This window comes from Taudactylus pleione, unplaced genomic scaffold (assembly GCF_031769625.1).
Source record: "Taudactylus pleione unplaced genomic scaffold, aTauple2 ptg000746l, whole genome shotgun sequence".
Classification (NCBI taxonomy): domain Eukaryota; kingdom Metazoa; phylum Chordata; class Amphibia; order Anura; family Myobatrachidae; genus Taudactylus; species Taudactylus pleione.
Window position 1 is genome coordinate 909,621 of NW_028285148.1, and position 144,179 is coordinate 1,053,799.

The window sequence follows — 144,179 nt, forward strand, 5'->3', positions numbered from 1 at the left end:
TGTGTGGAGTTTGTATAGTCTCCCTGTGCTCGTGTGGGTTTCCTACCACCAGGGCCGGCTCGTGGCATGTTCGACCAGTGCGCTCGAACAGGTGCGCCACCCCAGTCATTCAGTGGGACAGTCCCGTTTTTTGGGCACTACCCCGCTGTTCCACCTGTGGGATGAAGTGTCCCGCGCGTGGCATCCATTCAGTGCAGGGAGAGAGCTGGGGGCAGCCCAGCTACTGACGTAGTGCTGGGCTTGCCCCCAGCCTGACGTTAAATGGGAGGCGTCGTAATAGCGTCCTTTAGGGGGCGTGACGTATGGCAATTAGGTCCCCCCCCTTTTTGGCTGTTAGGTGTGGGGCATCCGTGTTTCTTACTGCACAGGGCGCAGCTCCTGCTGGAGTCGGCCTTGTCTCCCGCATTCCAAAAATATACTACTGTATGCACCCAACAAAGAAATTAACCCTAGTGTGTAAGTGTATGTGTGTACATATGGTATGGAATATAGATCGTAATCTCCACTGGGGCAGGGACTGATGTGATTGGCCAAATATTCTTTGTTAAACGCTGCGGAATATGTGTGCACTATATAAATAACTGGTAATAAATAAATAAAATAAATCAATAATTTCCCAAAAAAGCCATAAAAGTTATGTAAATCAACAACAATAAAAAAATATTAGCCAATATGACCAAGCCTGAGCCAATATGGCCTAGCCTGAGCCAATATGAGCTAGCCTGAGTCAATATGACCTAGCCAGAGTCAATATGAGCTAGCCTGAGCCAATATGGCCTAGCCTGAGTCAATATTATCAATATGGCCTAGACTGAGTCAATATTATCAATACTATCAATATGAGCTAGCCTGAGCCAATATGACCTAGCCTGAGTCAATATGAGCTAGCCTGAGCCAATATGGCCTAGCCTGAGTCAATATGAGCTAGCCTGAGCCAATATGGCCTAGTCTGAGCCAATATGGCCTAGCCTGAGTCAATATGAGCTAGCCTGAGCCAATATGGCCTAGCCTGAGCCAATATGACCTAGCCTGAGTCAATATGAGCTAGCCTGATCCAATATGGCCTAGTCTGAGCAATATGGCCTAGCCTGAGCCAATGTGACCTAGCCTGAGCCAATGTGGCCTAGCCTGAGCCAATATGAGCTAGCCTGAGCCAATGTGACCTAGCCTGAGCCAATATGGCCTAGCCTGAGCCAATATGAGCTAGCCTGAGCCAATATGTCCTAGCCTGAGCCAATATGAGCTAGCCTGAGCCAATGTGAGCTAGCCTGAGCCAATATGGCCTAGCCTGTGCCAATATGGCCTAGCCTGAGCAAATGTGACCTAGCCTGAGCCAATATGAGCTAGCCTGAGGTAATGTGGCCTAGCCTGAGCCAATATGAGCTAGCCTGAGCCAATGTGAGCTAGCCTGAGCCAATATGGCCTAGCCTGAGCCAATATCAGCTAGCCTTAGCCAATATGGCCTAGCCTGAGCCAATATGAGCTAGCCTGAGCCAATATGAGCTAGCCTGAGCCAATATGGCTTAGCCTGGGGATGGGGCTAACAAACGCAGCTGTGTCCACATGAAGCGGCACCAGCGCAACGTCAGCTACAACAGTTGATGTGCTCTTGCAGATCATGGTGCAAATTTGGTAGGCGATTGCCCAATAGGTCAATGCATTGCTCTCCATCTGCCATTGTAAGAGGTCATGCTTCTATTATGTCTAAAATGTGGCACAATAAAGTATTTTTCAAATATAAAATGGTTGTTTCGTTTGCAAATGTTAAAAAATACTTCCCCCATGCATCTAAATGTGAATGTAGCCGTCACTATTATTATAGGATTAGCTGTTATTTATAAGGCGCCTCAGCGCCCTACAGAGTAATAATAGAAAAATCACTATCAGAAATCAGACAGCTCTCTGCGTACGCTCAACTTTGCCCACGATACGCCCTCGCAACACTCAGCCTGCTTGCAAATGCGCAATTGTCATCCAGTGGCATCCACGAGGCCACAATGCCTGCTGCACTAGTTACTCATCGTGTTCTCCATGCCTTCTGCTGCACAACATCAACACCAACATGGAGGACATCAACTGCACCTTCCAGGAGATGAATGACCACCTGTATAAGGACCCAGGACCTGGCCACACATCTGTCCATGGGGAGCCTGAGTCTAATGGAGCAAAGTCCTCATCAACTTCAGCCTTAAGTACTCGGGCCATTCACAGACAGGGGAGGATCTATAAATACGGATTATTTCTCTTTTTTTAATATCAAATTGCCATTTTGGAGGAGAGGGCAAATTAAAAATATTTAAATATGTACTATATGTACATTATAATATTTTTTAATAAAACATTCATTAAAAGGTTTTGAAAATAAAAGCAATTTTGCTTAAAACCATTAATCTGGTGTTGGAGCATTAATAGTGCTTACTGCATGGATGAAAGGGGTAAATGCAGTTTTCATCACAAAGGAATATGACAGTGTCTACTGTCTGTAAATAGTAATAGAAACAAAACGATTTAGAAATGAACATATGTGCAAGGTGCAGGGAAGACCCTAGACATGATCGTCCTCGTAAGTCTCCAAAGTGTCAGCGTTGTTGTTTTTCAATGGGAAAAAAAATTATAACTCGTAAAGCACTTTGAAATTATGAGCTAAGAAAGAATGATCAATAGTATCAATCAGGCATAATCAATAATAACAATCAATCAAGTGTAGCCAGATAAAATGACAATTAAATTGCCTAAGCACTAATGTTTGTGGACGATCGCTCAGCTGACGAGACAAATATGTGCGTAAATGTATATTAAAAAACAAGAAGATTAAACATTTGCATATAAGTCAAATCGCTTCTCCCACTCAAGGAAGTGACACAAAAAAGTGATTTCTCTGGGCACTAATATTTGGGTGTGTGATAAGGGTCAATCGCGATGTCATATTGGTTGTATGAGTTTGTGCTGAGCAATTGAGGTTTTCCACACTAAAGTTTAAAATATATTTGATACAATTTTCTAGTATTTTTTTTTTTTTTTACATTTAATCTGAACAGAATTTACATATAGTATTATGCCATACGGTACGCAATCGGGAAGCCGACTGCCTAAATACCGGCAGCCGGCTTCCCGACTGTCATTTCCCGGCAAGGGTGAAATGCCGGGCGTCTAGATGTAGACGCCCGCATTTCCCAGACGCCGGAAGACTGGCGCCCGGCATCCCGATCATAGTGATGCCGGGCGCCGCGAGCAGACAGCCGCGGGGGGGAGGGTTAGGTTTAGGGCTCCCGGGGGGACTTAGGGTTAGGCACCCCCCGTGAGGGTTAGGGTTAGGCTAGGGGGAGGGAGGGTTAGGGTTAGGCACCTCCGGGGGGGACTTAGGGTTAGGCACCCTCCCGGGGGACTTAGGTTTAGGCAGTGGGGAAGGGGGGTGGTTAGGGTTAGGCACTTAGAGGGGGGATTAGGGTTAGGGTTAGGCACTTGGGGGGGAAGTTAGGGTTAGGCACCCCTAAGGAGGGTTAGGGGGGTTAGGTTAGTAGATACTCACCTATCCTCGATCGGGATTTCCAGCGCTGTCAGGCTTCCACTGCTTCGAACTCTGCTCATGTCGGCCAGCGGTATTTCATACCCATTCCTTCCATACAGTGCCTTCAGGTCCCATTATGCCACACAGTGCCTTCAGGTCTCATTATGCTACACTGAGCCCCCAGATCACATAATGCCACACAGAGCCCCCAAATTACATAATGCCACACAGAGCCTCCAAATCACATAATGCCACACAGAGCCCCCAAATCACATTATGCCACACAGATCCCCCAAATTACATTATGCCACACAGATCCCCCATATCACATAATGCCACACAGAGCCATCAAATCACATAATGCCACACAGATCCCCAAAATCACATAATGCCACACAGATCCCCAAAATCACATAATGCCACACCGTGTGCCCAGTTTAATAACACAAAAAAATGACTATATCACTGCTATGTACTTTGCGGCACTCCGCTGATCTAGTGTCCAGTCAGCAATGTGTTTGGTAGGCTTCTCAGTCTCCTCTTTATGGCGACGCCAGGTCAGACATCACAAGGCCGATCTGATCTGCCAGACATGCAAGAGCATGCCAATAAAAATCCCAACAACTGTAGCCTTTGGCACCACCTACTACCTGTAAGGACCACGCCGCCTGCAGGTAGCCATCTGTAAACTGTAGGTACCGGGTCCTATATTTAATCATCTTCCACCTGTAGGGAGGTAACCATATACCACCTTATATACTTACCCATAACATTATGTCTTCCCTGCAGCAAAAAAAACCAAAAAACGTAAGAGCCTTACTGGATGGGGCGAGCGACCGCTGGGTCACAGCTATATGTCTCAGACAAGAGAGAGCAAAGAGTATTCGCAACGTGAGTCTCATTCCAACAACATTTACAACCAAATCAAGAGGCGCAGACTATCCTGCCCACAGCCATCAACCTCTAGACAGCCAAACAAAATGGAGGCATTGATGGCAAACTTTGAAATCCCTGATTTGAACATGGCCTTGACACCATCTCGAACATCAGTGAGAAACTCAACCAATTGGGACATCGCCACTCTGAGCCCTTTGCTGATTTCGTTTTGCCTGATACCTCAGATGAAGAAGAAGTGATTCCTTCCTTGATGTCAGCTATAAGAAGCTATAAACCACACATTCGCTGCGTATTGAATCCTGTTTTTAGTGGGTTATTACGATCTAGGCCCTCTGTCCTTCAGATGTGAGTTCTGCAGAGCTTTACAGTTTGATTGAGAAAAGTTTGGCACCAAGATGAAATGTCACTTTAGTAGCTGTTACTACAATAAGAAAGTTCTCCTGTCACTGACTTTCTCACCCATTACTTGAAAATCTTCAGAATAAAGATGGCGACTCTGACAAGCGCCATTTCTTAGCCAACATCAGGAAATACAACAGCGCAATGTCATTAGCTTCTTTTGTTGCAAATTAAGCTTTCTTACCTGTAGGACCTGGCACATATACTGTCAAGACCAGCTCCATTACAACTTTGTCCCTTTGCATCCCCTGGACGTTTCCGAGTGATCTTATGCACAACTTTACATTATCGACACTGCTAAACCTGTGATCCTAAGCTGCATGAAATGATGCTCGAAGTCAAAGTCCACAAGTACAAGATGATGGCGGAAGTCGAGAAGGTAGAAAATGAACTGGCACTTATCATAGGCAAGGAGCCATGCAAAGTTCTAATGTTTGTACGGAGGATATAAGGGGTCGTTGCACACCTCGCCAAGCATACCGCTGACTCCAAGCGACAGCACTTTCTCTTTTACGATCAAATGGATTTAATTTTCCGATCATATTGTCTTTTGCCATGACTAATGAATAAGAGTCAAGGACAGACACTTGCCAAAGTCAGAATATACCTGCCGGAACCAGGCTTGTCACATGGTATGCTCTACGCTGCCCTATGTCCAGCAAGAACAAAGGAATATGTTGCAGTAAGGGTCACTCACGAAGATGCACCTGGATTACCTGCTGCAAATGGATGGACTCAAAATATTGTCTTTACTGAAGTCTTTGAATGAATTTGTAACATTATTTTTGTCAAGCAAATAAGTTGCTTGATATGAGTTTATTTTAAAATAAATGTCGACTTCGACGGGTTTCTACTAGTACAATTTTAAACTAACTTTCACATAAAAGCCAGCAACAGTAAAAAAAAAAATCAGTAAACATGTATATTAGCATAAGCACTGTAGCTCCAATCTATATAAGGGATATCATGTATATAATGTATACTATATATATATATATATATTATATATATAATACTTGCCCACCCTCCCGATTTGCTCGGGAGCCTCCTGAAAATTGGGTGCCGCTCCCAACCTCCCAGGAAGGCAGGCAGGCAAGTCTCCCGGCTGCCGCCCACCCCTCCTGTCCCCCCGCAATTCCATGTAAAACCCCTGCAGCGAGGGGGAGCAGTGACGCGATTCACGTGGAATCGCGTCATTTTGGCCCCGCCCCCTGCTTCACACTGCCTGTAATATCGGCCCCGCCCCGCCCGCAAACCCTTGTCATCTGGCTGGCCCCATCCCCATTTACTGGCCACGCCCCCCAGTTATGCCGATCTGCTTCTCCCTCCCGGAAGGGGCAGCAAGATAGTCGGTACGTATAATATATATATATATATATGGAAAAAACAATGCCCTTATTTTGCGCTTATGATGTGAAAATAAATGCTGCTCCTCAAGTGGAACCCCTGTTAGTGGGAACAAATAGATCAAAATACACAACAATACTAGAGGGCACAAATACAAATATTGATATTCCTTTATGGTATATGATGGTTGATACCAAATGGGGAATCCAAAGACAAGTTCTTATATAGGCAAATGTTCTTATCCGGTTATAGCGTATTCCAATATGATTGATAGTCGTTTTCGTAGAGTCCAAAGAGCTTCTAGAAAAGACCCGCTCACCAAAAATCACCAAGAAATGGCCCAAAGGCCCACCATTAGATGTTGTAAACAGTATATTTAAAAGTTTTTGTCATTATGACATAAAAATAATTAAAAGCTTTCTTACACGATAAATGTATCCATTAACACAGCAAGGGAAGATGGTAATTGATATCCTGTTGTCTCCCCTTTTTTGGGGGGTAAAGTTTCAAAAACACAGGTATTAACCCTTCTGATCAATGGATTTACAACCATTGACCATTGACCAGAATACAGTATATTGTATAATATAAATATATAATCTATACAGAAATCAAATAATATAAATCCTGCACGGTGCATGGATTAATGACAGCTAATACAATGACCAGGTGTAGACAGCCGGCACTGGCCATGGCGGATAACCGCACAGTTGTACGGTCGGAGATGCTGGGTTGATATCCTGAAAGATGGAACCCCCCTTCCCACCCTGAACTTGTGCGGCTGCTGCTAGGACCAGGGAGGAACAAAGCGCCTGAAGCATCCTTAGGACACTCCGGGTGGCTCTGAGGTGGCGACTGGGGAATCCTAAGTGTACTCCGGGCAGAGCTCTAGGCTGCAGGCTGCCATTCTACACATCCTGCAAGCCAAAGGCTGGTGCTATGGGGGTGAGATGGTGCTGCCCCCTAGTGCCTGTGCAGCAGCATCACTACCACACCCTTAGTTACGGCCCTGGCCTGCATAGAGGATAATACATAAGACCTTGTCTAAGGGATGTATTCTCCAGTGCTGGACACAGTTAAGCAAGAGGAGGTCGTATAACCTTTACATGGGGAATATTTAGGCTGGTTTCCAAGGTTTTCCTTATAGGGAAAGGATATCACATCCAAATTATATTATTTAATACCACGTCATCCAGAAATCTGGGCAGCAGTGGGGTGTACTGTACCCACAGAAGTGGAGATGTGCGGGTCTGGATTTCTAAAATCTGAACACACCCAAATTTAGGTGTTCAGAGTAAAACTGGGTCAAGGTTCGGATTCACTTTTTTGTCCCGGTTCGAGCCACGTCCTGGTTCAGATCTGTTGCCAGTTTGGAACTCGGCTTTAAGAACCAAACTCGCGTTTTGGATTCGGACATTTTAGCTGTTATTTATTTATAGATTTTTATCCATTTTTATTGATTTTTATTCAAATCAAAAACCAAAACATGAAGATGAATCCAGATCCAAAACCAAAACACGGGGGTCTGTGCAAATCTCCAAGGTCCACGCATATCCCTCCTTCATATACAGCTAATACTATTATTAACAGCCAGTCCTCCGGCATCTTTCTCCTACAATGCTCTCTATATGGAAAGTAACATGGTAACAGCCTTACAGGCAACACAACACAACACTCTTCTCAAACACCCAGTGTATCTTACCTACACCAAACCAGATGCCCTACTGTACATATCTTACCTACGGCAAACCAGATGCCTTACTGTACATATATTACCTACGGCAAAACAGATGCCTTACTGTACATATCTTACCTATCTGCCAAACCAGATGCCTTACTGTACATATATTACCTATCTGCCAAACCAGATGCCTTACTGTACATATCTTACCTACGGCAAACCAGATGCCTTACTGTACATATATTACCTATCTGCCAAACCAGATGCCTTACTGTACATATATTACCTATCTGCCAAACCAGATGCCTTACTGTACATATCTTACCTACACCAAACCAGATGCCTTCCTGTACATATCTTACCTACGGCAAACCAGATGCCCTACTGTACATATCTTACCTACACCAAACCAGATGCCTTACTGTACATATCTTACCTACACCAAACTAGATGCCTTACTGTACATATCTTACCTATCTGCCAAACCAGATGCCTTACTGTACATATCTTACCTACACCAAACCAGATGCCTTACTGTACATATCTTACCTACACCAAACCAGATGCCTTACTGTACATATCTTACCTACACCAAACCAGATGCCTTCCTGTACATATATTACTTACACCAAACCAGATGCCTTACTGTACATATCTTACCTACACCAAACCAGATGCCTTACTGTACATATATTACTCACACCAAACCAGATGCCTTAAGCTGGCCACACACTAGACCAACTTACATCCAACCAGCCAACTTGTTGATTGGTTGGAATGAAAACCTGGTAACGTATGGGAATAAATGATTATCAGCAATTTTCTCCTAAATGCCAGAAAACAGAAGAAAATGGTCGTTAGACAAGTTTGTTGTTTGAACAAATAGTTTAGATCAAACATTTAACAGTTTTGGTCCATTTTCCAGCGTTTGGGAGCAATTTGCTGATTGTATTCCTTACCAGATTTTCATTCCAACCAATCAACTAGTTGGCTGGTTGGACAGATAATCTTTAGATGTGTGGCCAGCTTTACTGTACATATCTTACCTACACCAAACCAGATGCCCTACTGTACATATCTTACCTACGGCAAACCAGATGGCTTACTGTACATATCTTACCTACACCAAACCAGATGCCCTACTGTACATATCTTACCAACGGCAAACCAGATGCCCTACTGTACATATCTTACCTACGGCAAACCAGATGCCCTACTGTACATATCTTACCTACGGCAAACCAGATGCCTTACTGTACATATCTTACCTACACCAAACCAGATGCCTTACTGTACATATCTTACCAACGGCAAACCAGATGCCCTACTGTACATATCTTACCTACGGCAAACCAGATGTTTTACTGTACATATATTACCTACACCAAACCAGATGCCTTACTGTACATATCTTACCTACACCAAACCAGATGCCTTACTGTAAATATCTTACCTACACCAAACCAGATGCCCTACTGTACATATCTTACCTACGGCAAACCAGATGCCCTACTGTACATATCTTACCTACAACAAACCAGATGCCTTACTGTACATATCTTACCTACACCAAACCAGATGCCTTACTGTACATATATTACCTACACCAAACCAGAGGCCTTACTGTACATATATTACCTACACCAAACCAGATGCCTTACTGTACATATCTTACCTACACCAAACCAGATGCCTTACTGTACATATCTTACCTACGGCAAACCAGATGCCTTCCTGTACATATATTACTTACACCAAACCAGATGCCTTACTGTACATATCCTACCTACGGCAAACCAGATGCCCTACTGTACATATCTTACCTACGGCAAACCAGATGCCCTACTGTACATATCTTACCTACAACAAACCAGATGCCTTACTGTACATATCTTACCTACACCAAACGAGATGCCTTACTGTACATATATTACCTACACCAAACCAGAGGCCTTACTGTACATATATTACCTACACCAAACCAGATGCCTTACTGTACAAATCTTACCTACGGCAAACCAGATGCCTTACTGTACATAGCTTACCTACGGCAAACCAGATGCCTTCCTGTACATATATTACTTACACCAAACCAGATGCCTTACTGTACATATCCTACCTACGGCAAACCAGATGCCTTACTGTACATATATTACTTACACCAAACCAGATGCCTTACTGTACATATCTTACCTACACCAAACCAAATGCCCTACTGTACATATCTTACCTACGGCAAACCAGATGCCTTACTGTACATATCTTACCTACACCAAACCAGATGCCTTACTGTACATAGCTTACCTACGGCAAACCAGATGCCCTACTGTACATATCTTACCTACGGCAAACCAGATGCCTTACTGTACATATATTACCTACACCAAACCAGATGCCTTACTGTTACTGTACATATCTTACCTATCTGCCAAACCAGATGCCTTACTGTACATATCTTACCTATGGCAAACCAGATGCCTTACTGTACATATCTTACCTACACCAAACCAGATGCCTTACTGTACATATATTACCTACACCAAACTAGATGCCTTACTGTACATATCTTACCTATCTGCCAAACCAGATGCCTTACTGTACATATCTTACCTACGGCAAACCAGATGCCTTACTGTACATATCTTACCTACACCAAACCAGATGCCTTACTGTACATATCTTACCTAACTGCTAAACCAGATGCCTTACTGTACATATCTTACCTACGGCAAACCAGATGCCTTACTGTTACTGTACATATCTTACCTATCTGCCAAACCAGATGCCTTACAGTACATATCTTACCTACACCAAACCAGATGCCTTACTGTACATATATTACCTACACCAAACCAGATGCCTTACTGTACATATATTACCTATCTGCCAAACCAGATGCCTTTCTGTTACTGTACATATCTTACCTATCTGCCAAACCAGATGCCTTACTGTACATATCTTACCTACGGCAAACCAGATGCCTTACTGTACATATATTACTTACACCAAACCAGATGCCTTACTGTACATATCTTACCTACACCAAACCAGATGCCTTACTGTACATATCTTACCTATCTGCCAAACCAGATGCCTTACTGTACATATCTTACCTACGGCAAACCAGATGTGCCCTACTGTACATATCTTACCTACGGCAAACCAGATGCCTTACTGTACATATCTTACCTACACCAAACCAGATGCCTTACTGTACATATCTTACCTACACCAAACCAGATGCCTTACTGTACATATCTTACCTACGGCAAACCAGATGCCTTACTGTACATATCTTACCTACGACAAACCAGATGCCTTACTGTACATATCTTACCTACACCAAACCAGATGCCTTACTGTACATATCTTACCTACACCAAACCAGATGCCTTACTGTACATATATTACCTACACCAAACCAGATGCCTTACTGTACATATCTTACCTACACCAAACCAGATGCCCTACTGTACATATCTTACCTACGGCAAACCAGATGCCTTACTGTACATATCTTACCTACACCAAACCAGATGCCTTACTGTACATAGCTTACCTACGGCAAACCAGATGCCTTACTGTACATATATTACCTACACCAAACCAGATGCCTTACTGTTACTGTACATATCTTACCTATCTGCCAAACCAGATGCCTTACTGTACATATCTTACCTATGGCAAACCAGATGCCTTACTGTACATATCATACCTACACCAAACCAGATGCCTTACTGTACATATATTACCTACACCAAACTAGATGCCTTACTCTACATATCTTACCTATCTGCCAAACCAGATGCCTTACTGTACATATCTTACCTACGGCAAACCAGATGCCTTACTGTACATATCTTACCTACACCAAACCAGATGCCTTACTGTACATATCTTACCTAACTGCTAAACCAGATGCCTTACTGTACATATCTTACCTACGGCAAACCAGATGCCTTACTGTTACTGTACATATCTTACCTATCTGCCAAACCAGATGCCTTACTGTACATATCTTACCTAACTGCTAAACCAGATGCCTTACTGTACATATCTTACCTACGGCAAACCAGATGCCTTACTGTTACTGTACATATCTTACCTATCTGCCAAACCAGATGCCTTACTGTACATATATTACCTACACCAAACTAGATGCCTTACTGTACATATATTACCTATCTGCCAAACCAGATGCCTTTCTGTTACTGTACATATCTTACCTATCTGCCAAACCAGATGCCTTACTGTACATATCTTACCTACGGCAAACCAGATGCCTTACTGTACATATATTACTTACACCAAACCAGATGCCTTACTGTACATATCTTACCTACACCAAACCAGATGCCTTCTTGTACATATATTACTTCCACCGAACCAGATGCCTTACTGTACATATCTTACCTACACCAAACCAGATGCCTTACTGTACATATCTTACCTATCTGCCAAACCAGATGCCTTACTGTACATATCTTACCTACGGCAAACCAGATGCCCTACTGTACATATCTTACCTACGACAAACCAGATGCCTTACTGTACATATCTTACCTACACCAAACCAGATGCCTTACTGTATATATCTTACCTACACCAAACCAGATGCCTTACTGTACATATATTACCTACACCAAACCAGATGCCTTACTGTACATATCTTACCTACACCAAACCAGATGCCCTACTGTACATATCTTACCTACGGCAAACCAGATGCCTTACTGTACATATCTTACCTACACCAAACCAGATGCCTTACTGTACATAGCTTACCTACGGCAAACCAGATGCCCTACTGTACATATCTTACCTACGGCAAACCAGATGCCTTACTGTACATATCTTACCTACACCAAACCAGATGCCTTACTGTTACTGTACATATCTTACCTATCTGCCAAACCAGATGCCTTACTGTACATATGTTACCTATGGCAAACCAGATGCCTTACTGTACATATCTTACCTACACCAAACCAGATGCCTTACTGTACATATATTACCTACACCAAACTAGATGCCTTACTGTACATATCTTACCTATCTGCCAAACCAGATGCCTTACTGTACATATCTTACCTACGGCAAACCAGATGCCTTACTGTACATATCTTACCTACACCAAACCAGATGCCTTACTGTACATATCTTACCTAACTGCTAAACCAGATGCCTTACTGTACATATCTTACCTACGGCAAACCAGATGCCTTACTGTACATATCTTACCTATCTGCCAAACCAGATGCCTTACTGTACATATCTTACCTAACTGCTAAACCAGATGCCATACTGTACATATCTTACCTACGGCAAACCAGATGCCTTACTGTTACTGTACATATCTTACCTATCTGCCAAACCAGATGCCTTACTGTACATATCTTACCTACACCAAACCAGATGCCTTACTGTACATATATTACCTACACCAAACTAGATGCCTTACTGTACATATATTACCTATCTGCCAAACCAGATGCCGTTCTGTTACTGTACATATCTTACCTATCTGCCAAACCAGATGCCTTACTGTACATATCTTACCTACGGCAAACCAGATGCCTTACTGTACATATATTACTTACACCAAACCAGATGCCTTACTGTACATATCTTACCTACACCAAACCAGATGCCTTCTTGTACATATATTACTTCCACCGAACCAGATGCCTTACTGTACATATCTTACCTACACCAAACCAGATGCCTTACTGTACATATCTTACCTATCTGCCAAACCAGATGCCTTACTGTACATATCTTACCTACGGCAAACCAGATGCCCTACTGTACATATCTTACCTACGGCAAACCAGATGCCTTACTGTACATATATTACCTACACCAAACCAGATGCCTTACTGTACATATCTTACCTACACCAAACCAGATGCCTTACTGTACATATCTTACCTACGGCAAACCAGATGCCTTACTGTACATATCTTACCTACGACAAACCAGATGCCTTACTGTACATATCTTGCCTACACCAAACCAGATGCCTTACTGTACATATCTTACCTACACCAAACCAGATGCCTTACTGTACATATATTACCTACACCAAACCAGATGCCTTACTGTACATATCTTACCTACGGCAAACCAGATGGCTTACTGTACATATCTTACCTACGGCAAACCAGATGCCTTACTGTACATATCTTACCTACGGCAAACCAGATGCCTTACTGTACATATCTTACCTACACCAAACCAGATGCCTTTCTGTACATATATTACCTACACCAAACTAGATGCCTTACTGTACATATCTTACCTATCTGCAAAACCAGATGCCTTACTGTACATATCTTACCTAACTGCCAAACCAGATGCCTTACTGTTACTGTACATATCTTACCTATCTGCCAAACCAGATGCCTTACTGTACATATCTTACCTACGGCAAACCAGATGCCTTACTGTACATATCTTACCTACACCAAACCAGATGCCTTACTGTACATAGCTTACCTACGGCAAACCAGATGCCCTACTGTACATATCTTACCTACGGCAAACCAGATGCCTTACTGTACATATCTTACCTACACCAAACCAGATGCCTTACTGTTACTGTACATATCTTACCTATCTGCCAAACCAGATGCCTTACTGTACATATGTTACCTATGGCAAACCAGATGCCTTACTGTACATATCTTACCTACACCAAACCAGATGCCTTACTGTACATATATTACCTACACCAAACTAGATGCCTTACTGTACATATCTTACCTATCTGCCAAACCAGATGCCTTACTGTACATATCTTACCTACGGCAAACCAGATGCCTTACTGTACATATCTTACCTACACCAAACCAGATGCCTTACTGTACATATCTTACCTAACTGCTAAACCAGATGCCTTACTGTACATATCTTACCTACGGCAAACCAGATGCCTTACTGTACATATCTTACCTATCTGCCAAACCAGATGCCTTACTGTACATATCTTACCTAACTGCTAAACCAGATGCCATACTGTACATATCTTACCTACGGCAAACCAGATGCCTTACTGTTACTGTACATATCTTACCTATCTGCCAAACCAGATGCCTTACTGTACATATCTTACCTACACCAAACCAGATGCCTTACTGTACATATATTACCTACACCAAACTAGATGCCTTACTGTACATATATTACCTATCTGCCAAACCAGATGCCGTTCTGTTACTGTACATATCTTACCTATCTGCCAAACCAGATGCCTTACTGTACATATCTTACCTACGGCAAACCAGATGCCTTACTGTACATATATTACTTACACCAAACCAGATGCCTTACTGTACATATCTTACCTACACCAAACCAGATGCCTTCTTGTACATATATTACTTCCACCGAACCAGATGCCTTACTGTACATATCTTACCTACACCAAACCAGATGCCTTACTGTACATATCTTACCTATCTGCCAAACCAGATGCCTTACTGTACATATCTTACCTACGGCAAACCAGATGCCCTACTGTACATATCTTACCTACGGCAAACCAGATGCCTTACTGTACATATATTACCTACACCAAACCAGATGCCTTACTGTACATATCTTACCTACACCAAACCAGATGCCTTACTGTACATATCTTACCTACGGCAAACCAGATGCCTTACTGTACATATCTTACCTACGACAAACCAGATGCCTTACTGTACATATCTTGCCTACACCAAACCAGATGCCTTACTGTACATATCTTACCTACACCAAACCAGATGCCTTACTGTACATATATTACCTACACCAAACCAGATGCCTTACTGTACATATCTTACCTACGGCAAACCAGATGGCTTACTGTACATATCTTACCTACGGCAAACCAGATGCCTTACTGTACATATCTTACCTACGGCAAACCAGATGCCTTACTGTACATATCTTACCTACACCAAACCAGATGCCTTTCTGTACATATATTACCTACACCAAACTAGATGCCTTACTGTACATATCTTACCTATCTGCAAAACCAGATGCCTTACTGTACATATCTTACCTAACTGCCAAACCAGATGCCTTACTGTTACTGTACATATCTTACCTATCTGCCAAACCAGATGCCTTACTGTACATATCTTACCTACGGCAAACCAGATGCCTTACTGTACATATCTTACCTACACCAAACCAGATGCTTACTGTACATATATTACCTACACCAAACTAGATGCCTTACTGTACATATATTACCTATCTGCCAAACCAGATGCCTTACTGTACATATCTTACCTACGGCAAACCAGATGCCTTACTGTACATATATTACTTACACCAAACCAGATGCCTTACTGTACATATCTTACCTACACCAAACCAGATGCCTTACTTTACATATATTACTTACACCAAACCAGATGCCTTACTGTACATATCTTACCTACACCAAACCAGATGCCCTACTGTACATATCTTACCTACGGCAAACCAGATGCCTTACTGTACATATCTTACCTACACCAAACCAGATGCCTTCCTGTACATATATTACTTACACCGAACCAGATGCCTTACTGTACATATCTTACCTACACCAAACCAGATGCCTTACTGTACATATCTTACCTACGGCAAACCAGATGCCTTACTGTACATATCTTACCTACACCAAACCAGATGCCTTACTGTACATATCTTACCTACGGCAAACCAGATGCCTTACTGTACATATCTTACCTACGACAAACCAGATGCCTTACTGTACATATCTTACCTACACCAAACCAGATGCCTTACTGTACATATATTACCTACACCAAACCAGATGCCTTACTGTACATATCTTACCAACACCAAACCAGATGCCTTACTGTACATATCTTACCTACGGCAAACCAGATGCCTTACTGTACATATCTTACCTACGACAAACCAGATGCCTTACTGTACATATCTTACCTACACCAAACCAGATGCCTTACTGTACATATATTACCTACACCAAACCAGATGCCCTACTGTACATATCTTACCTACACCAAACCAGATGCCTTACTGTACATATCTTACCTACGGCAAACCAGATACCTTACTGTACATATCTTACCTACGACAAACCAGATGCCTTACTGTACATATCTTACCTACACCAAACCAGATGCCTTACTGTACATATATTACCTACACCAAACCAGATGCCTTACTGTACATATCTTACCTACACCAAACCAGATGCCTTACTGTACATATCTTACCTACGGCAAACCAGATGCCTTACTGTACATATCTTACCTACGACAAACCAGATGCCTTACTGTACATATCTTACCTACACCAAACCAGATGCCTTACTGTACATATATTACTTACACCAAACCAGATGCCTTCCTGTACATATATTACTTACGCCAAACCAGATGCCTTCCTGTACATATATTACTTACACCAAACCAGATGCCTTCCTGTTAGGGGTGAGCGGGTTCGGATTTCTGAAATCCGAACCCCCCCGAGCCCCCCCGATCCGAGTCCGATCCGAGTCAGGCTCGACTTTTCCCGCCTGACTCGGATCTGAAATCGAGGCAAAACGTCATCATCCCGCCTTCCGAGTCTCGCGGGTTTTGGATCCTATATAAGGTACCCGCGTCGGCGCCATTTTCTCACTCGGCTGTGGACAGTGAAGAGGGAGGGTGGGAGTTAGGGCTGTGTAGTGTAGTGTAGTGTAGTGTAGTGTAGTGTAGTGTAGTGCTGCTGTTGTCCACTACTTCAAAGTCCATAGGGGCTGGCTGTGTTGTGCTGTGCTGCTGTTGTTAATAGGGGCTGTGTCCACTACTTCAAAGTCCATAGGGGCTGGCTGGACTGTGTTGTGCAGTCAGTTCTCCATAGGGGCTGTGTCCACTCCAAAGTCCTGTGCAGTGTCCCAGTCCTAAAGGAGTGCTGTAGTGTTGTCCAGGGGGTGCTCTGTCCATCAGGGGTGCTCCCCCCAAGTGCTAAAAAAATAATATATTTTCTGTGTTTGTGAATTGTGTGCGCAGTAGCCGCACGTGCATCAACAAAGTAGTGCCAAGCGTGCGCCTGTGTCATAAGTAAAGGGCCGGCTGGCTTGACCGTTAAAGGGTGCTGTGACCCCCGAAAGTACACTCCAGTCCAAACCAAAAAAAAATTATTTTCTGTGTTTGTGAATTGTGTGCGCAGTAGCCGCACGTGCATCAACAAAGTAGTGCCAAGCGTGCGCCTGTGTCATAAGTAAAGGGCCGGCTGGCTTGACCGTTAAAGGGTGCTGTAACCCCCGAAAGTACACTCCAGTCCAAACCAAAAAAAAAATTATTTTCTGTGTTTGTGTGCGCTTTAGCCGCACGTATATATATCAATATAACATAAATGGAGGACCAAACTTTCTCTGATAAAAATAAAATAGGGAAAGATCAAGAACCACTTCCTACTAGTGCTGTTGCTGCTGCTGGGAGTTGTTCATCATCCCAGAGAGGAAGTAGGAACATCACTACTTTTACTAAACAATTGACCCTCCAACAGTCCCTAGCGATGAGGATGAAGTACGACAGCAGTCATCCTGAAGCAAAACGTATAACTGAGGCCTTGACTGCTATGTTGGTGTTAGACGTGCGTCCGGTATCCGACATTAGTGCAGTGGGATTTAGACAATTGATGGAGGTAGTGTGTCCTCGGTTCCAAATCCCGTCTAGATTCCACCTGCATCCTCAAAGCAGCAGCGACAAGCGTGCGTCTGTCTGTTAAAGGGTGGTGACACCCTCAAAGTGTGCTACACAAACAATTAAAATATTGTTCTTTTTTTTCTGTCTTTGTGAAATGTGTGGGCTGTAGCCGCACCTGCATCCTTAAAGCAGCAGCGACAAGCGTGCGTCTGTCTGTTAAAGGGTGGTGACACCCTCAAAGTGTGCTACACAAACAATTAAAATATTGTTCTTTTTTTTTCTGTCTTTGTGAATTGTGTGGGCTGTAGCCGCACTTGCATCCTCAAAGCAGCAGCGACAAGCGTGCGTCTGTCTGTTAAAGGGTGTTGTAACTCTCAAAGTGCTCCAAAAAATCAAAAAATTTTTTTTAATGTGTTGTGACTTGTGTGCGATGTAGCCACACTTGCATCCTCAAAGCAGCAGCGACAAGCGTGCGTCTGTCTGTTAAAGGGTGGTGACATCCTCAAAGTGTGCTACACAAACAATAAAAATATTCTTCTTCTTTTTTCTGTCTTTGTGAATTGTGTGGGCTGTAGCCGCACCTGCATCCTTAAAGCAGCAGCGACAAGCGTGCGTCTGTCTGTTAAAGGGTGGTGTAACTCACGAAGTGCTCCAAAAAATAAAAAACTATTTTTTTTATGTGTTTGTGACTTGTGTGCGATGTAGCCGCACTTGCATCCTCAAAGCAGCAGCGACAAGCGTGCGTCTGTCTGTTAAAGGGTGGTGACACCCTCAAAGTGTGCTACACAAACAATAAAAATATTCTTCTTTTTTCTGTCTTTGTGAATTGTGTGGGCTGTAGCCGCACCTGCATCCTTAAAGCAGCAGCGACAAGCGTGCGTCTGTCTGTTAAAGGGTGGTGACACCCTCAAAGTGTGCTACACAAACAATTAAAATATTGTTCTTTTTTTTTCGGTCTTTGTGAAATGTGTGGGCTGTAGCCGCACCTGCATCCTTAAAGCAGCAGCGACAAGCGTGCGTCTGTCTGTTAAAGGGTGGTGACACCCTCAAAGTGTGCTACACAAAGAATAAAAATATTCTTCTTCTTTTTTCTGTCTTTGTGAATTGTGTGGGCTGTAGCCGCACTTGCATCCTCAAAGCAGCAGCGACAAGCGTGCGTCTGTCTGTTAGAGGGTGGTGTAACCCTCAAAGTGTGCTCCACAAACAATAAAAATATTCTTTTTTTTTTTCTGTCTTTGTGAATTGTGTGGGCTGTAGCCGCACTTGAATCCTCAAAGCAGCAGCGACAAGCGTGCGTCTGTCTGTTAAAGGATTACATCGGTGACAGCATCCAAGTAGGCATGTCAGACAGTCCGTACCTGTACTGGCAGGAAAAAGAAGCAATTTGGAGGTCCCTGTACAAACTGGCTCTATTTTACCTGAGTTGCCCCCCCTCCAGTGTGTACTCCGAAAGAGTGTTTAGTGCAGCCGGGAACCTTGTTAGCGAAAGGCGTAGGAGGTTGCTTCCACAAAATGTGGAGAAGATGATGTTCATAAAATGAATGATCAACTCTTCCAGGGAGACCAGCCTCCAGAACGTACAGAGGGACCTGTGGTTCCAGCAGGGACGAATTAATACTCTGTGAGGATGAGGATGTACATAACACTGAAGAGGGTGAGGAATCTGTGGATGAGGAGGATGAGGACGACTTCTTGCCTCCGTAGAGCCAGTTTGTGCAGGGACAGATTAATTGCCAGCTTGTTTTGTGGGGGCCCAAACGAACCAATCATTTCAGCCACAGTTGTGTGGCAGACCCTGGCGCTGAAATGATTGGTTTGTTAAAGTGTGCATGTCCTGTTTATACAACATAAGGGTGGGTGGGAGGGCCCAAGGACAATTCCATCTTGCACCTCTTTTTTTTCTTTGCATTATGTACAGTTTGGGGCCTAGTTTTTCAATGCCATCCTGTCTGCCACTGCAGTTTCACGCCTAGATGGGTCACGTGTTTGTGCCGCCCACTCGTGTCGCTTAGCATAGTCATCCAGCTACCTCGGTGCAACCTTTTGGACATAAAAACACTATTGTGAGGTGTGAGGTATTCAGAATAGACTGGAAATGAGTGGAAATTAAGGTTATTGAGGTTAATAATAGCATAGGAGCAGAAAAACCTACAAATTCTGTGATTTTAGCTGTTTTTATGCTTTTTTTCAAAAAAATACAGATCCAAAACACAAAACCCAGAACCCAAAACACGGAAGGGTGGTTTTGGCAAAACCAATCCAGATCCAAAACACGAAGAAAGATCCAGATCCAAAACCAAAACACAAAACACGAAAAGTGGCCGGTGCACACCCCTACTTCCTGTACATATATTACTTACGCCAAACCAGATGCCTTCCTGTACATATATTACTTACACCAAACCAGATGCCTTACTGTACATATCTTACCTACACCAAACCAGATGCCTTACTGTACATATCTTACCTACACCAAACCAGATGCCTACTGTACATATCTTACCTACAGCAAACCAGATGCCTTACTGTACATATCTTACCTACGCCAAACCAGATGCCTTACTGTACATATATTACCTACACCAAACCAGATGCTTACTGTACATATATTACCTACACCAAACCAGATGCTTACTGTACATATATTACCTACACCAAACCAGATGCCTTACTGTACATATATTACTCACACCAAACCAGATGCCTTACTGTACATATATTACCTACACCAAACCAGATGCCTTACTGTACATATATTACTCACACCAAACCAGATGCCTTACTGTACATATCTTACCTACGCCAAACCAGATGCCTTACTGTACATATATTACCTACACCAAACCAGATGCTTACTGTACATATATTACCTACACCAAACCAGATGCCTTACTGTACATATATTACTCACACCAAACCAGATGCCTTACTGTACATATCTTACCTACACCAAACCAGATGCCTTACTGTACATATCTTACCTACACCAAACCAGATGCTTACTGTACATATATTACCTACACCAAACCAGATGCCTTCCTGTACATATATTACTTACACCAAACCAGATGCCTTACTGTACATATCTTACCTACACCAAACCAGATGCCTTCCTGTACATATATTACTTACACCAAACCAGATGCCTTACTGTACATATCTTACCTACACCAAACCAGATGCCTTCCTGTACATATATTACTTACACCAAACCAGATGCCTTCCTGTACATATATTACTTACGCCAAACCAGATGCCTTCCTGTACATATATTACTTACACCAAACCAGATGCCTTACTGTACATATCTTACCTACAGCAAACCAGATGCCTTACTGTACATATATTACTCACACCAAACCAGATGCCTTACTGTACATATCTTAGCTACGGCAAACCAGATGCCTTACTGTACATATATTACCTACACCAAACCAGATGCCTTCCTGTACATATATTACCTACACCAAACCAGATGCCTTACTGTACATATATTACCTACACCAAACCAGATGCCTTACTGTACATATCTTACCTACAGCAAACCAGATGCCTTACTGTACATATCTTACCTACGACAAACCAGATGCCTTACTGTACATATCTTACCTACACCAAACCAGATGCCTTACTGTACATATATTACCTACACCAAACTAGATGCCTTACTGTACATATCTTACCTACACCAAACCAGATGCCTTACTGTACATATCTTACCTACGGTAAACTAGATGCCTTACTGTACATATCTTACCTACGGCAAACCAGATGCCTTACTGTACATATCTTACCTACACCAAACCAGATGCCTTACTGTACATATATTACCTACACCAAACTAGATGCCTTACTGTACATATATTACCTATCTGCCAAACCAGATGCCTTACTGTACATATCTTACCTACGGCAAACTAGATGCCTTACTGTACATATCTTACCTACGACAAACCAGATGCCTTACTGTACATATCTTACCTACACCAAACCAGATGCCCTACTGTACATATATTACCTACACCAAACTAGATGCCTTACTGTACATATATTACCTACACCAAACTAGATGCCTTACTGTACATATCTTACCTACACCAAACCAGATGCCTTACTGTACATATCTTACCTACACCAAACCAGATGCCTTACTGTACATATCTTACCTACACCAAACCAGATGCCTTACTGTACATAGCTTACCTACGGCAAACCAGATGCCTTACTGTACATATCTTACCTATCTGCCAAACCAGATGCCTTACTGTACATATCTTACCTATCTGCCAAACCAGATGCCTTACTGTACATATCTTACCTATCTGCCAAACCAGATGCCTTACTGTACATATCTTACCTACGACAAACCAGATGCCTTACTGTACATATCTTACCTACACCAAACCAGATGCCTTCCTGTACATATATTACCTACACCAAACCAGATGCCTTACTGTACATATCTTACCTACACCAAACCAGATGCCTTACTGTACATATCTTACCTACGGCAAACCAGATGCCTTACTGTACATATCTTACCTACACCAAACCAGATGCCTTACTGTACATATATTACCTACACCAAACCAGATGCCTTACTGTACATATCTTACCTAACTGCCAAACCAGATGCCTTACTGTACATATCTTACCTACACCAAACCAGATGCCTTACTGTTACTGTACATATCTTACCTACGGCAAACCAGATGCCTTACTGTACATATCTTACCTACACCAAACTAGATGCCTTACTGTACATATCTTACCTACGGCAAACCAGATGCCTTACTGTACATATCTTACCTACGGCAAACCAGATGCCTTACTGTACATATCTTACCTATCTGCCAAACCAGATGCCTTACTGTACATATATTACCTATCTGCCAAACCAGATGCCTTACTGTACATATCTTACCTACGGCAAACCAGATGCCTTACTGTACATATATTACCTATCTGCCAAACCAGATGCCTTACTGTACATATCTTACCTACGGCAAACCAGATGCCTTACTGTACATATATTACCTATCTGCCAAACCAGATGCCTTACTGTACATATATTACCTATCTGCCAAACCAGATGCCTTACTGTACATATATTACCTATCTGCCAAACCAGATGCCTTACTGTACATATCTTACCTACGGCAAACCAGATGCCTTACTGTACATATATTACCTATCTGCCAAACCAGATGCCTTACTGTACATATCTTACCTACACCAAACCAGATGCCTTCCTGTACATATATTACCTATCTGCCAAACCAGATGCCTTACTGTTACTGTACATATCTTACCTATCTGCCAAACCAGATTCCTTACTGTACATATCTTACCTAACTGCTAAACCAGATGCCTTACTGTACATATATTACCTACGCCAAACCAGATGCCTTACTGTACTGCACCTTCCCTTAAGTCTGCACCCTCCCTCCCCTAGCCTTAGGCCAGCTGGCTCTTCCCTGTAGCCATTTTTTCCAGGGCTCAGCAGGTCCTAGAATTCTGTCCTGGCAAATTAATTCCATTCACCACCTTAAAACTGACGGTTAAATATCTTCGTTACAACTACCTTATAGGGATACACTCATCTGTCCACAGGGATTTTAGCAAGCCAAAGGTACGTTTAGGCGAGTACCAATGCCTTTTCTTCATAGGAAAATAGTCACTGGTAAAATCTAACATGTAGGTGGTATCACACCTCTCCGCCTAGGCTAAATATACTGTATATAGTCGCTTGCTGATAGCTGTCCAAACTCCTAGTGCTGAAGGAAGACGCAGAACTCTAAAATGCTAACAGGGAGCTATATCCATATATGATTTTCTAGGATTACTTACACAGACCCTTCAGAGTAATTCACTTCAGTCTGCAGAGTTAGACAATAGCAAATGTCTGTTTGGTGCAGATTTACACCGTTGGACAATGTTGGTAAATAACCTTCTTCTTGTAACAAGAGTCATTTGGTCCTTTTTGCAGCAGTAGTCACCAACTGTTATAATGAATAAAACATTGATTTTATGATGCCTGTACAGAATACATATGTTTTCCTGACAGCACAGCGTTAGCCTCATTAGCTGTAAAAGCAGCTTCCTTTATCCCAATCAGATCTGGTATCTCAGCCCTCCCCCCCGATGGTATCCCCCCTCTCCAGGAAACAGACTGATGGGAGGGAAATTTAGGCATAATTGATGGTTAAGGATAATTCTTTAGTGGCTTTTAGCTACTTTTAAAACAGTGGTAAAAATCAATGACGGGTCAATGGAAAATGTCAATGTAGAGATAGCTTCACATTAACAAGCAAAAGTACAAGAAAACACAAAATCTAAACCAACGGCAGCGAGAGAGCAGGCAGCGTATCCTGCTTCATTCCCATCACTTGTCCCGGCTTATTTTCTCCAGTCCCACAATATTGATCTGAAAAAAGCTGATTGCACAACTGGATGTAATGTAAAGTCATCCAGCGAGATAGACAGAAACAACCAAGAGACACTGGGCCTCATTCAGAGGCGGTCGGAGGATGCAAGCGGTCGCTCAGAAACTGGGCGGCCTCTTGCATCCTGACCGGCCGCCTCTGCTTCGGTCGTTAGGCTGTGGGTTTACACCCACAGCTCTAACGACCGCTAGGGTGATGGTCGCGATGGTCATAGACCATCGCGACCATCGGGGCTTACGACGAGACCCTAGGGTAGGGTCTCACTTGTCGTAAGCCCCGGAGAGCTTCTAGCTCTGTCAGAGCCGGAAGCTCTCTACTGATATCACTAGTCCCCCATGGGAACGCCTCCGTTTTGGCTGCCACCCCCCCTGTCCGCCTTCCAAACGGTGCGAGTTGTCAATCAACATCGACAGCTCGCCCCCTTTGGAAAGAGACCCGCTATGACCGGCGCTGTCAGTCGTAGCGGGTCTCACGCATGCGCACGAAGGAGCCGACTCCCTCGTGCACATGCGCACTGGAAAAACATCAAGGCGGCCGTGTGGTCGTAGACCGTACGGCCGCCTCTGAATGAAGCCCTGAGGGCCTGATTCAGAGCCACTCGTAAGCAGCCGATGTTAGCACAACTGCGCATGCGTATGGGTCGTAATGCGCATGCACAAACCAGTCATTGAGGTCGGAAATCGTGTGCTCGCAAAACAGCGAGGGGCTGCTAACGTGATTGACAGAATGTACCATTTGTGGGTGGTAACAGGGGAAGGTGCTTGAAAACGGGGGTGTGGAGATCCGAACGCAGGCGTGCCTAACGGTAAAAAGGGCGTTTAATGGGAGTGCATAATTAGTAAAGGAGCGTCATTGACCACGTAACTTGGTTGTCTTTTAGCCTGATCTGCTCGCAGTGATAGCGGTAAGAAAAACCTACCACAAGCACTGCGAGCAGTACAGATGCCTTTCGATGTACCCGATTAATCTAATAAATACCGGAGATGAGGTGTGATGCGAACGGCAAAGGGGCGTCTTTACAAAATAGCGAGCGCATTTTTCGTTCGCTCGCTCAGACATAGAGGTGTCGACAAACCGCAAAGAGCGAGCGCTCAATTTAAATAGCCGGCCCCTTTTTTGGAACGATCGTCCGCAAATATTGTCCGGCTCTGAATCAGGCCCATAGGTTACTATGTACAGTGTTACTACAACATACAGTAGAAGGTACTCAGGCATCTCTTGATTGCAATTAGGAACCTTGATTGTGTATTTCTGTGTATTTTCCATTTCTCTCGTTATCTTTGTACCTATTTTGTGACTTGTCATTACTGGTAGGACATAGAATAAGCCGAAGGATCGCTCTGCAGACTCGTTACCCAAATGGACAATTTTATTTTTTATTTGCTTTTAGAATGAGCACTTTTATGGCACTTTGGTTGTAGCTTTATAGTTTAGGGTTGTAATTATAACATGTTACTGTATGCGGGCCATAACGATAATGGTGGGAATTCAATTGTTTTGCGCTGCCCGCAGCTCTCGTCTAAAGTGACCGATGGACGTCCATTATTTCCGCTCACAACCGCCTTATGTAAAGAGCAGAAATCCATGAAAAGTCAGGCTTTCAGGCAACCAAACGCCGCCCGCTCAGTACTTTGCATGGGTTTTAGTTGCTTTATGCGCCTGAAACCAGGGGCATTTGGGCGTGACATGCACGATAAGTAATAGGCGAACATTAACTCGCGCCCACCGGCACAAACAATTCAGTATTTTCCCATAAATTTAAATGGGATATCGAGTGAGATCAGGTGCGAGAAAATAATTGAATTCCCCCCATAAAGTATTTATTCAGAGCCAATCAGAGCAAACCGCCAAATGTTTCAAATGAAGGATAGCGGTAGGCATTGTCATATCTATAGTGGGTGCAGGGTGGGCAGGCCCACACCGCACAGTCTGCACCCATAACTATACTTACCTCTCCAGAGGCCAGCGTCGGTCGGCACTGCAGTACATACTTGCCTACCCTCCCGATTTGGTCGGGAGCCTCCCGAAAATCGGGTGCCGCTCCCGACCTCCCGGGAAGGCAGGCAATTCTCCCGGCCCCGGCGATGTGTCCGGACCCCCCCACGCTTTTAAATAGAAACCCCGGCAGCAGGGGGGCTGGTGACGCGATTCGCGCTGAATCGCGTCATCGTGGCTCCGCCCCCGGCTGCACAATGCCATTAATCACGGCATTGTGAAGAGGGGGCGGAGCCACGATGACGCGTTCACGCGGTCACGCCCCCATGCTCCGCCCCCAACGCCGCGTCATGTGCCGGGCCCCGCCCCCTTTGGCCGCGTCACGCCCCCAGCCCTGTAAGTCCGACAGCTCCCTCCCGGAAGGAGGGGGCTAAATGTCGGCATGCATGCTGCAGTACAGTAGAAATCACTAGGGAAATGGCATGGCGGCCATTTTCCCGGTGTTTTGCAAATGCGCAATAAAGCAGTCTCCAGGAACATGGCATGGACGCCATGTCCCCAAGGACCTCCACATGCGCCGGTCGCTGCCATAGAGGAGGGGGCCCGCACAGATCTTGTACACAGGTCTTTTCCCCTCTTAAGCGGCCTCCAGCAGAACGCTGTCCATCACAGTGGCGTCATTAATTAATTTTCCTTTTCTACGATTGTTACAACCGCTCTGTTTACAGAGAAAATCATTCTAGTTACCCACTGCAAGCACGTCCAAAATTTCACGGATCAATAGATACAGATGTGTCCTTTGTACCTTGCCGCCACTGCAGCATATCGCGGCATGCATGCCACGAAAATGTGCCCCACGGGCGTATTGAGAGAAGAGGAGGCCCCTCCGCTTAGGCAGCAAAGTATAATCTGGCTTTGTACCAGAATCTACTGCAGATGCGCAGGTCTCCAGTAATATGGCACCTGGGCTATCTTCCTAGAGACATCTCTAGTGCACACACACACAAATCACTGGGAAAATGGCTGCTGCACCATTTTCCTGGCGATTCTGTCCGCACACTGTATGGAAGGTGATTACCCACGGTGGTGTTGCAGCATTAATGTAGTCCTCTGATATAGCGGATGAATTAGTGAGCACCACAGAAAATCGTCACTAGAAGGGTGAATATATGGCCAGATGAGTACAAGGTAAATATTACACACTTTGGGCCTGATTCTGAGTGAGACGTATTCCGCATGGCCATGGAAAGCTACTTACATCCAGAATTCGCCCATACGTGCCGAAGATTAATTTTGTGTGAATGTAGAATCCTGTCACGCCCTCAGTTTTCACGTCCACAGCTGCAACAATCATTATCCGTATATGGACTTCCACTTGCACTCACCCCATGCTGGGTGCAAACGATCCGCTTGGAACAGGCGCCCAATTCTGCCCGTGCGCTACGATTGAGCTGCGACACTCCCACAAGATGAAACAGTTCTGTGCTCTTGCCGCCCAGTTACCACTCATAAACGCCCATTCGCACCAGCAATCTCTGTCCTTGTAAGTATGCCTGATGTGGCCCAAATTCTTAGCAATATCCATCTGACTCAAAGCAGCCTATCCACAGATAAAGCGCCTCCTACCTCAGAGATACAGTGCTGCCTACCTCACATATATAGCGCTGCCTACCTCACAGATAAAGCGCTGCCTACCCCACATATACAGCGCTGCCTACCCCACATATACAGCGCTGCCTACCCCACATATATAGCACTGCCTACCTCACATATATAGCGCTGCCTACTTCACAGATAAAGCGCTGCCTACCCCACATATACAGCGCTGCCTACCCCACATATACAGCGCTGCCTACCCCACATATATAGCACTGCCTACCTCACATATATAGCGCTGCCTACCTCACAGATAAAGCACTGCCTACTCCACATATACAGCGCTGCCTACCACACATATATAGCGCTGCCTACCTCACAGATAAAGCGCTGCCTACCCCACATATATAGCGCTGCCTACCTCACAAATATAGTGCTGCCTACCTCACATATATAGCGCTGCCTACCTCACAGATAAAGGACTGCCTACTCCACATATACAGCGCTGCCTACCTCACATATATAGTGCTGCCTACCTCACATATATAGTGCTGCCTACCTCACAGATAAAGCGCTGCCTACCCCACATATACAGCGCTGCCTACCTCACAGATAAAGCGCTGCCTACCTCACAGATAAAGCGCTGCCTACCCCACATATATAGCGCTGCCTACCTCACATATATAGTGCTGCCTACCTCACATATATAGCGCTGCCTACCTCACAGATAAAGGACTGCCTACTCCACATATACAGCGCTGCCTACCTCACATGTATTGTATATATGGTCTGTAAATGGCCAGGTTATATGGATATACAGCAAGGTGGTCATCATGACTGCGGGTTCTCATGTATTGTATATATGGTCTGTAAATGGCCAGGTTATATGGATATACAGCGAGGTGGTCATCATGACTGCGGGTTCTCATGTATTGTATTTATGGTCTGTAAATGGCCAGGTTATATGGATATACAGCGAGGTGGTCATCATGACTGCGGGTTCCCATGTATTGTATATATGGTCTGTAAATGGCCAGGTTATATGGATATACAGCGAGGTGGTCATCATGACTGCGGGTTCTCATGTATTGTATATATGTTCTGTAAATGGCCAGGTTATATGGATATACAGCGAGGTGGTCATCATGACTGCGGGTTCTCATGTGTTGTATTTATGGTCTGTAAATGGCCAGGTTATATGGATATACAGCGAGGTGGTCATCATGACTGCGGGTTCCCAAGTATTGTATATATGTTCTGTAAATGGCCAGGTTATATGGATATACAGCGAGGTGGTCATCATGACTGCGGGTTCCCATGTATTGTATATATGGTCTGTAAATGGCCAGGTTATATGGATATACAGCGAGGTGGTCATCATGACTGCGGGTTCTCATGTATTGTATATATGTTCTGTAAATGGCCAGGTTATATGGATATACAGCGAGGTGGTCATCATGACTGCGGGTTCTCATGTGTTGTATTTATGGTCTGTAAATGGCCAGGTTATATGGATATACAGTGAGGTGGTCATCATGACTGCGGGTTCTCATGTATTGTATATATGTTCTGTAAATGGCCAGGTTATATGGATATACAGCGAGGTGGTCATCATGACTGCGGGTTCTCATGTGTTGTATATATGGTCTGTAAATGGCCAGGTTATATGGATATACAGCGAGGTGGTCATCATGACTGCGGGTTCTCATGTGTTGTATTTATGGTCTGCAAATGGCTAGGTTATATGGATATACAGTGAGGTGGTCATCATGACTGCGGGTTCCCATGTATTGTATATATGTTCTGTAAATGGAGAGGTTATATGGATATACAGCGAGGTGGTCATCATGACTGCGGGTTCTCATGTGTTGTATTTATGGTCTGTAAATGGCCAGGTTATATGGATATACAGCGAGGTGGTCATCATGACTGCGGGTTCCCATGTATTGTATATATGTTCTGTAAATGGCCAGGTTATATGGATATACAGAGAGGTGGTCATCATGACTGCGGGTTCTCATGTATTGTATTTATGTTCTGTAAATGGCCAGATTATATGGATATACAGTGAGGTGGTCATCATGACTGCTGGTTCTCATGTATTGTATATATGGTCTGTAAATGGCCAGGTTATATGGATATACAGCGAGGTGGTCATCATGACTGCGGGTTCTCATGTGTTGTATTTATGGTCTGTAAATGGCCAGGTTATATGGATATACAGCGAGGTGGTCATCATGACTGCGGGTTCCCATGTATTGTATTTATGGTCTGTAAATGGCCAGGTTATATGGATATACAGCGAGGTGGTCATCATAACTGCGGGTTCTCATGTATTGTATATATGGTCTGTAAATGGCCAGGTTATATGTATATACAGCGAGGTGGTCATCATGACTGTAGGTTCTCATGTATTGTATATATGGTCTGTAAATGGCCAGGTTATATGGATAAACAGCGAGGTGGTCATCATGACTGCGGGTTCTCTCGTATTGTATTTATGTTCTGTAAATGGCCAGGTTATATGGATATACAGCGAGGTGGTCATCATGACTGCGGGTTCTCTCGTATTGTATTTATGTTCTGTAAATGGCCAGGTTATATGGATATACAGCGAGGTGGTCATCATGACTGCGGGTTCTCATGTAATGTATTTATGGTCTACAATTGGCCAGGTTATATGGATATACAGTGAGGTGGTCATCATGACTGCGGGTTCTCATGTATTGTATTTATGTTCTGTAAATGGCCAGGTTATATGGATATACAGCGAGGTGGTCATCATGACTGCGCGTTCTCATGTATTGTGTTTATGGTCTGTAAATGGCCAGGTTATATGGATATACAGAGAGGTGGTCATCATGACTGCGGGTTCTCTCGTATTGTATTTATGTTCTGTAAATGGCCAGGTTATATGGATATACAGCAAGGTGGTCATCATGACTGCGGGTTCTCATGTAATGTATTTATGGTCTACAATTGGCCAAGTTATATGGATATACAGTGAGGTGGTCATCATGACTGCGGGTTCTCATGTATTGTATTTATGGTCTGCAATTGGCCAGGTTATATGGATATACAGCGAGGTGGTCATCATGACTGCGGGTTCTCATGTATTGTATATATGGTCTGTAATTGGCCAGGTTATATGGATATACAGCGAGGTGGTCATCATGACTGTGGGTTCTCATGTATTGTATATATGGTCTGTAAATGGCCAGGTTATATGGATATACAGCGAGGTGGTCATCATGACTGCGGGTTCTCATGTATTGTATTTATGGTCTGTAAATGGCCAGGTTATATGGATATACAGCGAGGTGGTCATCATGACTGCGGGTTCTCATGTATTGTATATATGGTCTGTAAAAATAGCCATGTTATATGGATATACAGAGAGGTGGTCATCATGACTGCGGGTTCTCATGTATTTTATTTATGGTCTGTAAATGTCCAGGTTATATGGATATACAGCGAGGTGGTCATCATGACTGCGGGTTCTCATGTGTTGTATTTATGGTCTGTAAATGGCCAGGTTATATGGATATACAGCGAGGTGGTCATCATGACTGCGGTTCTCATGTATTTTATTTATGGTCTGTAAATGTCCAGGTTATATGGATATACAGCGAGGTGGTCATCATGACTGCGGGTTCTCATGTATTGTATATATGGTCTGTAAATGGCCAGGTTATATGGATATACAGCGAGGTGGTCATCATGACTACGGGTTCTCATGTAATGTATTTATGTTCTGTAAATGGCCAGGTTATATGGATATACAGTGAGGTGGTCATCATGACTGTGGGTTCTCATGTATTGTATATATGGTCTGTAAATGGCCAGGTTATATGGATATACAGCGAGGTGGTCATCATGACTGCGGGTTCTCATGTATTGTATATATGGTCTGTAAATGGCCAGGTTATATGGATATACAGCGAGGTGGTCATCATGACTGCGGGTTCTCATGTGTTGTATTTATGGTCTGTAAATGGCCAGGTTATATGGATATACAGCGAGGTGGTCATCATGACTGCGGGTTCTCATGTGTTGTATTTATGGTCTGTAATTGGCCAGGTTATATGGATATACAGCGAGGTGGTCATCATGACTGCGGGTTCTCATGTACTGTATATATGGTCTGTAAATGGCCAGGTTATATGGATATACAGTGAGGTGGTCATCATGACTGCGGGTTCTCATGTGTTGTATTTATGGTCTGTAAATGGCCAGGTTATATGGATATACAGCGAGGTGGTCATCATGACTGCGGGTTCTCATGTACTGTATATATGGTCTGTAAATGGCCAGGTTATATGGATATACAGCGAGGTGGTCATCATGACTGCGGGTTCTCATGTACTGTATATATGGTCTGTAAATGGCCAGGTTATATGGATATACAGCAAGGTGGTCATCATGACTGCGGGTTCTCATGTAATGTATTTATGGTCTACAATTGGCCAAGTTATATGGATATACAGTGAGGTGGTCATCATGACTGCGGGTTCTCATGTATTGTATTTATGGTCTGCAATTGGCCAGGTTATATGGATATACAGCGAGGTGGTCATCATGACTGCGGGTTCTCATGTATTGTATATATGGTCTGTAATTGGCCAGGTTATATGGATATACAGCGAGGTGGTCATCATGATTGCGGGTTCTCATGTATTGTATTTATGGTCTGTAAATGGCCAGGTTATATGGATATACAGCGAGGTGGTCATCATGACTGCGGGTTCTCATGTATTGTATATATGGTCTGTAAAAATAGCCATGTTATATGGATATACAGAGAGGTGGTCATCATGACTGCGGGTTCTCATGTATTTTATTTATGGTCTGTAAATGTCCAGGTTATATGGATATACAGCGAGGTGGTCATCATGACTGCGGGTTCTCATGTGTTGTATTTATGGTCTGTAAATGGCCAGGTTATATGGATATACAGCGAGGTGGTCATCATGACTGCGGTTCTCATGTATTTTATTTATGGTCTGTAAATGTCCAGGTTATATGGATATACAGCGAGGTGGTCATCATGACTGCGGGTTCTCATGTATTGTATTTATGTTCTGTAAATGGCCAGGTTATATGGATATACAGCGAGGTGGTCATCATGACTGCGCGTTCTCATGTATTGTGTTTATGGTCTGTAAATGGCCAGGTTATATGGATATACAGAGAGGTGGTCATCATGACTGCGGGTTCTCTCGTATTGTATTTATGTTCTGTAAATGGCCAGGTTATATGGATATACAGCAAGGTGGTCATCATGACTGCGGGTTCTCATGTAATGTATTTATGGTCTACAATTGGCCAAGTTATATGGATATACAGTGAGGTGGTCATCATGACTGCGGGTTCTCATGTATTGTATTTATGGTCTGCAATTGGCCAGGTTATATGGATATACAGCGAGGTGGTCATCATGACTGCGGGTTCTCATGTATTGTATATATGGTCTGTAATTGGCCAGGTTATATGGATATACAGCGAGGTGGTCATCATGACTGTGGGTTCTCATGTATTGTATATATGGTCTGTAAATGGCCAGGTTATATGGATATACAGCGAGGTGGTCATCATGACTGCGGGTTCTCATGTATTGTATTTATGGTCTGTAAATGGCCAGGTTATATGGATATACAGCGAGGTGGTCATCATGACTGCGGGTTCTCATGTATTGTATATATGGTCTGTAAAAATAGCCATGTTATATGGATATACAGAGAGGTGGTCATCATGACTGCGGGTTCTCATGTATTTTATTTATGGTCTGTAAATGTCCAGGTTATATGGATATACAGCGAGGTGGTCATCATGACTGCGGGTTCTCATGTGTTGTATTTATGGTCTGTAAATGGCCAGGTTATATGGATATACAGCGAGGTGGTCATCATGACTGCGGTTCTCATGTATTTTATTTATGGTCTGTAAATGTCCAGGTTATATGGATATACAGCGAGGTGGTCATCATGACTGCGGGTTCTCATGTATTGTATATATGGTCTGTAAATGGCCAGGTTATATGGATATACAGCGAGGTGGTCATCATGACTACGGGTTCTCATGTAATGTATTTATGTTCTGTAAATGGCCAGGTTATATGGATATACAGTGAGGTGGTCATCATGACTGTGGGTTCTCATGTATTGTATATATGGTCTGTAAATGGCCAGGTTATATGGATATACAGCGAGGTGGTCATCATGACTGCGGGTTCTCATGTATTGTATATATGGTCTGTAAATGGCCAGGTTATATGGATATACAGCGAGGTGGTCATCATGACTGCGGGTTCTCATGTGTTGTATTTATGGTCTGTAAATGGCCAGGTTATATGGATATACAGCGAGGTGGTCATCATGACTGCGGGTTCTCATGTGTTGTATTTATGGTCTGTAATTGGCCAGGTTATATGGATATACAGCGAGGTGGTCATCATGACTGCGGGTTCTCATGTACTGTATATATGGTCTGTAAATGGCCAGGTTATATGGATATACAGTGAGGTGGTCATCATGACTGCGGGTTCTCATGTGTTGTATTTATGGTCTGTAAATGGCCAGGTTATATGGATATACAGCGAGGTGGTCATCATGACTGCGGGTTCTCATGTACTGTATATATGGTCTGTAAATGGCCAGGTTATATGGATATACAGCGAGGTGGTCATCATGACTGCGGGTTCTCATGTACTGTATATATGGTCTGTAAATGGCCAGGTTATATGGATATACAGCAAGGTGGTCATCATGACTGCGGGTTCTCATGTAATGTATTTATGGTCTACAATTGGCCAAGTTATATGGATATACAGTGAGGTGGTCATCATGACTGCGGGTTCTCATGTATTGTATTTATGGTCTGCAATTGGCCAGGTTATATGGATATACAGCGAGGTGGTCATCATGACTGCGGGTTCTCATGTATTGTATATATGGTCTGTAATTGGCCAGGTTATATGGATATACAGCGAGGTGGTCATCATGATTGCGGGTTCTCATGTATTGTATTTATGGTCTGTAAATGGCCAGGTTATATGGATATACAGCGAGGTGGTCATCATGACTGCGGGTTCTCATGTATTGTATATATGGTCTGTAAAAATAGCCATGTTATATGGATATACAGAGAGGTGGTCATCATGACTGCGGGTTCTCACGTATTTTATTTATGGTCTGTAAATGTCCAGGTTATATGGATATACAGCGAGGTGGTCATCATGACTGCGGGTTCTCATGTGTTGTATTTATGGTCTGTAAATGGCCAGGTTATATGGATATACAGCGAGGTGGTCATCATGACTGCGGTTCTCATGTATTTTATTTATGGTCTGTAAATGTCCAGGTTATATGGATATACAGCGAGGTGGTCATCATGACTGCGGGTTCTCATGTATTGTATATATGGTCTGTAAATGGCCAGGTTATATGGATATACAGCGAGGTGGTCATCATGACTACGGGTTCTCATGTAATGTATTTATGTTCTGTAAATGGCCAGGTTATATGGATATACAGTGAGGTGGTCATCATGACTGTGGGTTCTCATGTATTGTATATATGGTCTGTAAATGGCCAGGTTATATGGATATACAGCGAGGTGGTCATCATGACTGCGGGTTCTCATGTATTGTATATATGGTCTGTAAATGGCCAGGTTATATGGATATACAGCGAGGTGGTCATCATGACTGCGGGTTCTCATGTGTTGTATTTATGGTCTGTAAATGGCCAGGTTATATGGATATACAGCGAGGTGGTCATCATGACTGCGGGTTCTCATGTGTTGTATTTATGGTCTGTAATTGGCCAGGTTATATGGATATACAGCGAGGTGGTCATCATGACTGCGGGTTCTCATGTACTGTATATATGGTCTGTAAATGGCCAGGTTATATGGATATACAGCGAGGTGGTCATCATGACTGCGGGTTCTCATGTGTTGTATTTATGGTCTGTAAATGGCCAGGTTATATGGATATACAGCGAGGTGGTCATCATGACTGCGGGTTCTCATGTGTTGTATTTATGGTCTGTAATTGGCCAGGTTATATGGATATACAGCGAGGTGGTCATCATGACTGCGGGTTCTCATGTACTGTATATATGGTCTGTAAATGGCCAGGTTATATGGATATACAGTGAGGTGGTCATCATGACTGCGGGTTCTCATGTGTTGTATTTATGGTCTGTAAATGGCCAGGTTATATGGATATACAGCGAGGTGGTCATCATGACTGCGGGTTCTCATGTACTGTATATATGGTCTGTAAATGGCCAGGTTATATGGATATACAGCGAGGTGGTCATCATAACTGCGGGTTCCCATGTATTGTATATATGTTCTGTAAATGGCCAGGTTATATGGATATACAGCGAGGTGGTCATCATGACTGCGGGTTCCCATGTATTGTATATATGGTCTGTAAATGGCCAGGTTACATGGATATACAGCGAGGTGGTCATCATGACTGCGGGTTCTCATGTACTGTATATATGGTCTGTAAATGGCCAGATTATATGGATATCAGTGGCAAATGCTGGATTTCTAGAGGGGGGTTTCCAAATGTGTGATTTTAGAGTGAGTGTGGCCAGTCCATGAAGAGGGCATAATTACCATTTATCCAGCTTTAATATGCGTCATGCAAAGTGTACTGTGTGTCATAATTCCAGCATATACAGGACCAGTGATCACAGTAATCCATTAGATAAGGCAGTAGGGCCATCCTCCTTGAGCTGAATGTTTTTATTTTAGATGTGGGCTCCATTCCAGAGCATGGGAGCAAGTCCAGGAGTCTGGGGGAGCAGCAGAAGAACCTAGCACTGCCCTGGACATATATGTAAATATTGTTAGCTCTATAGCAGTGCATCCCTAACAGTGCATGTTTTCCAAATCCCCTAATTGGTGCACAGGTGTATTTATTACTGACTGATACATGTTAAAAGATCTACAGGTGGTGCTATTTATTTCATTTATGGTACTGAGAAGAACATGCAGCGCTAGTAAAATTCCATTATATTACTATTTCTATTGTGGTCATGGTGTGGGCTGGGGAGGGGGGTTTCCTGGCAGACAGAGACCCCCCTGCGTTTGCCTATGGATATACAGCGAGGTGGTCATCATGACTGCGGGTTCTCATGTATTGTATATATGTTCTGTAAATGGCAGGGTTATATGGATATACAGCGAGGTGGTCGTCATGACTGTGGGTTCTCATGTATTGTATATATGGTCTGTAAATGGCCAGGTTATATGGATATACAGCGAGGTGGTCGTCATGACTGTGGGTTCTCATGTATTGTATATATGGTCTGTAAATGGCCAGGTTATATGGATATACAGCGAGGTGGTCGTCATGACTGTGGGTTCTCATGTATTGTATATATGGTCTGTAAATGGCCAGGTTATATGGATATACAGTGAGGTGGTCATCATGACTGCGGGTTCTCATGTATTGTATTTATGGTCTGTAAATGGCCAGGTTATATGGATATACAGCGAGGTGGTCATCATGACTGCGGGTTCTCATGTATTGTATAAATGGTCTGTAAATGGCCAGGTTATATGGATATACAGCGAGGTGGTCGTCATGACTGTGGGTTCTCATGTATTGTATATATGGTCTGTAAATGGCCAGGTTATATGGATATACAGCGAGGTGGTCATCATGACTGCGGGTTCTCATGTATTGTATATATGTTGTGTAACTGGCCAGGTTATATGGGTATACAGCGAGGTGGTCATCATGACTGCCTTAATGATTACTAATGAGAGGACTGACGGATTGCTACGATACAATTACATGAGAATGGGAAATCAATGATCTCTAGTACTGTAGAATTTGTCTATAATTGTATTATGAGCATAAGTAGAAAGTTAAAAGGGGCACAAATGTTGCAATCCAATAAAAATCAGTATTTATGTCTCTCAGAACCGGCTCGGAGTTGGAACAAACTGCTAAATATTTTAAATGATGAAAGAGGGATATGAAAACACAACCCAGAAGATATGAGAACAGAGAATAAGCAAACACAAGACACAAATGGCTGCACGTATAGTCCCCTTCTTTATTTTCTCCAAAATAACTAACGCTGCCTGAATGCTAAGACGGTCAGAGGCATTTTCTCGTTCTGAAGCCGGGACGGACTGGCCATGTGGCATAGTGCCAGTGGCCTGATGGGCCGGTCCGACCCTGTAAGGACTGGCCGAGCCACTTCGCCTCCCGCTGCTCTGTTTGGCCGCCATGCAGAGACGGGGGAGTACTGCGAGGCCATACCCCCAGTTACTTTCGGCATCCACATGATGCGTGGCCAGTCCCCGTGATTCGCGGTCACGCCGCCAAGGCCGATATCTGTCCCCAGTCCGCCCGTGTTCTGAACCAACAAAGGATATCAATAGAATAATATACAATATACCACATGTCACAATGTCATTGTTTTTAATCAGATTGCAACTGAAAAAAATTTAAGTGATTGCTTCATTGACATTATACATTTACAGTGCGGAAATGAGTCTGCATTAGCCTGAGCAGTGTAGGGTGGCCGTAGGTCATTAGACTTTAATTGCATGATTACAATATACGTAGTTTTATGAATGAACATTTTACACCTAATCTGATTAGATCATAGATTGATTTGGACATTTCTCTATATTGAATCTTGTGTCATCTACATAACATACGTCAAACGTTTATAACAATTTGATTACTATAAAATCAGTTGGATTCATTGGTTGGGTTCTAATGTATGTGCTGAGATTTATAATATATGTAACACAAAAAGCAACTTCAGGATTCATGACTTAGGGCCTGATTCAGAGCCGGACGCAATTAGCGCTCACTCGTCCAGAAAATAGGGGTGGCTATTCAAATGAACTGTTCGCTCTTTGCGGTCTGTTCACGCCTCTAGGTCTGAACGAGCGAACAAAACTTGCGGTCGTTTTTTGGAAAAATAGGCCCCTGGCCACTCGCATCCTACGTCATGTCCGCTATTTATTAGATTAATCGAGGACATCGACCAGCGTTTGAGCTGCTCGCTATTCTGGTGGTTGGTTTTTGCTACCACAATCTTGCGAGCAGTTCTGACTATAAAATAACCAAGTGACATGGTCAATGACGCTGCTGTTTTAATTATGCACACCCATAAAACGCCCGTTTTGACCTTTAAGCACGCCTGCGTTCTGAACTCCACTCCCAGTTTTCAAACACCTTCCCCCGTTACCACCCACATACGCCTCCTCCTGTCACTCAAATTATCAGGCATTCGCTATTTTGCGAGCACATGAATTTTGACCGCACTGACTGGTTCGCGCATGCGTATAACCATCCGTACGCATGCGCAGTTGGGCAAACATCGCTCGGAGCGAACGAGAGGCCGCTTACGAGCGGCTCTGAATCAGGCCCTTTATAAAGACAAATCAGATACATTCAGTGAGGGAATTTGTTAGTATTATTCTACAGTATATCAGTATATACACAGCAAACGTTAGTAAATTGAGGCTGATTCAGGATTGGACGCAGCTGCGCGCACTGGTGGTCACCGGTCTGCGACTATATGCAGATGCCATTATAAAGCCTTTCCCTCATGCACATCCGTGCGTCCAAATGTGCAAGGACTGAGACGCCCGCTGTCTGCGTCCATACACGCGGTAATACCGATTTGTGCATTCTTAGACGCCATCATCAGTCACATCAGGAAACTGGCACCAGTCCTATAGCAGACGCAGTTTCTCAGTCCGACAATGGCCTTCCATGTGAGTAGTCGAGCGTCTGTGTGCGCGACCGTTTTCACTGACATGCCTGTGACACCTCTGTAACACGGGGCATCTCCGTGCGTGCGCTAAGCCGCCTCCCTGTCACTGCCCAGGAATGGCCACTACGTTGTCACTTCTCCCTGCGTGTGCGCCTGCAACCAGGGCCGGATTAAAGGCATGGCGACAGGGGCGGTCGTCCAGGGGCCCCCACACATAGGGGGCCCCCACACACTGTCCCCGACCCCTGGACACATGCCTCAGGTCAGGTCCGGCTAAGGTTGGTCGTGATCTAATAGAAGCTCGCGGAGCTCCTGCATGTAGATCGTGACCAACTAACTAGGAACGCTGGCCTCTGAGCGCTTCAGAGGCCAGCGTTCCTAGTGATTCATTGCGCGGGTGACGTCATGACGGCACCCGCGCGATGAGAGGAGCCTGCACACCTTATCCTGCAGGCAGCAGCAGCCGCGACGGCGGAACCCGTCACAGGTGTGTGGGCGTGGAGGGGTGGTTAATACCGGGGGCACTACTTTAGGGTGCACGACTACAGGGGGCATTGCAGGGGGCACAACTACTGGGGGCATTGCAGGGGGCACAACTACTGGGGGCATTGCAGGGTGCACAACTACTGGGGGCATCAGACAAGTGGTACAACTACAGGGAGCATTGAATAAGAGACACAACTATTGGGGGCATTGCAGGGGGCACAACTACTGGGGGCATTAGAGAAGGGGCACAACTTCAGGGGGCATTTCAGAAGGGGTACTATATGTGTGTATATATGTATATATATCTATATTTATATATATATATATAGATAGATAGATAGATAGATAGATAGATATATAACCTTTATTGATAGGGGCCCCCACATGTTTGTTGCCCAGGGGCCCCCACAGAGCTTAATCCGGCCCTGCCTGCAACTCTGGGCGTGACACAATGTGTCAAGGTATATCATCGTCAGCGGTTGCAGCGGCTATTTCCCGCAGGGTGATTGACAGTTAGGGAGCATTTGGGGGAGGTAACAGGGAGTACCAGCAAAAACGCAAGCGGGTCACAGCCTGCATCTGCGCTCTCGTACACATAACGCCTCAGGCGTCTCCATTGCCGCGTCCATAAGGATCACACAGAAAGAAGATTATTAAAGGATCTGCAAACACATCTGTGTTTTTGAGGCGATCGGTATGAATGGCCGCCGGACGAGAGATCGGCTGTCAAAATACTGACGCCGGCAGGCTGAACAGTGGAGATCCCGACTGAGGTAAATAAACTACCTAACCCTCCCCTCTCCCCCCCCTAACCCTCCCCTAACCTCCCCCCTTTGATGCCTAAACCTATCCCTTTCCCCCCCCCCCACCGCGGCTATGAGGAGGTGCGGACCGTACTTACCTCATTCAGTCCTGCGTCATTTTAGCTTCTGGCGTCGGGATTATGATAAGTGCCGGTATTTAGACACCTATCAATAATCCGTAGCCGACATTCTGCCGTCGGGATTGTGACCGGCGGCCGCAACATGACTGTATCCCGTTTTTGTGCACAGAAGCTTGGATTTATGAAGCCGCAGGAGGACATCTCAATACATATTCGCACAGCCGCTGAGTTCACATTCGCAGCTATCGCTGTGTCAGGACCTTTTTACGGACACAATTGGGACGCATGCGAGATGAGACTCAGATGCAAAATCACTCCACTATGTCCAACACTTTTATCTACTAAATGTATAATGTAACGGCTCTTCTTGTGAGACCTGATTATATTTTATGTATAATAGAACTGCTCTTGTTGTGAGACCTCGTTATATTTTATTTCTTGATTTTATTGATCTCTTATAACTCTTAGCCAAACACGACTTTCCAAACCTGAAATGTTTTTCATAGTTTAATATGTTCATTCCGCTAACATCCCTTCCTGACCTGAGACTGGCGCAGCGCTATACGCCAACTACACCATAAGCCGGTGCTACAACATTTGCTACTTTCAATCTCTTTCAGACATTTTCATAACTTCAAAGGCTACAGGGTGGCGAATTCTGGATATTGGCATTTTGCTTGCTTTGTTGTACGCCTCCGACAGACATGTCTGGCATGCGGAGGTCTGGGAGTGTTTGCTGACCTATATAACTGACTTTTCTTTCTTCAATGCATGTATTTCTTCAGGGTAAGTACAGTAACAGAGATTAACTGGGCACCTTCTGCAGAGATCACAGCCCCTGCCATGTTATCTAGATAAACAAGAGGCTGCTTGAGAAATCTACATAGACAGATCACTCTTAGCCCCCCATAAATGTGCATAATTATCCTCATCCTGCTTTAAATCCACTCAGAGCAAGAATCTTATTATGTTGTCAACCACCGGCAAAATCTACCAAGCTCAGTAGCATCAGGGTTAATAGGGTTTAGATTCCAGCTGTAATTCAATATCAGACTATACAGATGTACTGTAAGTGGTTTCATGAAAGGGGAAATGTATAGTTTTTTTCATCATTAAAGGCGTATCACACTGAAATAGTATTTGCTCTAAAGACGTTATATTTTATTAGTACAATGCCTTCATATTCTGTAGCTATATACAATAAATGAAATATACAATAATAATAACATTACAGATAGATGCATTGAAATAAAAGGTTGCAATGCCCTGGTTACCGCAGCCAGGGGCAGAACAGTGCATAGCTGGGCCCAGACCCATAGTAAAATTTGGGTAATAGTCCAGTGATGCTGATCATAGTCTTCAAGGCCCCCGCAGTGCCCTATTGAGGGCAAATTCAGGGACTCTTTTGAGCATGCTGATGCCTGGTGCTGGTCCTGCTCACTAGAGGCTGGCCTCCTTCCTACTCACTAGAGGCTGGCCTCCTTCCTACTCACCAGAGGCTGGCCTCCTTCCTGTTCACTAGAGGCTGGCCTCCTTCCTACTTACTAGAGGCTAGCCTCCTTCCTGCTCGCTAGAGGGTGGCCTCCTTCCTGCTTGCTAGAGGCTGGCCTCCTTCCTGCTTACTAGAGGCTGGCCTCCTTCCTGCTCGCTAGAGGGTGGCCTCCTTCCTGCTTGCTAGAGGCTGGCCTCCTTCCTGCTTGCTAGAGGCAGACCTCCTTCCTGCTCACTAGAGGCTGGCCCCCTTCCTGCTCACTAGAGGCTGGCCTCCTTCCTGTTCACTAGAGGCTGGCCTCCTTCCTGCTCAGTAGAGGCTGACCTCTTTCCTGCTCACCAGAGGCTGACCTCCTTCCTACTCACTAGAGGCTGGCCCCCTTCCTACTCACTAGAGGCTGGCCCCCTTCCTGCTCACTAGAGGCTGACCTCCTTCCTGCTCACTAGAGGCTGGCCCCCTTCCTGCTCACTAGAGGCTGGCCCCATTCCTGCTCACTAGAGGCTGGTCTCCTTCCTGCTCACTAGAGGCTGGCCTCCTTCCTGCTCACTAGAGGCTGGCCTCCTTCCTGCTCACTAGAGGTGAATCTCCTTCCTGCTCACTAGAGACTGGCCTCCTTCCTGCTCACTAGAGGCGGGCCTCCTTCCTGCTCACTAGAGGCGGGTCTCCTTCCTGCTCACTAGAGGCGGGTCTCCTTCCTGCTCACTAGAGGCTGGCCCCATTCCTGCTCACTAGAGGCTGGTCTCCTTCCTGCTCACTAGAGGTTGACCTCCTTCCTGCTCACTAGAGGCGGGGAGGCGGGTCTCCTTCCTGCTCACTAGAGGCGGGTCTCCTTCCTGCTCACTAGAGGCTGGCCTCCTTCCTGCTCACTAGAGGCTGGCCTCCTTCCTGCTCACTAGAGGTGAATCTCCTTCCTGCTCACTAGAGACTGGCCTCCTTCCTGCTCACTAGAGGCGGGTCTCCTTCCTGCTCACTAGAGGCTAGCCTCCTTCCTGCTCTGTTGTCAGAAGAAAGAGGCCCTCAGAGGGAAGCAGACACCCTGACATTACGTCCTCCCCCCTTCTCCTTCATCTCCAGGAACCCGTATTTCTGAATTACTAAGGCGTGACCCACGTCAGGAAAAGGGGTGGAGCCTAGGGGAAAGGGGCAGAGCCTCGCAACCCCCCCATTTCAGTCACTGTGCGGGTGTGCCCAGTAGGCTATCTCTGCACTGTGAATAGATGCTTAGTGCATGTGCACGGCATCTATTCACCCACTGCTTACCCGTCCCTCTACTATGCAGAGCAGCAGTGTGTGCTAACCCCAACTGCCCCCCCCACTGCAGGACACTGATGTATTTGCTGCTATTTAAAGTGTCATTGATCACACAAATTCGTCCCACACCATTTGCTGTCATTCATCCCCCCAGCATTACACTAACTGGATGCTTCACACACAGTAGATGCTGTGCACCCAGGTAGCAAGTCTTCTGCGGATATATTTCTTCCCATCACTACCAAATATGGATATTCTGGTTTCGTCACTCCAGATGACACTTCCATTGTTCTTTTGACCAATTTATGTGCTTTTTAGCTCATTCTAATCTTTTCTGTCTTTGTTTGAGAGATAAAAGCGTCTTTTTCCTTGAAATTTTGGCATTTAATCCAAAATATTGAAGTCTGCGTGGAACAGCCCTGGCACTGATGTTTACACCACATTGACGTAAATCATTTTGAATTGTCTCAGATGATTTTCTTCTGTCACTCAAGCACAGTTTTTTTCCTTCTTCTATCACAGCATGGTATTGTGGATCTTTTACCAGTTTGGTTTTGAATTGACTGAGGGCCTGATTCAGAGCCGCTCGTAAGCGGCCGCTCGTTCGCTCTGAGCGATGTTCGCACATCTGCGCATGCGTATGGGTCGTAATGCGCATGCGCCAACCAGTCAGTGCAGTCAGAAATTGTGCGTTCGCAAAATAGCGAGTGCCTGCTAATTTGAGTGACAGGATGAGGCGTTTGTGGGTGGTAACAGGGGAAGGTGCTTGAAAATGGGGAGTGGAGATCCGAACGCAGGCGTGCCAAACGGTCAAAACGGGCGTTTTAAGGGAGTGCATAATTAACAAAGCAGCGTCATCGACCACGTCACTTGGTTGTCTCTTAGCCTGAACTGTTCACATGATTGCGGTAGGAAAATCCAACCACAAGCACTGCGAGCAGTTCAGACGCCTTTCGATGTACTCGATTAATCTAATAGCGGAGATGACGTAGGATGCGAACGGCCAGGGGGCGTCTTTACAAAATAGCGAGCGCATGTTACGTTCGCTCGCTCAGACATAGAGGCGTCAACAGACCGCAAATAGCGAGCGCTCAATTTAAATAGCCGGCCCCTTTTTCTGAACGAGCGAGTGCAAATAGCGTCCGGCTCTGAATCAGGCCCTCAGTCTGTTGATACTTATTTCACAGTTTCGAAATGCCTCCTTTGGTTACCTTCTTCACGTAAAGTAATTATTTTGTATCTCTTTCTAGTTGACCAGTCAACTCTTTTTACTTTGCTTGTCAACTTAATAAATTACACAGCGAACAATCAAACAAGATGTTTTACTATCAATTATGGTAGCAACAAATGTGCTCCTTATCTTTATTTTGCTATAACTTTTTATGTAATAAAGATAATTCTTTGCGGTGAACTGCATTATATTGTGCATAAAATTATCTTTCCAGGATAATAGAATTTTCTTTAAAAATAATGCAGTTATATGCAATTAAATCCTAAAAACACACATTTTCCAAAAGGTTTCCACAATTTTGCCCCTACTGTAGTTGGGGCCATGGACCATGAGCAACCTACATTTGTTTACCCTCTAGATTAAAAGCTGACGTTCCAATATATATATACAAATTTAAAGCAAACTTCAAGTCTCATTAATACGTATAACTAGTGCCCCCCCTCCCCACCTTCTGCCACTCATATTAAATCTTTGGCACTCCCGCAATGCCAGAACTGATCACCCGTACAGTAACGCCATTTCATGTATTCTCCCCTCCATAGCTCCTGGTAAATTTGTAAAGAGAATTTGCGCATGTTCATAGGATTAGCAGCAGAATTTCAAGGCCAGAAATATAAATGCCAATGTTTTAAATTCATTTAATTTTTATTTTTCGAGTATTAATAATAATGAGTGGTCATTTTTATTATAATTAACATTGATTTACAGAACCCCAGCACTGGGTATCAGATACACAGAGGTAAGAGCTTGCAATCTATATGACTCACCTTTATCCACGTTTGTTGCGCTTTACCTTTCGCAACCTATTTAGTGACAGAACTGCACTATTTTTAGTCATTAAGGGGGTATTTATCAAAGCTGGGAAAGAGATACAATTGTGAGAGAAAAGTACTAACCAATCAGCTTCCAATTTACATTTTGATTAAAAAAATGATAGTTAGGAGATGATTAGTTGGTAATTTATTTTTTTACAACTTTATCTCTCTCCCAACTTTGATAAATACCCCCCTGAGAGTTTCTCATGTAGGACGGAATGTAGTCTTCCTAAATATGCGATAAAACCAACTGCGGTTTCTGAGGTTTCTCACAATACATATGGATCCCAATACTGTATGTATTACACAGGTCTGAAGCAGATATCTCTTGTGGATTTGCTGCATAGGATTCTATGGGGCTGGGATGTGCCCGCAGGCACCAACCTCCGCAGAGCCTGGGGGCTATAGAGGCCTAGGGGCTTTCTATTGGTAACAAATGACAGGAGAGATCCTCTCCGGCTTCCCGTGACTTGTGCGTGCGCTGGCTGCATTTGGCCGCCCAGGTGATAGACCTGGAAGACTGGAAATAACCAGAACAGCTTTATATAACGGAAGAGCTGCACGCTCGCGATAAAAACTTACCGTACGCCGGCGAATGTGGGCAGGACGTATTGTCATCTACTTGCAATAATTCAAACGTCCCACCCTTAACCAGACGTTACTCGCACATATTGCGCCCACATTGTTTGCAATACAACTGTTTATGTGTAATGTTTATTTGTCAGGAATTCAGATATGGAGAAACATGGACCAGGAGACAGAATTATATTAATCACATATTATCACTAAACAATTATAGACAGGGAAAATGTCGTATGAGAAAGGTCCAAACTTTATCTTTAAAAAAAAAAAAAAAGTGTCTTTTGCTGTCACAACAGGGCGTAGTATATTCTAAAAAATTCATAAAACGTAAAAAAGATGAATGACCTTCTTATTACAGCAACGACTGTTATATAGGTTTTGCCAATCTAGCAAATTATATAATTTCCCATTTTAAAGTACTTAGCTTTTATCCCCTCTGATATTTGTTTCCTCTCATTGTAAAGCTCCTAAGTGCAGCTTTGGCTGGAGGAATATTATAAAATATGCATTTTATCAGAGCTGAGATATGTCTGCACATAGCGGAGGCAGAGTCGCTATTTGTACGCGTGAGGCTCTGGGCAAAATTTACTAAGCGGCGGTTTGGTGGCAGTTTCTATTCTATTCTAAACCCCGGCGGTTTGGTGGCGGGTTCTATTCTGTTCCAAACCCCGGCGGTTTGGTGGTCGGTTCTATTCTGTTCCAAACCCCGGGGGGTTGGGTGGCGGTTTTGCAGCGGTTTCTAAATGACAGCCCTGTTCTATTCTATTCTAAAATATGTTTTGATGGCAGTTTTTCAGCGGTTTTGGCCTTAGTAAATCTGCAGAGAGCAAAACCGACGCCAAACCACAGTCAAAACACATTTTAGAATAGAATAGAACAGGACTGTAATTTAGAAACCGCTGCAAAACCGCCACCAACCCCCCGGGGTTTAAAATAGAATAGAACCCGCCACCAAACCGCCGGGGTTTAGAATAGAATAGAACCCGCCACCAAACCGCCGGGGTTTAGAATAGAATAGAACCCGCCACCAAACCGCCGGGGTTTGGAACAGAATAGAACCCGCCACCAAACCGCCGTTTTAGAATAGAATAGAACCCGCCACCAAACCGCCGGGGTTTAGAACAGAATAGAACCCGCCACCAAACTCCCGGGGTTTAGAACAGAATAGAACCCGCCACCAAACCGCCGGGGTTTACAACAGAATAGAACCGACCACCAAACCGCCGGGGTTTACAACAGAATAGAACCCGCCACCAAACTGCCGGGGTTTACAACAGAATAGAACCCGCCACCAAACCGCCGGGGTTTAGAATAGAATAGAACCCGCCACCAAACTGCCGGGGTTTACAACAGAATAGAACCCACCACCAAACCGCCGGGGTTTAGAATAGAATAGAACCCGCCACCAAACCGCCGGGGTTTAGAATAGAATAGAACCCACCACCAAACTGCCGGGGTTTACAACAGAATAGAACCCGCCACCAAACTGCCGGGGTTTACAACAGAATAGAACCTACCACCAAACCGCAGGGGTTTACAACAGAATAGAACCCGCCACCAAATCGCCGTGGTTTAGAATAGAATAGAACCCGCCACCAAACCCCCGGGGTTTAGAACAGAATAGAACCCGCCACCAAACTCCCGGGGTTTAGAACAGAATAGAACCCGCCACCAAACCGCCGGGGTTTACAACAGAATAGAACCGACCACCAAACCGCCGGGGTTTACAACAAATAGAACCCGCCACCAAACCGCCGGGGTTTAGAATAGAATAGAACCCGCCACCAAACTGCCGGGGTTTACAACAGAATAGAACCCGCCACCAAACCGCCGGGGTTTAGAACAGAATAGAACCCGCCACCAAACTCCCGGGGTTTAGAACAGAATAGAACCCGCCACCAAACCGCCGGGGTTTACAACAGAATAGAACCGACCACCAAACCGCCGGGGTTTACAACAGAATAGAACCCGCCACCAAACTGCCAGGGTTTACAACAGAATAGAACCCGCCACCAAACCGCCGGGGTTTACAACAGAATAGAACCCGCCACCAAACTGCCGGGGTTTACAACAGAATAGAACCCGCCACCAAACTGCCGGGGTTTACAACAGAATAGAACCCGCCACCAAACTGCCGGGGTTTACAACAGAATAGAACCTACCACCAAACCGCAGGGGTTTACAACAGAATAGAACCCGCCACCAAATCGCCGTGGTTTAGAATAGAATAGAACCCGCCACCAAACCCCCGGGGTTTAGAACAGAATAGAACCCGCCACCAAACTCCCGGGGTTTAGAACAGAATAGAACCCGCCACCAAACCGCCGGGGTTAACAACAGAATAGAACCGACCACCAAACCGCCGGGGTTCACAACAAATAGAACCCGCCACCAAACCGCCGGGGTTTAGAATAGAATAGAACCCGCCACCAAACTGCCGGGGTTTACAACAGAATAGAACCCGCCACCAAACCGCTGTGGTTTAGAAAAGAATAGAACCCGCCACCAAATCGCTGTGATTTAGAAGAACAGAATAGTACCCGCCACCAAACCGCCGGGGTTTAGAACAGAATAGAACCCGCCACCAAACCGCCAGGATTTAGAATAGAATAGAAACCGCAGTCAAACCGGCGCTTAGTAAATTTTGCCCTTATTATTTAGACTGCGCATAAGAACTTATAGCTGCAATCCCATATAGGTTCCTCCACTTCCAGCAGCAGCCATCATTTACCAGCGGCTGCAAACGGAGAAATGATATATATATGGGGGTGATCCTGAGTCAGTCGCATATTGCGGTCGCTTCTCCATATGGGCAAGGCAGTTTTCTTACTACCTTATGCTAAAGCGAGAATCCGCCAGCGCAGAAACCGCCCCCCCCCACTGTTTTTCTGTCTGCAGCCACAATCGTTCTGATTAGTCCCCGGACATGCGCCCACTGTGTGCTGGGTGCAATATACTGTATATCCGTCTGATACAAGCGCCCCCTATGTGTCCGGGCGGCACTGCAGCTGGCGCACACCCTCACCATACTCCCATGACACTCCCTCTAGACGGAACAGTTCCGTGCGTTTATACGGTCAATGCTCAGTTATCACCCATCAATTCCCATTTCATGCAACGAGTGGTCCGATTAATCCATCCGTATTTGCGATCTCCGTGCGCACATGCCTGATTCTGCACATGCGTAGTCACTTATTTCATGCTATGGCACATGCGCGATATGCTGGAATCTACAAGATCTATTTGCAAATCTACTTGTGTCCAAGTCAGAATCAGGCACAAAATCTCTTATTGTGGCAGTTTGTGCCCTGGTGATGCCACGCGATTGGTACAATAAAGGATGCCATTCAGCATTGTGCGCCATTCTGTCTGTTTACGGGATTGCGCCGGCATATTCAGCTTACAGCAGTTACAATCCATAGTTGTGCTGGATTTAGCCGAATCTCCACTTGCGATTGAGAGGGGTTTACTGGGTGCCAATGGGGCGTTCGGTCGGAATGGCGGGTCATGTAGTGGTGCAGAGATCAGTCCGCTGTCAGACGCATCTCCTGCACCACAGATAAGGATAGTGCAAATGCGCGCTGATGATCATGGCGACTGCTGTCACCCGTGGATGGAGGCGGGTGGTGCGGTCACAGAGAATATAATATAGGCAGAGATCTGAATGCTTTATGTGCAACTATGTATCTGTCCCTAAATGTCCAGCGCTCTAATCCTCCGCTTCTCTATACCGTAGTCTGTAGGACTAACTACCACTGGGTACATCAGAATTGCGTCATTTCGTGCCTTTGTCTCCGGAAAAATCCCTCTGTGCGCGGAGACGGATGTGACAGACTGTGACTGGCGATTTAGTCGTGAAGTTTTAGCCAACCAGGTTTTGGTTTTAAAGTAAATTAGGAGGAGAGTTAATAAAGTTTGGAGAGAGATAAAATTGGAGGTAAATAGCACCAACCAATCAGCTCCTAGCTGTCACTTTACAGACTGTGTTTGAAAAATGACAGTTAGGAGCTGATTGGTTGGTGCTATTTACCTCCAATTTTATCTCTCTCCAAACTTTATGAAAGTCTGAACTCTGTGCTTCAAATCTGACAGATCTCATCCCTTGTCACAACGCACAGGCTCTTATATTTGGTATATCAGCTGACAGGGCCAGATTAACAAAGGGGAGGATGGAGCTGCATAACAATCGGCCCATTATCATGTCGGCATAATGATGATCACCAGCCGGCCACAAGGTCGGCTATAAACAGGGCCATAACTAGGAGCGGGCATGGTGCCGCCGCATAGAGTGCAAGGGCTTCTAGTTAGCAGCGATGCTTGTGCAGTCCCATCTGGGGCATCCTCCAGATGGGCACACTGCAATCTGTGCAGCCGATCTTTTGCGCTCAGGTGGCGGGGCCAGCACGAGGCGCATTTGTGCCTTGTTACCGCCCTGTCTATAAATCATGAGTATTACATTGTACAGTATTTATATTTACCTCACACAATTATGTAATTTTTCTACTTTCAGGTACTTGAGGAAGATATTGGGGCTGGTGGTGTAGGGATGTATACGCCCACATGGAACTGGCCACACCCACACAACACTGGTCACACCCGTGCAGCACTGGTCACACCCACACAGCAATGACCACACCCACACAGCACTAGTCACATCCACACAGCAATGAGTGCACCCACATGAGACTGGTCACACCCACACAGCACTGGTAAGGTAACACCCACACAGCACCAACCACACCCACACAGCACTGGTCACACACAACACACTGCCCGCAGCCACACAGCACTGGTTACACCCACATGACACTGGCCGCACACACACACAGTGCGGGTCACACCCACTTGACACTGGTCACACCCACATGACACTGGTCACACCCACATGACACTGGCCGCACCCACACAGCGCTGGTCACACCCACATGATATTGGTCACACCCACACAGCGCTAGTCACATCCAGACAACACTGCTCACACCCACACAGCACTGGTAAGGTAACAACCACACAGCACTGACCACACCCACACAGCACTGGTCACACCCACATGAGACTGGTCACACCCACACAGCACTGGTAAGGTAACACCCACACAGCACTGGTCACACCCACATGAGACTGGTCACACCTACACAGCACTGGTCACACCCACATGACACTGGCCACAGCCACACAGCACTGGTCACACCACATAATACTGGCTGCACCCACACAACACTGGTCACACCCACATGTCTCTGGCCGCACCCACACAACACTGGTCACACCCACATGTCACTGGCCGCACCCACACGGCACTGGTCACACCCACATGTCACTGGCCGCACCCACACGGCACTGGTCACACCCACATGTCACTGGCCGCACCCACACGGCACTGGTCACACCCACATGTCACTGGCCGCACCCACACAGCACTGGTCACACCCACATGACACTGGCCGCAGCCACACAGCACTGGTCACACCCACATGACACTGGCCACACCACACAGCACTGGTCACACCCACATAACACTGGCTGCACCCACACAGCACTGGCCGCACCCACATGTCACTGGCCGCACCCACACGGCACTGGTCACACCCACATGTCACTGGCCGCACCCACACGGCACTGGTCACACCCACATGTCACTGGCCGCAGCCACACAGCACTGGTCACACCCACATGACACTGGCCGCAGCCACAGAACACTGGTCACACCCACATGACACTGGCCACACCCACACAGTGCTAGTCACACTCAGACAACACTGGTCACACCCACATGACACTGGCCACACCCATACAGTGCTAGTCACACTCAGACAACACTGGTCACACCCACATGACACTGGCCACACCCACACAGTGCTAGTCACACTCAGACAACACTGGTCACACCCACATGACACTGGCCACACCCACACAGTGCTAGTCACACTCAGACAACACTGGTCACACCCACACGGCACTGGTCACCCCCACATGACACTGGCTGCACCCACACAGCACTGGTCACCCCCACATGACACTGGCTGCACCCACACAGCACTGGTCACACCCACACAGCACTGGTCACACCCACATGTCACTGGCCGCACCCACACAGCACTGGTCACACCCACATGACACTGGCCGCACCCACACATCGCTGGTCACATCTTCTCCACTTCTAACAGAGGTCCCCAGTTAATTTTCAGCCTCAGGCCTATGTGGCCTTTAATCCGGCCCTGTTAGATGGAATATATGGGCAGTGTGTGTCTGTATTGTTGGAATGGGCATGCTGAGGAAAGGGGTGTGCCAAAGCCTCTCTACCTAATATGTCATATACATACTTGCCAACATTCAGCTCCCTCCTTCCGGGAGGGAGCTGCATGCCTGCATTCTGTGGGGGGCGTGGCCAGGCTATGATGCCGTTTTGGGGGCCGGGGGCGTGACCGCACGATCGCATCATCGTGGCCCCGCCCCCTCTTCACAATGCCGAAAAAAGGCATTGGGAAGCAGGGTGCGGAGCCACAAAGACGTGATTCAGCGCGAATCGCGTCATCGGGCCCCCCCCTTCCCGCTGCGGGGTTTTTTACTAGTAGTCCGGGGGAAAAGGCGGCAGCCGGGAGGCTTGCCTGCCTTTCCGGGGGGTTGGGAGCGGCACCCGATATTCGGGAGGCTACCAACCAAATCGGGAGGGTAGGCAAGCCTGGTCATATATCATGTTACTGTGGCTGCCAAGAGACCATCATGTGTCTTCTTATAATAAACCAGTGATTAATGTTAGAGACCACATATGTTTCATGACGTTGCAGCATTTATAAGTAGAAAGTGAAAATATGTATATTATTATTTTCTAATATAAATTGTGTTTATGTAAATCCCTCTGGCACAGTAAAGGTGGCTTATTGTCACCAGAATACCCTAAGTGCTTGATTCCAAGATTTATGCTAATGCCATCGCAGCTACGATCTCTTACCAATCGCAATAACGAAAATATGCTAATGTCTGCAAAGCACAACCGAGCATAGAGGTGCCCACTGCTGCCTCCCCATATCTGTCCGACAACGTGCGATAACGTAAACATCGGAAACGTTGGCACAGTTCGGGCAGCCACGCAGAATACGCAGCAAGTCTGACCAGCCGCACACACTGCGCAGCTTTCCTGACACGCTGAGAGCGCTCATGCTGTGTATGAGATCGCCATGTAAAATGTATGCACGGCCATGAAACGCGTTTATACGATCTGACACGCCAGCGATTTTCTAACCCCCTCCGTTACCTCCCCCAGATGCTGACTACCTGTCACTCACTGTGCAAGTGAATCCTCTGTCCCTGCATAATGGCAATACAATCGCTGCGTGTGCGCAGTGTGGCATTCACACATATGCAATGGCTAACAATCGCTCGAGCTGCGTAAATCGTGGCATCGCGTAAATCTCTAAATCAGGCCCTAAATCCGTTCATTGGTGACATCAAGACATGAAGTATTTCCACTAAAGTAGGAACACTGAGGGGTCTATTTACTAAGCAGTGTTAGGAGACAGAGTGAAAAGTGATAAGAAAGTGATAAGGTGCCAGCCAATCAGCTCCCAACTGTCATCTCACAGGCTATGTTTAAAAAATGACAGTTGGGAACTGATTGGCTGGTACCTTATCACTTTCTTATCACTTTTCATTCTGTCTCCTAACACTGCTTAGTAACTAGACCCCTGAGTCATATTGTACTGTAATACCAGGGAATTCCCTCCTCCTTATATGGGACTTTCCATGTAACTAACTCAGCGTCACACATTCATCTGGCATTGTACAATTTCTTCCTTGGAATTGCACAGAATCCCCTGACTGAGTAGAGGATCATTGTTCCAATCACACAAATAAGAGAGCAGAAGAGTCATTTTCTTTCCTAGGAAAATAATTATTATCATAGATACAAATCAGAGCCTGTATAACTGCAGCTGAGAGTGTGCGGAGCGCTGACTGCGCAGGGTTAGGGGCTATGGGCCTTATTCAGCTACAGACGGAATGCAACGCTGCTCACAATTCTGTCTGTGCTGATTTGGTAATGGGGCAGGAGGCACCACACCTCCTGCTGCACCACGCCTCCTGCTGCACCACGCCACCTGCTGCACCACGCCTCCTGCTGCACCACGCCTCCTGCTGCACCATGCCTCCTGCTGCACCACGCCTCCTGCTGCATCACGCCTCCTGCTACGCCACGTCTCCCTGCTGCGCCACGCCTCCTGCTGCACCACGCCACCTGCTGCACCATGCCTCCTGCTGCACCACGGCTCCTGCTGCACCACGCCACCTGCTGCAACATGCCTCCTGCTGCACCACGGCTCCTGCTGCACCATGCCACCTGCTGCACCATGCCTCCTGCTGCACCATGGCTCCTGCTGCACCACGCCACCTGCTGCGCCACGTCTCCCTGCTGCACCACGCCTCCTGCTGCACCACGGCTCCTGCTGCACCACGCCACCTGCTGCACCATGCCTCCTGCTGCACCACGGCTCCTGCTGCACCACGGCTCCTGCTGCACCATGCCTCCTGCTGCACCACGGCTCCTGCTGCACCACGCCACCTGCTGCACCATGCCTCCCTGCTGCACCACGGCTCCTGCTGCACCACGCCACCTGCTGCACCATGCCTCCTGCTGCACCACGCCACCTGCTGCACCATGCCTCCTGCTGCACCACGGCTCCTGCTGCACCACGCCACAACCACGCCTCCTGCTGCACCATAGCTCCTGCTGCGCCACGCCTCCTGCTGCATCACGCCTCCTGCTGCACCACGCCACCTGCTGCGCCACGTCTCCCTGCTGCGCCACGCCTCCCTGCTGCGCCACGCCTCCTGCTGCACCACGCCACCTGCTGCACCACGCCTCCTGCTGCACCACGGCTCCTGCTGCACCACGGCTCCTGCTGCACCATGCCTCCTGCTGCACCACGGCTCCTGCTGCACCACGGCACCTGCTGCACCACGGCTCCTGCTGCACCACGCCACCTGCTGCACCACGCCTCCTGCTGCACCACGCCTCCTGCTGCACCACGGCTCCTGCTGCACCACGCCACCTGCTGCACCACGCCTCCTGCTGCACCACGGCTCCTGCTGCACCACGCCTCCTGCTGCACCACGGCTCCTGCTGCACCACGCCACCTGCTGCACCACGCCTCCTGCTGCACCACGCCTCCTGCTGCACCACGGCTCCTGCTGCACCACGCCACCTGCTGCACCACGCCTCCTGCTGCACCACGGCTCCTGCTGCACCACGCCACCTGCTGCACCACGCCTCCTGCTGCACCACGCCTCCTGCTGCACCACGGCTCCTGCTGCACCACGCCTCTTGCTGCATCAGGCCTCCTGCTGCACCACGGCTCCTGCTGCACCACGCCACCTGCTGCACCATGCCTCCTGCTGCACCACGCCTCTTGCTGCATCACGCCTCCTGCTGCACCACGGCTCCTGCTGCACCACACCTCTTGCTGCATCACGCCTCCTGCTGCACCACGCCACCTGCTGCACCACGCCTAATGCTGCATCACGCCTCCTGCTGCGCCACGTCTCCCTGCTGCACCATGCCACCTGCTGCACCACGCCTCCTGCTGCACCACGCCTCCTGCTGCACCACGCCTCCTGCTGCACCATGGCTCCTGCTGCACCACGCCACCAGCTGCGCCACGCCTCCCTGCTGCGCCACGCCTCCCTGCTGCGCCACGCCTCTTGCTGCGCCACGGCTCCTGCTGCACCACGCCACCTGCTGCACCACGGCTCCTGCTGCACCACGCCTCTTGCTGCATCACGCCTCCTGCTGCACCACGTCTCCCTGCTGCGCCACGCCTCCTGCTGCATCACGCCTCCTGCTGCACCACGCCACCTGCTGCGCCACGCCTCCTTCTGCGCCACGCCTCCTGCTGCGCCTCGCCTCCTGCTGCACCATGCCACCTGCTGCGCCACGTCTCCCTGCTGCGCCATGCCTCCTGCTGTACCACACCTCCTGCTGCACCACGGCTCCTGCTGCACCACGGCTCCTGCTGTACCACGCCACCTGCTGCACCACGGCTCCTGCTGCACCACGCCACCTGCTGCACCATACCTCCTGCTGCACCACGGCTCCTGCTGCATCACGCCTCCTGCTGCGCCACGTCTCCCTGCTGCGCCACGCCTCCTGCTGCATCACGCCTCCTGCTGCACCACGCCTCCTGCTGCACCATGGCTCCTGCTGCACCACGCCACCTGCTGCGCCACGTCTCCCTGCTGCGCCACGCCACCTGCTGCATCACGCCTCCTGCTGCACCTCTCCTCTTGCTGCACCACTCCTCCTGCTGCATCAGGCCTCCTGCTGCACCACGCCTCCTGCTGCACCACGCCTCCTGCTGCATCACGCCTCCTGCTGCATCACGCCTCCTGCTGCGCCACGCCTCCTGCTGCATTGCGTATCTGAGCTGCGTTGTCCAACGCAGCATTGGATACACTGCGGGAACATCGGCCTGCTAAGGTGACCCGTGAGGTCACTCAGCCGGACGCCGCAGATGAGATGAAGAAGCCTACGAAGATCCTGGCTTCTTCCCTCCCCCCCAACGGCGGCAACATGTCTCCATTTCAGGAAACAGAGACCATCGCCACCCCCTCCCTGCCCACAAACGGCAGCAGACTGTCAATCAAACATGTACTAAGCCTTGTAGAGAGATAAAGTGGGTGGAGTTAAAGTACCAACCAATTAGCTCCTGTCACTTTACCGGCTGTGTTTAAAATATGACACTTAGGAGCTGATTGGTTGGTACTTTTTCTCCGTCCACTTTATCTCTCTCCAAGGCTAAGTACATAGGCCCTCATTCAGAGCCGTACGCTATTTGCGGTCGTTCGTTTAAAAACAAGGGGTGGCTATTCAAATGATCCGTACGCACATTGCAGTCTGTTCACGCCTCTAAGTCTGAACGAGCGAGCAAAACATACGCTCGTTTATTTGTTAAAAACGCCCCCTGGCCGCACGCATCCTACGTCATGTCCGCTATTTATTAGATTAATCGAGTACATCGACCAGCGTATGAACTGCTCGCTATTCTTGTGGTTGGTGTTTGCTACCACAAATTTGCGTGCAGTTCGGGCTATAAAATAACCCAGTGACGTGGTCAATGACGCTGCTGTTTTAAATATACACACCCATAAAACGCCCGTTTTGACCTTTAAGCACGCCTGCGTTCGGATCTCCACTCCCCATTTTCAAGCACCTTCCCCTGTTACCACCCACATACGCCTCATTCTGTCACTCAAAATAGCCGGCACTCGCTATATAGCGTACAAAGGATTTTCGGCCGCACTGACTGGTTCGCGCATGCGTACTAAAAAGCGTACGCATGCGCAGATGTGCAAACATCGCTCGGAACGAGCGTACTGTTGTTAACGTGCGGCTCTGAATGAGGGCCATAGACCCGTTTTCAGTTCACAAAAGAGGCATTGCCTACCAAAGAAGGGGTATTGATTGTCCTAATACAGTGCGAGCATGGCAGACCAGGGGAGACGGGTATCTGTGCCAGAAGGACACTGAAAATGAGAAGATCCTATGAGGTCGGTATGGTTCTGCGCTGCCCGCAGCAAAGGCTCAGAGTCTAAAGTAGTGCAGGTGTTTACTAGTGGCGCCTCAATGGGCTTTACCGCTGATGCCACGCAGTTCGTATCCCCCCAGTGCAGGTACCAGATGTGAACAGCAGATAGGTAGGCGATGGAGGTGCGTACTGCTGAGGGGTCCTCAGTGTCTGCAGACAGAGCAGCCGAGCTGAGCGAGAGCGCGACAGACACCGGTTAGGCAATGGCGGCTGACGCGAAGAGCTAGAAAATTTACTGAATTATACACATTATATTACCATGAAATATTCACCTTAAAGTAATTTATGGAAAACATCACATGTGGCGCAAGATGTTTTTACGCTGCAGCTGTTATATAAGGGTCCGCAGGAGATATAAACTAAAATGTTATTTCTCCAGCGCTCAGATAACCGGTAACTGCACTTTCTGTGCCATGACCCAGTTTCCTGTGGTTTCTGCCTTTGTACAAAGCTGACAAAGAAGGAGAAACTCCGTTATAAAGGGTTCGTACGGTAAAATGTCCTATTTTAGCCCACATACATTAATTATGAGTACAGCTAGTTGATTCCAGTTTGGATTCTTTGTATACAGCACTTGCTTAAAAGGATATTTCCGAGTGAAAATAAAAATCCTAATACCAAGTTTTATGGCTTCATTAACTTCACCACTTCCAGGGCTCGTCCGTTCCCATTGTGTGAATTGAATAGATTTGTTTTCCTGTTGTTTACAGAAATCATCATAAGTTCCAGGAGAGCGGAGAGGACGAGGCGAGTACCCCGCTCCCAGCCACAGTGCAGAGTAATGCTGAGTACACACGGAATGATCTGTTCAGCGAACTATGGCCCTCATTCAGAGCCGTACGCTCTGAGCAGAGCGCACGCTCTGAATGAGGGCTGGGCTCCATTTTCATGGAGCGTCCTCCTGGACGCTCGTATAGCTGTGGGTCACCACCCACAGGCTATACGAGCGTGCATTGTGATGGTCGCGATGGTCGAGACCATCGCGACCATCGAATTTGCGAGCCGGAGCCTGCGGTTGAGGTTTTCAACCGCAAGCTCCGGAGTGATTTTGGCTCTATCAGAGCCAAAATCACTCCCACTGACATCACTAGTGATGTCAGTGGGCCGGCTTTTGACGGGAGGCGTTCCCGTGGGAACGCCCCCGTCAGGGAGGCACGCCCCTGGCACGCCCACCAAAGGGGGCGTGCTGTCAATCAACATTGACAGCACGCCCCCTTTGATCGGACACAACGAGCGAAGGACTTTCCTTCGCTCGTCGCGTCTGGCGCATGCGCACGACGGAGCTCCCTCCATCGTGCGCATGCTCAGTCCATAACATCGACCCACTTGCGAGCGGACAGCCGCTCGCGAGTGGGTCTGAATCAGGCCCTATATCGCTGAACGATCTCCCTTGAAATTCCCGGTGTGCTGGATGAACGATGTTGTCCATCCACACACCACAGATATCGTTAACGATCAACCATCGTTCACCCATATGGAAAATGAGCAATATCGTCCAGGTTGGCCTGAATGCATGGCCGATGGACGATATCGTTATCGTCCAGCGGAAGCGCGCATCGTTGGTCGTTCATTGCATACACACAGAATATGAGCGATATATCATTGAACGATATCGTTATCGTTCAGATCGTTGAAAGATATCGTTCCGTGTGTGCGCACCTTTAAGGTGCATATCCACTATTAGATCTTGGAACGACAGTACGATTACGACATCGCAGTCATACCGTCGTTTGTGATCCCCTGTAGTGCCTACACTGAGCGATATGTCGTTCAGTGCAGGGACCCTCCCTCATCCCCGAACATGGCCAATCTGTCGTATTACTTGTGCTGACTGGGGTGGCTGATGTTATGTAACAGTCCACTTATTATTTGAGGTGCATACAGTGCAGGCCTGAATGAGGTTGTTCAGTTTGTAGCTGAATGTAAGATTTCCTATTTAACGTGGGGCATGTAATTATATAATCTATGGAATCTATAGTACCAGATACAGTATATAGCAATAGGCATTGCTGGGATAAGACACCTATCTTTGGTACATAAATACAGTTAATAATATATAAAATAAATTATGTGATCTATGAGTTTTAAAAAATATTATAGGATTTCCTCTCTTCTTCTAAATGTAACTGTGTATTTTTTGTATGTGCTCTCTAATAAAGATTTGTAATCTTTTTTTTTATATGTTTTATCTTATGAAGCCTTGGGTACAAGCTGCATTTAATCACACAGGTGCTTTAAGATTGTTAATAAATGGATTTGAGCATAGTAACCCGTTTTGGAAATGTAATGAGCATATACATTTAGTTGCCCTGATGAAATCGATCACCGACGATGAAACACACCAGGATTTACTGTACTGCATTCATGGGGGATTGACCCTATCCTTTTTTGTCCATAATTTTAATCATAGCACAGTGAATCGACACCACGGGGTATAGTTACTAAGCAGTGTTAGGAGACAGAGGCCGGGATGTACTAAGGTTGCGGTGACCATTCCGCCGGTCACCGCAACCTTACTAATCGTATATGTACTAACATATGCGATTAGTATCGCAAAGGACAGCTCTTGTGATAAGAGCTGCCCTTTGCGAAGTACCCGACGCCGGGTGACGGGGTCTCCGTGGGACCCCGCCCCCTCCGAGCCACGGGAGCTTCCTGCTGGTCACATGTGCAGGAAGCCCCGGGCTCCTCCTCCTCCTCCCTGCACCTGGAAGAAGCTTAGGAGGAGGAGGAGACGGAGGACCCAGGAGGAGCGCAGGCTGGCGACCATGGACAGCAGGTGAGTGGGGCCAGCGCTGGGAGATGGCGAGGCAGCGGCGAACCGGCGGGAGCAAGATGCGGTAAGCCCATAGGCTTCTATAGGGTAACGCCAGGTTTTTCTGGCGTTACCCTATGCACCGATAAAAGTGCGTCCAGGCCTTAGTACATATGGAAATGCGGTAAAAACTCCGGTTTCGGGGTTTTTACGGCATTTTCCCTGTAGTACATCCCGGCCAGAGTGAAAAGTGATAAGGTGCCAGCCAATCAGCTCCCAGCTGTCATTTTTCAAACGCAGCCTGTGAGATGACAGTTGGGAGCTGATTGGCTGGTACCTTATCACTTTTCACTCTGTCTCCTAACACTGCTTAGCAAATAGACCCCCATGTCATTCCGGATCTATTTATAGGCATAATTTGCATCTGTGTATAGCGGCCTGGTCCATTGCAAAATCCCACTTCCGCTCGTCTGATTACTAAATAGACAAATCTCCTTCAGCACAAGTGTATCATTTTGTCAATAGATCAGACATACAGTAGTGCAAAGCCCACATACTTCATGTATTATGTTAATGGTCTCAAGATATAACTGGTTATATAATTGCAGTACAGGCAACGCACATGTATTATGTATACACAATCTGTAATGAGAAAAAATGCACTTTTTATATACAGAGCCATGAACCAATCAGCATTAAAAATGTAAAAGAGCATAAATGAGTGAAATCAATATAAAGAACATCTAACAGCAATCCTTTATGCCCAGCAACACTTCCTAATTGATATGATGGCACGTTATAAATATATACTTAAAAAACAATCCAAACATTGTAATCCTTGAATATTAATACATCCAAAAAAAATTAAATGTTAATAAAAATATAATCCACAATCAATTTGTATCTTTTGACGTTAGCTAGGGCAAAATGTAAAATGATTGCTGGTCAGTCTGATGTATAGTCACTTACTATTTGTCAGCGTGCCCTATCCTGCATATCAGAAGCAGCGATAATAAAATAACCCTCTTACGCTATGAATTATTAATTTCAAAGAGGAGATGTCAATAAAACACTTGGTGATATGGAGATTCAGCTTTATTAAAATGACATTTGAGAGATGTTTTAGTGCCCATTACCGTATTGACATTGTCCTTTGATGATTTAGCTGGAGCATTATCTGGGTGCAGAGTGGGTGTAGGGTACAATATTTCATATATTTATTCAATGTGCTCTTAAACGGGACTATTTATCTAATAGGCTGAAAATACTAATTTTCCATCACTGTTGATTGCAGCGACAGAAAATATTTTTCGCTCCTATTTAACAAAAGAAAAAACTTGCTCAGGTCCCCGGCAATGCCCGCCAGCAGCATTAAGCAGAGACTCACCGCATAGCCGGACAGTTAGGGACCCCTCTGTGCATGTACAGATGTGCTCTCAGTGACTGGTGGTCAGTATGCCATGTGGCGCGAGGCGCCTGGTGTGACTGAGTCGCTCTGGGAAGAGAACCGCAGACGCAGTAAAAAAAAACAATCACAGTGTACCAGAGACGCAGGCCTGTCTTTTTTTTTTTTTTTAGAATGGCCTCCTGGCCGCTCGCGTAGCTGCGGGTGACCACCCACAGCTATAGCGAGCGGCCATGATGATGGTCGCGATGGTCAAGACCATCGGGCTTGCGACGAGACCCTTGTGGTAGGGTCTCGTGGCCGTAAGCACCAGAGAGATTTCGGCTCTAACAGACCCGGAATCTCTCCACTGACATCACTTGTGATGTCAGTGGGGCCGGCCCCAAACGGTAGGCATTCTCATGGGAACGCCTTCGTTTGGGCAGCCACCCCCCCGGCCCGCCCACCAAAGGGGGCGTGCTGTCACTCAGCATCGACAGTGCGAGACCCGGAGCGACGGATTGCCCGTCGCTATCCGGGTCTCGCGCATGCGTACGGCGGAGCCGGCTCCGTCATCCGCATGCGCTCTGGTCCACCATCGACCCGGTTGCGAGCGTTCAGGACTTGCGACCAGGTCTGAATCAAGCCCAGAGTCAGATGCAGTCACACACAGATGTACAAATGTCACACAGCAGATTGATCAGTGTAATCTAGCTAGGGATGTGCAAGCTCGAATCGCTTTGGATTTTGCAGCCAAATCTCGGGTCTCACGGTGCCCACACACATGGCGATCTGCACACGCTCAGCCGATGTGTACGACTTGTGTACGATTTCCCTTGAAACTCTCCCCGGAAGCTCTGCACATGATCTGCACACGATTTGGTGTCCAATCTTCAAACGATCTCTCCTACAGTCAGACTGTCACAGTGCATCGCCTCCTAGATTGTCAGATCTGCCCTACAGCACGGCAGATCTGAAGATGTGATGTGCGACCTACAGGGACGCGCATCGCATCATGATCATGAGTGGGGACTCATGATTTCCTCACGATTTTGGCATATTTTACACGATCTGTCGTTCCAATGCGTCGGAATCGGCCAGATCGGGTAAAATATCGCTACGTGTGTGGGCACCTTTAGAAAGAGGCAAAACATCATCTTTCATGGCCAAACATCATCTTTCACGGACAAAAGTCCATTATAGATGACGTTTTGGCTCGTTCTGAGACCCGAAATTTGGCGGGAAAGATTCTGATTTGACAGGAAAATCTGAACCGATCCGAGTCTGCACATCTCTAACTCTAGCAGAATAGTTTTGTCTCTCACAGATGTTTTATTTATACAAATAAGATGCCTAAGGGCGCCGGCTTCTGAGGGGCGCCGTTGAGGTGACTGAAGTTGGCAGCACAAAAATGAAAGAAGACATCGTTTTGCTACCTAGTACTGACAGCAGAAACGGATTATATAGACAGCCGCTGCACCCATACATTCCCCTGCTCTTCTGTTCATGTATAACATGCCAGGCTGGCTCAGCATTGCAGGCAGGGAGCAATGTCCGTCCTCTTCCCCTCTTTGAAAGTACACAGGTGACCTGAGGTATTTATTAAAGTTTGTGGTATATTCAGCCCAAACTACAGTCAGACCCTTTCTGGAGCAGCTCCAGGAGTATGAAAAGCAGTATGAGAAAACGGGGAACCCCAAGATAATGTAGCAGAATTGTCCACATGAACAACAGATAAATAATATTACACTAAGGGCCTCATTCAGAGGCGGTCGGAGGATGCAAGCGGTCGCTCAGAAACTGGGCGGCCGCTTGCATCCTGACCGGCCGCCTCTGTTGCGGTCGTTAGGCTGTGGGTTTACACCCACAGCTCTAACGACCGCTAGGGTGATGGTCACGATGGTCATTGACCATCGCGACCATCGGGGCTTACGACGAGACCCTAGGGTAGGGTCTCACTTGTCATAAGCCCCGAAGAGCTTCTCGCTCTGTCAGAGCCGGAAGCTCTCCACTGACATCACTAGTGATGTCAGTGGGGCCTCCCCCAAACGGCAGGCGTTCCCATGGGAACGCCTCCGTTTGGGCTGCCACCCCCCCGGCCCGCCTTCCAAACGGGGGGTGAGCTGTCAATTAACATCGACAGCTCTCCCCCTTTGGAAAGAGACCCGCTACGACCGGCGCTGTCGGTCGTAGCGGGTCTCACGCATGCGCACGAAGGAGCCGGCTCCCTCATGCGCATGCGCACTAGACAAACATCGAGGCCGCCTCTGAATAAAGCCCTAAGTTCTGACTGACCGGAACCTTATTCCAAAAAGGGCATCACATACTGTAGCGCAATCTCCCAATACATATAGCAGAGGGTGTGGTTAGGGAAGAGACACGGGCCCTCATTCAGAGCCGTTCGTTAGCGGCTGCTCGTTCGCTCCGAGCGATGTTTGCACAACTGCGCATGCGTACGGATTGTAATACGCATGCGCGAACCAGTCTGTGTGGCGGAAAATTGTTTGTACGCTATATAGCGAGTGCCTGCTATTTTGAGTGACAGGAGGAGGCGTATGTGGGTGGTAACAGGGGAAGGTGCTTGAAAACGGGGAGTGGAGATCCGAACGCAGGCGTGCTTAAAGGTCAAAACGGGCGTTTTAAGGGAGTGCATAATTAATCCAGCAGCGTCATTGACCACGTCACTTGGTTTTTTTTCACTCAGAACTGCTCGCAAAATAGCGGTTGAAAAAACCAACCACAAGAATAGCGAGCAGTTCATACGCTGTTCGATGTACTCGATTAATCTATTAAATAGCGGACATGACGTATGGTGCGAGCGGCCAGGGGGTGTTTTTATCAAATAAACAAGCGTATGTTTTGCTCGCTCGTTCAGACATGGAGGCGGCAACAGACCGCAAAGAGCGTACGGTTCATTTGAATAGCCGCCCCCTTTTTCTGAACGAGATAGCGCTAATTGCGAGCGGCTCTGAATCAGGCCCACTATCCACAGAAAGGGACAAAATTAGGCAATAGGCCCTATGCAGTAATTTTGGATTGATTTTGCCCTCTTAATAAATAATGATTGACCTCATAATGGATAAGTGTGTAAGGGGGAGATAGATGAAGTTATCATTTTATGAAATGTACCAATAAATTAAGAGATTCTCTTCCTCTGTAGAAGGTTTCATAATGTTCCATCTTTGGGGCCCATTTATCAAGGAGCGTTATCATAGGCAACAGGTCTTAAAACTAATTGCGTATGATAATGGCGCTCCAGCCAATCAGCTCCTGGGTTGGTGGCGTTGACACTAAGTTTGCGCTTATTGAGCAGCAGCGCACTGTGGGCCTGATTCAGACCCGCTCGCAAGCGGGTCGATGGTGGCCCAGTTCGAACGCGCGGCGTGCGCACTGCACATGCGCGAGCCCCGGAGCGAGCGCAAAAAGCACTCGCTCCGTGGCTCACTATAAAAGGGGCGGCTGTCGATGTTGATCGACAGCTCGCCCCATTTTGTAGGCGTGACCGGGGGGTGGCTTCACAAACGGAGGCGTTCCCATGCGAACACCTGCCGTTTGTGGGCAGCCCCACTGACATCACTAGTGATGTCAGTGAGAGAGCTTCCGGCTCTGTTAGAGCCAGAAGCTCTCTGGGGCTTGTGGTCACGAGACCCTACTACAAGGGTCTCGTCGCAAGCCTGATGGTCGCGATGGTCTTGACCATTGCGACCATCATCCTGGTCGCTCGCGTAACCCACAGCTATGCGAGCGGCCAAGAGGCCGCAACTAAAAAACCAAGCGCCCTCCCTGATTCAGAGCGAGCGCTCGCTTTTTAACTGTATCAGTTATTTGAATTGATGTCACTACATCTGTATACCAATTATTATCCTTTTAAGGTGGCAAAAGAAACACAAATACACACCTACACACACAAACACACACCTACACACACACAGACACAGACACACCTACACAGACACACACCTACACACACAGACACACACCTACACACACAGACACACACATACACACACCTACACACACAGACACACACCAACATCCACATACACACACATACACACACCTACACACACCAGTACACACACCTACACACACAGACACACACCTACACACACACACAGACACACACCTACACACACATACACACACCTACACACACAGACACACACCTACACACACAGACACACCTACACACACACACACACACACACACACACACACACACACACACACACACCTACACACACATACACACAAATACACAGCTACACACCTACACACACCTACACACACAAATACACACAGACACACACCTACACACAGACACACACACACACCTACACACTGTCACCGTACATTTCACATCAACATGTTAACAGGAAAAAATATTTTTGTGTAAAACATAAATGACAGATGACTGTAAGGAGGAATGTGATATGTATTAACCTACTATACCAGGGTATGAAGAGCAACTACATCCTGGGGCCTGGCCAGTACACTTCTTTACAAGTCATCACAGACGTACCATATAATCAATGCAATCTTGTAGGATAAATGAGCACTTAATAGATGCAGTGATAAATAAGAAACCTAAGTAAATGACTGAAGGTCACACCTCACGGATAGAAGGGTAAGTTGTAGATACAAAGATCGCTGTATAGATACAGTATACACACGGAAAGTTAATCATGTTTTATAGCTAAATTAAATATTTACGTCACCCTGATGAAGTTAGGTGGGGAGATGTCAGTCATTTATTTATTTGTGGATATGTAGAACAATATTTAATTTATTATCCACGTATTACTTTGTTTTAGGGATCATGTTACAATTCCATAGTTGGGAAGGTTCAAATATATATTTTCTGAACTGTAGAAAAAAGCGCGGCGCGGGGCTTTCTCTGTATGGGCGCAGGCGCGCCTGCTTGTTTTAGCCTGAGGTATTTGACCAGCGCTAGTAAGGCACTAAAAAACCTAATTGGATAGTCTCATCTGCTGCCAATAAGAATGGAACTGGGTTCTTCTAAGTGGCATTTCCTGCCCAGCACAATCCGCGCCCATGGAAATGATTGTAGTAGATTTATCATATCTTGGTGGAGCGCTCCCAAATGTCACTTTACAGGCTGTGTTTGAAAAATGACAGCTAGGAGTTGATTGGTTGGTACTTTGTCTCTCTCCAAGCTTTGATACATCTCCCCCAGTGACTGTGCCATGGTGCTTTAGGGGCATAGCCAGGCAATGTCATGAATATGTATACCCTGTGCCAAGTGGCGGTGTTGTTGCACTTGAAGGGGCTTAGCCACACGATCTTGGGGGTGTAGGTGTGCATTCCTTGCTGGTTCATCCTCGGACAGGCCTGGGCCTGGGTACCTTGTACTTTTCTGCCACAATGTCAAAGTTTTATTTGTCATTTACATACAGTAGGGTAACCTGTGTATATTATTGTGCTTCCCCTATAAAATGTGCCCAGGCCGAGCAGTAGCCCCACCATGGAAAGCAGAGACTGACCAGTGGCTACTGGTGCCTCCCAGTGGGTTTAAAAGTCTAACCTAAAAATGATCTACCGGCTCCTGCTACAGAGGCAATATCTCCAGATATGTGCAATATATACCCCTGAATGTAATGGGAATGGCTTAACGCCATTCCCATTAGAGGGAATGGCGTTAAGCCATTCCCTGTAATGGGAATTGTAGCAGGGCAAAACTCCACCCTGTGCATGGCCCCACCTCCCGAACTTGTGACTTTTGTAGCAGGGCAAAACTCCACCCTGTGCATGGCCCCACCTCCCGAACTTGTGACATTATACGTCAAGGGGGTGAAGTCACCAGGACCAGGTAGGAGCAGAACACCTGGAGTGTTCTAAGGGCGCTCAGAGGCTTTTTAGGCTGCCTGGTGCTGTTAGAGGCATCCTGCAAGCAAACTATTAGTGTCACAAGAGAGTGCCACCCCCCTAGGCGCTACGCCATGGGCAATGCACCACTCACCCAATCCCTAGGTTAAGGCATAAAACCTTATCTCACCCTGATCCGCCTGTACTGTATCCAGTTTTGTCCATTCCTCACATTGTAGTTACCCCAACATTTGTTGCCATATTGCAGTGTTACTCTGTGTACAGAAAAATAAGCACAATATTGCAAACACACTCTACCTGCACAATGTCACAAATTAGTTAATAATGGGCAATTAATTTGTGCGTTTCATTATTGATCCCTACTATATCATAATTGCTGATTTGAAGCTGGGTTTTTTTTTTTTTTACCTAAACTTTTTAATAGATAAGAACGTAGTAGCTGATATAATACTGTATCACCCAGAGAATCATTTCATTTAATGCTACCTCACTCTGTGTAATGCTGCGTTCATCAGTGCCAACAACTTAATCTTTTGTATCATCTCCCTCCCTGATATCCATCCTCTACCTGAATTCATGTGATGACTTTATATAAAAGCGATAACTTCCCTTAAGTACTCGCATTTTAAAATAAAATAACTGCAATCAGCAAGGCGGACATAAATGTCAATTATTTATGGGATGTGCTAAACTTATGTTGCACCATACATTATTGGAGGTCAATAAAACATCTTTAATGTGTAAATAGCTTCCTGAAAGTTATTGCTTTGCGATGATTGAGTAGTAAACGAAATACAATATTTTGCATCTGAACGCTGAAGGAAATGCCTGGACAGATGTGGGCCGCTCACTAACGGCAAAGTCATTGTACTTCATGGATTATTTCCAACCACGATATTTCTTTGTGATTGTAATACTGTTTGTAAAGGCTAATATTGTGTGGTGTTATATAGTCCAGTATTTATCCATTGGCAGCAGATACACAATGCGGCGCACGTTACAGACGCTGTCACCGTAGCATTGGAGCACGCTCGTCATCCATCATTTAATCAATATCCTTCCAACCATAGTAGTCACCAATACCTGATAGATCAGGTCATCTGCATGTACTGAAGGGGAGCCCCACATATCTCTGACGAGAACAAACATTAGGGTCAGATCTTGGCAGGAATCTAAATGAACTAAATGAAGTCAGCGGGACTACAGGACATGGAAGGAATGCGCCTATTTTTGCTTTGAGCACTTGCTAGTTGCTACCATTTTTTTTTTCCGTGGGTACAGAGTGGCAGTTCAGATCTTGGTGCACGGTAGTAGAAATGTAAGGAGTGTTTCTGTAAGGTGACGGGGGGTGACTAAAAAGACCCAACGCTGATTTTATGGGAGTGACGGAGGCATGACGCAGGTGTGTCGGGGAAAACGGTTGCGTTCCGAGACATTGAACCATTTATAAAGGAGGCCATACTCGAACAGAAAAACTACAACTGCGGTAGGGCAGGGACAAGCTTCAATGGTGCGAACAATGCTGGCGCCAAGCGGTATTACAGCATCTATAGATGCTGACAGCGGGCGTCTCAGTCCTTGCGGATGTGTACCAGGGAAGGACTTTGCAGCTGTATTCGCATAAAGGGCCTGATTCAGACCCGCTCACAATCTGCATACGCTCGCTGGATGTGTATGCAAATTTGTCAAAGTGACGCCACTGGAAGCAAATGCTCGCCAAGGCATAAGCGCGCCCACCATGTCTTAGCGAGCGGCCACTTTGTCTGAGCGTACGCCCAATCGCACAGGCAGAGCCGCCCACCAGCACCCGTCATCTCCAGGGAGTGTGGTACATCGAGCACCATCGGATGTGAACGCAGCGCTTGTGGTAGCTTTTCCCTAGGAAATCAGTGTAAAAAAAAGGCACGTGACATGTACTATGACGCTGCATGTCAATTATGCACGCCTCTAAAACGGCGTTGAAAGACTCAGGCACGCCTGCGTTCGCATCTCCAACCCCCCGTTATTAGTGTCCTGCCCCTGATACCACCCACAAACGGCCTCTCCTGTCACTCATTACCCTGGGCTGCCTTTGCTGGGTGAGCGAGAGGGTTGCGATCGCAGTGTGTAGTTTGCGCACACGCAGAACGAAGCATGCGCCTACGCAGAACATCGGGCCGCTTGCGAACGCACAGCGCGAGTGAGCGGCTCTGATCAGGCCCAAAGTCTGCGTCCGAATCTGAATTAGCCCCATTATGTGTTTATTTTTTGGCATAAATAAATCCAGCCTCCCCTCTCCCTGCTAAGCGTAGCTAATAGTGCAATCGCACGTCACCACGCTGACTTGTGGGAGTGTCCTGGGAGTAAATCAGAAGCTGAGTGGTGTGTACTGGGAAGGGCAGTCTGCTACTTGTGTGGCCATAAGCAGCCATAGCACGTGGATGTTAGCAATTTCTGAGTAAGGTCAGGGGTTGTGCAAGTGTGCATATGGGTCCGATGTTACTCGATGTTACCGATTGTTTTGCTATGTTGCCCTGGTATACGGATGTGTGTAAGGGGAACTGGGCGTCCTTATGTCAGGCTGCGATCGCAATGTGAATGCAAACATTTATATATCACCGCTGATATTAGCAACTGCGCTGCGTTCGTATAAGCTGAATAGCGATCCGTAGTGAATCAGACCCAAATAAACATGTACGGTATATCAGTCACCTCCCGGGTTTTAGGGTACCGGAACGCTGCTGGTCATGTGTGAAAAGTAGCCCCTCCAATGTATCGCCTGGATGTCCCTCTGTTTGTAGTAACCCCCAACGCGTTTCTGCTCGCCAGGAGCCTTTCTCAAGGTGCAATGCATGTGCGCAGCCATCGTATTGCGATTACGGACTCACAGAGGAATCCACCGCAGAGTGAGCGACAGGCTGTCAGTGTTTGTGGGTGGGGTGGTTGTAAAAACGCATAAATTAGCTTCTGTAATTGTATACGCAGCATGAGAGCTCTCTGCGTGCGAGGAGACTTGCGGTGTCTGCGGCGGGTCAGACTTGTTGTAAATGCTGCGCGACTGCTCCATGTGCCACTATGATAACAATGTTTACGCAGAATAGCAACATTGGACGGATGTGAGAAAGCGGCAGGGGGCGTCTTTATATCGGCTGCGCTCTGGCGTTAGCATATTTTCTCAGTTGCGTTCCGTAGGTGATTGCAGTTGCTAAATCATTAAGAGATGACAATATCTTTGTAAATTGGATTTCTGGATTATGGCCCTCATTCATAGCCGCTCGCTATTTGCGGTCGTTCGTTTTCTAAAAAGGGGTGGCTATTCAAATGAACCGTTCGCACTTGGCGATCTGTTGACGCCTCTAAGTCTGAGCGAGCGCGCAAAACATGCGAACGTAAATTTGAAAAATACGCCCCCTGGCCGCTCGCACCATACGTCATGTACGCTATTTATTAGATTAATCGAGTACATCGACCAGTGTATGAACTGCTCACTATTCTTGTGGTTGGTTTTTTCAACCACTATTTTGCGAGCAGTTCTGAGTTAAAAATAACCCAGTGACGTGGTCAATGACGCTGCCGGATTAATTATGCACACCCATAAAACGCCCGTTTTGACCTTTAAGCACGCCTGCGATCGGATTTCCACTCCCCGTTTTCAAGCACCTTCCCCTGTTAGCACCCACATACGCCTCATTCTGTCACTCAAATTATCAGGCATTCGCTATTTTGCGAGCACATGAATTTCGACCGCACTGACTGGTTCGCGCATGCGTATAACGATCCGTACGCATGCGCAGTTGGGCAAACATCGCTCGGAGCGAACGAGCTGCCGCTTACGAGTGGCTCTGAGTCAGGCCCTATGTCAGTGTCCTTGTGTGTGTGGATAAAACGCAGTATGAAATACACCTCTGTACAATGGAAGAGAGGGAACCAGTAACTGATAGGATATATGATATTAGAAACATGATTTCATTATCTGTAGCGTTGTTTGTCAGGGGTTACAGATGACTCAGCATGATGCTGCTGCCGCCGCAGTAAGTGTTATTTTCATCCTGAGTACAGTTATCTCCTGCCTGGGCCATCAGTACATTTCACTACTACGGGTGACTGCCTGTAACAGGTCAATAATCCAAGCAGCACAAATAGCTGTCTCGTTATAAGGCTTTCTCCCACTACTGTATAGCAGCTCTGTCCATGCTTTCCAATTACTAGGCTACTGCCATTAATATCATTACATACTTGTGGTTTGAATCATGGAAACTTGTGTCGCACAACAAAGCTCAGAAGGTAGGACCCAGTCTACAGGCTTCCGGTTGGACAACTGTGAGCTGGAGCATCTGGCAAACATTCTCTTTCTGCTCATTATTTTCCTTGGTTTGTATTTTTTGTGTTTTTATGCTTCAAGGAAAGCCAATCATATTAGGGTTCATACGGCAACACGCTGCCTGCTCCTTCCCTGTGTGCTGCCTACAGCAGCCTCTGCTAACAACTGCAATTCAATGTGGCCGCCACACAGGCAGATTGCTATATTTCATCCGCTAGATCCCTTCTGCTAGGCCGCAGTGGCGTATCAGTAATAGGTGCAGGGTGTGCGGTGCACGGGGGACCTCAAGCCAAGAAGGCCCGGCACTGATTAACCAACACGCCGACATGCAAGGTTACCGGGCCGCAAAAGGCGTCATATTTACGGTGGTGTCTTCAGAAATATGACGCCACCAAGGAAGATAGCAAAGATTCCGGTATCGGCACCAAACTCGAGTAGACATCGCCGGAAAGGGTGCCATATGGTTAAGCAGCCTGGTCAGGGGGGAGGGGCACACAGAAACAATGACATAATGGTCCCCTTACTTTGTTAAAACGCCCTTTTGCTAGGCCGCCATCCTCATCGTTCCACATCTTCCCTCCATTGTCCCAACCTCCTCCCGTCCCATCTGTACATAAATGAATTGTACTAGTAATTTAAAATGAATATGGATTTGCGCTGTTGGCAGGCATGTACAGTAGCTGGAGTACCAAATAATATACAATAAGGAGAATGGCGCAGACATACAGCCTAGGCCCAAGCTCGTGTGGGCTCTTAGCAAATCCGGGCCCTGCTATTACACCGTCATATTGTTCTAAATGTCTGACAAATTATAATATATTGAAATTTTATGTTAAACTAGGAATGAACATGTAGATCTCTGTAATGCCACCATTTGCAATATAAATTCAGCCTATCATACTGTAAATTTGACACAGTGCTAATAGGAGCATAACTGTACATCCACAGGTAAGTATACGGCTACCCTGACTGAATTCAGCACTAACTGACTGACACCCAATAAAATAGCCCTGTAGTATATATATATAATCACCTTTCAGGATTGTCTGAAAAAGGAATCATACAGTAAGCCTGAGGGCATGATTCAGAGCCGGACGCTCTGACCAGAGCGCTCGCTCTGAATCAGGGCCCTCCTCCCTCAACTTGGAGCGGCCTCATGGACGCTCGCATAGCTGTGAGTTACCACCCACAGCTATAGCGAGCGTCCATGATGATGGTCGCGATGGTCTTGACCATCGCGACCATCGGGCTTGCGACGAGACCCTGCTGTAGGGTCTCGGTGACCGCAAGCCCTGGAGTGATTTTAGCTCTATCAGAGCCAAAATCACTCCCACTGACATCACTACTGATGTCAGTGGGGCCGGACTCAGACGGTAGGCGTTCCCATGGGAACGCCTCCGTCTGGCAGCCACGCCCCCGACACGCCCACCAAAGGGGGCGTGCTGTCAATCAACATCGACAGCACGCCCCCTTTGGTGCGACGGCTTGGCCGTCGTTATTCGGGTCTCGCGCATGCGCACGACAGAGCTCCCTCCATCGTGCGCATGCGCAATTCGCCACCATCGACCCGCTTGCGAGCGTCCTGCGCTCATGAGCGGGTCTAAATGACCCCCTGAGTTCTGAGCATGTATTATTGTAACCCAGCCAGGACCAGGCTACGTGTGTACAGATAGTGAGCAGTAATAGGCATCAGTACTTAGTATTATAGTAAATGTGTCTATTTTGTCACGTTTGCAGATGACACAGATAAAATGCTAACGAATGTATTGTGCGATCTTAAAGCGTCCCCACTCTCATTGCCGTCATTTTGAATGTGGAAATCGGAACTGCGTCCCGTAAATGGCTATTGATTATGCTGTTCAGAGTCTTTCAAGGTACAGATGTGTCCACATAAAGGAATAAAAGAGATAAAAATAGCGCTCCGGGTGGGTCTATAATGCCCGTCTATATGTAGTGTGGATCCTATTCAAATCAATTATGCAATAAACATAATATTACTATTGAGTAGAATGTAAAGTGCATATTCATACATTTAATCAAATTAAAACAAATAACGTAGGGCCTGATTCAGCGAGGAACGCAGTTGCTAATACGCACGCAATCGGCCGATTGTTGCGTACTGCGTATGCACCGCAGTGCGCGTGCACGAACTAGCCACTGCAATCGGGACTGCGATCACAGTGACTACGCAGACCCATCGCAGAGTGATTGACAGGAAGTGCCGTTTGTGGGTGGTGACGGGGGGGTGGTCGGTGAACGCATGCGTGCCAGTGCGTTTCAACGCCGTTGCAGGAGCGTGCATAAATTAGCCACTGCGATGCCATACAGAGCCTGAGGCCTCATAGCGTGCGATGAGGTTACCAATATCTGAGTAAGGTCAGAGCCTGTGTAAGTGTGTGTGAGGCTGTGATGGTACTCCATGTTACTGATGGTATCTCAGTCTTATGTAGTCACTGTGTGTGATGAGGTTTGTAATACCTGAGTAAGGTCAGAGCCTGTGTAAGTGTGTGTGAGGCTGTGATGGTACTCCATGTTACTGATGGTGTCTCAGTCTTATGTAGTCACTGTGTGTGATGAGGTTTGTAATACCTGAGTAAGGTCAGAGCCTGTGAAAGTGTGTGTGAGGATGTGATGGTACTCCATGTTACTGATGGTGTCTCAGTCTTGTGTAGTCACTGCGTGTGATGAGGTTAGTAATTCCTGAGTAAGGTCAGAGCCTGTGAAAGTGTGTGTGAGGATGTGATGGTACTCCATGTTACTGATGGTGTCTCAGTCTTGTGTAGTCACTGCGTGTGATGAGGTTAGTAATTCCTGAGTAAGGTCAGAGCCTGTGAAAGTGTGTGTGAGGATGTGATGGTACTCCATATTACTGATGGCCTCTCAGTCTTGTGTAATCACTGCGTGTGATGAGGTTAGTGATTCCTGAGTAAGGTCAGAGCCTGTGAAAGTGTGTGAGGCTGTGATGGTACTCCATGTTACTGATGGTATCTCAGTCTTGTGTAATCACTGCGTGTGATGAGGTTAGTAATTCTTGAGTAAGGTCAGAGCCTGTGTAAGTGTGTGTGAAGCTGTGATGGTACTCCATGTTACTGATGGTCTCTCAGTGCTGTGTAGTCACTGCGTGTGATGAGGTTAGTAATTCCTGAGTAAGGTCAGAGCTTGTGTAAGTGTGTGTGAGGCTGTGATGGTACTCCATGTTACTGATGGTTTCTCAGTCTTGTGTAATCACTGTGTGTGATGAGGTTAGTAATTCCTGAGAAAGGTCAGAGCCTGTGTAAGTGTGTGTGAGGCTGTGATGGTACTCCATGTTACTGATGGTCTCTCAGTCTTGTGTAATCACTGTGTGTGATGAGGTTAGTAATTCCTGAGTAAGGTCAGAGCCTGTGTAAGTGTGTGTGAGGATGTGATGGTACTCCATGTTACTGATGGTATCTCAGTCTTGTGTAATCACTGCGTGTGATGAGGTTAGTAATTCCTGAGTAAGGTCAGAGCCTGTGTAAGTGTGTGTGAGGCTGTGATGGTACTCCATGTTACTGATGGTATCTCAGTCTTGTGTAGTCACTGTGTGTGATGAGGTTAGTAATTCCTGAGTAAGGTCAGAGCCTGTGTAAGTGTGTGTGAGGCTGCGATGGTACTCCATGTTACTGATGGTATCTCAGTCTTGTGTAATCACTGTGTGTGATGAGGTTACTAATTCCTGAGTAAGGTCAGAGCCTGTGTAAGTGTGTGTGAGGCTGTGATGGTACTCCATGTTACTGACGGTTTCTCAGTCTTGTGTAATCACTGTGTGTGATGAGGTTAGTAATTCCTGAGTAAGGTCAGAGCCTGTGTAAGTGTGTGTGAGGCTGTGACGGTACTCCATGTTACTGATGGTCTCACAGTCTTGTGTAATCACTGCATGTGATGAGGTTAGTATTTCCTGAGTAAGGTCAGAACCTGTGTAAGTGTCTGTGAGGATGTGATGGTACTCCATGTTACTGATGGTGTCTCAGTCTTGTGTAGTCACTGTGTGTGATGAGGTTAGTAATTCCTGAGTAAGGTCAGAGCCTGTGTAAGTGTGTGTGAGGCTGTGATGGTACTCCATGTTACTGATGGTGTCTCAGTCTTGTGTAATCACTGCATGTGATGAGGTTAGTAATTCCTGAGTAAGGTCAGAACCTGTGTAAGTGTGTGTGAGGATGTGATGGTACTCCATGTTACTGATGGTCTCTCAGTCTTGTGTAATCACTGTGTGTGATGAGGGTAGTAATTCCTGAGTAAGGTCAGAGCATGTGTAAGTGTGTGTGAGGCTGTGATGGTACTCCATGTTACTGATGGTGTCTCAGTCTTGTGTAATCACTGCATGTGATGAGGTTAGTAATTCCTGAGTAAGGTCAGAGCCTGTGTAAGTGTGTGTGAGGATGTGATGGTACTCCATGTTACTGATGGTATCTCAGTCTTGTGTAGTCACTGCGTGTGATGAGGTTAGTAATTTCTGAATAAGGTCAGAGCCTGTGTAAGTGTGTGTGAGGATGTGATAGTACTCCATGTTACTGATGGTGTCTCAGTCTTGTGTAATCACTGCGTGTGATGAAGTTAGTAATTCCTGAGTAATGTCAGAGCCTGTGTAAGTGTGTGTGAGGATGTGATGGTACTCCATGTTACTGATGGTCTCTCAGTCTTGTGTAATCACTGCGTGTGATGAGGTTAGTAATTCCTGAGTAAGGTCAGAGCCTGTGTAAGTGTGTGTGAGGATGTGATGGTACTCCATGTTACTGATGGTATCTCAGTCTTGTGTAATCACTGTGTGTGATGAGGTTAGTAATTCCTGAGTAAGGTCAGAGCCTGTGTAAGTGTGTGTGAGGATGTGATGGTACTCCATGTTACTGATGGTATCTCAGTCTTGTGTAGTCACTGCGTGTGATGAGGTTAGTAATTTCTGAATAAGGTCAGAGCCTGTGTAAGTGTGTGTGAGGATGTGATAGTACTCCATGTTACTGATGGTGTCTCAGTCTTGTGTAATCACTGCGTGTGATGAAGTTAGTAATTCCTGAGTAATGTCAGAGCCTGTGTAAGTGTGTGTGAGGATGTGATGGTACTCCATGTTACTGATGGTATCTCAGTCTTGTGTAATCACTGTGTGTGATGAGGTTAGTAATTCCTGAGTAAGGTCAGAGCCTGTGTAAGTGTGTGTGAGGCTGTGATGGTACTCCATGTTACTGATGGTGTCTCAGTCTTATGTAGTCACTGTGTGTGATGAGGTTTGTAATACCTGAGTAAGGTCAGAGCCTGTGAAAGTGTGTGTGAGGATGTGATGGTACTCCATGTTACTGATGGTCTCTCAGTCTTGTGTAATCACTGCGTGTGACGAGGTTAGTAATTCCTGAGTAAGGTCAGAGCCTGTGTAAGTGTGTGTGAGGATGTGATGGTACTCCATGTTACTGATGGTATCTCAGTCTTGTGTAATCACTGTGTGTGATGAGGTTAGTAATTCCTGAGTAAGGTCAGAGCCTGTGTAAGTGTGTGTGAGGCTGTGATGGTACTCCATGTTACTGATGGTGTCTCAGTCTTATGTAGTCACTGTGTGTGATGAGGTTTGTAATACCTGAGTAAGGTCAGAGCCTGTGAAAGTGTGTGTGAGGATGTGATGGTACTCCATGTTACTGATGGTGTCTCAGTCTTGTGTAGTCACTGCGTGTGATGAGGTTAGTGATTCCTGAGTAAGGTCAGAGCCTGTGAAAGTGTGTGAGGCTGTGATGGTACTCCATGTTACTGATGGTATCTCAGTCTTGTGTAATCACTGCGTGTGATGAGGTTAGTAATTCTTGAGTAAGGTCAGAGCCTGTGTAAGTGTGTGTGAAGCTGTGATGGTACTCCATGTTACTGATGGTCTCTCAGTGCTGTGTAGTCACTGCGTGTGATGAGGTTAGTAATTCCTGAGTAAGGTCAGAGCTTGTGTAAGTGTGTGTGAGGCTGTGATGGTACTCCATGTTACTGATGGTTTCTCAGTCTTGTGTAATCACTGTGTGTGATGAGGTTAGTAATTCCTGAGAAAGGTCAGAGCCTGTGTAAGTGTGTGTGAGGCTGTGATGGTACTCCATGTTACTGATGGTCTCTCAGTCTTGTGTAATCACTGTGTGTGATGACGTTAGTAATTCCTGAGTAAGGTCAGAGCCTGTGTAAGTGTGTGTGAGGATGTGATGGTACTCCATGTTACTGATGGTATCTCAGTCTTGTGTAATCACTGCGTGTGATGAGGTTAGTAATTCCTGAGTAAGGTCAGAGCCTGTGTAAGTGTGTGTGAGGCTGTGATGGTACTCCATGTTACTGATGGTATCTCAGTCTTGTGTAGTCACTGCGTGTGATGAGGTTAGTAATTCCTGAGTAAGGTCAGAGCCTGTGTAAGTGTGTGTGAGGCTGCGATGGTACTCCATGTTACTGATGGTATCTCAGTCTTGTGTAATCACTGTGTGTGATGAGGTTACTAATTCCTGAGTAAGGTCAGAGCCTGTGTAAGTATGTGTGAGGCTGTGATGGTACTCCATGTTACTGACGGTTTCTCAGTCTTGTGTAATCACTGTGTGTGATGAGGTTAGTAATTCCTGAGTAAGGTCAGAGCCTGTATAAGTGTGTGTGAGGCTGTGACGGTACTCCATGTTACTGATGGTCTCACAGTCTTGTGTAATCACTGCATGTGATGAGGTTAGTATTTCCTGAGTAAGGTCAGAACCTGTGTAAGTGTCTGTGAGGATGTGATGGTACTCCATGTTACTGATGGTGTCTCAGTCTTGTGTAGTCACTGTGTGTGATGAGGTTAGTAATTCCTGAGTAAGGTCAGAGCCTGTGTAAGTGTGTGTGAGGCTGTGATGGTACTCCATGTTACTGATGGTGTCTCAGTCTTGTGTAATCACTGCATGTGATGAGGTTAGTAATTCCTGAGTAAGGTCAGAACCTGTTTAAGTGTGTGTGAGGATGTGATGGTACTCCATGTTACTGATGATCTCTCAGTCTTGTGTAATCACTGTGTGTGATGAGGGTAGTAATTCCTGAGTAAGGTCAGAGCATGTGTAAGTGTTTGAGGCTGTGATGGTACTCCATGTTACTGATGGTGTCTCAGTCTTGTGTAATCACTGCATGTGATGAGGTTAGTAATTCCTGAGTAAGGTCAGAGCCTGTGTAAGTGTGTGTGAGGATGTGATGGTACTCCATGTTACTGATGGTATCTCAGTCTTGTGTAGTCACTGCGTGTGATGAGGTTAGTAATTTCTGAATAAGGTCAGAGCCTGTGTAAGTGTGTGTGAGGATGTGATAGTACTCCATGTTACTGATGGTGTCTCAGTCTTGTGTAATCACTGCGTGTGATGAAGTTAGTAATTCCTGAGTAATGTCAGAGCCTGTGTAAGTGTGTGTGAGGATGTGATGGTACTCCATGTTACTGATGGTCTCTCAGTCTTGTGTAATCACTGCATGTGATGAGGTTAGTAATTCCTGAGTAAGGTCAGAGCCTGTGTAAGTGTGTGTGAGGATGTGATGGTACTCCATGTTACTGATGGTATCTCAGTCTTGTGTAATCACTGTGTGTGATGAGGTTAGTAATTCCTGAGTAAGGTCAGAGCCTGTGTAAGTGTGTGTGAGGATGTGATGGTACTCCATGTTACTGATGGTATCTCAGTCTTGTGTAGTCACTGCGTGTGATGAGGTTAGTAATTTCTGAATAAGGTCAGAGCCTGTGTAAGTGTGTGTGAGGATGTGATAGTACTCCATGTTACTGATGGTGTCTCAGTCTTGTGTAATCACTGCGTGTGATGAAGTTAGTAATTCCTGAGTAATGTCAGAGCCTGTGTAAGTGTGTGTGAGGATGTGATGGTACTCCATGTTACTGATGGTCTCTCAGTCTTGTGTAATCACTGCGTGTGACGAGGTTAGTAATTCCTGAGTAAGGTCAGAGCCTGTGTAAGTGTGTGTGAGGATGTGATGGTACTCCATGTTACTGATGGTATCTCAGTCTTGTGTAATCACTGTGTGTGATGAGGTTAGTAATTCCTGAGTAAGGTCAGAGCCTGTGTAAGTGTGTGTGAGGATGTGATGGTACTCCATGTTACTGATGGTATCTCAGTCTTGTGTAATCACTGCGTGTGATGAGGTTAGTAATTCCTGAGTAAGGTCAGAGCCTGTGTAAGTGTGTGTGAGGCTGCAATGCTACTCCATGTTACCGATGGTTTTGCAGTCTTTCTAAACATTACGGATGTGTGTAAGGTAAAGTGGGCGTCCCTGTGTAGTTCTGCGACGACATAGCGATCACAATGTACTGAATCAGGCCCATAGTTTCAATAAAAAACATTTCATAGTTATAAAAATGGGCATAAATTAGTGCCAGTTTCTTCTTTTCATATTGCGGTAGTGAATCCAGTTTAATAGGGAGGTTTATACAAATATTGGTTAATCCTCAAAATAATCCTCCGTTACCAAGGTACCTGGCAGATATTAAATATATAGGGAATCATTTACTAACGAGTTTTATCACCAAAACGAATAATAAATTTCACTGTGTATGATAACAGTTGACAGTTGGGAGCTTATTGGCTGGAGCACCATTTATCATACACAGTGACAGTTGGGAGCTGATTGGCTGGAGCACCATTTATTATACACAGTGACAGTTGGGAGCTGATTGGCTGGAGCACCATTTATCATACACAGTGACAGTTGGGAGCTGATTGGCTGGAGCACCATTTATCATACACAGTGACAGCAAGGGAGCTGATTGGCTGGAGCACTATTTATCATACACAGTGACAGTTGGGAGCTGATTGGCTGGAGCGCCATTTATCATACACAGTGACAGCAAGGGAGCTGATTGGCTGGAGCACCATTTATCATACACAGTGACAGTTGGGAGCTGATTGGCTGGAGCACCATTTATCATAGCACAGTGACAGTTGGGAGCTGATTGGCTGGAGCACCATTTATTATACACAGTGACAGTTGGGAGCTGATTGGCTGGAGCACCATTTATCATACACAGTGACAGCTGGGAGCTGATTGGCTGGAGCACCATTTATTATACGCAGTGACAGTTGGGAGTTGATTGGCTGGAGCACCATTTATCATACATAGTGACAGTTGGGAGCTGATTGGCTGGAGCACCATTATCATACACAGTGACAGCTGGGAGCTGATTGGCTGGAGCACCATTTATTATACGCAGTGACAGTTGGGAGCTGATTGGCTGGAGCACCATTTATCATACACAGTGACAGTTAGGAGCTGATTGGCTGGAGCACCATTTATCATACACAGTGACAGTTGGGAGTTGATTGACTGGAGCACCATTTATCATACACAGTGACAGCTGGGAGCTGATTGGCTGGAGCACCATTTATCATACACAGTGACAGTTGGGAGCTGATTGGCTGGAGCACCATTTATCATACATAGTGACAGTTGGGAGCTGATTGGCTGGAGCACCATTTATCATACATAGTGACAGTTGGGAGCTGATTGGCTGGAGCACCATTTATCATACATAGTGACAGTTGGGAGCTGATTGGCTGGAGCACCCTTATCATACACAGTGACAGCTGGGAGCTGATTGGCTGGAGCACCATTTATTATACACAGTGACATTTATCACTCGTTTTGGTGATATAACTCATTAGTAAATGGGGGCCATGGTGTAGTATTGGTTTGTTATGTCCAGCAACGGGTATAGTTACCAGTCGCCCGCAAGGAATGTGCATAGAATCCTTTTCAGCAGAGAAAGCAGCCTCCTTGGTTATTGTAACCACCTCAAGCGCTGTTTTCTTCTGTTATTTCCTTTGTATCTAGCAGGGACTTACTCTCCCCTTTTACAGCTGCTCTCATGCGTAAACAACTCTGTATACTTGCTATATATTTGTTTGCATGTGCCCACATAAACCTATCCCCAAATTGTGCAAAATGTTTGTTTGGTGCACCACAGACTTTGCAGCTAAGCAGGGACATGCATCATTGGGCTTAGGGCCTGATTCAGAGCCGGACGCTCTGACCAGACCGCTCGCTCTGAATCAGGGCCCTCCTCCATTAAAATGGAGCGTCCTCCTGGACGCTCGTATAGCTGTGGGTGACCACCCACAGCATATACGAGCGTCCAAAAAGATGGTCGCGATGGTCTTGACCATCGCGACCATCGGACTTGCGACGGAAACCCTGCGGTAGGGTTTCCCAGCCGCAAGCCCTGAAGTGATTTTGGCTCTATCAGAGCCAAAATCACTCCCACTGACATCACTAGTGATGTCAGTGGGGCCGGCTTCAGACGGTAGGCGTTTCCATGGGAACGCCTCCGTCTGGCAGGCACGCCCCGGCACGTCCACCAAAGGGGGCGTGCTGTCAATCAACATCGACAGCACGCCCCCCTTGGTGCGAGACCCGGAGTGACGGAGAGCCCGTCTCTATCCGGGTCTCGCGCATGCGCACGACGGAGCTCCCTCCGTCGTGCGCATACGCAGTGGGGAACATCGACCCACTTGCGAGCATCCTGCCGCTTGCGAGTGGGTCTGAATGTCCCCCTTAATCTGCAACTTAATACCAACTACATTGCAACTAAAATACAAATCCTAAGTACCCAGGACACTATAAGCGACTTTTTATGCAGCTATGATTCGAATAAGACAAGCCCCATACACCCTGGACATTGTGCTCTATGGGCCTGATTCAGACCCGGTCGCAAGCGCTAAGCGCTCGCAACCGGCTTGATGGTGGCCCACAGCGCATGTGCACAACGGAGCCGGCTCCGTCGTGCGCATGCGCGAGACCCGGCTAGCGACGGGCAATCCGTCGCTCCGGGTCTCGCACCAAAGTGGGCGAGCTGTCGATGTTGAGTGACAGCTTGCTCCCTTTGGTGGGCGGGCGGGGGGAGTGGCTGCCCAAACGGAGGCGTTCCCATGAGAACGCCTGCCGTTTGGGGGCGGCCCCACTAACATCACAAGTGATGTCAGTGGAGAGCTTCCGGCTCTGTTAGAGGGTTGAAAGCTCTCTGGGGCTTGCGATGAACGAGACCCTACCACAAGGGTCTCGTCGCAAGCCCGATGGTCGCGATGGTGTTGACCATCGCGACCACCATCATGGCTGCTCGCTATAGCTGTGGTGGTCACCCACAGCTATGCGAGCGGCCAAGAGGCCGCTCCAAAAAAAAAAAGCCCGGCCCTGATTCAGAGCGTCCGGCTCTGAATCAGGCCCTATGAGCGATATCGTTGAACGATTTCCCTTGAATTTCCCTTGAATGTCCCGGACAAACGATTGTGCGTACACTCTGAGCGATTTCTCAAACGACCGAACGATACACGCTAAATGATATGCACTATAGGCGCTAAATCGTCAACGATAGTCAAAATTGAACTGCATGTACAGACGACAGAAGACACAGTTAATGACCCGCAGGAGCGAGCATCGTTCATCGCATAGTGCATACACACTGGACGATTTGAACAATATATCGTTCGTTATCGTTCATATGGTTTAAAAATATCGCCCAGTGTGTATGGGGCTTAAATTCAGAAACAAGTCCGGGAATCGCTACCCTTGGTGGAGCATCTAATTCTTTATGTGAGTCTCATGGTGCGAAAACGTTGGGTAACGGAGGCCACATCTGTGTCTCATTGGAGGACAAACTGGGCTAAATCTGGTGGGAAGGAGCCAGTAGACAGCGACATGTAAGATTAGAGGTTGGCCTACTTGGTAGGGAATATTCTCTGTGAAGCAGTATGTGGAAGTAGTACTAGGCTGGGGCATTGCAGGGGAGCATTGGACAGCTGTGGGGATGAAATACAGTCGATGCTCAAGGTTAGGTATAATCTGTTATCGCAATGCACAGGTATTGTTAGGGCAGGTGAGGTGCAGGTGGCCTAGCGCCTCAGTGGTAACGCCCCCTCATTTCCTCCTTTAAGGCTGTGTCTGGTGTCCCCATCCCAGAGAACCACATACTGAGGGTGCATCATAGAAATTCATTCTGCTCCCATCCACCCAACTCATCCAAGCAGCGAGGCAGCACTAACCTGGCCAGAGCCTAGTATTAGCATTGTGTATTACTGGTAGCTGCGATTGAAAGGGGCTTATTCTCATGGTGTTCTCCATAAGTGTGAGATTCAGTTGCGCAGTTGCGCTCTTACTAAAATCACTTAGAGTCCAAATGGAGGATAATTTTAAAATGATGTTAAATGCTCACATCCCAATGTGCCACTAGAACTACTATAATAAAGGAAGTGTCTGGTACTATACTGGGGGAATGTCATTATTCTGCAGCAATAACTGACAGCTGATGCTTTGTTAATGTTGTCGGAAACACTGTATCAGTGGATGTCCCGGATCAGCCTCACCTGGATCATGTCTACAGCTGACAATCTGCAGACTGTTTCAGCAACAGTTTAGTCACTGCTTCTAGTGAGGTACCAGCTACTGTAGGTAAGCCGTCCTCAACACTCTTTAGGTCTGGCTAAAAGTGCCTCGGCCCTCAACAAATGCCCTTTACCCCCACTTCACTGACCTCTTTTACTGCTCTTAGAGCCTGATTCAGATTGTCACGTAATGCAAACACAATCCTGGACTCCTGCAGCGAGCGGATATTCTGATACGACTACACGTCCGGAGTCATACACATCTATACGATCGCACTGGCCACTACTCCGTCCGCGAGAGCCGCCGCCATCATTATCACTGGCAACTTACACCTAGCCCATGCAAGGTGCAGACTCAGCTTGTCAGAACAGAACCTGCAATCTCGCACACAGTTCCCCCAAGCCTCTCCCTGATTGACAGACAGAAGCGTTTTGGGGGGGGGGGCGGTGTGGGGGCCACCACCCCCAGGTTCTGGGAATGCTGAGGCCAGGGTCTACGTCCATGAACGCAGACCCTGGACTCACAAGCTGCCAGGAGCTGGCCAGCCTGTGTAAGCTGAGGTTTACTCAGCTGGCCGATGCCGGGGAACATTGCAGCCATCGATGGCTGGATCCTTGGTCACAGCGCTGGGATCGCAGATGCTGACGGGAGGCGCCTCTTCAGATGCCTCCTGCAGCATTAGCTTTTTAGATGGACGGTATTACACAGCCGCGCCGGGCCCGGGTAATTAGTACCCGCTCCCCCCTCCTCTCTGCGCCCCTGCATTTGTGCAATACTGTCCATCTCTGAACTAGGCCCTAAGGGAACTGAAGAATCCCACCTGTGTGAGCCCCTGCATTCAGCTCATTGTGTATTTCTGTCTTGTTTAATTGCTTCCTACAGTTTGGGGTTCGATATGAATGACCGCCGGACCAATGGCCGGCTGTTCAAATCCCGACACTAGAAGACCGGCACCAATGAAAATCCAGATCGGTAAGTACACTAACTATACCTAACCCTTTCCTCCCACTAACCCTCCCTTGGGGGTGCCTAACCCTAACCTCCCCCCTTAGTGCCTAACACTACCCCCTCCGTAAGTGCCTAAACCTAACGTCCCCGCAGCCTAAACCTAACCCTCCCAGGGGGTGCCTAACCCTAACCCTCCCTTCCCCTAACCTAACCCTAACCCCCTCTGTAAGTGCCTAAACCTAACCCCCCGTCCCTGCAGCCTAAACCTAACCCTCCCGGAGGGGTGCCTAACCCTAACCTCCTCCCAGGGGGTGCCTAACCCTAACCCCCCCTTCCCCTAGCCTAACCCTAACCCCCTCCGTAAGTGCCTAAACCTAACACCCCCATCCCCTAGCCTAACCCTAAACCCTCCGTAAGTGCCTAAACCTAACCTCCCCATCCCTGCAGCCTAACCCTAACCACCCTTCCCCTAGCCTAACTCTAACTCTCCCGGGGGGGTGCCTAACCTTAAGTCCCCCCCGGGAGCCCCTAACCTAACCATCCCCCCCCGCTGCTGACCGCCACCGCCGCCGGGCTTACCTTTGTTTGGTATGCCAAGCGTCGGGCTCCCGGCATTGGGATAATGATAGGCATCGGGATTTCAACGCCTATCGTTTGTCCCCTGTTGGGAAGCCGGCGGTCAGCATTTCGACCGTCGGCTTCCTGACTGCATAAAGCATTTTGTTAGTTACCTGTAGAATAAGAAAATGACAAGAAATCCAGGCTCACAATATAGTAAGTGATACAGATAGATAAATTCATCTTTCAGGGTTTAGCTGTATTTGTTATTTAGTCTATGAAGTGTAAAGTGAGATAAATGCGTTTTATACAACAGAATCAGCCCTAGATATTAAATGGAGTGTTGATATTTTCTTTTCTAAGTAAATGGGACTTAAGATATGTGTTTCCTGCATGTTTATAGTTCTACACTAAAATTCATCCCTCTCCTTTTATTTTTATAGAACTATGAATTAAGATTTTTATACATCCATAAAGGAGCTAAAACCAATTTAACCTCCAAGTGAAAACATCACAAGGTGACTCATTCAGCCAAAAGACACAAAATAAAGTAAATATATTTACAAGTCTACAGCATAATGGTTTTATCGCTCTAATAAACTTTCAACGTGTGTTTGATTGAAAATCTATATGTGTTTTTATCACATATGACAAGACGTTCGGTTCACGGAATAAAATTTTTTGCTGTGGAATTAAGTCTGTCCTGGGTCTGAGTGCACAAGTGTAATTTACCTGATAAAATAACAACACAAAGCGGAAAGGTACCATTAAGTGCCGGGCCGAATAATAGGACATTGTATAACCACAAAATCCAATAAGTAATGCACAGATCTAAATGTTGCTATGTGAGGAATTGTAGAAGATGGCTTATACAGCCAGGGGCACTGAGAGCTGTCACGGGCCAGGGTACTGAGGGGGCATGGCTAAATCCTGGGGCAACATGAGCACACCTCCAAAAAAAAAAGAGCATCCCAGGAGTGAGTGACCATGCCTCCTCAAAAAAAAAGAGCATCCCAGGACTGAGTGACCACGCCTCCTCAAAAAAAAAAGAGCATCCCAGGACTGAGTGACCATGCCTCCTCAAAAAAAAAAGCATCCCAAGACTGAGTGACCACGCCTCCTCAAAAAAAAAAGCATCCCAAGACTGAGTGACCACGCCTCCTCAAAAAAAAAAGAGCATCCCAGGACTGAGTGACCATGCCGTCTCAAAAAGAAAAGAGCATCCCAGGACTGAGTGACCACGCCTCCTCAAAAAAAAAGAGCATCCCAGGACTGAGTGACCATGCCGTCTCAAAAAGAAAAGAGCATCCCAGGACTGAGTGACCACACCTCCTCAAAAAAAAAAGAGCATCCCAGGACTGAGTGACCAAGCCTCCTCAAAAACAAAAGAGCACCCCAGGACTGAGTGACTACGCCTCCTCAAAAAAAGAGAGCACCCCAGGACTGAGTGACCATGCCTCCTCAAAAACAAAGAGCATCCCAGGACTGAGTGACCAGGCCTCCTAAAAAAAAAAAGAGCATCCCAGGACTGAGTGACCACGCCTCCTCAAATAAAAAAAGAGCATCCCAGGACTGAGTGACCACACCTCCTCAAAAACAAAGAGCATCCCAGGACTGAGTGACCAGGCCTCCTAAAAAAAAATAGAGCATCCCAGGACTGAGTGACCATGCCTCCTAAAAAAAAAAAGAGCATCCCAGGACTGAGTGACCATGCCTGCTCAAAAAAAACAAAGAGAGTTTTCCCTGGCGTCACAAAGCAGAGTCGACTAGCCTACAGGGGGTGCCAATGGCCACACAGGAGGGAGTGGGGGGATGGCGGCTACATAGGGGGACCTCTGTCTCTCTCAGCAGTGCTGCAAAGGTAGATAATGTCCCCATTAGCAGCTGACACGCCCGGACTGGCCATTACAAGATGCCTAAGCCCATGTAATTATTACCCACTCTCCCTATTGTCTATTGACATAAAATACAACGGCTGATACTAAGTTGGACGCAGCGGTGATGTCGGACGCAGTGGAGCGTCTAACCTGCATTGCACATGCGTACACAGAGTCTGATTAGCAATTTAGGCGCACGGGAAATGTATTGTCTCTGAAATGGTTTGAAAATGTAGCGGACATTCCTAGGCAGCGTCAGGGAGGCGGTATAGAGACGCACAGAGATGGTCCTATGGGCGTGTTACGAGAGTGTTATTGGCGTGATGCTGAGAACAGTTCCATAAAGAGAGGCGCAGCCATTCACATAGGAGGCCATAGGGCTGTTGTAAGTTTTGATGGTGCATGGACGCACCAATCAGTATTTCACAAACTACAGGCGCTGAAACTGCACATTCAGCCCCACGTACGTACTGTACACAAGGGAAGGACTTAGTAGGCCATTTACATAAACTGCCAGACGGGTAACCATCAATGGACTCTGCTGCGTGCAACTGAGAATCAGCGAAAGGTGAGAAGCAGTAAAGGAGGGCAGCACCCCAGCACCCCAGGTCACTATTAAACCAAAATTAGCTTCAATATATTAGAGAGAGAATACATCCTGCCCTTCTGACTTTATACCAGATGCATGTAAAGAAATGACTGCGCTGAGGCCAGGTCTATGTAGCTTGCTGATGAGGTCGCAAATCGCTGCTTATGGGACTGGTTCAGGTCTGGACAAAATTGCAGAGGTGCAAGGGAGCAGCTGTACATTACCATCCAGCAAATATTAAATTACTGCAGGAGGCGTCTATAGGAAGGAGACGCCTCCTGACATCCATAGCGATCCGAGTGCAGCGTCCGTAGACGCTGCCTCCGATCACCATCGCAACCATTGGTATCAATGACAACAGCATCGCCCAGTCTGAGTCAGCTTCAGCCTATACAGCCAGGGGCGCTGACAGCTGCCACGGGCTTAGGCTGGCAGTTTGCGAGGCCAGAAAATCTGCGTCCATTCCACACAGACCCTGGCATCCGCACTCCCGGAAAACCAGGAATGCTGGCCAGGCACGTCCCCACTCTGCCCTCAATTATGCTGCGGCAGAGAGTGAGATCACTGGGCGCGTCTTGCGTGAGGCTCCACAATAGATCCGGACCTGGATCAAGCCGCAAGTCGTCCGTCATTTCATACAAAGATTCCGCATTACTCCTGGGAGGAGATACTTTGTGGCGCACTTGTCGCACTATATTGTGTTTCCCAATCATGCTGTTTCAAGTTTCAACAAAGTAAATATCTTTCTGCCTGAGGGATAAGAGACTGTGTGGGATAATATAATACGTCATACCTGGTATGTATTCCAGGAACCAGGAGCCCCAGGCATTGCAACACAAGTTAATATTAGGTGCTGTAGAGTTCAGCCTGTGTATTACAGTAGCAGGAGGAAATGTATATTACAGGTCTATTTATTAACTGGCGTAAAGACCTATTGTTACAGTATACAGTATACATGCTATCGCTGGTGGTAACCCTAATTCCAGCATGTATCGCCTTCCCCATAGGGCTCTTTGTGGTGAAAATACTCAATTTATGCCGCAAAAAGTGAAACATTGTGGCCAGCAGATTTTCTCCTGATAGTTAACGGCATCCCAGGTCCCCGGAGAATCTGCAGACCTGTTCCTGGTTCTTACGGCAGTGTCCTAGCTCCGCCTCTTCCTTCCTGTCTCCTCTAACTGCTGAGCAATGAACCAATGAATGGCAGCGTTGCTTACAATAGATTTTAGCGGCTGTAGTTGATATTGAAATAAGAAAAAAAAATAGGCGCTTTTTTAATGACACAGTAACAATCTGCAGATTTATTTACCTTACATATCACGGCTCACACTTGTTTTTTATTCAGATGTCAAATTGATCATATATTTTTTACTTATGTTTTTTTTTTTTTTACGTAATAAAAAAAGTTTGGCGTAGTGATTATATTTATGTTTATAATAGGCCTCATCAAGCCTCAGGTGCCAGCAATGCATGTCTAGCCTGGGACCATTAGGCTATTCCCTGAGGCAGATACACGGGGCCTGATTCTACGCCGATGTTTTCACAGTTGAGCAATTATCGGCCACCTGTGTATGCGTTTGTGTCACACTGCGCATGCGTCAAAGTTCATTACAGAGGCTACTTATTCGCAGTGTGATTGACAGGGAGCGTTTGGGGAAGGTAACGGGGAGTGGTGGCCCGGAACGCAGGCCTGACGCGGCCATTTCGGGGTCGTGTCTCAACCTGCGACTGTGAGCCCTCGCGAAGGGAATATATCTCAGTCCTGAGGCCATTCTGCGGGACCACAGGCTCACTCAGGACTGCAACAATCGAATGGCCTGCGTCCGATGCTGCGTTATTGTACGCAGATGCTGCAACATTTTACGCCGATGCTTGGACTTGCAAAGCCGCAGGTGGGCGCCTCAATACATCTCCCAGCGGCTGCGACTTTTGCGGCATTGGCGTACAACTCTGAATCGGGCCTATGGCGGCTCACGGAGCCTGTGGATCACTGGGTAGATGATGCTCTGCTGTAACCCGGAGTCCGGCAGCACCAGATCGCTCCCGGGGCATTGCCGTCGTGCGGTGGCTTAAAAAAAAAACCCTGCGACTGTGCTGGGATACATATAGATAAAGCAGGAATTAGGGCCCTGACAGAAAAGGAACAAGTATATAAACATGGAAATGCAACCTGTAATTCATAGAAAAGAGAAGGACACCTGAAATGGTCTCTGGTAATTACCAAATGTATTGTCACCTGATTTCCTGAGGACCATTGTCAGCAAATAGGGCTCAGTCACCACGGCATCAGCAGTCAGACTGGCTGCCTGGTTAATATGGCCCCCAACGCCAGGTGACCTGCCCTCCTGTTGTTAAGCACTGAATTGTCATTGTCACCGCGCACAGAGATTTATAGATTGGAGAAAAAGCCGTATCATGACAGGTGCTGCTATGATTGGGCTCCTTCTCCGATCTATAATTGTGTCTACAATGACAATTTAGTACTTAGTGACACAGGAGAAAAATAAAACCCTTTTACGGACAAAAGTGGAGAGAAAATACGGAGAAGAAAAAAAAAATGAAAGAAGCAAAAGGTCACGTCTCCAGAGAAGCGCAACGCAGCAGAGGGTGTGACCTGTTAGGCCACTGTTGCCATGTTCCCCTCAGTCACCATGGCAACTCCGGGCCAAACAGCAGCTGTCAAATATTGATTCGCACACAAGATCCATTTTCTGGCATTTCAAGGAGAAGAACCCAAAATACATACGTGTTTGTTTGCAGTCCATGTTACAAAAAAATAAACTCATAAAATAGAAAACGAAAAGTATTATCTCCCTCCATCAGATATAACTGGGATAAAAAAAATCTTATATTCTCATTTTTATTTTAAAACACTTGAAAACATCATTTTCTCCTGGCAGAGGAACGTCTTAGAGTAAGGATGCATGATGCGAAAATATTTTTCCTCAATGATTCATTATTAATTACATTTGTACTTTACATATATTATTTAGATGTACTTAAAATGGAACAAGATTTTCCTCAATGTAGAGAAGCCTCCCTCATTAGCATTATTAAGATTGCATCTTAATTGCACATTCTGAGACACCATCTCTTCTAATGCAATACATCATTGTTCTCAGAAGGTAGGATTAGCTAGAAGATGATACTGTATACTGGAATTGTCTCTGTGTTATCTCTCATCATGCTGTCCTCTTTGTTCTAACGTGCTACAATTAGGGCTAATATATTTTTAATAGGAAAACACTGCAAAATGTTTGGTCATAATGGTTTTCATATTGTATTATTAAGACTAACGCAACCTCCGCTAAACAGTAATTAAGTTAATATTAATACATGTATGAAAATAATAAATTATAATAAGGCCTCTAATACATAAAATAGTTACAAGTGGTAACGGTAGCATTAATCTCACATGCACCATCCAACACAGGATACAGTATAGTTTGTTTTTGCAACACGCAACAAAAGCTAAAATATAAATCCTGCACAAAGAATAATAACAGCTGAATTAATGAAGGATCCCAATGGACAATGAGTAAGTTTTCTATATGTCTAGTTCCTTATTGGCTCTTTATATATGCAACTTGTAAAACTGAGGGCCTGATTCAGACCCGGTCGCAAGCGCTGAGCGCTCGCAACCGGGTCAATGGTGGCCCACAGCGCATTTGCACGACAGAGCTGGCTCCGTCGTGTGCATGCACGAGACCCGGCTAGCGAAGGACAATCCCTCGCTCCAGGTCTCGCACCACAGGGGGCGAAGCTGTTGATGCTCAGTGACAGCTCTCCACGTTTGGTGGGCGGGCCGGGGGGGGTAGCTGCCCAAACGGAGGCGTTCCCGCCCAAGCGAGTGATGTCAGTGGAGAGCTTCCGGCTCTGTTAGAGCCGAAAGCTCTCTGGGGCTTGCGATGAACGAGACCCTACCACAAAAGTCTCGTCGCAAGCCTGATGGTCGCGATGGTCTTGACCATCGCGACCATCATCATGGCCGCTCGCTATAGCTGAGGGTGGTCACCAACAGCTATGCGAGCGGCCTGGAGGCCGTTCTAAAAAAAAAATAAAAACACCCTGATTCAGAGCGAGCGCTCTTTCAGAGTGTCCGGCTCTGAATCAGGGCCTGAGTTTTCTATATGTTTTTGGTGAATAAATATTTTATTATTATTTTTATCTGCTAATTTGGTTTTATTAATTTCTCAGGTAGACTCAGCGCTGCGTTATCTGTTGTTTTCTTTTCTTTACAATGTTGAGGATTTTGCAATATCCTCTGTACTATCATCATCAGCAGCAGAATTACAGATCAGTCCTGTGATTTATACCAAGCTCCCATTTAGTGCTATGCTATTTATGTGGGTTTTCCTTTTCTGTTTGGGTTTCTTATTACATATTGATTTCTTATTATATATTTTAGCTAATGATAACCCAACTTGCTCTAGGCAATATATAAACAGCTGTAAAACACGTAAGCCTGCAATTCTAGAGATCTGTTAACCCCTCCATTGGATAATCTTGAATGATGCCCCAGAACATGGTGGAATGAACGGAACCAGCTCTGGGCATGACAATAGCGCAGTGACAATGTCACAATTAAGTGGAAATATTTATTGTGGTCATTCAGAAGCCGCCCATACACTGCTGGGACAGCAAACATCTGCCCTGCCTTCTTCAGGAGGGGATTGCATCCATGAGATGGGCAATGTAATGTGCTCTGCTTTGTCTCTCTCTGTAATTAAGGGCCTGATTCAGAGCCGGACGCTCTGACCAGAGCGCTCGCTCTGAATCAGTGCCCTCCTACCTAAAAATGGAGCGGCCTCCTGGCCGCTCGCATAGCTGTGGGTGACCACCCACAGCATATGTGAGCGGCCAAAAAGAAGGTCGCGATGGTCTTGACTAACCTAACCCTAACCCTCCTTAGGGGTGCCTAACCCTAACTTCCCCCCCAAGTGTCTAACCCTAATCCCCCCTCTAAGTGCCTAACACTAACCACCCCCTTCCCCGCTGCCTAAACCTAAGTCCCCCGGGGGGGTGCCTAACCCTAAGTCCCCCCCCGGGGGTGCCTAACCCTAACCCTCCCTCCCCCTAGCCTAACCCTAACCCTCCCGAGGGGGTGCCTAACCCTAAGTCCCCCCCGGGAGCCCTAGACCTAACCCTCCCCCCCCGCGGCTTTCCGCTCGCGGCGCCCGGCATCCCTACGATCGGGATGCCGGGCGCCGGTCTCCCGGCGTCGGGGAAATGCGGGCTTCTACATCTAGACGCCCGGCATTTCACCCTTGCCGGGAAATGGCAGTCGGGAAGCCGGCTGCCGGTATTTAAGCAGTCGGCTTCCCGATTGCCACCCATATGGAATGGTAAACCCCATCCCTTTATGGGCCTGATAGGCATGGCAATATACAGTAACTGTCAGCTACAGATGTGTCCTCATACGCCATATACGGAGCGACCGCCCATTGCGACTGAGCTGCTGCAGGAGGAGTAGCGTGCTGCCTTTTTCTATACATCTTGCATCTTATTCGTATCACAGACGCAGCGTAAAGCCGCTCACAGTGTACCAGAGATGCCAGGCTGCGACATTAACTGCACAGGAATTCATTTTAAACAGGTACAAAGTCGCAGGCAGGACTGTCTGGAAAAATAGGTTCAGAAACTGTGGGTGGAGCTACTGGGGGTGGAGCTATAGAAAAACAATTATATATACATACTATATAAAGTATATATACTTTTATATATATTATGTATACATTTATATAGTATTTATAAAAGAAGGCACTCAAAAGGGACTTTATAATAAAACTTATCTTATGGAAAATACGTTTTGGCCCAGGACATTGCGTCATAGTTAAGAAGAGGTTCAGGAGCTGAGGGCCTGATTCAGTTTGGATCGCTATTGCGATCGCAGCTATGATTACGCACGCAGTTCAACTGCGATAGTATGCTAATTCATTGCGATCACTATACCACCACAGCACTACACAAGGACGCCCACCTTACATTACACACATCTGTAATGTATAATGTAATCCGTAAATGGCATCGCAGTGGATAATTTATGCAGGCTCGTGCAACGGCGTTGAAATATACTGGCACGCCTGCGTTTCCAAAACCACCCCCTCGTCACCACCCACAAACGGCACTTCCTGTCAATCACTCTGCGATGGGTATGCATAGTGGACGGTTCGTGCATGCGCACTGCTATACATATACATGCGCAGTACACAACAATCGGCCGATTGCGTGCTTATTAGCAACTGCGATCCAAGCTAAATCAGGCCCTGAGTTCCTGCTAAAAAATCCCACTGGTCGCAGATAAAGAACAGCCAAACTTGACGTGCGAAAAGCCGCGTTCGCTGCATGAGAGGCCTTCGTGCGCAGATTCATACTCAGTCGCACACAGATGTACAACTGTTGTACATCAGATTAATCAGTGGAAGCCAGCAATGTAGTTTTCTTTGTGCTAATAAGATGCACATTTGAGCAAAAAAGACGCTCAATGTAGCCGAGTTGCCCGGTATCTGGCGCGCTGATGGGTGAAGCCGCTGTGTATGAGGACACATCTGTAACAGAGGCCCTGATTCAGAGCCTGATCCTGGCTGCTCGCATAGCTGTGGGTGACCACCCACAGCTATAGCGAGCGGCCACGAAGATGGTCGCGATGGTCAAAACCATCGCGACCATCGGGCTTGCGACAAGACCCTTGTGGTAGGGTCTCGTTGCCGCAAGCCCCAGAGAGATTTCGGCTCCAACAGAGCCGGAATCTCTCCACTGACGTCACTTGTGATGTCAGTGGGGCCGCCCCCAGACGGTAGGCATTCTCATGGGAACGCCTCCGTTTGGGCAGCCACCCCCCTCAACATCGACAGCACGCCCCCTTTGGTGCGAGACCCAGATCGACGGATTGCCCGTTGCTATCCGGGTCTAACGCATGCGCACGACGGAGCCGGCTCCGTCGTCCACATGCGCTCTGGGCCATGTGGGCCATCGACCTGGTTGCGAGCGCTCAGCGCTTGCGACCGGGTCTGAATCAGGCCCAGGATTCTAAAGCTAAAATTTTAACCCCTACACAACCTAACAGAATGATTACATAAACACTGGGTGCTTTTATATCCTCAGACATTTAATTAGGTATTCTGTATTTTCTTTTTTTTTTTGGGGGGGTGGGAAAGTTGAACACTACAGATGACTCGTTCTGAATGCATTTTTTTTTTTTTTACAGATTTTTTCCAAGCAGAGCAGTAATATATCGTATACATGTGACAGGAACAAGGGGAGAGGCGATAGCTGCCGTCGCAATTACAACGCAGGAGTGACTGAACCTGGTCAGGCAGTCGTGATTCCTCCTCTGAATTGTAATCTGATTACTGTGTGAGTGGTTCAGGCTCTGTCTTACTGTTAATGACCCAGCACCTGCTCCAGCCATTGTCTCCCATGTTATGTCCACCTGCACAAAATCCGCAGAAGGTCATCCATTGTCTCTGCGCCATGTTACTGTAACAAAGTGTTAACTAATCTCCTAATCCATTGGCAGGTGTATGACAAATATGCGCATTATAGACCGACACTAATAAAGGACTCACGCTGGGGCGTAATACAGGAGATGGATTATTTACTGCAATCTATGAGAGTATGCTGTAAGTGAGACGTGTATATTACTTACATAGTGATGTCACATATCTGTAGCCAACTTTATTTTACAAATAATCAAATCACACTTAAATGAATATATAGAAAACTGAGGGGTTTATGTATCAAGCAGTGATAAGTGTGGAGAAGTTGTCCATAGTAACCAATCAGCTTTGAAGTAGGGATGTGCGCCGGACCATTTTTGCCGGATTTGGATTTGGTTCTAATTCGTCGTCCGGCTTTGGATTTGGATTTGGATTTTTTTACAAAAATTTACAAAAAAAGCTAAAATCACATAAATTGGTCTTTTTTTTCTTCCTAGAGTATTATTAACCTCAATAACATTAATTTCCAGTCAATTTAGACCATATCACAGCTTATAATATTGTTTTCAACATTATTGGCCAAAGGCTGCAGTGAGCTGACTGGTTACTAAGCGACAAAGCAGCGGCACAACGACACAGACACCACAGTATAAAGCACATCTATGACACATTGCCACACAGCAGTGGCAGAAATGAAAAGTAGTGCACCCACCCAGTGGGGTACGGCCAGCAGAGTCACAGTACTTGTTTACAAAGTGGGCTACGGCCCTAGGAGTCACAGTGCACAATCTTATTCGCATTACACCGCACATAGGGCCTGATTCACATTACACCATAAAGTAGTGTCTCTTATTTATGTTACGACACACAGTAGTGACCCTTTTATACAATACCCACAGTAGCGGTGTCCCTTACACAATGTCCCCCAGCAGTGGTGCCCACTATGCAGTCCCCTTAGTAGTAGGGTCCACTATGCAGTGCCCCCAGTAGAATGCCCCCCAGTAGTATGCCCCCCATTAGCAGGCCCCCCCAGTAGTATGCCCCCCATTAGCATGCCACCCAGTAGTATGCCCCCCATTAGCAGGCCCCCCCAGTAGTATGCCCCCCATTAGCATGCCACCCAGTAGTATGCCCCCCAGTAGTATGGCCCCCCAGTAGTATGGCCCCCCCAGTAGTAGGCTGCCCCAGTAGCAGGCCCCCCCCAGTAGTAGCCCCCCCTGTAGTATGGGTCCCCCTTTAGTAGGCTGCCCCAGTAGCAGCCCCCCCCCAGTAGTAGTAAGCCCCCCCAGTAGTATGGCCCCCCCCAGTAGCAGGCCCCTCAGTAGTATGGCCCCCCCAGTAGCAGACCCCCCCCCAGTAGTATAGCCCCCCCCAGTAGCAGGCCCCTCTGTAGTATGGCCCCCCCAGTAGCAGACCCCCCCAGTAGTATGACCCCCCCCCAGTAGCGCCCCCGGCCCTTGCACAAATAAAAAAATTAAAAATAAAAACTTACCTGTATCCCCGCTCCCGCGCCGTCCGCTCTGTCACACGCTGAGGAGGGAGCCGGAAGACGGAGCTCATGTGTGAGCTCCAGCCGGCTCCCTCCGTGCAGCAGCCAATGAGAGTCTGTGTGACTCTCATTGGCTGCTGTAACAAACACACAGCTGCCGCTGGCGGCTGTGTGTTTGTGTCTGTGTAGGGCAGGGCGCTATCACAGCGCTCTCTGCCCTACACAATAGGAGCCCTGATGTCGGATTCTCTAGTGAGAATCCGACATCAGGCGGCCGCCGTTCGGCCCCGAACGGGGATCCGAGTCAGGCGGTGAACACCCGAACAGGGTTCGGGTGGACTCGGATCCCCAATGTTCGGAGCGGTTCGGATTCCACAGAATCCGAACCGCTCATCTCTACTTTGAACTAAGTAGCATTTATCAAGTACAGTCTATAAAATAACAGGTTGGAACCGACTGGTTGCAATGGGCAACTTCTCCATGTTTTTCACTGCTTGATACATAAACCCCATAGGGGGGTATACAATTAGCTGTGAGGTTATCCCTGCAACTAATTGGTGCACCGGAACAATTCAATTAGCGGGGCACGCGAGCCCCCACAGTCGGACTAAACCTCGCAGCTCATGGAGGTGCGAGGTAAAGTTCGCAGAAAAAAAAAACACAAAACAAAACGGGTTCGCGCACAGGGAAAAAAAACCATTCATTCCACAGTTTACGCAGAATCAGTGGGTTTCAAACGCCTGAATCCTGTTTTTATGGCGTGGGAAAAGAGCTATTTGATTGAATAGCCTTTCCCCGCGCCGCAGGGATTTTTTGTGGGGAATTAGTCATGGGAGCATCCCGCTGCTAATTAAATACCCCCCTAGACTTGTTTAACTGAAACGTAGACACGTACATTTATGCAACTTTCCTGTCATTTTACAGAATTCTGTCTGAAAATGTATTTCTCAATCACATAATCCCAATGACTTCCTGGCGGCCATTTTACAGTCTTTGTAGAGGTTACAGTCAGTCTGTGTTGGGAGCAGAGCAAAACTGCTGCACTGCAGGGGGGGCAAATATATTTATTATTCTTACTGGGATGTTGTCAAAATGTCGACATTTACATAATACCGTCAGTTACGATGCTGACATTGTTAAAGTGTCAGCGTTTGTGCAGAATATTGACATATTCGCAAGGTGGATTTCTGAAATGTCGACATGTGGAACGCCAACATTCGGCACGGACTGGCAGCGGAGGGTTTGGCTGAGGGAGGGGAAGGTTAGTGTTAGGGATTAGGGGAAGGGTTGGTGTTAGTCTACGGGAGGTGAGGGTTATTGTCTGCTCTGCTATATTGGTGTCACCTCCTCGGATGGTGTTGCCGGGCAGCACTGCAGCAGCGATGATGGATGCGTATATAAGCCACGATAACAGCCAGCATTAGTGGCACTGTAAACTCTCTTTATACGGCTGTAGATATAGTACTCTAATTGGAGCTGGTTGTTTGGCGTCCTGACTGTTCCCTCACTGTGCCCGGCAAGCACTTCTGTTTGTGTAATTATTGCACAAATGGCGAATCTCAGAAACAGCCAAATAGATTTGCTCATCTCTACTGAAGAGGCGCCATTTCTGATTGCAGACCTCAAAAGCGATGACGCAGTCCCTATTTCAACTTATTGGTGCGTGAAAATATCTGACAGCGTCCTACACCCTGTCTTTTCCCCAGTCTACTAATTCTATAGCAATAATACTCGTACATGTTATAAGTAAATGCGGGATATTTATGGCATTGATAGGTTTCCTTGTGATATAGGGGAACATAAAGACAAACAATTATTTAAGAATAGAGGGCCTGATTCAGACCCGCTCGCGAGCCGGCTCTGGCGTGTGCATGCGCGAGGCCTGGCCAGCAACGACGCGCTCCGTCGCTACGGGTCTCGTACCAAAGCGGGGCAGCTGTCGGAGGCGTTCCTGAAGGAAGGCCTGCCATTTGGGGGCAGCCCCACTGACATCACGAGTGATGTCAGTGGTGAGTTTCCGGCTCTGTTAGAGCCAAAAGCTCACTGGGGCTTGCGGGAACGAGACCTTACCACAAGGGTCTCGTCGCAAGCCCCCATGGTCACGATGGTCGTGACCGTCGCGACCATCACCTGGCCGCTTGCTAAAGCTGTGGGTGGTCACCCACAGCTTAGCGAGCGGCCAGGAGGCCTTCTTTAAAAAAAAACAGGGACACCCTGATTCAGAGTGAGCGATCTCAAAGAGCGTCCGGCTCTGAATCAGGCCCAGAATCCATTATTTGGACTGTTTTATATGTTTGACATATCAGATCTTGTCAGCATTTGCTAATGTCAGGATAACTGCACACTATATAATGCTAGTAATAATAATAATACTAATAATAATACAACATTGTATATAAAGCAAATCCTTGAACCCAAAGAAGGAGCATTCCATCTACACAAGGGGAGGTCGGTGATTATATACGCTTACTAGGTATAGTAATACAAGCTTGTATTTATATCATGTAGTTTCTCCTGTTCCTTTAATTTCCACAGAAGCCCCAAGAATCTCCTGTATCCTGTGACCATAAAGAACGTAGACAGTATCTTACATAATACAATTGTATACATTTTCTAAATACATAATAAAAATACACTTACAGAAACAATTTACTGCATACAACCAAAGGGTGAGATTTCCCGCTGTCACCTATCACATATATACATACACTGATGTCTGTCTTCACCCTAGAACAACATATGTAATTCCCTAAACCATCCCAGGTCTAGAAAGTGTCCGTAAAGTCCGTCTCCTTATGTCATTTCATGGTCCCGGCAGCTAGTTTCTGATCCTCATCCTCATACGCTGACGTTCTGTGGCTTTTTCCAGTCCAGTAATGAGACACAATTCTGGGAAAGATTATGCACATAAATGAAAACAATGAAAAAAATATCTGTGTTCAGTCGCTAAAAGTATGTTGGATTATAAAGACTAATTGCATCTCTATTAATGTGGGGGGGAAAAAACAACACTGCTGTAAATCTTCATTTATCTCAATGGCCCATTCTTTGTGATTGCCTATTTATTTCAATGGGGTTTCTACAATGGGACTCCAACAGGGGAGGGGTGGAATTGAAGAGTCACAATGCTTTGCAGTAGGTGGTTGACAATCTTTGGGTGCATGATTTAATTATTGTATGCCACACTATGACCTGCTAGTGTGTGACCAGTTCAGCCTTCCTAGCCCCTGCTGGCTTACACACTTTAAAAACAACAACTTATTTCTTCACTAATGGTTATACTACTGTACTTCCATTCATATCAATAGCCTATTCTTTTCAATGGAGTGCCTTTTCAATGAAAAAAAAAAACTGGTAGAGCAGTTATTATTGGGTCTCTTACATGTCCTAAAATTACTTTGACATAACTGATGAACAGTAGCTAAAGATTAAATATATAGAGGTGCATTGATCCCAGTGAAATTACTTCCTACTGCCAAACTCAAGGCTGTTGCTAGCTTCCGGTTTTCCCAGCCAGTAGCCTTGGACTTGCCTGCTCTCCCATGTTACACTGTAGCTGACCATGCATTACTGTGTATTCCTTTGTTGACCTGGACTGTTTTTGGTCTTCATTGTTCTCTCCCTTGTTCTCACCTTGGCCAGTTTCCTGGATCTCACTTGTCTGCTGCTTGCCCTGACCCGTGACAATTTACTGATCTAGCTAGTTTGCCACCAGCCCTGATCTTTCATTGAACGTTTATCTCTACCTGCCTGTTGAAAGCCCTGACATTTGGACTGTATCCTAACCAAGTCCTGTTTGCCTTCTGTGTTGCTGGCACCAGTTTGTGAGCTAGTTTTGTCGCAATTTAAGCATATTAGTACTTACACCAGACCATCTGATAATTTTCCAATAGTGTTCTTTTAGAATAGGATGGGAGATGAGTGTTCTAACGTAGGGCAAGGAGAGTAAGGGTCTGCAAATACACGCAGACTGGGGAAAAGATACATGCTGTATATGTCTGGAAAAGCTTTGTTATTTGTAGGTAGACATGGCAGGTGCAAACAACGGATAATGATGAGGACATGTACAGAGTGCAGACACCAGCAAACTGTTTATGTTTGGTGTTTTCTTCATCTCTCCAGCGGAATCGGTATATAATACCGCCGGCCGCATGGCCGGCAGTTCGAATCCTGGCAACGTCAGTCCGACAGAGGAACAGATCCCGGCAGCGGCAGCCCAACAGCGCTGGAAATCGTGCCCAGGTAAGTACTAACTAACCTAACCTACCCCCCTAACCCTGCCTTAGGGGTGCCTAACCCTAACCTCCCCCCCAAGTGCCTAACCCTAATCCCTCCTCTAAGTGCCTAAACCTAACCCCCCCTTCCCCGCCGCCTAAACCTAAGTCCCCCGGGGGGGAGTGCCTAACCCTAACCTCCCCCCGGGGGTGCCTAACCCTCCTTCCCCCTAGCCTAACCCAAATCTCCCCCCCAAGTGCCTAAATCTAAGTCCCCCGGGGGGGAGTGCCTAACCCTAACCACCCCCCGGGGGTGCCTAACCCTAACCCTCTCTCCCCCTAGCCTAACCCTAACCTCCCGGGGGGGTGCCTAACCCTAAGTCCCCCCCGGGAGCCCTAAACCTAAACCCCCCCGCGGCTGTCCGCTCGTGGCGCCCGGCATCCCTTCAATCAGGATGCGGGCGCCAGTCTCCCGGCGTCTGTAAAATGAGCGGCGTCTATATCTAGACGCCAGTCATTTCACCCTCGCGGGATCTGACAGTTGGGAAGCCGGCAGTCGGTATAATGTCAGCCGGATTCCCGATTGCATCCCCTCTCCGGCATAGATTATGATCGTGTGTAAGCAGGATCTTGTGTTTGTGTGTGTGTATGTGTGTGTGTTTTTGTTTGAGTGTGTTTGTGAGATGGGAAATTACTTCTGATGCATTAGAGATTTTTGTAGTTTCCTTGATGTATATAAGGGAATGTGTTAGTTACACATATAATAGGTGGTTCACAAAATGAGCGTAAGTGAGGCGTATTTGTCTGTGGTGCTTAGGGTGAACTAGACGCATATTCTACTGCTGCCGGCTGGACGCATTTCCAGCATTACCTATGAATGGAAATATGCTCTATTTGTGTGCGACTATTTCAATAGTAAGAAACGTTCATTTTTGTGCCAACTGAGCCTCAGAGACAAAGTTTTCAACGTCTTAATCCGTGCGCATAGTTCTGTTTATGCTGCTGTGAAGGAACACCTTTTTCTGCATAACATAAGTACATTTATATCCTCATTTGATGCATAGGCTGTTGATGTGGACATTTGTACTATTCCGTACACGCAATGACGGATGAAGACTAATAAATATATGTCTGGCACGTAACTGCTGACTCACATCGCTTTTTTTTTTAGATTTTTATTTTCAATGTCAGACTGTTCTTTTCATTTTGTTCTTTCTCTGTCGAGTTTCATAGATTAAAAGTCTGTAAATTATGACAGATGGCAGAAGGGTTAAAGTCTAATTAAAATCGGACATAATGTGCAGGAAAAAAATCACTCAAGTCTTATATAATTTTTTATTTTGTAACATTTTAGGGGGTACATTTATCCTATATGTAATGCACCCACTCCAGTATTACTAGCAACTTATTAATTTGCTCCCGCACACCTGTCCCTACTATAAAGATGCAACAATTTTAATAAGACGTCTATACATGTCAGCTGGTAAACTACACGCCATTTCCATACGTCTCTTCTGGTAGACTACACACCATTTCCATACGTGTCTGCTGGTAGACTACACGCCATTTCCATACGTGTCTGCTGGTAGACTACACGCCATTTCCATACATGTCTGCTTGTAGACTACACGCCATTTCCATACGTGTCTGCTGTTAGGCTACACACTATTTCCATACGTGCCTGCTGGTAAACTACACGCCATTTCCATACGTCTCTTCTGGTAGACTACACACCATTTCCATACGTGTCTGCTGGTAGACAACACGCCATTTCCATACGTGTCTGCTGGTAGACTACACGCCATTTCCATACGTGTCTGCAGATAGACTACACAACATTTCCATACGTGTCTGCTGATAGACTACACACCATTTCCATATGTGTCTGCTGGTAGACTATACACCATTTCCATACGTGTCTGCTGGTAGACTACACACCATTTCCATACGTGTCTGCTGATAGACTACACGCCATTTCCATATGCATGTGCTGGTAGACAACACGTCATTTCCATACGCCTCTGCTGGTAGACTACACGCCATTTCCATACGTGTCTGCTGGTAGACTATACACCATTTCCATACGTGTCTGCTAAAAGACTACACACCATTTCCATACGCGTCTGCTGGTAGACTACACACCATTTCCATACGTGTCTGCTGGAAGACTATACACCATTTCCATACGTGTCTGCTGGTAGACTACACACCATTTCGATACGCGTCTGCTGGTAGACTACACGCCATTTCCATACGCGTCTGCTGGTAGACTACACGCCATTTCCATACGCGTCTGCTGGTAGACTACACGCCATTTCCATATGTGTCTGCTGCTAGACTACACACCATTTCCATACGCGTCTGCTGGTAGACTACACGCCATTTCCATACGCGTCTGCTGATAGACTACACGCCATTTCCATACGCATCTGCCGGTAGACTACACACCAATTCCATACGTGTCTGCTAAAAGACTACACACCATTTCCATACGCGTCTGCTGGTAGACTACACGCCATTTCCATACGCATCTGCTGGTAGACTACACACCATTTCCATACGCGTCTGCTGGTAGACTACACGCCATTTCCATACGCGTCTGCTGGTAGACTACACGCCATTTCCATACGCATCTGCTGGTAGACTACACACCAATTCCATACGTGTCTGCTAAAAGGCTACACACCATTTCCATATGCATCTGCTGGTAGACAACACGTCATTTCCATATGTGCCTGCTGGTAGACTACACGCCATTTCCATACGTGTCTGCTGGTAGACTACACGCCATTTCCATACGTGTCTGCTTGTAGACTACACGCCATTTCCATACGTGTCTGCTGTTAGGCTACACACTATTTCCATACGTGCCTGCTGGTAAACTACACGCCATTTCCATACGCGTCTGCTGGTAGACTACACGCCATGTCCATACGTCTCTTCTGGTAGACTACACACCATTTCCATACGTGTCTGCTGGTAGACTACACGCCATTTCCATACGTGTCTGCTGGTAGACTACACGCCATTTCCATACGTGTCTGCTTGTAGACTACACGCCATTTCCATACGTGTCTGCTGTTAGGCTACACACTATTTCCATACGCGTCTGCTGGTAGACTACACGCCATTTCCATACGTCTCTTCTGGTAGACTACACACCATTTCCATACGTCTCTGCTGGTAGACTACACGCCATTTCCATACGTGTCTGCAGATAGACTACACAACATTTCCATACGTGTCTGCTGATAGACTACACACCATTTCCATACGTGTCTGCTGATAGACTACACACCATTTCCATATGTGTCTGCTGGTAGACTATACACCATTTCCATACGTGTCTGCTGGTAGACTACACACCATTTCCATACGTGTCTGCTGATAGACTACACGCCATTTCCATATGCATGTGCTGGTAGACAACACGTCATTTCCATACGCCTCTGCTGGTAGACTACACGCCATTTCCATACGTGTCTGCTGGTAGACTATACACCATTTCCATACGTGTCTGCTGGTAGACTACACACCATTTCCATACGCGTCTGCTGGTAGACTACACGCCATTTCAATACGCATCTGCTGGTAGACTACACGCCATTTCCATACGCGTCTGCTGGTAGACTACACGCCATTTCCATACGCGTCTGCTGGTAGACCACACGCCATTTCCATATGTGTCTGCTGCTAGACTACACACCATTTCCATACGCGTCTGCTGGTAGACTACACGCCATTTCCATACGCATCTGCCGGTAGACTACACACCAATTCCATACGTGTCTGCTAAAAGACTACACACCATTTCCATACGCGTCTGCTGGTAGACTACACACCATTTCCATACGTGTCTGCTGGAAGACTATACACCATTTCCATACGTGTCTGCTGGTAGACTACACACCATTTCGATACGCATCTGCTGGTAGACTACACGCCATTTCCATACGCGTCTGCTGGTAGACTACACGCCATTTCCATACGCGTCTGCTGGTAGACCACACGCCATTTCCATATGTGTCTGCTGCTAGACTACACACCATTTCCATACGCGTCTGCTGGTAGACTACACGCCATTTCCATACGCATCTGCCGGTAGACTACACACCAATTCCATACGTGTCTGCTAAAAGACTACACACCATTTCCATACGCGTCTGCTGGTAGACTACACGCCATTTCCATACGCATCTGCTGGTAGACGACACACCATTTCCATACGCGTCTGCTGGTAGACTACACGCCATTTCCATACGCGTCTGCTGGTAGACTACACGCCATTTCCATACGCATCTGCTGGTAGACTACACACCAATTCCATACGTGTCTGCTAAAAGACTACACACCATTTCCATATGCATCTGCTGGTAGACAACACGTCATTTCCATATGTGCCTGCTGGTAGACTACACGCCATTTCCATACGTGTCTGCAGGTAGACTACACGCCATTTCCATACGTGTCTGCTTGTAGACTACACGCCATTTCCATACGTGTCTGCTGTTAGGCTACACACTATTTCCATACGTGCCTGCTGGTAAACTACACGCCATTTCCATACGCGTCTGCTGGTAGACTACACGCCATTTCCATACGTCTCTTCTGGTAGACTACACACCATTTCCATACGTGTCTGCTAGTAGACTACACGCCATTTCCATACGTGTCTGCAGATAGACTACACAACATTTCCATACGTGTCTGCTGATAGACTACACACCATTTCCATACGTGTCTGCTGATAGACTACACACCATTTCCATACGTGTCTGCTGGTAGACTATACACCATTTCCATACGTGTCTGCTGGTAGACTACACACCATTTCCATACGTGTCTGCTGATAGACTACACGCCATTTCCATATGCATGTGCTGGTAGACAACACGTCATTTCCATACGCCTCTGCTGGTAGACTACACGCCATTTCCATACGTGTCTGCTGGTAGACTATACACCATTTCCATACGTGTCTGCTAAAAGACTACACACCATTTCCATACGCGTCTGCTGGTAGACTACACACCATTTCCATACGTGTCTGCTGGAAGACTATACACCATTTCCATACGTGTCTGCTGGAAGACTACACACCATTTCCATACGCGTCTGCTGGTAGACTACACGCCATTTCCATACGCGTCTGCTGGTAGACTACACGCCATTTCCATACGCGTCTGCTGGTAGACTACACGCCATTTCCATATGTGTCTGCTGCTAGACTACACACCATTTCCATACGCGTCTGCTGGTAGACTACACGCCATTTCCATACGCGTCTGCTGATAGACTACACGCCATTTCCATACGCATCTGCCGGTAGACTACACACCAATTCCATACGTGTCTGCTAAAAGACTACACACCATTTCCATACGCGTCTGCTGGTAGACTACACGCCATTTCCATACGCATCTGCTGGTAGACTACACACCATTTCCATACGCGTCTGCTGGTAGACTACACGCCATTTCAATACGCGTCTGCTGGTAGACTACACGCCATTTCCATACGCATCTGCTGGTAGACTACACACCAATTCCATACGTGTCTGCTAAAAGACTACACACCATTTCCATATGCATCTGCTGGTAGACAACACGTCATTTCCATATGTGCCTGCTGATAGACTACATGCCATTTCCAGACGTGTCTGCTGGTAGACTACACGCCATTTCCATACGTGAATGCTGATAGACTACACACCATTTCCTTACGTGTCTGCTGGTAGACTACATGCCATTTCTATATGTATCTGCTGATAGGCTACACGCCATTTCCATACGTGTCTGCTGATAGATTACACACCATTTCCATACGTGTCTGCTGGTAGACTACACGCCATTTCCATACGTGTCTGCTGATAGATTACACACCATTTCCATACGTGTCTGCTGGTAGACTACACACCATTTTCTAACAAGAACGGACTTGTATCAGTATGTGTCTTGTCAAATACCAATACTACGAGAATGCCAGCTGCGGGGACGTCACAGGGTTTCCCACATCCCGCCTCTCATTGGCTGGAACCTACGCGTACCCCAGCCAATGAGAGGCCACTATATGTGAAGCGGCCTCTGATTGGCTGGCGGGGCATGGGAAACCCTGTGACGTCCCGGCAGCTGGCATTAGCATAGTATTGGTATGTGTGACAAGACACATACCGTCCAATACTAGTCGATTTGGTTTCTTCTAGTATGTGTGTTCTTGTTTTGCCGAGACCCCCCAGGATCCTACGGAGACCAGCGCAAGGAAGGAGGTGAGTATGGGAACTTTGTTGCAGGTACTCCCATTGGATTCTACGGGGACAAGGGGACATAAACATCTGGTAGAAGGTAAGTATGTGTGATTGAGGTATGTATGTAATAAAGTTTTATTAAATACGGTGTGTGTGTCATGTCTTTATTTAACTAATAAAGTTAATAACTGCGCTTAGTACAACATTTCCCTCAGGGTGTGTCCCTTTCAGCAATTTCCAATCACTTTAGTTGCGATGTACACATCATGTAATAGTCCTTAGGAATAAATCCTCTCCTAGGACGTGGTTATACTCAAAACCGAATAAAAAAGGTGCATATAGTGAAGCATAATTTAATAAACAAAGGTAATACAGTCATCAGAACAATGTTGCAGCATTCATCCCCTGTACATCACAACTAAAGTGATTGGAAATTGCTGAAGGGACACACCCTGAGGGGAATTTTGTACTAAGCGCAGTTATGTGATTTCTGCTTTTCAATTGCACGACACATACTGGGCAGCACAATGGGGGTCATTCAGACCCGGTCGTTAGCGCCGATGCGCTCGGACCGGGTCGATGGCCCCCCACAGAGCATGCGCACGACGGCGCCGTCGTGCGCATGCGTGAGACCCGCTACGACCAACAGCGTCGGTCGTAGCGGGTCTCGATCCAAAGGGGGCGAGATGTCGATGTTGATTGACAGCTCGCCCCGTTTGGAAGGCAGGCCGGGGGGGTGGCAGCCCAAACGGAGGTGTTCCCATGGGAACGCCTACCATTTGGGGGCGGCCCCACTGACATCACTGGTGATGTCAGTGGAGAGCTTCCAGCCTAGACAGAGCCAGAAGCTCTCCGGGGCTTACGACAAGGGAAACCCTACCCTAGGGTCTCGTCGTAAGCCCCAATGGTCGCGATGGTCTCTGACCATCGTGACCATCACCGGAGCGGTCGTTAGAGCTGTGGGTGTTAACCCACAGCCTAACGACCGCAACAGAGACGGCCGGTCAGGATACAAGTGGCCGCCCAGTTTCTGAGCGACCGCTTGCATCCTCCGACCGCCTCTGAATGAGGCCCTATGTCTCATTAGAGAGGTATTACAAAAAAAAATCAAGCTTTAATGATCTATTATACCCCTTTTACACCGGAGCTAAAACCCGGGTTTTTGAAGGGTGAACCCGGGCAGCTCCCTGGTGTAAAAGGGGAGAGAGTTGGATCGCCGGGTCGAGTGACCCCAGCAATCCAACCCAGGTAACTAGCAGGGTTTAACACGGGCGTAGCCCGTGAAACCCTGCTGTGAGAACAGTGCTCTCCGGGTCACGATGACCTGGAGTGCGCTGCTAGCCGGCCGATTGGTCCGGCTTCAGTGGCGCTTGGAGATGATGTCATCTCCAAGCGACCACTTTCACTCTGCAAAAGCCGGGTCTATGCAGTCCCGACTGCGGTGTGAGCGGCGCTGACTCGGGAATATCCCGAGTCGGCGCCGGCAAAATTCCGGGTCTGATCCGGATAGGAACTTTGTTCCAACTCCGGGTCAGACCCCGGAATTTAGGTGGAAAAGGGGTATTACTGTCCTTTATGATTTATAGGACATAAGCCTAACTCCACATAACTTTATTTTTGTCCCCACTCCCAGCGCACATTATTTTGGAATAAATGATGCAAACACGAAGCAGGCACCCAGTGTAACATTACCATTTCAATTCCTGGGTATGTCGCTGCTCCCATTATAGGTTTCAGACTGCTGCGCACAACGTGTTACATAAAGAATGTAAACAGCTTTCTGTTCAGCTGAGCCAAGCAACGGAGCGTTATAGTGGTTATGAATTATTGGTCAATTGCCTTTGTACAAGAGAGCAGTGGTGGAAGGGGAGAAGAAGGAATTATCTTGTGTCAAATCATACTTTGCTCCACGTAGTCACATGTCCGGCTACTTCAGATGCGTAAGATGATGTATTATAAGTAATCGGCAATATTCTTGCTTACTGTTTATTCTTAACAGTCCATTTAGTTTCCTGTAATAGATGTCTTTGCCTGTAACGCCTGAGAGTGCTCATTGTCTACTGAGGAGCGATGTGAGAACGAATGATACAACAAAGCCATACAGATGGGGTGTGTTTCGAGCAGACACTTGCCGCACTTTGGGAATGACTTAGGTCCTGTGCTACCATTAGGTAGCTTTAGGCGGATGACTTAGGGCGCCAGCCACTGGAAGGCGCCGCTGAGTTCCTAAAAAAAAAAAAGAAGGATCTCTTTTTCAGCCCCAGCTGGGACTACTGATGACCAAGACTGACGCAGGAACTCCCCCAGCCCCCGGCACCGCACTCTGACATGTTAGCGCAATAGAGTCAGCAGCAGTAGTGGCCGCCCCTTCCCTCTCCTCCAGTCCTTTCCTACTGGATGCCAGCCTGTCACTCATATAAGAAGCTCCTCCCCCCTAGACAACACGAGGAGCTGACAATCTGGGTGTGTGGGGGTTAATAAGTGATGGCAGCATGTGTGTGTTTGTGTTAATGAGTGCTGAAAGGGTTAGTGTGTGTGTGGTAATGGGTACTGACATATATTGGGGTAGAGATGTGTGGTATAAATATGTATTGGGGCAGGGAGGTGGATGTATGGCACAATGTATTGGGGGCACAGCTGTATGGCATATAAAGTATTTGGGGCACGTGTGTGGCATATGTATTGGGGGCATTGTGTGGCACAATGCACGGCTAAGTGGCCAACAATAAATTTGGATCACAGCTATGTGGCATATGTATTGGGGGCATAAAAGTGTGGTAAGTTTTGTATTTTGGAGACATTGATATTTAGCCTATTTATGAAGTGGGGATACAGCTGTGTGGCATATAATAAATTTGTGGCACAGATTGTAACATATTATAAATTGGGGGCAGTGTTAGTATGTTATGAATTTGAGACATTGCTGTGTGACATATTATAAATTGGGGTCACTAATGCGTGGCATATTATATTTTTGGGTAACTAATGTGTGACATTATAAATTGGGGTCACTAATGCATGGCATATTATATATTTGGGTCTCTAATGCATGGCATATTATATATTTGGGTCACTAATGTGTGACATATTATAAATTGGGGTCACTAATGCATGGCATATTATAAAATGCAGGGAGCAGGGGCAGTGGGGGAAATGTAGCCTAAAGTGTCCACAAACCTTGTACCAGCCCAGGGATGGCTCACAGGGCCCATCCATGCGAGCACCATGCACTCACACACTACGCACACAGGGCCCATCCGTGCGAGCACCATGCACTCACACACTACGCACACAGGGCCTATCTATGCGAGCACCATGCACTCACACACTACACACACAGGGCCCATCCATGCGAGCACCATGCACTCAAACACTACCCACACTGGGCCCATCCATGCGAGCACCATGCACTCACACACTATGCACACAGGGCCCATCCATGCGAGCACCATGCACTCACACACTATGCACACAGGGCCCATCCATGCGAGCACCATGCACTCACACACTACGCACACAGGGCCCATCCATGCGAGCACCATGCACTCACACACTACACAAACTGGGCCCATCCATGCGAGCACCATGCACTCACACACTACACACACTGGGCCCATCCATGCGAGCACCATGCAGTCACACACTATGCACACAGGGCCCATCCATGCGAGCACCTTGCAGTCACACACTATGCACACAGGGCCCATCCATGCGAGCACCATGCACTCACACACTATGCACACAGGGCCCATCCATGCGAGCACCATGCACTCACACACTACACACACAGGGCCCATCCATGCGAGCACCATGCACTCACACACTATGCACACAGGGCCCATCCATGCGAACACCATGCAGTCACACACTATGCACACAGGGCCCATCCATGCGAGCACCATGCACTCAAACACTACCCACACTGGGCCCATCCATGCGAGCACCATGCACTCACACACTATGCACACAGGGCCCATCCATGCGAGCACCATGCACTCACACACTATGCACACAGGGCCCATCCATGCGAGCACCATGCACTCACACACTACGCACACAGGGCCCATCCATGCGAGCACCATGCACTCACACACTACACAAACTGGGCCCATCCATGCGAGCACCATGCAGTCACACACTATGCACACAGGGCCCATCCATGCGAGCACCATGCACTCACACACTATGCACACAGGGCCCATCCATGCGAGCACCATGCACTCACACACTATGCACACAGGGCCCATCCATGCGAGCACCATGCACTCACACACTACACACACAGGGCCCATCCATGCGAGCACCATGCACTCACACACTATGCACACAGGGCCCATCCATGCGAACACCATGCAGTCACACACTATGCACACAGGGCCCATCCATGCGAGCACCATGCACTCAAACACTACCCACACTGGGCCCATCCATGCGAGCACCATGCACTCACACACTATGCACACAGGGCCCATCCATGCGAGCACCATGCACTCACACACTACGCACACAGGGCCCATCCATGCGAGCACCATGCACTCACACACTACGCACACAGGGCCCATCCATGCGAGCACCATGCACTCACACACTACACAAACTGGGCCCATCCATGCGAGCACCATGCAGTCACACACTATGCACACAGGGCCCATCCATGCGAGCACCATGCACTCACACACTACGCACACTGGGCCCATCCATGCGAGCACCATGCACTCACACACTATGCACACAGGGCCCATCCATGCGAGCACCATGCACTCACACACTACGTACACAGGGCCCATCCATGCGAGCACCATGCACTCACACACTACACACACTGGGCCCATCCATGCGAGCACCATGCACTCACACACTATGCACACAGGGCCCATCCATGCGAGCACCTTGCAGTCACACACTATGCACACAGGGCCCATCCATGCGAGCACCATGCACTCACACACTATGCACACAGGGCCCATCCATGCGAACACCATGCACTCACACACTACACACACAGGGCCCATCCATGCGACCACCATGCACTCACACACTATGCACACAGGGCCCATCCATGCGAATACCATGCAGTCACACACTATGCACACAGGGCCCATCCATGCGAGCACCATGCAGTCACACACTATGCACACAGGGCCCATCCATGCGAGCACCATGCAGTCACACACTATGCACACAGGGCCCATCCATGCGAGCACCATGCACTCACACACTATGCACACAGGGCCCATCCATGCGAGCACCATGCACTCACACATTACACACACAGGGCCCATCCATGCGAGCACCATGCACTCACACACTATGCACACAGGGCCCATCCATGCGAATACCATGCAGCCACACACTATGCACACAGGGCCCATCCATGCAAGCACCATGCAGTCACACACTATGCACACAGGGCAAATCCATGCGAGCACCATGCACTCACACACTACACAAACTGGGCCCATCCATGCGAGCACCATGCAGTCACACACTATGCACACAGGGCCCATCCATGCGAATACCATGCACTCACACACTATGCACACAGGGCCCATCCATGCGAGCACCATGCACTCACACACTATGCACACAGGGCCCATCCATGCGAGCACCATGCACTCACACACTATGCACACAGGGCCCATCCATGCGAGCACCATGCACTCAAACACTACACACACAGGGCCCATCCATGCGAGCACCATGCACTCACACACTATGCACACAGGGCCCATCCATGCGAGCACCATGCACTCACACACTATGCACACAGGGCCCATCCATGCGAGCACCATGCACTCACACACTACACACACAGGGCCCATCCATGCGAGCACCATGCACTCACATACTATGCACACAGGGCCCATCCATGCGAGCACCATGCACTCACAGACTACGCACACTGGGCCCATCCATGCGAGCACCATGCACTCACACACTATGCACACAGGGCCCATCCATGCGAGCACCATGCACTCACACACTACACACACAGGGCCCATCCATGCGAGCACCATGCAGTCACACACTATGCACACAGGGCCCATCCATGCGAGCACCATGCACTCACACACTATGCACACAGGGCCCATCCATGCGAGCACCATGCAGTCACACACTACACACACAGAAGGGTCTGCGTGTACTCACAGGGTTCATTGTATTCAGCAGAAATGAGCCCATTTCACCCCCAAGTGCATAACCTGATGCATATCCAATAGGAACACTTTGTGGGACCTTTTGCGTAAATATACATGCCGATAAAACGTCAACTCAAATTTTGACTTTTTCATCTTTTAGGAAAAACTCCATTGTTAACCTAAGGATTAAATAGGGTTGAGGTTACCATAAAAATAAAAAAAAAGCACCGACTAGATGGGCCAAGTAGTTGTTATCTCCCGTCACATGTTTCATGTTACTATGTAACTGCTGCTAAAATACTGCTCAGGTAATAATCATTTATGTTTCTAAAAATAAATCCCCAGCGTGAGAGGACATGGGGACTGTCGCTATGATACATATGTATATGTGAATCTCTTTAAATACGAGCACAATTTGAATAGCTGCGGGATCTCCCTCCTGCTGCTATTCTACGTCGCACTGAATTGAATCCCCCTATTGATGAGACTAAAGTTGTCAAGAAACAATGGGGGGAATTCAATTCAGCGCTCTGTTTAGGCGGGCAAAGGATTTCTTCTTGCACCCCCCTGGGGATGTGAGGAGAAATCCGACCAAAGTACTGGGCACGCAGCTGTTTGTCGGCTTAGCGCGGTGCTAACAGCCGCACGCCCGGCACTTTAGTCAGAGAATGCCAGTTACCGCGCCTTAACACCCAGGTTAAGTCACAAGTACCGGCATTCTCTGACTTACCTGCTTCACGACAAGGCACACAGCGCATTGAATAGCTGCGGGAGATCCCTCCAGTCGCTATTCATCATCGCACTGAATTGAATTCCCCCCGATGACATGAATATTTTTGAACATTTTTGTATTGACACATTTATAACAATTTACTGACAGCTAAACTTTTGCTTATAGATTATGTAAATCTAAAATGCTTAATAGCATCGACAATGTGGATCACAAACTCACTGTCAAATCTATAACTGCTGTGTGTGTCTACTGTGTGTGACTGCTGTGTGTGACTGCTGTGTGTGACTGCTGAGTGTGACGTGTGACTGCTGTGTGTGACTGCTGTGTGTGACTGCTGTGTGCGACTGCTGAGTGTGACTGCTGTGTGTGACTGCTGAGTGTGACTGCTGTGTGTGACTGCTGAGTGTGACTGCTGTGTGTGACTGCTGAGTGTGACTGCTGTGTGTGACTGCTGAGTGTGACTGCTGTGTGTGACTGCTGAGTGTGACGTGTGACTGCTGTGTGTGACTGCTGTGTGTGACTGCTGTGTGCGACTGCTGAGTGTGACTGCTGTGTGCGACTGCTGAGTGTGACTGCTGTGTGTGACTGCTGAGTGTGACTGCTGTGTGTGACTGCTGAGTGTGACTGCTGTGTGTGACTGCTGAGTGTGACTGCTGTGTGTGACTGCTGAGTGTGACTGCTGTGTGTGACTGCTGAGTGTGACTGCTGTGTGTGACTGCTGAGTGTGACTGCTGTGTGTGACTGCTGAGTGTGACTGCTGTGTGTGACTGCTGAGTGTGACTGCTGTGTGTGACTGCTGAGTGTGACGTGTGACTGCTGTGTGTGACTGCTGTGTGTGACTGCTGTGTGCGACTGCTGAGTGTGACTGCTGTGTGTGACTGCTGAGTGTGACTGCTGTGTGTGACTGCTGAGTGTGACTGCTGTGTGTGACTGCTGAGTGTGACTGCTGTGTGTGACTGCTGAGTGTGACTGCTGTGTGTGACTGCTGAGTGTGACGTGTGACTGCTGTGTGTGACTGCTGTGTGTGACTGCTGTGTGCGACTGCTGAGTGTGACTGCTGTGTGTGACTGCTGAGTGTGACTGCTGTGTGTGACTGCTGAGTGTGACTGCTGTGTGTGACTGCTGAGTGTGACTGCTGTGTGTGACTGCTGAGTGTGACTGCTGTGTGTGACTGCTGAGTGTGACTGCTGTGTGTGACTGCTGAGTGTGACGTGTGACTGCTGTGTGTGACTGCTGTGTGTGACTGCTGTGTGCGACTGCTGAGTGTGACTGCTGTGTGTGACTGCTGAGTGTGACTGCTGTGTGTGACTGCTGAGTGTGACTGCTGTGTGTGACTGCTGAGTGTGACTGCTGTGTGTGACTGCTGAGTGTGACGTGTGACTGCTGTGTGTGACTGCTGTGTGTGATTGCTGTGTGCGACTGCTGAGTGTGACTGCTGTGTGTGACTGCTGAGTGTGACTGCTGTGTGTGACTGCTGAGTGTGACTGCTGTGTGTGACTGCTGAGTGTGACTGCTGTGTGTGACTGCTGAGTGTGACTGCTGTGTGTGACTGCTGAGTGTGACGTGTGACTGCTGTGTGTGACTGCTGTGTGTGACTGCTGTGTGCGACTGCTGAGTGTGACTGCTGTGTGTGACTGCTGAGTGTGACTGCTGTGTGTGACTGCTGAGTGTGACTGCTGAGTGTGACTGCTGTGTGTGACTGCTGAGTGTGACTGCTGTGTGTGACTGCTGAGTGTGACTGCTGTGTGTGACTGCTGAGTGTGACGTGTGACTGCTGTGTGTGACTGCTGTGTGTGACTGCTGTGTGCGACTGCTGAGTGTGACTGCTGTGTGTGACTGCTGAGTGTGACTGCTGTGTGTGACTGCTGAGTGTGACTGCTGTGTGTGACTGCTGAGTGTGACTGCTGTGTGTGACTGCTGAGTGTGACGTGTGACTGCTGTGTGTGACTGCTGTGTGTGACTGCTGTGTGCGACTGCTGAGTGTGACTGCTGTGTGTGACTGCTGAGTGTGACTGCTGTGTGTGACTGCTGAGTGTGACTGCTGTGTGTGACTGCTGAGTGTGACTGCTGTGTGTGACTGCTGAGTGTGACTGCTGTGTGTGACTGCTGAGTGTGACGTGTGACTGCTGTGTGTGACTGCTGTGTGCGACTGCTGAGTGTGACTGCTGTGTGTGACTGCTGAGTGTGACTGCTGTGTGTGACTGCTGAGTGTGACTGCTGTGTGTGACTGCTGAGTGTGACTGCTGTGTGTGACTGCTGAGTGTGACTGCTGTGTGTGACTGCTGAGTGTGACTGCTGTGTGTGACTGCTGAGTGTGACTGCTGTGTGTGACTGCTGAGTGTGACTGCTGAGTGTGACTGCTGTGTGTGACGTGTGACTGCTGTGTGTGACTGCTGTGTGTGACTGCTGTGTGCGACTGCTGAGTGTGACTGCTGTGTGTGACTGCTGAGTGTGACTGCTGTGTGTGACTGCTGAGTGTGACTGCTGTGTGTGACTGCTGAGTGTGACTGCTGTGTGTGACTGCTGAGTGTGACTGCTGTGTGTGACTGCTGAGTGTGACTGCTGTGTGTGACTGCTGAGTGTGACTGCTGTGTGTGACTGCTGAGTGTGACTGCTGTGTGTGACTGCTGAGTGTGACTGCTGTGTGTGACTGCTGAGTGTGACGTGTGACTGCTGTGTGTGACTGCTGTGTGTGACTGCTGTGTGCGACTGCTGAGTGTGACTGCTGTGTGTGACTGCTGAGTGTGACTGCTGTGTGTGACTGCTGAGTGTGACTGCTGTGTGTGACTGCTGAGTGTGACTGCTGTGTGTGACTGCTGAGTGTGACGTGTGACTGCTGTGTGTGACTGCTGTGTGTGACTGCTGTGTGTGACTGCTGAGTGTGACTGCTGTGTGTGACTGCTGAGTGTGACTGCTGTGTGTGACTGCTGAGTGTGACTGCTGTGTGTGACTGCTGAGTGTGACTGCTGTGTGTGACTGCTGAGTGTGACTGCTGTGTGTGACTGCTGAGTGTGACTGCTGTGTGTGACTGCTGAGTGTGACTGCTGTGTGTGACTGCTGTGTGTGACTGCTGTGTGCGACTGCTGAGTGTGACTGCTGTGTGTGACTGCTGAGTGTGACTGCTGTGTGTGACTGCTGAGTGTGACTGCTGTGTGTGACTGCTGAGTGTGACTGCTGTGTGTGACTGCTGAGTGTGACTGCTGTGTGTGACTGCTGAGTGTGACGTGTGACTGCTGTGTGTGACTGCTGTGTGTGACTGCTGTGTGCGACTGCTGAGTGTGACTGCTGTGTGTGACTGCTGAGTGTGACTGCTGTGTGTGACTGCTGAGTGTGACTGCTGTGTGTGACTGCTGAGTGTGACGTGTGACTGCTGTGTGTGACTGCTGTGTGTGACTGCTGTGTGCGACTGCTGAGTGTGACTGCTGTGTGTGACTGCTGAGTGTGACTGCTGTGTGTGACTGCTGAGTGTGACTGCTGTGTGTGACTGCTGAGTGTGACTGCTGAGTGTGACTGCTGTGTGTGACTGCTGAGTGTGACGTGTGACTGCTGTGTGTGACTGCTGTGTGTGACTGCTGTGTGCGACTGCTGTGTGCTGTGTGTGACTGCTCTGTGTGACTGCTGTGTGTGACGTGTGACTGCTGTGTGTGACAGCTGTGTGTGACTGCTGAGTGTGACTGCTGTGTGTGACTGCTGTGTGTGACTGCTGTGTGTGTCTTCTGAGTGTGACTGCTGTGTGTGACTGCTGAGTGTGACTGCTGAGTGTGACTGCTCTGTGTGACTTCTGTGTGTGACTGCTGTGTGTGTCTGCTGTGTGTGACTGCTGAGTGTGACTGCTGTGTGTGACTGCTGTGTGTGATTGCTGAGTGTGACTGCTCTGTGTGACTTCTGTGTGTGACTGCTCTGTGTGACTGCTGTGTTTGTCTGCTCTGTGTAACTGCTGTGTGTGTCTGCTGTGTGTGACTGCTGAGTGTGACTGCTGTGTGTGACTGCTGAGTGTGACTGCTGTGTGTGACTGCTGAGTGTGACTGCTGTGTGTGACTGCTCTGTGTGACTGCTCTGTGTGACTGTTGTGTGTGACGTGTGTCTGCTGTGTGTGTCTGCTGTGTGTGACTGCTGTGTGTGACTGCTGTGTGTGACTGCTGAGTGTGACTGCTGTGTGTGACTGCTGTGTGTGTCTGCTGTGTGTGACTGCTCTGTGTGACTGCTGTGTGTGACTGCTGTGTGTGACTGCTGTGTGTGTCTGCTGTGTGTGACTGCTGTGTGTGTCTGCTGTGTGTGACTGCTGTGTATGTCTGCTGTGTGTGTCTGCTGTGTGTGACTGCTGAGTGTGACTGCTGTGTGTGACTGCTGTGTGTGACGTGTGACTGCTGTGTGTGACTGCTGTGTGAGACTGCTGTGTGTGACTGCTGTGTGTGATGTGTGACTGCTGTGTGTGACTGCTGTGTGAGACTGCTGTGTGTGACGTGTGACTGCTGTGTGTGATGTGTGACTGATGTGTGTCATTATTAAGTGCTTTAAATATGTAACTATTTGCATTTGACGTTATAACTGACTGTGTGACTGCTCTGTGTGACTGCTGTGTGTGACTGCTGAGTGTGACTGCTGTGTGTGACTGCTGTGTGTGACGTGTGACTGCTGTATGTGACTGCTGTGTGTGACTGCTGAGTGTGTCTGCTGAGTGTGACTGCTATGTGTGACTGCTGTGTGTGACTGCTGTGTGTGACTGCTCTGTGTGTCTTCTGTGTGTGACTGCTGTGTGTGACTGCTGTGTGTGACTGCTCTGTGTGACTGCTGTGTGTGACTGCTCTGTGTGACTTCTGTGTGTGACTGCTCTGTGTGACTGCTGTGTGTGACTGCTGTGTGTGTCTGCTGTGTGTGACTGCTGAGTGTGACTGCTGTGTGTGACTGCTGTGTGTGACTGCTGAGTGTCACTGCTGAGTGTGACTGCTGTGTGTGACGCTGTGTGTGACTGCTGTGTGTGACTGCTGTGTGTGTCTGCTGTGTGTGACTGCTGTGTGTGTCTGCTGTGTGTGACTGCTGTGTATGTCTGCTGTGTGTGTCTGCTGTGTGTGACTGCTGAGTGTGACTGCTGTGTGTGACTGCTGTGTGTGACTGCTGTGTGTGACGTGTGACTGCTGTGTGTGACTGCTGTGTGAGACTGCTGTGTGTGACTGCTGTGTGTGATGTGTGACTGCTGTGTGTGACTGCTGTGTGAGACTGCTGTGTGTGACTGCTGTGTGTGACGTGTGACTGCTGTGTGTGATGTGTGACTGATGTGTGTCATTATTAAGTGCTTTAAATATGTAACTATTTGCATTTGACGTTATAACTGACTGGCCGTACATAGACAATTGGTGACCGCGCTACTCAGCCATGATTTTTTTTTTTTTGTAACTCGCAGTCTCGGATGAAAACCATTAGATGAAACTTCACAGGTTCCCCGAATTGACGCATCACTCCAATAGCGTTCCAAATACAACTATTAAACATTAATGCTCTAATTTCGGTTCGTGTAATGCCATTTTAATATGACAAATTGCCCATTACGATTCTGTAGGTCATTAAGAAACATAACTTTAATTACTACCTAATGATGGTTGTAGACCATTAATTACCAAGTTTTATAGTCTAGGAAAGTATTACAAAAATAATCACACAGAGTACAAATATTGTAGATGAGAAGTTAAAGTAAGACTGTAAGACACGATACAGTACACTATACAGACTGACCACATCATTGCCTAATTCCTCTGTTATTACATAAATAATTTTGAATAAAAGGACAGAGATTGATGAAAGTTTTAGGTACATTTAATGTTAAATCACCAAACAATGGGCCTGATTCAGCAAGGATCGCTATTGCGATTACGCACGCAATCGGACGATTGTTGTGTTCTGTGCATGCGTATCGGGAATGCGATCGCAGTGACTACTCAGACCCATCGCAGAGTGAGTGACAGCAAGTACCCTTTGGAGGTGGTGATGGGAGAGTGGTCGGTGAAACGCAGGCATGTCAGTGCCTTTGAACGCTGTTACAGGGGCGTGCATAAATTAGCGACTCTGATGCCATACACAGCTTGGGCTTTCACTGCATGCGATGAGATTAGCAATTCCCGAGTGAAGTCAGGTCTTGTGCAAGTGTGCGTGAGGCTGCGATGGTACTCGATCTTACCGATGGTCTCGCAGTCTCGCTAAGTATTACAGATGTGTGTAAGGGGGCATCGTTATGTTAGGCTGCGTATGGCATTGCGATTGCATTCATTAGCATATCTCCGCAGTGAGACTGCGGGTGTAATCACTATTGTGATCGCAATAGCGATCCTTGCTGAATCAGGCCCAATGATAGATATCTAGGACCTCAATGTGTCCTATTTATTTCAACAATATACCTGGAATTCCTCACTCATAGTGGTGAGAATTCTGTTGAAACTGTCCACCATGATATAACCACGTTTGTGGACATAGGACCTGATTCAGACCCACTCGCGAGCGGCTGTGCGCTCGCAAGTGGGTCGATGGTCTGCACTGCGCATGCGCACGACGGAGGGAGCTCTGTCGTGCGCATGCGCGAGACGCGACGAACGAAGGACTTTCCTTCGCTCGTTGTGTCTGATCAAAGGGGGCGTGCTGTCGATGTTGATTGACAGCACGCCCCCTTTGGTGGGCGTGCCGGGGGCGTGCCTGCGAGACGGAGGCGTTCCCAAGGGAACGCCTACCGTCAGAAGCCGGCCCCACTGACATCACTAGTGATGTCAGTGGGAGTGATTTTGGCTCTGATAGAGCCAAAATCACTCCTGGCCCTACGGTTGAAAAACTCAACCGCAGGCTTCTGGTCGCAGTGGCGATGGTCGCGATGGTCAAGACCATCGCGACCATCATCCTGCACGCTCGTATATGCTGTGGGTGGTGACCCACAGCTATACGAGCGTCCAGGAGGACGCTCCATATTAATGGAGGTGGGCCCTGATTCAGAGCGAGCGCTCTGGTCAGAGCGTCCGGCTCTGAATCAGGGCCAATGTTTTAACTTTAAACGGTCCAACATTGGAGCAAGTCAGTGATGCAACATGTGTTGGGAAGTGGCTTCCACCATGGTGAAGGTTCCTCCCAGGAGAGACGGGGGATGAGCGGGTTGGAATGAAGCTGTGATGGAGCGGCGGAGAGGGGAGAAGCTCTGTTATAGGGATGCAATCGGGAAGCCGGCTGACATTATACCAACAGCCAGCTTCCCGACTGTCATATCCTGGCGAGGGTGAAATGACCGCCGCTCATTTCACCGACGCCGAGAGACTGGAGCCCGGCATCCCGATCGAAGGGATGCCGGGCGCCATGAGCGGACAGCCGCGGGGGGGTTAGGTTTAGGGCTCCCGGGGGGGACTTAGGGTTAGGCACCCCCCCGGGAGGTTAGGCTAGGGAGAGGGATGGTTAGGGTTAGGCAACCCCCGGGGACTTAGGTTTAGGCGGTGGGGAAGGGGGGGTTAGGTTTAGGCACTTAGAGGGGGGTTAGGGTTGGGCACTTGGGGGGGAGGTTAGGGTTAGGCACCCCTAAGGGAGGGTTAGGGAGGTTAGGTTAGGTTAGTTTGTACTTACCTGGGGACGATCGGGATTTCCAGCGCTGTCGGGCTGCCGCTGCTGGGATCTGTTCCACTGTCGGCCTGACGCTGCCGGGAAATGAACTGCCGGCCATGTGACCGGCGGTATCACATACCAATTCCCCGTTATACTAGCATATATACTGTGCCCGCTCCGCCCCTTACAACCCCAGCCCTGTCTTCTTGATACTATATTTCCTGTCCTCCTACAGGATGGCGGTCCCATCAGCGACAGTGAGAGTCATTGGCAGGGTGCAATCTGGCACTAATAGCCATAATAGCCAAATAAAATGTAATAATAACATTACTCATTTATAATATATGTAATTACTTGTGTTTATTCAGTGAAAGTGTAAAACAATTTATGGATAAAGAAAAAAGTATCCCATAATGATTATATTTTACCTGCAAATAGGGTAAAATAGATAAACCCGTATAGTTACATTGATGGATAAAGCCGCCCTAAGTAAGCCATCCCTTCTCAGACCTCTGCCATTTATAAAGACGTATACCTCTTATATATTTGCAGTAAAACCTATGCTTCGCTGTGACATCACACAAATGAGACTGATGTAAAACAACCGTCATTATTGCGCCTTAATTGTGGTAACAACACTTAGTCGCGAGTTGTGGACCCTTTGTCTTTAAAATGATTTATAGGACCTTTAAAACAAGAAGCTAATTATTTCTGGGAATATTAGACTTCCTGAATGGGAGGATATTAGATTAAGATAATGTGGAGTCCCCAGTGATACTGGGGCTGGTGAAGGGGAAGACGTCTTAGAGTTAAATCCCCAGAGACGCGTCAGACAATCCATATACTAATGTAATGAGTTTCCCGTCACGTCCTGTGTCCCCTTCTGCCTTTTAGGAACTCTCTTTGTTTTGCTTCTGGCTTCCTGCTGAGATGTGTGGTCCAAACCTGCCAAGTAAACCCGGAAGACCAGGACAAACATATTTGTGAAAGAACAGGATAGAGGATGACGATCTGCACCAAATATTCTGCGTGCCATGATAGCCAAGCGTATCTGGCAAACCCCTCTGTTCCTCCCCCCAGCGCAAGGCTTCCTGCGCGGCCTTTTGATCGCTCTCTTGAAGCCAATTTATACCTCAGCAGTTTCTAATGTGTTTCCTGAGAGTCATTTCCTTTTGTAGGAAATAGATTCCTTTGGAAATAGACTGTGGGTTGTGATGGAAATGGTAGCTGTGGGTGTACTGGTTTTAAGCGATAGGAATACTATTGAAGGTCATTTTATTAGTAATAAGATGGAATGCCCAATGCATCCCCGGATAGCTATCTAGGCTTTGCAGTAATTATCTGCATGCACAGAGATATCAGTGCTGTTAGAGGGAGAACGTCTTATGATCACTAAAGGGAATAACTTTACGCAATGAGCTGAGCAGATGGAAAGTGCCAATCGCACGTCTGACTTCTGCAAAAATCATTTCCACATGCGGATGAAAGTGTGAGGAGGCCTTTGAACATGTTACGGAATACATCTCAGTGCTAAACGCGCCCCTCTGTTTATCGACGTAACGTATTATTCTAGTAGCTACAATAATGTCACAGAGGAGTTTTATAGGCTCCCAGACTCGTCGCCTACGATTCTCTGCCGCAGCGACATAGAAAGTAGCACAGTTATCTGTGGCAATAGCCGCACACGCAGCCTACAAAGCACCCTCTGCCCTGGCGGCAGTTACACACATCGGACGCAAGTGGGAAGCGAGCACGGATTTCGCGGATTGCAGCATAATACTCATGCACAAATGAACGAAAATCAGCAACTGCGCACGCATCAGATCACTTACACTAACTGACGGAGATGGCTGATGCGAATGGATTGAGCTGTCTGTTGACGGGGGGGGGGTAAATGGGCGGCGACCGTGTGGTCACAAGGAACAGACCCATTTTGTGGCATGGGAGTGTTGTGGGGGGGTGATCCAAATTCAACGCGTGAACTTAGCGTCCGGAAGGAGATAGGATGTCGGTTACTGATGGGACTTTTGCACCTAGCTTGGGGCTGGTACAGATCTAGATACTAATGATGGCAGATGAGTCTGCAGACGGATGCGCAGTGGGTGGGACAGTCACACAGATTTTCCGCACACTTTGGCAGATTCTCGCATTAGTATATAAAAGTAAGTACAGAGCGGTGACTGCAGATATTCGCACAAAGACGCAGAGCCAGCTCCGCGGACGTGGTAAATGCCGGTGATGGCTAATACTGTTTGCGCTCATTATAATGGCTATAGAATAATGTCAGAAAAACACAATGAGCCGGATTATGATTCGCCGATACGTAGCTCTGTGCAATTTTTTTCTTACGGCGCGTGAGTCTAAGTTGCAAAGTGCAAGAGTCCCAATTGCGTTCGTATTCGTACATAGTCACGGTTGGAATTTCAGATGCGCACACGGAGATGTGTATTGCGTATTCCACGTGGCGACTGGGAGGTGGCTATGCAGATGCGCGGAGATGGTCTGTCTTGTGGGCGAGTTACGGAGTCACAGGTGTGTCGCTGGTGTGTTTGCTTACGCAGGGCCTGATTCAAAGTTATTTGCAAACCTGATGGTTTGCGTACAATTCCGATGATTGCCGATCAGCGCCTGCACAGGATCTGTAGTGTGTATGTGCCAGTCAGAGTTGCCCCAGCGCTATTTCATGTAATAGTAACGTGTTCACAAATGCATTAAAACCCATAGAATTCTAGGGGTATGTTTACTACAGTGAGAGTTTTAGAAGTGGAGATGTTGCTCATAGCAACCAATCAGATTATAGCTATTATCTTCTAAAGGTGCTAGTTAAATGTTAAGTAGAATCTGATTGGTTGGAGTCTGTATATTCTCCCTGTGGTTGCGTGGGTTTCCCGCGGGTGCTCCGGTTTCCTCCCACACTCCAAAAATATACTGGTAGGTTAATTGGGTCCCTAGTGTGTAAGTGTGGGAGCATGTGATAGGGAACATAGAGTGTAAGCTCCACTGAGCCAGGGAGTGATGTGACCCAAATATTCTCTGTAAAAGCGCTGCGGAAAATGTGCACGCTATATAAATAACTGGTAATAAATAAATAAATTGGTTGCTATGGGCAACACCATACTTGCTGACATTCAGCTCCATCCTTCCGGGAGGGACTGAACGTCTGCTTACAGGGGGGGCGTGGTCAGGCAATGATGAAGTATTGGGGGCACGGCCGGTGGCGTGACCGCGCGATCGTGGCCCCGCCCCCAATTCACAGCATTGTGAAGCAGGGGGCGGGGCCACGATGATGTGATTTAGCTGCGGGGGTTTCTATCTTTACTCTGGGGGGGTGTCGGGAGGCTTGCCTGTCTTTCCGGGGGGGCTGGGAGCTGCACCCGATATTTGGGAGGGTAGGCAAGCCTGAAATATACCCCCTAGTGTACATTTTCTTTTCTAAAAGAAAGATCGCTGCTAGCCTCTGAGTGGTAACTATGGGTTACAGCCAATCTATGCACATAGCAACATTTTGTCACATTAATTTCCTGTTTTGTTCGACTTTCCATACAGAAGAGATGACATGCCTCCTTTTGAATAAACCTCAGAGTTTAATTCCCAACAGAACATTATAATTAGTTTGAAATGAATCAAGAACCTTTAATCATATTTGTGCTGTTTTTTATTTTTCAGCATTTTGATGAGATTCCATTATAAATAAACAACATTTTACATTTTAGAACATCTTTCATTTACAGGACATTATAAATGCTCTGCAAATGAAATACAAGAACAGTTTATTCTCTCCGACAGCTGCTGGTTGCTTATCAGTGGCGAGCGGCACAAGGTCGATTTAATGCCGTTGTAGAAACACAAAATATTACCCGTATTCTCGCTCTCGCTGTCCTTTCCGAACCGCCATTGAAAATGTTACTTCCCATTGGAAACTTGGACTGGGTTTTTTTTTTTTGCATTCAGCAGAGCATTTTATTTATCATGAATGTTCTAGCGTCCCATGTAAGCGCCCACTCAGAGATTATTTCATGAATTCACCGTATTCCGTAGTTTCCTATCTCGCGCAGGCAGATATAATCCTTTATCTCCTCTGCTGAGAAAACTACAGGAATCTGGTATCATTTAACTTGCTGTACATAACACTAAACTTATCTGCTTGTATGTCATTACTTTTAGAAGCTTAACCTATGAATATTTTGTCGTGTTGACATCTGGGTTATCAATACTTTTTTATTTTTATGGCGTTTTTATCTACGACATGAGCAAAATCTCTATTTCTACCCCGCATACATTATTTATTTTCATGTAGGAGACTGTAACATGTTGGCTATCACAGAAACCATGCTTGTCCAGTGCCTAAGGGAAATATAATCAGGACTCATCGATAAAGTCATACAGTCCTGATTTTCAGCTTATAGTACATCTCCAGTTGTAGAAAAGCCTTTTACTGTAGGATGCTTCACCCCTTCCCCTACTTCTATAACAAGATTCCTGCCCCCAGTACTGTCCTGTTCTGTCCTCGGGTGACAACAAACTTCTCTGAAAGTTTAGGGTTTATATTAAAGTATGACCTATGAAAATCAACTAGAACTGATAAATAAACTCAATTAATGAAATAATATACTCTGACCCCTTAGCTCACCATTACTTATCTGTCCCCCAACTCATTATAATGCTCATACCCCCAGCCAATGTCCCCCCAGTACCTGTTACACTACCCCTTATCCCATAACTAGGGTAATGCGACCTGTGCCATGGCACAGGGCACCGCAGGGCAGGGGGCGCTGTTTGGATCTGTCAATCTTCCTGTTTATTATCATTCTCACTTGTAGCCTCTTCTTTTATCCTCAGCATCTCCTGGCCTCCCCTATCTCTTCCCTGGCCCTTCCCCATGAGGCCATGGTCCTCTCTCAGGTGCACTATATTATGTCCCTATTTATCCCCAGCATCTCCTGGCCTCCCCTATCTCTTCCCTGGCCCTTCCCCATGAGGCCATGGCCCTCTCTCGGGTGCACTATATTATGTCCCTATTTATCCCCAGCATCTCCCGGCCTCCCATATCTCTTCCCTGGCCCTTCCCCATGAGACCATGGCCCTCTCTCAGGTGCACTATATTATGTCCCTATTTATCCCCAGCATCTCCTAGCCTCCCCTATATCTTCCCTGGCCCTTCCCCATGAGGCCATGGCCCTCTCTCTGGTGCACTATATTATGTCCCTAGTTATCCCCAGCATGTCCTGGCCTCCCCTATCTCTTCCCTGGCCCTTCCCCATGAGGCCATGGCCCTCTCTCAGGTGCACTATATTATGTCCCTATTTATCCCCAGCATCTCCTGGCCTCCCCTATCTCTTCCCTGGCCCTTCCCCATGAGGCCATGGCCCTCTCTCAGGTGCACTATATTATGTCCCTATTTATCCCCTGCATCTCCTGGCCTCCCCTATCTCTTCCCTGGCCCTTCCCCATGAGGCCATGGCCCTCTCTCAGGTGCACTATATTATGTCCCTATTTATCCCCAGCATCTCCTGGCCTCCCCTATCTCTTCCCTGGCCCTTCCCCATGAAGCCATGGCCCTCTCTCAGGTGCACTATGTTATGTCCCTATTTATCCCCAGCATCTGCTGGCCTCCCCTATCTCTTCCCTGGCCCTTCCCCATGAGGCCATGGCCCTCTCTCAGGTGCACTATCTTATGTCCCTATTTAAAATATGGGGGGCACCAATGCTGTCTCTGACACAGGGCACCAAATAGTCTAGTTACGGCTCTGCCTTATCCCTCTGCATCTTCTTCCTTTATCCACCAAATACATACACCTCTCAATACTTGTCTTATCACCCACAGTCTGTACCCCTCTCTGCACCCTCTATCCAGTACCACTTTTACTTTCTGAATCATCACCCATTTGCCACCAAACTCAAGGACACAGTGTAGCATATAATGTGAACTGGGGGCATTGCAGTGTGTCAAAATTTAAACTATGAGAACTACAATGTGACATACAATGTGAAGTGGGGCACTACAATGTGGTATAGAATTTAAACTAGGGGCACTACAGTGTGGCATATAATGTGAACTGAGGGAATTACAGTGTGGTATATATTGTGATCTGGGGCATAGTGTGGCATACAATGTGAAATAGGGGTACTGTGTGGCAGAGAAAATGAGCTGGGGGCACTGTGTGGCATACAATTTGAGCTAGGGGTACATGTGGTGTACAATGTGAACTATGGGTATTGTTTGGCATACAATGTGAACTGGGGGTACTGTGTGGCATATAATTGAACTGGGGGTACTGTGTGGCAGACATTGTGAGCTGGGGGCTCCATGCAGCATCTCATTTGAACTAGGGGTACTGTGTGACATATAATGGTGAAATAGGGGTACTGTGTGGCATAAAAAGTGAGCTGGGGTCACTGTGTGGCATACAATTTGAACTAGGGGTATGTGTGGCGTACAATGTGAACTATGGGTACTGTTTGTCATACAATGTGAATTAGGGGCACTGTGTGTCATACAAACAGATCTAGGGATACTGTGTGGCAAACAATGTGAGCGGGGGGTTCCATGCAGCATATAATTTGAACTAGTGGTACTGTGTGGAATACAATGTGAACTAGGGGTACTGTGTTTCATACAATGAAGTAGGGGTACTGTGTGGTCTACAATGTGAGCTGGGGCAGTGTGGCATACAATGTGAACTAGGGGCACTGTGTGACATACAATGTGAGCTGAGGGCACTGTGTGACATACAATGTGAACTAGGGGCACTGTGTGACATACAATGTGAACTAGGGGTACTGTGTGACATACAATGAAGTAGGGGTACTGTGTGGTCTACAATGTGAGCTGGGGCAGTGTGGCATACAATGTGAACTAGGGGCACTGTGACATACAATGTGAGCTGAGGGCACTGTGTGACATACAATGAAGTGGGGGGAACGGTGTGGTATCCAGTGTGAGCTGGGGGCACTGTGTGGCATACAATGTGAGTTGGGGCACTGTGTGGCATACAATGTGAGCTGGGGGCACTGTGATGCATGTACTGCAATATATATTTTTGCTTCTGTGAAAATAAAAAGACTATTAGATTTGCAAAGAGCAATAAGTAATCTAATTCATGTTTGTATTTTAGCCTTCATAATCTTTACACAAATGTTCTTTCTGAAAAAAGTATCAAACCTAAGTGCAACAGTAATGCAAATGTATTATTTTTAATATTAAATGCATGCATGCTTATTAATATTCATAATAATGAAGTGTCAAATACTGATCTGCTTTCCAGTGTGATTGGCTGAGGGAGTCTACTGAGGAAAGGCGGACCTCAGCGCTATAGATGGCAGCGCCTGATTGGTTCTGAGCCAATGAATAACTAATGAGAGACAGCTTTCTACACTCCCTCATCTTCCAACTTCTGCTGACTGTCACAGATAACACCAAGCAGTCTTATAGCATATAAGTGTATAATCCCTTAAAGATTAGTCATCATTTTTAATTAGCATGCATCTGATCTGAGAGAATAAGCTAGCCTTGTAGTAATTAATAATAAAAGAAAGACCAATTACCAGGTGTCTTAAGAACGATAATACCTGTAGATGCCAGCCTGCCACGGCAATGTGTTGCAGACATAGGACTCTTGGTACATCTAATTGGCTCTGTGACGTCACATCTGAGGGTCAGAATTGGTTGGAACAGGTGTGGGAGGCTGAAGGGTAAGCCTAGGGAGGCGTGATTGAATCTGGGTGGCTTGCGCCAGGACGTCCTCATGCAATGAGGGAAGATAGTAGGCAGTGGAACTGCTGGAGGTGATGAGCCCGAAGGCCAGGACAGTAGGGAACAACTTTATTAGATTGGAAACTAAACTGGAACTGTAGTGGTAGAATCGGATAGGAACCGATGTAATGGAATCGATGATGTGGAATTGATGAAGCAAGGTCGGATTGGAACCGATGCTGTATAATCGATGATATGGAATTGATGAAGCAGGATCAGATTGGAACCAATATTTGGAGTCAATCGGATTGAAACCAATGTTTGTAGACAGTCAGGTTGGAACTGATGTTAATGAAGTGAGGAACTTGATCGGTTTGAGACCGATGTTGATGAACTGCAGTGCTGAATCGATTTGAGAACGACGATGATGATGAATTGCAGTACTGAATCGATTTGAGGGCCCAATCAGACCCGCTCGCTAGATGCATTCGCACGCAGCCGGCGATCGCACAGCAAGACATTAGCACACTCTCTATGTCTTGGCGTGCGATCGCAGTGTGTATATAGACGCCCACCAGCCTGTCATAAGACACCCTCTTTCCCTTAGTAATACATGTCATCTCCAGGAAGTGTATACAACAATCAGTAACATCGGACCCATATCCAGCACTTGTGGCTGACCATACCCTACCGCAAGCACTGCGAGTGCTTCAGTGTGTAATTCAGCCATGTGACGTGTATTATGATGCTGCGTCTTAATTATGCACGCCTCTGAAGCGGCATTAAAACGCATAGACATGCCAGCGTTTGCACCACCACAGCCCCATTTTCATCAACCTTTCCCTGTCACCACCCACAAATGGCTCATCCTGTCAGTCATTCTAGCGAGGCGACTATGTACAGCGTGCGAATGCTTCCCAATCGAGTGGACTAGTTTGCGCACTGCTTCTTATACGCTTGCGCACATTGCAAACATTGGCAGGCTACATGTGAATACAGCCTAGCGAGCGGGTCTGAATCGGGCCCTGAGACCGATGATGATGAATTGCAGTACTGGATCGGTTTGAGACCGATGATGATGAATTGCAGTACTGGATCGGTTTGAGACTGATGATGATGAATTGCAGTACTGGATCGGTTTGGAACCGAATGATGGGGATATTGGCTGGGACCGATGGTTGGAGATACCGGCTGGGACCGATGGTTGGAGATACCGGCTGGGACCGATGGTTGGACTTATTAATAAGTTTCTGTGGTAACACCAGACTGGAGCACAGATGGAATGGAGACTTGCAACCAGACTTGGAACTGGAATCCCATGGACTGGAAACGTTCAGAAACAGAGTACCTGGGAGCTCAGCACAGAGCTGCACCTTCAGCAGAAACAATGTCGTACAGGCAATGGAGACCAGCCAGGAAATGGAATTTATTGGGCTGGGTCCCCAGGGATTGGATGCTGCAATCAGCTGGTCTGGGAGCAGCACTGAGTGGTGGAGCAGAGTCAGGTGACTGAATCCAACATGGCTGCGCCCATACTGAGTTTGGAGGGAAGTCAGGTATGCAGCCTGCGTGCTACAATGCTGAGTAACACACTGAGGACCTCATTCAGAGTCGGTCGTTGCGGCCGCACGGTCGTACGCCACCGATGTTCGCTATACTGCGCATGCGTAAAGTTCGCAATGCACGTGCGCAAACTAGCCGCTACAATCAGAAATATATCCTTGAACACAGCCAGGTCGGTAGTTTGAGTGACAGATGGAGGCGTTTGTGGGTGGTAACAGGGGCAGGTGCTTGAAAACAGGGGAGTGGAGATCCGAACGCAGGTGTGCCTCATTATGAGAACGGCGTTTTATGGGAGTGCATACAGATTATGGGAGTGCATAATTAACAAAGTAGCGTCATGGCACATGTGACATGGGAGGTTTTTACACTGACATGATCGTAGAGCTTAAGAGAGGGTATGGTCAACCTTAAGCTCTACGACCAGTTCCGATGGTTCCCGATGGTCTCGATTAATCCTTATATGCCCGGAGATGACGTGCAATGCGTACGAGAAGGGGGCGTATTTTTTTGTCATCCGACCGCTTCCTCCCCTTGGTCGGCCAACTACCGATCCGAACTTAGGGACGCAACTTGCGAGGGAATCATTTGCATATCCGGCCCCTTTTTCCATACGACCGTGTGGCTGCTTCGACCGACTCTGAATGAGGTCCTGAGAGCACAGAGCAGGAACCGTGTGGACAGACCTCATAGCCAGCTGGATGCGATGTGAAGTGCAAGTGGACCTCTGCGTCATCTGAGAGTGATGCGCGGTCACAGCGCGAGTGGACCTCAGTGCTAGCTGGATCAGCACCGCAGAGGTAAAACAATAGGAGAATATGGGGAAAAATGAGTCAGGATCGAGACTTGTGGCACTGACCTGATATTCTGCTGGTAGCTAATATATATGAAGTCTGGCGAGCCATAACCTGCCCCTTATGCAACACTTGGAAGTATTCATAGAGCTTATGATTCTGAGTCGGGCACAGTTGAACCTTTTTCTTCCAGCTGAGCATGGGTCTAAGTGGCACGGGGCATGTGTCCGGAGGCTCTGCATAGAGAGATGTTCCACCTTGTGGGCGTGTTATGGCAGTGTCGCGGGCGTGCCGCTGCTGCAAATTCAGATGTACAAATGCAAACTTTGGAGGCCATACTCTGACGGACAAACTGCACCTAGTGACGATGCGACTGATGATTGCGTCTAAAGACTCACCAAACAGTATTACAGTATGCACAGACGCTGAGAGTGGCGTGTCAGTCCTTGCACAGTCAGACGCACGCATGCACACCGGGGCAGGTTGCAGCGCTGTTTGCATAAAGCTGGCAAAAGACACACACATAGGGGTCCGACCCAGGCCCGTAACTTCTGGGGGTTTTATCTAAAAACAGAGAAAAACATTTACTACAAAAAAAATTATATTTATGAAACAAATTAACACAGAATTTAGGGCCTGATTCAGCAAGGATCGCTATTGCTAAAGCGTACACAGACGGCCGATTTTTGCGAATTGTGCATGCGTCTAGGCATCGCAGTGTGCGTGCGTGCGTGAAGGCACCACTGCGATCACGGAGACCACGCAGAGCCATGGCATAGTGAGTGACAGGCAGTGAGCTTTTGGGGGTGGTGACAGGGAGGGGGGGTTGTCAGAGAAACGCAGGCGTGCCTGGCCATTTGAACGCCGTTGCGTGGGCGTGCATAACTTCGCCATTGCGATTGCATACGCAGCTTGAGTACTCACTGCGTGCAACAAGGTCAGCAATTTCTAAGCGGGGTCAGGGCTGCTGTCATTCTGTGTGAGGGGCCGATGGTACTCGATGTTACCGATGTTTATGGAGGTATGCAAGGTATTACGGATGTGAGATATCAGTAGTGGTAGGCAGTGGGCGTTTCTAGGCTGGCAGTGCGACGGCATTGCGATTGCATCCATTAGCCTATTTTCGCAGCAGTCCTACGTGTCGATTTACGGAGCTGCTATCGCAAATAGCGATCCTTCCTGAATCAGGCCCTTATGTTGTATGAAGCAACGTGTGACAGCTGCCCAGGATTGGCGCGATGAATAATAACTGCTGTAAGAAAAAGTAATAACTTGTGCAAAATAAATTGTGCTGAGATTAGTGTGTGGAACTGCAGCCTAGAGCGAGAAGTAAGAAGGGGAGGTCGGACATGGCTGGCTCTGTGTCAGGGAGAGTTCCCATTAAGCTGCTTGTTCAGTCTTTCTCTCTCCATCTGTGAGGTGCCACCCTGAACCTGACGCTTTCCAAGCAGGAATGAACCAACGTTCCGGTGTAATCCCATTTCTGCCAGCGCTGCTCCTTGTGTGATTCTCTCTGCTGTTACAGCGATTTTATGCGGCGCTCCCAGCCGGCGCAGGATGACAACCCAAGTGGAAAAATGAAAGCCCAGAGGCTGGCCGGGCCTGATATTTCCCTGCACAGCTGGTGCATTCATTAGCAGCTTCTGACTCCTCTCTCTTCCCCATCTCAGCTGCTGCAGGGGTGTGAATAGATCTGCACAACGCTGCTTACCACAAAGTGCCCCCACCCCACATTACAGAACAGGGAAAGCAAAAGGGAGATAAAGAAACAAAGCAGAACAGGCACCATATAGAGCCAAAATTAAACTGTAAATTACTCCAGATCCTGTTATTGAATATATGTCAGCGATAACGGGTATATACACAGCAGAGAGTGTGCAATGTATTTATTAGAAGCATTTTGCGTGAAATATTTATCATGCTGTATGGGGGGTGTTTTAGCTTTAGGGAAATATTTATTGACTAACTGCACATCAAAGTCTGGGTGGATTAGGTCCGAAAACGAAAAAGTTAATTTACTGTATATCTGTTATTTAATGTAATTAGATGATTTGTGCCCTACTGTTATTAATGTTACTACTGCTGCTGCCTGGTGCAAAAATAATCATTTATTACATTTTACATCATCCCTCTCTGTCATCTCTAACATCAGCGTCCAACACGGGCAACTACACAAGTATATTAGCAGCGGACTACTTTGCTACTATTATACATTTATTTATTTATATATATATATATATATATATATATATATATATATATATATATATATATATATATTAGCAACGGACCAGCATTTATTTAAGGTAAGATGGTTTATTATTGTGTTTAATATGTCCTTGAAAAAGGTTAATAAAACCAACCGAAACGTTGGACTAAACTGCTATATGCCAGCAGTGTGATTTGTCTACTTTAAAAGACCTGTAGTGCTGCCATCCTTTTGCTTTTGTATGCTGTGTGTATATATATATATATATATATATATTATTACCAGTTATTTATATAGAGCACACATATTCCGCAGCGCTTTACAGAGAGAATATTTGACCATTCACATCAGTCCCTGTCCCAGTGGAGCTTACACTCTATGGGCCTGATTCAGACCCACTCGCGAGCGGCTGTCCGCTCGCAAGTGGGTCGATGTTATGGACTGAGCATGCGCACGACGGAGGGAGCTCCGTCGTGCGCATGCGCCAGACGCGACGAGCGAAGGAAAGTCCTTCGCTCGTTGTGTCCGATCAAAGGGGGCGTGCTGTCAATGTTGATTCGCCTCACGCCTCCCGTCAGAAGCCGGCCCACTGACATCACTAGTGATGTCAGTGGGAGTGATTTTGGCTCTGATAGAGCCAAAATCACTCCGGGGCTTGCGGTTGAAAACCTCAACCGCAGGCTCCGGCTCGCAAATTCGATGGTCGCGATGGTCTCGACCATCGCGACCATCACAATGCACGCTCGTATAGCCTGTGGGTGGTGACCCACAGCTATACGAGCGTCCAGGAGGACGCTCCATGAAAATGGAGCCCGGCCCTCATTCAGAGCGTGCGCTCTGCTCAGAGCGTACGGCTCTGAATGAGGGCCTATATTCCCTACCACATGCTCACACACATACACACAGGTTAATTTGTGTGTGGAGCCAATTAACCTACCAGTATATTTTTGGAGTGTGGGAGGAAACCGGAGCAAACCCACGCAAGCACAGGGAGAATATACAAACTCCACACAGTTAGGGCCATGGTGGGAATTGAACCCATGACCTCATTGCTGTGAGGCAGTAACGCTAACCATTACACTGTCTGTGCTGCACTATATAAATATATATATATGTGTGTATATATATATATTTTTACTTTGCTGTAACAGTGTTGCTGCCTTCTACAAAAGTGTTTTTAGAAGTGCAGATGTTGCCCATAGCAACCAATCAGATTCTACTTAACATTTAACTAGCGCCTTCTAGAAAACAATAGCTAGAATTCGATTGGTTGCTACGGGCAACATCTTCTAAATGTACCCTCTAGACTCATTTACATTATGGTTGCTATGGCATCTGTAACACTTCACAGACAAGGAACATATAGTGGAAATGATTGTAATATACAATGTAAACAAGACAGATGTGGCACCAATAGGAAGCCACCATGACCCTATAGATTGTAAGCTTGCGAGCAGGGCCCTCTTACCTATATATCTGTCTGTTATTACCCAGTTTTGTTCTATAAATGTTTCCAATTGTAAAGCGCAACGGAATATGCTGCGCTATATAAGAAACTGTTAATAAATAAAATAAATGATCGCCAGGTTACGTGCACTGTGCAGACATGTGGTCAACATGCCCTGAACACACATAATGTGACAAGAACCCTGGAATAGTGTTTGAGGGCAGGTATATCTGTCCCAGGTTTCTGATCTAAAGGTTTTAAAACCCCAGGAAGTTATATGTGTTGGTTCTGCTGAGAGCTTTGGTATAAGCTGGTTTAGGGCTCCTGAGGTTATGGACGGAGAGTGAGGGCGGTACTCCATCCAGTAGTCCCAGTTCGGGTATTGGGGCCATTAGTCCTAGAGAAGACTAATTAGTGATTTCACCTGCATGAGGGTGGTAAAAGACAGTCAGCCTGGTCATTATGTCTCTCACTGCCTGGGGAAAGGGGCTTCAGAGAAAACCTGCTACCGGATACAAGTGTGAGTGATGTTTTTAAGCTCCTATTGTTGTTCTAGTATTAGTCAGTAATGACATATGTTTAGTTAGTGCCGGACAGGCGAGGTATTTACTCTGATGTTTTACTTTATTTTTCTGCTTAATAAAACTGGCTGAGGATAGTTGCATCATAGACCTTGGACTTGTGTGATCTCTCGGCTGCTGTGCACTTCCCTCTACCCCAGGAGATGGCACCTGTTTCCCTAACCCTGTTACAATAAATAATTTCATTTATTAATACCTAGCAAGATGCTTTACTGAATAAATGTCATCACTAGAATTGCAATAAGTCCATTTCTTCTTCTTCCCCCCCTATGTGACTCTAACCAAGAAACTCTTGCAGCAAACCGACTGGACCGCTCTATGGGGGAGATGTACTAAGCTCTGAAAAGTGATTGAAGTGCAGCCACTCGGCTCCCAACTGTCATGTTACAGGCTGCGTTTGGAAAATGACAGTTAGGAGCTGAGTGGCTGGTGGTTTATCACTTCCCAGCGCTTAGTACATCTGGCCCTATGTAAGTAAATGCTCTTTCTCCTGAAGAGACAATGATGAATACTCCCATCCTTCTTCCCTGGGATTTTAACCATGTGCTCATTATTGAAGGAAGCTTTTTTTCTGTATTAAATGTTTTAACCTGTTGTATTTGAGTTTGTTGCTGCGATATTAAAATGTAACTTTTTTTTTTTTTAAGATACACAATTTCCATGCTGCACACAATATAAGATACACAATTTCCATGCTGCACACAATATAAGATACACAATTTCCATGCTGCACACAATATAAGATACACAATTTCCATGCTGCACACAATATAAGATACACAATTTCCATGCTGCACACAATATAAGATACACAATTTCCATGCTGCACACAATATAAGATACACAATTTCCATGCTGCACACAATAGCATAAACAGTGACACTTGTTCTTGTTCCCGGAAACATGCACACATTAGGCTAAGGCAGAGGTTCCCAAACTTTTTGGAATCACGGTGCCCTAGAGTATCAGCATTGTTTCCACAGCACCCCTAAGCTAAACGTTTACTACATTTTGTTCTGAATTTCTCAATAGAAAAGAAATAAAGTGAAGTAAACTGCTGACCTGTCATCCTTAGGGTCAGTTATGTGCTTATATGTCATCCTTAGGGTCAGTTATGTGCTTATATGTCATCCTTAGGGTCAGTTATGTGCTTATATGTCATCCTTAGGGTCAGTTATGTGCTTACATGTCATCCTTAGGGTCAGTTATGTGCTTACATGTCATCCTTAGGGTCAGTTATGTGCTTACATGTCATCCTTAGGGTCAGTTATGTGCTTACATGTCATCCTTAGGGTCAGTTATGTGCTTATATGTCATCCTTAGGGTCAGTTATGTGCTTATATGTCATCCTTAGGGTCAGTTATGTGCTTACCTGTCATCCTTAGGGTCAGTTATGTGCTTACCTGTCATCCTTAGGGTCAGTTATGTGCTTACCTGTCATCCTTAGGGTCAGTTATGTGCTTACCTGTCATCCTTAGGGTCAGTTATGTGCTTATATGTCATCCTTAGGGTCAGTTATGTGCTTACCTGTCATCCTTAGGGTCAGTTATGTGCTTACATGTCATCCTTAGGGTCAGTTATGTGCTTATATGTCATCCTTAGGGTCAGTTATGTGCTTACCTGTCATCCTTAGGGTCAGTTATGTGCTTATATGTCATCCTTAGGGTCAGTTATGTGCTTACCTGTCATCCTTAGGGTCAGTTATGTGCTTACCTGTCATCCTTAGGGTCAGTTATGTGCTTACATGTCATCCTTAGGGTCAGTTATGTGCTTATATGTCATCCTTAGGGTCAGTTATGTGCTTACCTGTCATCCTTAGGGTCAGTTATGTGCTTACATGTCATCCTTAGGGTCAGTTATGTGCTTATATGTCATCCTTAGGGTCAGTTATGTGCTTACCTGTCATCCTTAGGGTCAGTTATGTGCTTACATGTCATCCTTAGGGTCAGTTATGTGCTTACCTGTCATCCTTAGGGTCAGTTATGTGCTTCTATGTCATCCTTAGGGTCAGTTATGTGCTTACCTGTCATCCTTAGGGTCAGTTATGTGCTTATATGTCATCCTTAGGGTCAGTTATGTGCTTATATGTCATCCGTAGGGTCAGTTATGTGCTTATATGTCATCCGTAGGGTCAGTTATGTGCTTATATGTCATCCTTAGGGTCAGTTCTGTGCTTACATGTCATCCTTAGGGTCAGTTATGGGCTTATATGTCATCCGTAGGGTCAGTTATGTGGTGTTGACAGGTTTGTCTACATATTTATATTACATTGACCATAAATAATATGATTTAGTGCCAGACCACCAACCTGAGGCACCCCTGCAAGTGTCCTGAGGCACTCCAGGGTGCCACGGCGCAGAGTTTGGGAACCACTGGGCTAAGGGATGCCGAGGGGGGGCGGGGGGTGCCACTGATTACCTGGGCTTCTAGGAGGGAACAGGTCAGCTGATGAGGGGGACAAATCAAAACGTCTCCCCTTTGCAGTGTTGCTGAGGGGGTGCACACAGTATTTTTTTTAGAGGCATGGCCACTCCTCCTTGATTGGACCACACCCCCTAGTACACTGACCCCATTCAGCTCTCAGTGGCCGTGATTAGGCTACAGGTCTGCATAACATAGAGCTTCCTGCATCTACCCACAAACTTCTCATACCTAGGAAAACATCCAAAATACGCCATCATTTAAAGGGTAAAACCAACCTAGTTTTGCCTTTTAAATTATTGGTGCTTTAGAAAAATATGTATAGCACCTGTGCCTGCATCTCGCACAGAGGCATCAGACCAGGTGGTGACACCCGGTGCGACACCTCCTGACCCCTAGCATGCAAAAGTGGGCGTAGCCTTGTGTCTATGTCCCTCTCTCTCTCTAGCCCAGCACACGCTGAAATGTCCAGGGCAGCGGCAGTCTGGGGGGGGGGGCAGGGCCATCTCTTCCATTGGGCTTGTTGGGCAGTTGCTCAAGGGCCCGAAGCTTGTAGGGACCGACCAACCCACCCCCTACAGCCGCGAGCACTCACTTTAGTCCCAGTTTCACTTCATCCGCCAGCTTCAGACCAGTCAGACAGAGTCTCTCTGCATGCGTGGGGGGTCTGGTGGGCATGCAGGAGGGCTTAATTTTATTGACCTTTTAATTTTTTTTCCAGTGAATGGGTGGGTAGGGGCCCCAGTGCATTGATTTGCTCAGGCCCCACACTGCTGTTAAGACAACCCTGGGGGGCGGGGGAGTGATCAAACTGATGTAAGGGGCATGGGCCACAACCACTTTCAATTAGGCCACGCTCCCAAAACTACCGGGGCCCGTCGAGGCTTACTACGGCCCTGGTGACACCATACAAGGGAGTGACACAAAAATATCAGAGCAGCCCTGCTATTTTGGTGTCGTTCCCTCAGGTGGTATCACGTGGTGCGGCCCGCACCCACCTAGCGATGATCTCACATACTATTACATAAGCCCTAAAGTTTAGTGCTGCTAGCGAATGCATGATGTAAGTGAATGGTGGGAATTCAATACACACTGCGCTCCTGAGGCAAAAATAAAAAAACAGCGAGTATAGGGATCACCGGACACTCCAAAAATACAAACCCATTACTTGGACAAATACAGGTTGAGTCTCCCATATCCAAAATGCTTGGGACCAGGGGTATTTTGGATATCGGAATATTCCGTATTTTGGAATAATTGCATACCATAATGAGATATCTTGGGAATGGGACCCCAATATACACACAGAATGCATTTATGATTTATATACACCTTATACACACAGCCTGAAGGTAATTTTATACAATATTTTCAATAATTTTGTGGCTCAAACAAAGTTTGTGTAGATACGTGAAATTCATTTGTGTCATATACACCTTATACACACAGCCTATAGGTCATTTTATACTTTATTTTTAATAATTTTGTGCCTTAAACAAAGTTTGTGTACATTGAACCATCAAAAATCAAAGTTTTCACTAAAATATTCCATATTTCGGAATATTCCGTATTTCGGAATATTTGGATATGGGAGACTCAACCTGTAATACATTTATGAAATTAATTAAATAAATCACTTTGTATTTTTATTTCAGTTTGCTTACTGAGCTCTTTAGTATTAAAGAGAAAAACATAAAATTATTTTTCTGCCAGTGAGAAATTGCGTTTGGGACCCATCCTGTAGGGCTGTATGTTGCCTCTACCTGACGCTCCATGCTTCTTGCGTTTTAGATATATTAATAGCTCTGGAGCTTTTAGGTCTCTCGGTGGAATTTTTATACTAACAGAATGTAAAAATAATCTCACAGTGGTGCAGACTTTGATTTATCACAATATAATAGGTGCACCATATAAATCCCCTCACTTCTTATAGTTACACAAATCTAAGCTGACATTAAACTAACACAAATCAGAAGTTGGCACAGAGGGTCAAGTACGTCCCCCAAAGGTATAGCCTTTTCCAAATAAGAAAAACACATTTATTTTTTCATTTTTAAAAATAGTTTTTATTTAAGGAATTGTAAACTGTTTCCAAACATTGTATAATGTAAGAAAACGTACAGAGCTCTTAATGTACAGTGTAACAGATGTATATCTTCAGTAAATATTGTATTACAGAGTACAGATAACCTTAAACATCATCACATATGTAAAGAGTGATAAATGAAGGGTATCAAAATAATATCAAACATAGTTAAGGAAAAATAAGAGAAGGGGATGTGGACCATGATATCCGGACTATAGATACACAGTTAAAAGGTCGACAATGTCTAGAAAGGCAATAGGTCGACAGGGCCAAGAGATCGACAGGGTTAACAGGTCAACACAGTAAAGGTTGACATGGAGAAAGGTAGACAGGTACAAATTGTCAACACATTTTTTTTGTTTTGTTAGGGTTATGTTAGGTACTTATCCCGACGGTTAGGGCTAGGCACCAGGAGGAAGGGTTAGGCACTAGAAGAGACGATTAGGGTCAGGTATCTACCCCTGCGGTTAAGGCTAGGCACCAAGGGGATGGTTAGGGTGAAGATTAGTGTAAGAAAAAAAAAGCGTCTGCCATTTGTGTGTCATCCATTTTCATGTCGACCATTCGTACCTGTTACCCTATTGCCTGTCTGGGGCCAAATGTAATGGGGTGAAAGTTTAGATAATGTGAGAGTTTAGCAGTAGACTCTCACACTTTTCAAACTCGGCCAATGTAATAGAGTCAGAGAACATGGAAACTCTCCTTATGTAATAGAGTCTGAGAACAGGGAAACTCTCCTTATGTAATAGAGTCAGAGAACAGGGAAACTCTCCTTATGTAATTTTGGGGTCTATTTACTAAGCAGTGTTAGGAGACAGAGTGAAAAGTGATAAGAAAGTGATAAGGTGCCAGCCAATCAGCTCCCAACTGTCATCTCAAAGGCTGTGTTTGAAAAATGACAGTTGGGAGCTGATTGGCTGGCACCTTATCACTTTTCACTCTTTCTCCTAACACTGCTTAGTAAATAGACCCCATAGTCTGAGAACATGGAAACTCTCCTTATGTAATAGAGACCGAGAACAGGGAAACTGTCCTTATGTAATAGAGTCAGAGAACAGGGAAACTGTCCTTATGTAATAGAGTCTGAGAACAGGGAAACTCTCCTTATGTAATAGAGACCGAGAACAGGGAAACTCTCCTTATGTAATAGTCAGAGAACAGGGAAACTCTCCTTATGTAATAGAACCTGAGAACATGGAAACTCTCCTTATGTAATAGAACCTGAGAACAGGGAAACTCTCCTTATGTAATAGAGTCAGAGAACAGGGAAACTGTCCTTATGTAATAGAGTCTGAGAACAGGGAAACTCTCCTTATGTAATAGAGTCAGAGAACATGGAAACTCTCCTTATGTAATAGAGTCAGAGAACAGGGAAACTGTCCTTATGTAATAGAGTCTGAGAACAGGGAAACTCTCCTTATGTAATAGAGTCAGAGAACAGGGAAACTCTCCTTATGTAATTTTGGGGTCTATTTACTAAGCAGTGTTAGGAGACAGAGTGAAAAGTGATAAGAAAGTGATAAGGTGCCAGCCAATCAGCTCCCAACTGTCATCTCAAAGGCTGTGTTTGAAAAATGACAGTTGGGAGCTGATTGGCTGGCACCTTATCACTTTTCACTCTTTCTCCTAACACTGCTTAGTAAATAGACCCCATAGTCTGAGAACATGGAAACTCTCCTTATGTAATAGAGACCGAGAACAGGGAAACTGTCCTTATGTAATAGAGTCAGAGAACAGGGAAACTGTCCTTATGTAATAGAGTCTGAGAACAGGGAAACTCTCCTTATGTAATAGAGACCGAGAACAGGGAAACTCTCCTTATGTAATAGTCAGAGAACAGGGAAACTCTCCTTATGTAATAGAACCTGAGAACATGGAAACTCTCCTTATGTAATAGAGTCAGAGAACAGGGAAACTGTCCTTATGTAATAGAGACAGAGAACAGGGAAACTCTCCTTATGTAATAGAGTCAGAGAACATGGAAACTCTCCTTATGTAATAGAGTCAGAGAACATGGAAACTCTCCTTATGTAATAGAGTCAGAGAACAGGGAAACTGTCCTTATGTAATAGAGACAGAGAACAGGGAAACTCTCCTTATGTAATAGAGTCAGAGAACATGGAAACTCTCCTTATGTAATAGAGTCAGAGAACATGGAAACTCTCCTTATGTAATAGAGTCAGAGAACAGGGAAACTGTCCTTATGTAATAGAGTCTGAGAACAGGGAAACTCTCCTTATGTAATAGAGACCGAGAACAGGGAAACTCTCCTTATGTAATAGTCAGAGAACAGGTAAACTCTCCTTATGTAATAGAACCTGAGAACATGGAAACTCTCCTTATGTAATAGAGTCTGAGAACAGGGAAACTCTCCTTATGTAATAGAGTCTGAGAACA